The sequence below is a fragment of the Cupressus sempervirens genome, chromosome 10 (assembly GCF_028749045.1).
Source record: "Cupressus sempervirens isolate cs-2001-9-10 chromosome 10, ASM2874904v1, whole genome shotgun sequence".
In the NCBI taxonomy this organism is placed as follows: Eukaryota; Viridiplantae; Streptophyta; class Pinopsida; order Cupressales; family Cupressaceae; genus Cupressus; species Cupressus sempervirens.
The window spans coordinates 83760251-83904429 of record NC_143127.1 but is presented as its reverse complement, the minus strand read 5'-3'; positions in this window follow the sequence as shown (position 1 = coordinate 83904429).

The window sequence follows — 144179 nt, the reverse complement described above, 5'->3', positions numbered from 1 at the left end:
ACACGCATGCGCATAAGATGTGGGACAAAGGTTTTTCCTTCTCTACCAATTTTTCTTTCTAGGGATAAAAGCGTGTTTTTTATCAAGTCATCAACAAAGTCCAAACTAGTTACAACAAACAAAGGTCAAGACTCCCCTATCCTGTCGAGTTGCTTTGTCCTCAACAGGACTATTTTCAACTATTGCTTGCTTCCCACTGTCTTGTTTAAACACTTTGTCTGGATTGAAAACTTGAAACTTTGTCAAAACATATTGCAAGGTCAATCTCATTGTCTGCCCAATTGAATCTATCTCAAACATCTGTCTACTCTGTCCAAAAAGTCCAAAAATCTTGTCAAAATTAGTTGTTGTAAAACTGGTCTACCTTCTCGCTCGAAAACTTTTTTAGTTTCACGTGAAATCATTTTGTCCTTGCGCAAAATTAAACTATTTTCATGAGTCTTTGCATAATCCTCTGAAATTCCTCATGCAAAATTAAACAACTATCACTAACCTTCACGTGATCTAGGAAACTTCTTCACGCGGCTCAAAAAACTTCCTCACACGGCTTGTAAAGGTTTCTTGCGCAAGATCTTGTGTCAGTATTTCCACTTTTCGATTTGTTTTAGCTATTTGTGGCTTGCATGCTACCCTTTTCTACGTTCTTTTTTCACTTTCTATTTGAGAACAATCTTGAAACATTGACACTTTGCTTTGCTAAGGGCTTGTATCTTGCACTCTGACTAGTCTCATCTCATAAGTTACTTTTTGTCCTCGTCTTAATGCTTGTCATACTTTGTGTCACATTGGTCATAATCTTTGGCTATTCTATCCTTTAAATTAGACCATTTGTGCCTTAGTGAATAGCATTCTTGCTATTATCTTGTCCTTTTTGAGACTTAATCTTAGTGTAGTCTTTTTCCAGGTTCTAGCTTCTTGTCCTTGTCTATGACTGTCGCAACCAGAAGTGGCAACATGTTTTATCCCCATAACCTTAGATGTGGTCATGCTAGGGGTCATAATCGTGATAGAGGTCATTTACCTTTCATTACACAATCTATATGTACTTTGGTTAGTGAGGCATCTTCACAATCCCCCTCACCTACTAGGTCACCTCAAATTTAGCAAACATTTTCCATAAATTTGCAACAAATTAGGAATCCTTTGTACCAAGAGGATACTGAGATAGGTAGAGATATTGTATTACCAAACACAATGTCTGATCTTTTTTTCAGAGGATCTTTTGAAACACAACACACTGAAACTGAACATGTTCTTATAATGATTAATCGTGAACCTGAACATGGGAGTCATAGTCGACATCAAGAAATGCCTAAGAATGACAAAGAGAAAGAGAAAGACTATGACACCAATGAGGAATAAGAAGAGGTGGAAATACTCCCTGAACACATAGCAAAATGTTGAAGGAGCTAAACTGCCCTCTCATTTTAATGTGGAAACCATTATCATGCCTGAAGAAGAAATTGAGACTTCTAAACTCCAAAAACAACTGAAAATTATGCAAGATCAATTGGCTTAGATGATGCATGAGAAAGAGAAACCCACAAAGGCATATACATTGGACGCTCTTTGTCCATTTCGATTTGACAAAAGTATAAACATGTTGCCTTTCCCATGAGGCATAGAGCTACCCAAATATGACAAGTACTTTGGTACTACTGATCCCCAAGATCACTTACGAGAATTTGGTGCTTTGTCTATGGAGTTTATACATGATTAAACCTACCTCATGCATTTATTCCCTAGCAGCCTCGGTGGCTAGGCTTTGGAGTGGTTCTCACATTTACCTCTTGGTATCAAGACGTTTGACAAAATTGCCAATCTAGTTGTTTAGCAATATTCTCATAACATACAACACCCTGTCAATATTTGAGATCTATGCAACCTTAAACAGAAAATTGGAGAACCTTTTCTCACATTTCTCCAATTGTGGAGACAACTATACACTAAGTATTCTCGTAAAATTCCAAAAATAGAGAAGCTTGACATTTTCACTGATAACCTCTTACCTAATTTCAGATATAGAGTCCAACTACAAGGTCCACATACCATTGAAGATATGATTACATAGGCCATCTGTATTGAAGAATTTATGGTCAAGAAAGGTGAACTCACTCTTCAGAGAGACATAAAACAAGGTTCCACTTCCAACAAGGACAAAACCAAAAATGTCAACAAGAACTGAGAGATTGTACATGATGGAGTTGTTGATAATGTCACACCCAAACCTGTTAAAATGATAGTTAATCTCAGAGACAGCCTCAAAGCGGCCAAAAATGCTAAGAAACCTCCTCTTGACAACAAAACCTCTGGAAACAAACTGAGAAACTCATGGACAACATGCCCAAATGAGAGTATACACCTTTGGGAGAACCTTTGGATATAGTTTACAAAACATTGCTACAGCATAAGCTTATTTCACCAATGGATAACCCTCATCCCTACGATCCACAATCATGTCCACCATGGTGGAATGAGATCTCATTCTATCAGTATCACCAAAATAAGGGACACAAAACTAGCAACTGTATAAACTTGCACCATAAAGTCCAGGACATGATTGATGCTGGTGATCTTGTGGTGGATGGACATAATAAAAAATCGGATCACAAGGTGTTCAAAGAACCTTTCCCAGCTTATGAAAAAGGAGAGACTTCAAAACCACAACCCTACAACAAGGTCAACTATACATATTCCAATGATGACAATGTCATTCACATGGTTGAGCCTATAGATTCTGAATACTGCAACGTTATTACCATTAAGGGCAAGCAAGATAATGACAAACTCAAGACACCATTTGTCTTGAGGGGCCCTAATTCTGATGAAATGGATAATAAGCCTTCACAACACTGTGCTAATGCTATTACTCGCTCTCGTGCCAAGTTGGTGCTCAAAGGCCCTGCGCCTCCTACTTCAGATCTTGAACAACACAAAGACAAAGCCCTTTTTGGTTTATCTAGCAAAGGTGCAAAACGCACAACGAACTTGACCGCAACCAATTATAGTGTTCTCGATCAACTAAAATGAACTAATGCTCAGATTTCCATCTTTGAGCTACTTAAAATCTCGCCTGCTCATAGGCAGATTCTAGATAAAGCCCTCGCTAAGGAAAATGTTCCCCAAGATCTTGATCTTGAGTGATTTCAATCCATGGTAGGTCACCTAACCTCGCCATATCTTATGACTTTTTCTAAGGAAGATGACAACTCGCTGAGTCACCCACACAATCAACCTCTACACATCGAGTTTATGATCCATCAGAAACGTGTTCATTGAGTACTCATTGATAATGATGCTAGCCTAAATATTGTCTCTGTTGCTCTGCTTAGACAATTGAATTATTCTAAGGACTCTATTGATCCTTGATGAAGGATCACTATCAACGCGTACGACGATGTGGAATGAAAGTCTCTAGGTCTTGTGGTTTTACCAATTCGCATCGGTCCTATTGAAAGGGATGTCACCTGTTAGGTGCTTGACATTCCCTTGGCCTACAACATTTGGTTAGGATGTCCATGGATACATGAAATGCACATTGTGCCATCCACATACCACCAATGCATCAAGTTCCCATTTCATGGCTCCGAAGTTACTATTCTTGCCACTACTAGCTACACCTGCAATATGCTCAAAGTTGCTAAAAATTTTTGTCCTTGCTAATCATGAGTCCACTGATTATCACGACAATAAGCTAAAACAAATCGAGCAGTCATTCAAATTGAAAGAAAATGGTATGGGAGAGTACCACATTAAACTAGTGCTATCATTAATGTCTCTCCCAGATTCCCCATGACATTATGAGAGACCCTCAGAGGCAAAGAAGCTATTCGTGCTAACACCTCAAACCAAGTATAATGGAGCTTTTATCAAGGCTATAGTTCCATTAGAAGATGAAAGTGAAAATAGAGCCATTGCTGCATGGCTTTACAGAGAAGAGGCTCCGGTGGACCTAACAAAACAAGCTCAAGAAATCACTCCTAAGAAATATGGACCTAGTCTTAGGCTTATGAAGTGTTTTGGTTACAAGGGAACTAGCCCTATTAGGTGCAATAACAATGGCTTAATTGATCCTATCAAAACAAAAACTCAAAGCAATAGTGATACAACTGGCCTAGGGTTTAAGAAGGTCCCTTTCCATTTGGGATCCAATAAATTCATCCCCAAACCTAAGAGTTCATCTGAAAATGAGTCACAATCTAGGTCAAATACTTGGGAAGAAGAATCTGATGATGAGGATTCTTATCCTCATACTATTCCTTATGATCTCGCTAAATTCTTTACTGAGCCAGATGACTTTGTGCCATGTGTTAGCACTGTGGATGATACTAATGATTCTTCTAAGGACAATACTGAGCAATTCAAATATCATTCAAAAAAGGGAGAATCTAGTCAGTCATGCCATGTTGAGTATTTGTGTAAAAACCCAGAGGATGAAGGTGACTATGTCCCTATCACTGTTGGGGAGTTCTATAATCTGTCGCCATGTAGCACTGATTCTAAGGAATATGACTTTGACTCTCTTTCAGAAGTGACTATTGATAAAGATATTGACCAAATGCATGTATATGAAAACAAAATCGAAGTGGGTGAAATGTCTAGGGTTAGGTCACATGGATCGGATCCAACTAGTGTGCTAGAATCATCAATTACTAACATTCGTACTCTGATGCATTTGAACACACCTGTGGACAAGGTCCTCATAGGTCTCAAATTGCTGGTCCAAGCACTTAATGACTATACTATGAATGCAATTAAACCAACCACTACTCTCTCACTCACACATCCCAAGCTTATAGACTGGAACCCTAATGCATCTAATGAAGTCCCCATGTTCTAGAATGACTATGCTCTCGCCTATTACCTAAACGCTATTGAACCTATAATATCTTCCACCTATCAGTAAAGCGTCAACATGACTGAGGCTAACATCAAATATCTTAGTCACACAATTAAAAATTAAAAATGCAAAAGGTCCGATGGTGAAAACCACATTATGGCAGTGTCAAAACCCAAAAAAGTAAAAACAAAAGACGTATCCAAGGGCAAAAAACTCTTTGAGTTGCCCGTGGATGAGATATTTGATGTCCTTCCCAATCACTTTCAGGAGAGATCATCAGTGTTGATTGAGCCGACACAGCCAATTAACCTGGGCATAGAAGAACATCCTCATATGATACATCTGGCATAGTCACTGTCACCTAAAAAGAAGGGACAATTCATTGCTTTTTTCAAGGAAAAGAAAATAAATTTTGCTTGGACATATTCTAACATGCTAGGATTGGATCTTGATCTTATCATGCATCATTTTTCCATAGCACGTGGCATCAAACCATTTAAACAAAAGCTTCGTAAAATGCATCCTCATGTTGCATTGCTCGTCAAAGCAGAATTGGAGTAACTCCTAAAGGCTGGTTTCATCTGTGCAATTGATTATGTCGAATGGATATCCAATATTGTTCCAGTTTCCAAGCATGATAAATCTATCAGGGTTTGTATAGACTTCCGTGATCTTAACTTGGCATGTCCTGAAGATGACTATCCACTCCCTAATATTGAAATGATCATGGACATGACAGCTGGCTATGAGATGTACTCACTTATGGATGGTTTTTTAGGATAGAATCAAATAAAAATTGTGCCAGAAGATCAGGAGAAAATGACTTTCACATGTGCATGGGGAACCTTTGTTTGGAATGTGATGCCATTTGGTTTGAAGAATGCTGGTGCTACATATTAGTGGGCTGTTACTACAATTTTCTATGACATAGAACCATGGAGGACTATGTTGATGATACCTTGGTCAAAAGTGCTAAACACAATGCTCATTTGCAAGATTTGGGGCCCATCCTAGATCGTATGGAAAAATTCAGTCTTTGACTCAATCCTAAGGAATGCGCATTTGGTGTCACATCAGGAAATTTGCTAGGATACATTGTTTCTACAAAAGGAATTGAAGTAGATCCAGAGAAAGTACAAGCAATAATGGACATGCCACCACCTTGAAATATCAGTCAAATGAGAGGACTACAACAAAAGGCTTCAATCTATTCATAGGTTTATTTCACAATTGGCGGATAGATCACAACCCTTCACAAAGACCTTACATAAGGGTGTGAAATTCAATTGGAGCCAAGATTGTGAGAAAAGCTTAACACAGATTAAACAATATCTTGTTAATCTACCAATCTTGATGCCTCCTATTCATGGGAAGCCTTTTCTTTTATACATTTTAGCCACTAAAACATCTCTAGGCATCTTATTGGCTTAGGAAGATAATGACAACAAAGAAAGAGCTATTTACTACTTGAGTCGAATATTGGTCTCTTATGAGAAGAACTACAACATTATTGAGAAAGCTTGCTTGGCAGTTTTCTTTGCTTCCCATAAGTTGAGACACTACATGCTTGCCCACACTATACGGCTTGTGGCTAAAATAGATCCATTAAAGTACTTTCTCAGTAAGCCAGCTCTTATAGGAAAATTGGCTAAATGGGTTATGATAATCAGTGAGTTTAACATCCAATACGTTGAACGCAAGGCTATCAAGGGATAGACAATTGCAGATCAACTGGCGGATGCACCCATTTAGAGTCTTCTGCCAATGAACATTGATTCCCCAAATGAGTCAATTCTGACACTCATGCACCACACATGGGTTATGTTCTTCGATGAGTCCTTCACACAACAAGGATCAGGTGTTGGATTACTCTTCATTATACCACAAAGATACTCATTACCCAAAGCGTACAAGATTTTGTTTCCTTGTACAAACAACATTTCTGAATATGAGGCTTTGATCAATGACATGAAAATTGCAGCTGAATAGAGAGTGGATCCGTTAGATATCTTTGGTGACTCTCAGCTTGTTATCAACCAAGTTAATGATGTGTACCAAACAAAGGATGAGAAACTAATTCCTTACAAGCACATGGTTGATGACTTAAAGAAGTATTTTGCACACATCACTTTTCAGAAAGTTCCACGAGCAGATAATAAAGTAGCTGATGCCATGGCCACTCTAGCCTATCTACTACAAATGCCTGAAAATGATCTCCAACATGATTTTTTGGTGGAAGCATTACACTACCCAACCTATGACACCTCTGATTCTAAGATGATCTGTTCCATTATAGGACAAGAATCATCTCGCTACCATCACATCTATTCCTACCTTCATAATCAAACCATTCCAAAAGGTCTGACCCAGAATGAAAAATGTTACCTAATCCGTAATGCTTCACATTATGTCATTATTGCTGAAAATCTATATAGGAGAGGTCTCAACAAAACACTCCTTAGGTGTTTAAAAACTGAAGAGTCCAAACGCGCACTAATTGACATTCATGAGGGCATTTGTGGATCTCATTCTAATGGCCTGACACTAGCTCGCAAACTCCTTCGTGCTGGTTACTATTGGCCCAAGATGGAGAAAGAAGCTATCAAGTATGCTAGGTCCTGCAAGTAGTGTTAGTTACATGGGAATCTCATCCATGCTCCAACCAAAGATTTGATTCCCTCTACTACAACATGGCCATTTCAACAATGGGCCTTTGACTTGGTGGGACAGATCCACCCAACCTCCTCTAATGGACATAAGTTCATTATCACAGCTACACATTATTTCAAAAAGTGGGTAGATGGAAAAATTGTAGCACTTTTCATCACAAACTACATCATCTACATATATAGTGTACTATCCTATATCATTACTGACAATGGAGGGCAATTCAATAACAAAGACCTCAAGAAACTGTGCAAAAAATTCAAGATCACACAACATTGGTCTTCCATTTATTACCCCCAGGGTAATGGCCAAGTTGAGGCATCTAATAAGGCGATCCTCAAAATTATTCATCACACAGTCAAAAAATCAGGGAGAGACTAGCATCTCTAGATCAACCCAGCCCTGTGGGCATATAGGACAAGCATTAGGACTCCAATGGGCACGACTCCCTTTGCTTTGGTATATGGGGTAGATGTTGTGCTTCCAATAGAGGTTGAGATTCCTACCTTGAAAATCTCTTTGAAGGGCCTTATCACTGATGATGACTATAGGATAGCTCGACTTCAAGAGCTTGTCTTACTGGATGAATGATGACAAGTGGCATGTGATCATCTATGAGCATATCAACAAAGAATGGCTACAAGCTACAATCAAAGGGTCAAGCCATGTGACTTCTAGCTGGGCGATCTCATCCTGAGAGAGAACCCCAAGAATCAACAACAACGAGTACAAAAGGGAAAGTTTGAACCAAACTGGCTATTTGTACATCATTACTGCACTATATGGATCTGTCACCTATCAGCTTTCCACAATCGAAGAAGTGCTTAAAGAACCTGTCAACACTCTCCACCTGAAGCAATTTTACAGTTGATCTGATATCAATAAGCTCTTTGTACATATCTATATGTGCTGAAAAAATCTAAAAAATCAGAAAAAGTCCTTAAAAGAATTGTTACCCTGGTGAAAACCTAGCAATAGGCACCTTGGTAACACCAAAAAAAAGAGAAAAATCTCAAAAATACAAAAAAAAAAATTTTTTTTAAAAAAAAATCAAAAAACAAGAAAAGTGCCATTGGTGAAAACCTGGAAATAGGCATCATGGTAGCAAAAAAAGGAAATTTTTGCCAAGAAGGTGAAAACCTAGGAAAATAGGCACCTCTTGTTCCCAATGCTCCATCTTGCAGCGCATCTTCTGGCTATTTTGTAGAGTTTCTTTCATGCTTTTCCTACTTTCTGCTCATGTATCCATGGATCAAGTCTTGTTACAGCTCAAGGGCATTCCCCCTCAGTGTCACCCTTTTTGAGATTCTCCTCATAGAATCTCCTTTGTGATAGTCGCCAGTGGTCCTCACTACGTCTACTTACTATTGCTAGTGTCACTCCTTTTGAGATTCTCCTCATAGAATCTCCTTTGTGACAGTCACCAGTGGTCCTCACTACATCTTCCTACTATCACCAGTGTCCCTTGTTTTCAAAGATTCTCCTCATAGAATCTCTTTCGCAATAGTCACCAGTTGTTTCAACTGTGTCTACCTACTGTTGCTTGGGTTATGTCTCCAGATTCCTTTATGGAAGATCTCTCTTGAATTAGTCACCAGTCATCCTAGCTATGTCTATCTACTATTGCTCAGTCCCTCTAAGGTTCTTCATCATCAAGATCCCTCTTTGACCTCAATCACCAGTCGTTTTGACTGTGTCTGCCTACTATTGTCACCCTACTAAAGAGATTTCTTTCAAACATGTTTTTGACACTAACACTTGACATGAATCCCAAAAACATTGAACTTAAACATGACATACTTGTTTGGATATACTGAGCTTTTTCTTTGCTTTCTTTGTTTTGCTTCATCATATCTCCTCGAACAAGTCAATGATGCTGTCTTTGACTAGAGAAGTAATGATTGGGGGCATGATCTTTTCTTTACTTTCTGTCTGTGGTTTAGTTCTAATAAGTTGATCTATTTCTATAAAAGGGGTGTTCACTATAAGAGCCCCCATCTTGTATTGGATGGCGTGTGTACCTCAACTCCTTTTATACGGATGCATCAATAACATTGGTTCTTCTCCTTGTTTGTTGGAGTGAACTCTTCATGCTACAGTAAATACTGATACTCATCCTGCTAAGTGAATGTATGGGTCACTGCGAGTATATCTAGCACACTTTTGTCTCAGGTTACAAACACAAGGGTCATTGCAGATAGAATAAATATTGAATACTTAGCATAAGATGGATCTCCCGTGTGTTTGGTGTGTCTGTCATGCAGGCAACATTTTGGTCATCCTAGTATTTATGCTTTGATGCTTATGTTAACTTGCTACATTAAAAGGGACAAATGTTCTGGTCATTCTGGCTTCTTGTGCCTTGAATGCTTACATTCTATCCCAAAAAACCAATAACGTATGTTATATTCATATTTCCATGATTGCAATGTCAGTGGGAATTGTATGACCTATGAGCTTTGTTCTATATCTGGTGATGATTAAATATTGAGGCTTGGTAACCAGACTTAGGGTTGCATTTAGAGTAGTCTCACATTTCATGCTACATTTGAATGAGCACACAATTTGATGGTCATTCTATTCCTACCCTTTCTGATGAAGGATTGGGGGCATCTCCACATGTATCAGGTTTCTCTGTGGCTACACAAGCATTCGGTCCATCAATTTGTGTTCCTCGATGAAGTACCTGTCATTGTCAAGAAACAAACATACAAAACTACATGATATGTGAGTCCATTTCCATGTGCATCACATCCATATACTCATAATATCTACCCTACATGCTCATAATCAAATCACATCACATCACATCAGAATACATATGCATTCATATCAAAGTACAAAATGTATCTCACCATCATCATATTGACATCTCATATACATCAAAGTAAAGAAAATAGACAATTACATGAACACATGGATACTCAGCTCAAGATCTTGTATATATATATCAAAAGAATGGATTAGTACAAAAAAATGGGTGCTACTTGAGTGTAATCGATCAAAAATGATATATGTGGTGCTAGCACACTAGTCGATACATAGGCAGGGATCAAAATTAGAGTTAGGCATAGAGTGTCTAACTCTATCTCATACCCTCACCTCCAAGAGGAGCAGGTGCAGCTGGTGGTAGAGGCGGCAGTGGCATATCTGGTCTAACAGGAGGTCATGCACCTCCAAACTCTTGCGCATACTAAGAAAATTGTTGAACCTAAAATGTCTCATCTAGTACCGCACTTGTATATGCAACATAATAGTAAGCTACCTAAGCTAACTGAAATTGGACCTGATCTTGTGCCAACTCCAATCTCTACTCCACAGTCTCCACATGCTCTCTCCATTGATCTATCTCCCACTGTCTCTCCACCAGCTGCGCATCCTAGACTGCCATTGAAATCTATAGGTCCCCCAACTACCGGGAGGCTTGACAAATCCACTCTTAGTATCATCATACTATGTCCTATACCCCACTTGTAGGCTGATCTAGCATGTCCTCATCAAGCATCTCAAGTACCTGTCGCTGTGGTGGTACCTGCTACTATGGTGGTGCCTATGGCTATGGTGGCACCTGTTGCGGTGGAGCCTCTTGTTGTGGGGCCTCTTCCTCTATCCTCTATCACCATCATCAACTCTGTCTAGTCCCACTACCCCCGAGACCTGGGTCTAATCCCATCTACCGCAAAGGAATTTGAATCTGTTGTACCCAGCATCAAACCCATGGCTATGCCTGCTGCTACTGGGGCACTTGCTTCTATGCCTGTCCTACCATCCCCACTAGATCTATAAAGCATGGGAACAGATGGCTGATCAAAAATTCTTGATACAAAGGCATCATCCCTACATCTACTACCTCTGGTAGGTAGTCCCATTGAACTGCAGCTAGGCTACGAATATCTATCATGGACTGCCTTAGATCCATCCGTGCTGGCCATCCTCGCTCAACATCCTTTTGCAACTTGGCATAGCTGTAGTACTCAAGAAAAATGTCCTATGGTTAGCCATATTGTCGCCACACTAGTGAAATCACAAATCTCTCTATAACTGATGCGGTCCTCCCCACCAGCGGTCGAGAACTAAACATCCATGGTAGCTCTCTGGGGTCATCATCCCAGTCCTTTGTCTCTCACTAGAGTTGTCATACAACTAAGACCAGGTCATCAAGACGTATCTTCCAGTGCTCAGTCTTACCCAAGTGGACTTGGGTAATATGCCCTTAATATCTGCATATATAGGGCTCCATAGGCTCTCGGGCATCCTCATGAATTGGCCTGCATATAGGAAGGTGCTTCCATGCCCATATCTATAAGACATACACCCCAGCTACCATCGTCTTCTTCTCATGGAAGACTACCTCATGCATCTCATGAAAAAGGTGGGCCAACATGCACTGACCCCACCCAAAGATCTCGGTTGCCTCCAACATCCATTAGAGCATGACTCCCCACCTGCACTCCAAACCATGTTGTCCTCTATCAAGACATAAGAAATAGCTCAAAAATATAGCCAACATAGATGCTAGCCTATGCATCAGTTCGTAGGTGTGCATCAACTCATCCTAGCTAATGGCCCTACCCCTCGGTAGCTCTCTCTCAAACAAAATGGATAGTGCCTCTGTCCCTACTTGAGACACTATATCATAAATGACCTGGGTGCCGTGAAATGGGATCCTTAGTATCCTCCATATATCCTCTGGGGTGATCATCATCTCACCCATCAGCAAATGAAAAGTGTTTGTCTCCAAATGGAAACACTCCACCAAAGCTGTCAGTAAGCCATGATTCACCATCATGGCTGGAATCTAGCATAGTGAAGACAAACCCAATCGAGCAATGTTTGCCTGATAAGCATCATCAAGACTCCACAATAACTCCCCATTTGTTGGGTAGTGCAATTTGAATGCGACATCACCAAAGACCTCTAGCACACACAACAAAAATGATAAATGAAACGATCAGTATCAAGTCGAAATGATACACCAAACCAAATTAAAATGCAATTTTTGAGCATGAAAGTGAAACTTTTAAGCATGACTGTCATGAGATTTCATGCGAAGAATCACATCGTTGTGCGAGAAAAGATCTTTTTGTGTGAGAAACGAATTCCATTCATGCAAAGAATCTCATTCTTCGCCCGAGAGATGAGTGCCTCCCACGCGAAGATCCTCCCCGCCTCGCGCAAAGAAATGGTAGACCCTATTTCTTTGTGCAAAGAAAGAAGATCTTTGCGTGAAAGATGATAGGTCTCACACAAAGATCGATTGGATCTCCTAAAAACATGCTAATAAATGTAATAAATGACCTAGAAATGCATGAAAGCAAAAGTATGAAGGTAAGGAATCGACGACTCACTGGTGGTCTGTAGTCTGCTAGCCAATTGTGACGTCTAGAGCACTTGAATCGATGATATCTCACATTAACTACCATGTCTCTCTCAGAGCTCAAAATCACTAAAAGAAAAAAGCACAAATGAGTTTGAAAATGACACCTTGGACCCTTATATAGGGGTGGACCTAATTTTTGAAAGTACTCGAATTTCCACAAAAATCACCCCCTGGCTAATTAGACCGTTTTGGATCCATTTTCAAGACCGAATTCAAAATCTGACACACCTAAATGCCTCAAAAATGTGTTTTAAAGTAATGGGGACTGACGCAATCAAACGCTTGTACAATCTAAATTTATCTGATATCTTGGGATTCTTGAAATCCTTTCAAATTCTAAATTCTTCATATTTGCAAAATTCATTTTAAAAATCTTCAACTTAAATCAAATTTGCTTAATTCTAGTCAACTAATGGTCAAACTTGGTCTTGTAGATCTCTAAAGCACGCTAAACTAACTTTGAATCATCTTATGATCATTCTGATCTCTTCCATATTCTATTGAATCTTGGATTTCTCCAATATCTTTTTATGCTGCCTACATCATATTTTTGGTATGTCATCTTTCGATTTCACTCCCAAGGGGGCAAGATGATTACATCATTGAACTAAATGTAACTCAACCTCAATCTCATTGCTTGGGGCATCTGGTTCCCATCTTATGTCCTTATCACTTGGGGCACCTCATCACTCAGGGAATCTTTCTCCCTCTTATCTGGCATCTTTGCCATCTATCTTATCTTTTCATCAAATTGATCAACCTTGTAATAGCTCTTCTCAGAATTCAATGGACAAGTATTGGGAAAGTCTAAACCCTGACTCCTGAGGATCAAGCCTTGTTTTGGGGATAATTCTACAACTCATGATTGAACCTTGTTATCTTTTATCAATCTCAGGTATCTAGGTGTTCTATCTAGATCCTTAAAGGTTAAGCTCCATTTTGGAGATGATCTTTTAAATGCTTTCAATCTCAAGTATCTAGGTGTTGTATCTGAATCCTTGAAGGTTAAGCTTCATTCTGGAGATAATCTTCTAAATGCTTTCAATCTCAGGTATCTAGGTGTTCTATATGGATCCTTGAAGGTTAAGCTCCATTCTGGAGATAATCTTCTAGATGCTATCAATCTTAGGTATCTAGGTGTTCTATTTGGATCCTTGAAGGTTAAGCTCCATTCTGGAAATAATCTTCTAAATGCTTTCAATCTCAGGTATCTAGGTGTTCTATCTAGATCCTTGAAGGTTAAGCTCCATTTTGGAGATAATCTTCTAAATGCTATCAATCTCAGGTATCTAGGTGTTCTATCTACATCCTTAAAGGTCAAACTTCATTATGAAGAAACCTTTTAAATTCTCATCAATCTTAGGTATCTAGGTGTTCTATTTGGATCCTTAAAGGTCAAACTTCATTCTAAAGAAACTTTTTAAATGCTTATCAGTTTTAGGTATCTAGGCATTCTGCTTGGATTCCTTCGAATTAATATCTATTGTAGAGATAGTCCTTAAAAGCTTATCAATTGGTCTTCATATCATCAACTTCAGAACCAATCTCATCTTCACATCATGCTTTCTTATTTTCTTTGAATTGAATGTGTTGTTCACACATTCATTCAAAGAGGGGCAAAATGTAATACCCCAAAATATGCTTATTGCCATGATCACCAATTCTAGTCTATTTCTAAATCAATTCTGAAGTCCTATGTCACTAGGCAATTCTTATTCTACTACTTGCTCCTTGACTTAATTGTCAAATGCAGAAAACCTAAATCTATTTTCATCATACTCTTTATTTAATTCCTAAAGTATTGATTCATATAGTCACATTAAACGTACTGATTACAATTTAATTTAATTTAAAGTATTTACACTTTAATTAAATTAAATTATGTCCTAAGGCTAATGTACTAAGGAATTAAATTAATTTAATTTAATAAATACGCGTATTTTTAATTAAACAAAATTATTTAATTAAATGGAAATCTATTTCTAATTAATTAAGAAAAGTTATTTAATTAAATAGGGATTCATTCCTAATTAATTAAATGAAGTTATTTAATTAAATACAAAAGTATCTCTAATTAATTAAATGGAATTATTTAATTAAATAGAAAAGGTATTTATGAGAGCATATCTCTTTTTATTAAATTAAATATCTCTCCAAAATCTCTCTTCAGTTCAAAAAAGGGAAACTCCTAATTCACTACTGATCAAATTGGAAATGACTCAGATCACTTACTCTGACACTAAAGTCTATCTGAGTTGACTGACTCTTACACTCATATCTGAGCCAATTAACTCCCTTTGATTTGGGAATCTTCCTTTATGATTGAACTTCATCTTCAATCTTGACCGTTGATTGAAATCAATCTCAACCGTCGGAGATTTCTAGGAAAGTCTATTTAGGAGACCCTCCTTTCTTCATTTTTGATGCAGGAGCATCCAGAGGTATAAGGGCAATCCTGTGTCACCAAAAAAAAAAAAGTACTTAGACTTAGTTTCTGTTTCATGTGTTTTCATTTTTGGATACCCATTTGGGCCAAATAAAGGTTCCAACTCTCACAGTTCCACTATCAGTGAGCTAGAAAATCCCAAAAAAATAGGAGCATGTAATTGGGCCATCATTTTGGTGAACTAGAAGGTGTGAATTGGCCAGATGAATGTAATTGTGATTTAGAGCATTCCAGAAAAAGAATCAGGTCAAAAGACCCCACTATTTGAAATTTATTACAGTTTTTCGAGTTTTGGAGACCTCCTAAGAATGCTTCAAAGTCAGGTTAGGGGCATTAAATGACCTCAAAAATGGCTGAAAAATGGGGGATGAGCAAAGCTTTTCCATAGGGCTATAGAGCGCTTTCCAAAAATGTAAACGGTTCGTCAATCGGAGCTACAGTTCAAAAGTTATGCCTCCCGAAAGTTTGGTTACCGTTTCTAGATTCTTCTAGATTTTCACCGACTTCTAATGCAGCTTCTGGAACCTTCTATTTGGTCAGTGGATGCTTACTAGCACTTTCTAGAATGTACTCCTAGTCCTTAACCCTCTGGGGTCTATTTAAGGAGATTTTTGGCATTGTAAAAGGCAGTTCAGAGTGGAGTTTGAGAGGAGGTGCTGAAAGGAGAAATTATCTCCAGATTTATGCTATTGTAAGCCCTTAGGGCATGTTTTGAAGTTTATTTTCTCTGTACTGTTTGTACTAGCTTATTTTCTCAGTTAATAAAATTTCCCTTTTCTGTTGTGTCCATTCTGTTCGTGGGTTGTGTCCCCATCAATTTTAGAGGATGAATTGAATTGCTATCAAAGTGTTGTTGAAATTCATACTCACATTTGCTAACATTTTTTATTTGCATCCTTAGTTTAATTTTATTTAGTAATATATGCATATGATTAATCTAGTTTCCTTTACTTGTTCTTAGATTAAATGCATAACTCATCATAGATTATTTTGCATTCTCACATAGATTAGTTTCATATCAAATCCTTCATTCTTAGAGGGTCTAGTTGCTTGCACCTTGATTTTGAGGATATCAATGGGCAAAATCCCTTTAGATAGAAGGCAACAGGTCAGCTTGTTAGATTCTTTTCAGATGGACAATCCAATGTTCATTCTGGGATGAATCTGCATACAATGACTATGTTGAAGTGTGTGTGTGTGAAGTGTAAGGCCACATTCTGCATATACAATAACTTAATCCCCAAGCCACTTTAATTTAAAACAAATCCTTAACTATGAAATAGATAAAGCAATTGAGTAAACCAATTAGTTTTGGAGCTTGCAAGTGTTCTCCAAAAGTCTTACACCACTAATATAGACTAAAAAGATAATTTTGCAATGAAATTCTGGTAATTGAACTTTAGTCTTTAGGTCACATTAGTCAAAACTGAACCCAACCTTCCAAATATTAAAAGCAATTATATCAATAATCAATGGTTTATTTATATTGATAATCAATTTATATGGATTTCATAATCTATAAATTTATCTGTGTTTTGTTTGATGTAGATATTTCCTATAAATATGAAAGGCAACGCTGGCAACTTGGTGTCTTTTGTTGCTTAGTTTGGTGGTTGGCTTGTCATAGTTACTTTTAATTCTCTTTTGTCTTAGAGTCCAATAGGTTAGATCAATGAAATAATTTGCTCAACTTTTCCTATTTTGATACCATCTCTCATTAGTTGTAAGAGTGCTCGAATGGAGAAATGTTAGATGTGTTTTGATTTCTTTTTGGGAGGTTTCTAGATTTCATTCTTGCAATCTATCAGTATAGCTTTCTTGGTGATTTATTATTTTCATGCATCACACAACATGCTATCAAAATTTTGTGATCTATATATCAAACTTTTCTTATCTAGCTCAGTATCTTCAATATAAATAACAATTCAAATATTTAAGGTCTTTAATGTAGATCTATAGAGTATGACTTTTGAATTTATTTCGAATTTGAATGCTCTTGAAATTGTTTGCATATATTTTATTTGTGTCAATGTTTTCAATGATCCATTATCACCTTGTCTTTTCTAGATCATTATTTCAATAATGCATTATAGAGTATGAATCACGTTCTTACAATCCATCATCAGGACTATTATTATTATTATTTTAATTCATTATATTGATGGGTGTTTGAACTCTTTGAAAATCTATATTATAGAACAAGAAAGTAAGAACACCTAATTTGTTTTCAAATTTAGTTATTTTTATCATTTTTTCTTATCAATATTTTATATCATGTTTTATAATCTACCATTACAACTTTCATGTTCTCTAACTTCCTATCTTGATCATGATAGATAATGGAGTATGTGCCATTGCCATAATGTCTTGTTAATAACTCATAAATATTGATGCAAAAGAGATTTATGAAGTCATATCAAAATTTTTGAAATTCATTAAATTCTGAGAAAAATAGTGTACACTAAGTCAACTACTTATAAACAAAATTTTTATTTTCTCTAAATTTTCATTTTTTGAGTTGATTGTGTATTTTTGTAAATTCAGAATTAGAAATCATAGCTTTATCAATCATCATAACTTTTCTCTTTTCTAGCTCATTATCTTGTTCGATCCATTATAAACCTTACCACATTCATATGAAAAAGTCTTTATTTGTATCTTAAATTGGAAAGCTTGTAGACTTGATTGCAGGTATCTGCGAAATTATATTTATGATCTAGCATGACTTTTTGTTTCTTTTCAAGCTCACTGTACTAAATGATACATCATGGAAAATCTCTTTTTCACTAATTCACTGTCTAGATTATAGATTCTAAAATATGAATTGCAAAGTCGATGCAAAAATGTTATACATGATCAAAGTGAACTGTCCTCATTCTATTCGTTTTGTTTTGATGATTGTTTTATAGGAAGAGCATTTGGGGTCGTTCAATATGATGACATTCTAACTTGTGTCTTTTCAAAACTTGTTTAAACTAACTAGGTAAAAATGAAACTTAAAGGCCACCAAAAGAAAATTATAAACTTGGCATTTTCACACACTTTGAATGTATTGGTATCTTCTAGGGCCAATGCCTAGGTTTGTCTTCATTTTGTATATCCATTGCCATCTCATTTTGTACATTCACAAGTTTATAGATTCAAATTACTAAATGTTTGGCCAATGTTTTGGAAACTCTGTTTCTGGAGCATTGATAGATGGGAGAAGTGAAAGTCAAAATTTTTACAAATTGTGTAGATAGGAAGATCATCACCACTGGTTGGGGATACAAGATTGCAGTTCCATAATGATCAAGTTCACTTGTTGGTTGTTCATGAGAGCCAGCTTGCTATTTATGATGCTTCTAAGTTTGAGCATTTACATTATGTAAGTATTTGTCAAAAATTTAGAATTCAAATTTAGTAAGTGATAATGATATAAGCTACCTTCTCTATATGAGTGTAAATTGATATCACATTTGTTTGTACTGCAGTGGACACCTCATGATTCTCTATCTGCTCCCATTTCAAGTGCAGTATATTCATGTGACAACCTTCTCGTAGTTTTAGGCTACTGTGATGGTGTTGTTGGAGTATTTAATGCAGAGAGCTTGAGGCTACACTATCATATTGCACCTTCTGCATATTTAGCTTCAGGCATGAATAGGTAAGTTGGCCCAGGGAGGCAAAAGTTATGTTATGTATGGATAAATGGATCCCCAAGTATTTTATGGTTTAACTCAAAATGTATCCTTTGATTATTCATGTAGTGTCTATCCTTTAATAATTACATCACATCCATCTAACTCAAATCAATTCGCTCTTGGAATGACTGACAAAGGAATTTATGTCATTGAGCCTTCAGAATCAGCAGGAAAGTGGGGTGTGGAACCTCTTCCAGATAATGGTACCATTGGATCAAATCCAACATTAAGCAATCAAGGTTTAGAACTAGCTCCAAGGTAGTTCATCATATTAGAACATGACAAATTGTGCTTTGTACTACCTTTTTATGTTTATCACTTACCTATCTGCAACTCCACAATTGATGTTGATGATAGTGTCTTGCCCTCACCGTGCTCCTTTTGATATATCAGTCTTGTAACCTGTATATATATCTTCAAGACCATGGTGCTTCTTTGTGCATAAGTTTGAGCTTTTAGAGAAAATCATTAACACTTATGAACATTCCATCAAAGATGATGCATATTGAGGATATGGCTTTTCTAGCTATTAAATGGAAGTTTCCCTTTTTTTGAACATTTAAATAACTTTACTTTTATTGATGCAATTGAACTATGAGTGCCTTTTGTGTTCTTGAAAAATGGTAAGCTTTCAACTTTTGTGAAGCCATTATGGATGCAAATGAACTACAACTGGTGAGGTGTCAATTTTAAGACAATTTTTGTTTCTATAGTACAGTTCAATTGCTAGAAATAGGCTGAGTGATTGATTACATTTTAATATTATGTCTCGGATGCTCTTGCCAAGGAATTGATGAAAAAGAAGTCAAATAAGGGGTTATACTTATATATGTGCTCTTATGATGATGTGATTGGGACTGTAAGTTTTTTTGTAATGTTTATTTGTTTGAAAAATAGAGATTAGTTAGTGTTATTGGCTTTCATTCCTGATAAATAATTCTTTCCTAATTTTATTTTTCCCTACAGTCTTCACAAGAAATGGTGTCTCAAGAACCAAAATTTAGACAGGCTATGCCAATTATTGCAAAGTGCTTTGCTCTCATAGGAGCCTTTTAAATTGCAAAAAATTTGATTTTAAAGCATAATTGCTCGGTGGAGACTTAGGATATCGTGCACATTTCTTCCTCCTTCCCATTGTTTTGTATGAAATAAATCATGTGATATGAATGAAACAATGGTGTGGAGGAAAATTAAGGGGTCTTGGTCACAATTTTGACGATGGTTGAAAGGGATCTTAGTTGCAATTTCGACGATAGTTGGTCTTTTTTGCCATCGAGTGTTTGGCTTTACCATTGAAAAAGTCAAGGGGTGTACTTCAAAATTTTGACTAGCGATGGACACAAATGAGGAAATAAGAGTTTAGGATGGACTAAGGAAATCAATGAAACTCACGTTGGTAAGTGACCTTTTTGAAGTCAAAATTTTGATGCATAATTACTGTGACGAAAAACCAACTAAAAAAGATCGACGATAAGTTTAGTCGTCTATTCGACCAACTCTGGTCACAATTTTGACCTTTTATCATTAAAATTTAGGGCTATATTTACTATTGAATTCCCTTTGTCTATAAATGAATTAACAAAAGACAGAGAGCTTATCCCAAAAAGCCCTAGGTTGGTTGTAGATGAGGGTTTTTATGATAAAGCCAATCAGGTGAGAGATGCTCAAGTTTCTGTAGGAGGTTTAGAATTGTTTAAAAAATGGTTTGCCAAATGCAACCAAGACACCCCTTTGAGTAATGTTTGGGAGTTTGATATCAATAAATTGGTGGTTCCTAGGGTTCTCTTTGACAACGAGATATTGTTTGATATGACTAAGAAATATGATCACATCACTAAGATTGTAAAGAATCATGTTGGAGATAACCTTTTTAGGGTTTCACCTGCATTGGTCAGTGAGGTGTTTAAACTGAACCCTAACCATGTAGTCCATGAGACAATTGACATCGATGATCTTCAGGAAAGATACAATGCACAAAGGGTATATTTGAGAGCGGGGCCACTATAGCAACATATTGTTAAGAATGGGTTGTTACCCTTGGTTACACTAAGCACCCCAGAGCCATTGCTAAAAAAATATTGTAATTCTAGATTCCAAGGCTCTATTGTTCTCTTTATGGCTAAGACTTTGTAATTTAGAATGAGCACAATTCTTGATTTTGCTACTTTCCTATCTAAGGAAATACATAATGGTTTAGTTTGAATATCTCAAGGTAAGGTAAACATGACTTTTTCCTAGTATTCCTTGTTGATGCACATATGTCTTTACAAGGGAGTCACCTTTTTCTCTAAGGAAATGAAGCTAGAACTAGAAAGGGATGGAGAGAAGCTCCTAGTTTAATTATGGAGTCCTAACATGACTTGGGAAGTCAGGGATGCTAGCTATGTCAGATTTGATAGATACTTTGCATCAAGGTTCAGATTTCTCTTGAGAGGGCATAGTCCAAGGATCTCATAGCTTCTACTAGAATTAATCAGACCCAAGAACCATGCCAAGGGACTTTTGGTCAGTCATAATTATGGGGACATAATCCCATATAATGTTTCTACTATGATTAGGGTCTATGGTTTCTTGGAAAAATCTCATGTTTTACCTATCCATGTGCCCTTGAAGATAGGAATTGCAGAATTGCTATGGCATATTGGAACAATTGGGGAAAGGGATATGAAAGGCAAAGGTAAAGGCATATTTTTCCCTTATGTTACTATGGCACATGATTTTGTTTTTGTTAAGAAAGGATAGAGGAATCTAAGTTTATTTTTGGATAGATATCTCATGGCCCAATCCCATGCAAGATACATTGATCTAGAGGGATTCTATGATCTCTTAAGGGAGGGAACTAAAGCTTAGGCTATTACAGAAAAGGTGTACTTCCCAAAAGATGTTATTAGAAAAAAAAATTCATTATAGGAGTAGGAAGTTATGAAAGAAAAGTGGATAATTTTCAGTAAAATTTTAGAATTCATTAATGCTTTTGATCCCGATTATAACCCTTTGAAAGATAAGAAGTACTGGGAAGCCAAAATGAATGCATTGATGAATAATTTTGCCATGATAAGGCAAAATATGAATGAAAAGAAGAACATCTTAGTCAAAACATATCCTAATAAAGTAGCAGAGGTGGAGAGAAGGATACATAGTAGAATGATAGTTACTCTAGGCCAATATACATTGTAGAGAAGGGTAGGTTATATTGTGGCTTAGAATATACAACATGTTCCCCCCTACAAAAGGCCAAGACCAGAGAGTCCACCTAACACTAGTGCACCCAAAGACAAAGATTAGAATAGGGATCCTCTTCTCAAGTAGAAGAATATTCACCATCTCAAACCCTACTCAGGATAGAATAGGAAGCATCCCTAAGAGAACAACTGAGACAAATGGGTGGGCAAGCAGATATTGTTGTTACCACTTTATGTTAGAGGGTGGAGTGCTTGAGGAGCCTCCTATGCAATCTTTTGACCTCACTATTGCTAATTACAAAGGTAAGGAGATAGATCCTACCATTGCTTAAGCTTCTCAAAAGTTCATAGATGATGACAATTTTGTTAAATCTAGGGCCTTTCCGGAAGAGAAATATAGGAAATTTTGAGAAAAAATGTAAAACAATAAAGGAAAAGCAACCAAGTAAATCAGACTCTAAAATTGAAGAAGAGGTGATGGCCACTTTTTTGGAGGATTTTTCCCAGCTAACACTTGAGGCTGAAAGAAATTTAGTTAGGGAGTTAGGAGTCCTAGTTTTGCATGAGTGGGACATAGCTAATGCTATGATTTTTGACTCCATTAGAAAGGAAAAAGATGTGCAATACAAAACATAAGAAGAAATATTACAAGCACACAAGGGAATAAAATTAAGTAATGATCACCAAGCCCTAGTCATATGGTCTATTGAAAAAATAAATAAGACCAGGATGCAAGAAATTTCAACTACTGAACACATTGGTGCTCTTACAGTATACAAGGTTGATGAAGTAGATAGTCAGCAGGTTACAAGAATGGCTAGAGAAATGTTAAATTTTGGGGATGTGGTAGCTGGGAAGGAAAAGAGTAGATTCTTGGGACTCAATGTCAAGTTTGAAGAAATACTTAAGGCATATGAGGAAAGAGAAAAGAAGATACAATTATTAGAAAATCAAGTATCCCAAATGGACAAACAACTTAGAAAGAGGAAAATGGGAGAATCCAACAGGCCAAGAATTGCATATCCTCACCCCCCAGTTGAGCCATTTAAATCCATCCCATTATTGAGTTACCAGATACCCCATAGAGGATTGAGTTCTACACTATAGAGGAATTTAAAGAGGAAAATTAAATTGTGGTAAATGTGTGTTGAGCTAAACAATCAATATGAGGAGAAGATTAGGCAACCAATTTTGTACTTAGTAGATAAAATTGACTGACTAGCTATTTATAACCAGTTGGCAAGAATCCTAGATATATGGGATGAAATAAAGAAAGAAGAAGACAAATTGAAGCCCATTGTGCATAAATAAAATGAAAGAAGTGATGATATTATTATTATGTGCATTTCTATCATCTAATTATCATGTCATCAAATAGAGAAATTATCTGATATAATTAGTAATTTGAAAGACTTTGATGAGAAACGAGTTTCTGTTCAGAAGAGAATAGCAATGTGTATTTCCAAGTATATAGTAGATAAGTTTGATCTTTTTCCTAGTTCCCTTAAAAAGGTTGAAAAAATAAAAGAAAAAGAAGAATGGGCAAAAGAACTAGATGATTTATTGTCCCATAGGATGAACAATGTGATAAATGAAAAGGGACATGTACTATGGGAAATGACCAATGAAGAATTTGTCAAAATACAATTATTCTACAATGTTATCAAAAAAGATTTTGTTTACATAGAAAAAGATTGGAAATTTTGTAATAAAAGTGCAGCAAGAAATCCTGAATTTTGATTGGCCTGATGACACTATTTTCAATAAATGGAAAGAACTTATGTCTTTAGAATGGGTGGCAGAAGATGATGGGGTAGCTACGAATTCATAAATAACTGTTACCCAAATAGTTCAAGATGAAGACAATGGAAATCCTTGAGTTGAAGTTAACTTGCAATTATCAGAATAAGAGACATCCTTAGCAAGCTTGATGGCCACATATTCTAAAGAATCATAATAGCAAAATAACCAATCATGGAATTCATAGCCTTTGAAGGTATAATAGAAAATGAGGCCCACCAAAAGAGTACTTTGATGTAAAGTTTTTTTGTTACACACAATTTTATCTTTTTGTGACAACTATAAAATGTAAATATCTTTTGTCAAGAAGGACAACTATCAATTCTCTATTCCTTAAGTTTATTTCATCTTACATTATATAAGTGAAATTCCAGGGCTAGAAAAACGGTTTGAATTATTGTCTTTCTAAGTTTTTACTAAGTCTATTCGGTCCAACTTTTCTTGATGTATACTTTGTGATATGTTTTCTCTGAGAATACATCAACTTGACAGTATTTAGATGTTTTTTCTTGAGTCATTCCAAGTCTTAATCAATTATATACAATTTTTCAAAATGGAATTAATACAAAGATGGACTATCCACACATCTTTTCTGACTGAATCTTGTCTCCATTTTCATTATCTAGTTATCTTGAGATTGTATGAGCAAGGCTTATTCAATTGAATGCAATTAAATTGAGTTGTATGTCAATTCATTATTGCTCTTAATTCAAAGGATTAAATAAATTCTTTAGTGAAACTAACAAGATTGCCATAGTAGTGGGATGGATGTTTGTAAGAATGATTTTCAGTAAGAATTGTTGATAGTATTGATTGTAATGCAGTCAATCAGATCTAGGAATTGAATGGACTTTGAATCCCAATGGATGAAGCACTGACCTAGTTAATTCAATTTGTAGATGGAAAGATAATAAATGAGCATGAAGATTAAATTTAAAACCAATTTCATTTTTTATGTTTGAAGGATATCAATTTTGGTCAGCACTTGTTAGCATTTAATCTTTGAGTTTAGTAAGTTGCTAGTGTCAGAAATATTTGTAAACTTGAGAAGAATTGTGACCAAATATACTTCTAAGGGATGTGTATTGTTGTGGAAGGAGTAAATTATATGTATAAGTGTCAATTTGAAAAATCTTCCATCCCTAAGGTATACCCACCTTGGTTCTCTAGAGCCTAAAGAGTAGAAAATCCATCTTGATTTTGTTGAAGTTGGGTTCACATAAGAAACACATTCAATTGGTTATAATAAGTAGCTGATCCTTAGATTATTTGTGCTTTTATTATCTTGGTATTGAGTATTTTCTACTTGATAGTTGAAAAAATGCCAACACAAACAACAACAATGGATAGATGCAATGGAAGGGCAAGGAACATATGCCTTTGACCTTTCTAATTTCTACTTCATGCTAGTTGGCATTGAGATGGTGGGTGAGAAGATAAGAGATACCCCAAAAGTAAATCCTTAGGAGAGGACTAGAGTCAAATTCTACATATACCTCAAGGATCTATGGGTATACAACCACCACCATCTCAAAAATTGTCATTCTTAGACAAAGGTTCAACAACACCACTTCCTCTCGCTATAGAATCAGAAGAACAAGTAGCAAAGGAAGCAGAGCCCCAATAACTACAAGTCAATGAAGTATCAAAGGAGGGGAAAATACTTAAAGATCCTCAACAAACTCCTCACTATATAGAGGCTAGGACCTTAGCCCAAGTAGATACAAAGATTCCAATTGTTGATCTATCTCAAAAGGAGAAGACTCCAAAGAGGACCAATAAGGGGAAGGGGCCTATAGTAGAAACCATCTCTTCAGTCAAATAAATGTCTCTAATGGGCACCATACCAACATGGATAAAGTGGGATATTTCATTTTGGCAAAAGAAGTAGCTCAACCTAACTATGAATGAGGGAACGAGAGAGCTAATAAAAGATTTCAAGAAGCCTGAGCCACTTATGAGTGGTGCATGACAATTGGCCTTCATTATGAAGAATCAAGATTAGGACTTGATTGCACATATAGCTATCCCTCATCCACATGCTAACACTGAGGAACTAACTCGTAATGATTACCAAATCAAGGAGGTCATGTTAGAAAGGCTCATGGTAGATACCACAAAGGCAGTGATCACTATAGGCATGAAGGTGTTCATACACATGGACTGAGATAAGTCTAAGCTATTTATGTCAAGGAAATATAATGAGCTCCTAAGAGGCTATTTACATGGAGTTGTGGGCCCAATAGACCCAGATCATCTAGAGATCACTCTTGCTACAACACTAGAGAGAAGAGAAAAAGGAAGTGTCCAAGTGGATCCATTTTTTGTAGCATCTTAGGAATGGCGTGAAAATTTTGAGGAAAATGGTGTACAAATAATACAGAGCAATTTGAGCCTATTACATCATACTTAGTGAAGTGTGGACAAACTGGTGTCCATAGTGAACCAAGATTGTGGGTTGATGGATGAGGTACATACCTAGGAAAAAGACCTTTAGGCTTTGACATCAATAAAAGGTCAAAGGTATCATACACTCATGGAAGTATATACTGAAGAGGAGATGGAAAAGCTTGATGACTATATAGAGAAAATATCTATTGGGAATAAAGTTATGCAAGAACTACATGAGGATATACAAGGGGTTGAGGGATCAGACTCAAGAATAGATTTTGGAAGTAGAGAGATTTTACAATGCTATCGCCCTTGACATTTTTGAAGATGAGTAGAAAACCAAGCTCAATTTGGTGCAATCAGTAGTTCAACAATTTTGAAGAACTTTTGATAATGCTTTGTTAGATGAAGATATCAGGCAAGCATTTAAGACTAAAGAGGTATTATTGGAATTGGACACTAAACTTGAGGATTTTATAGAAACTTGTATAGAGGTTAGCAATTACTAGAAAATAGTGAAGAATAAGTATGGGCTTTGGATTTTTTTGAAGATTCCCAAGTAATAGAGATCATAGATAAATTCAAGAATAAGCATGTAGACATTGCTTTGGGATAAAGAAGGAAAAAACCCAGATGCTAGAAATTCAATTTTGACATTTGAGAAAATTTTGCATTTTTTGGAACCTGTCATCAAGGTGTGCTATTTTCAAAGGTCCACTGGCAATTTTGAAGAAGTAATAGTGTGCCAACAATTAACTAACAGTTACTATTTTAAGAGCATTCCATGCACCAAGAACACATTTTGATGACAGTTCAACTCCCAGAAATATTTAAAGAAGGTCAAGCTTCCATTTTTAGAGCTTCCAGTGACACTTCTTATCTACTTCTTCTTTCATTGTTTTAAGTCATGCAAAGGATCCTTCACCCACTAATTGATATAAACAAGGGTGGAGAGATACTTAGTACCATTTAGAAAGTTAGCTTGTATATAATTTGTTTTGATTTATTAGTTTTTAATATGAGTTGCATTTTAAGAACTCTCTCATAGCACAAAGGGAGGAGATGATTTCTTATAAATACATGGATGTAATATATATTCTAGGCTATTATTTTGATGCAAAAATATGTTCTATTGGTGCTCTCATTCTGAGTGTAGTAATACTTGCAAGAGTGTGTTATTTTTGTGAATGCATGTTGATGAATAATAATAGATCAAATGGTTTTGTTGTGTTGATTTGATTGTGTGACCTTTTAGTTCTAGTGCTTTCCTTGGTTAATGAATTTCACTGATGTACTGAGTTGGATAAAAGATCACCTATTGTTTCTGCATAGCTTCTTGTCTTGCAGGAGCACACTTTTTGTGGCCTTGTGATTTGATGAGAAGTGAAATATCTTTCGGTTATTGTTGAGTTCCCATAGATGATTACAGTAGTGGAATTTAGGAAGCGCTACTCTTATTTTCATTAGTTCCCTACCCAATATTTTCAACAATTTAACTCGCAAACATGTTGTTATTGTGGTTTATGTTTGTTAAAAAATTCTTTTTCATGTTATTTTCTTTAATCTCTCATTATCTTATCTTGTTATTTTCTTTGCTAACACTTGGTTAAAATAGTAATTCATATAGTTACATTGATAAATTTCATTTATCATAAAATAGAAAATACCAAAAATATATCTCTTTTGTGGTTACTTTTCAAATAGAAGATAAAACATCTTATCTGAAATCATTTGAACTAGAAAAGGCCTCCTTGTGAACATACATATTTATATTCAATTGAGAAGATTCTAGTAGGTCACAATATCGCCTAGAACCTTGGAGTTTATCCTAGATTATCTTTTCAAGAGATGAGTTCAAAAGGTTTCCTATCATTAAGGATCATGAAAAATGACAACTCAACATGTACTATGTGATTGCAATGGATGGATACCTATGCATTTCGGTGAGATGGATTATTTACCATATATAAATTCTTTCATTCTTTTTTTTGGAGGCTATGAAGATACCTTCCATCTTCGATTGATCAGCTCTTTAGATTTATTATTCTCTACATGGTCATGATCTATACAGTGGAGGTCCTCCAGATTAGTAGTTTGATAGTGTTTGCAACTTCATGCTTTAGTGGTGTTCTTCATGATCATTCTTTTGTTCCTATCTTTTAGAGCATTCTTTCTATCTCCTTTTGGAGTATGGTTTTTCCCATGTGGTTTTCTCTATTTCTGCTTTTTTTAGAGATTTGGTTATGCTTGGGTACCTCATCAGGCTGTGTTTCTAGGACCTAATTAGTTTCTAGGTTTTTAGTTACTCCCTAAGTTTATCTTAAGGGGGGGAGGGGTGTTAGAGTTATAAAGTATTTTCTTATTAATTAAATCATATTGATTTAATTATTAAGTTACTTATTATCTCTAGTTTAGTTAAGCTAAATTTTGGGCATATAATAAATAATTCTTTTATTAATTATTATAATGCAACCTAAGTTTTACCTATTAGGGTTTTGATCTCCTTTTATAAGGATTGATCTCTTTGTAATTAATTCATTCACCTTTGATAAGAGAAATTTCTCTTTTTGCTCATCAAGAATGTCTCATCTATGGATTTGATAATTTCATCCTCCATAGCTTTTTGCTTCTCTCTTTATGTGATAGGTGTTTGTATGGAGGTGATTCTTGGGAGCTATGGAGTTGATATTTCATCAACTTCAACAATTAGAAAGTTGATTCAAAGGGCTATGTGTTGGTCTATTTGACCATATTTTTCTCCTAGAGATTTCTATAGGCCATTGTTGTCAAACATTCTAGTATGCACTTCTAGGGCCATAACTTGGTCAAGTAATTTAATTTTTTTTTCAAACAACTAAATGTTGAGAAGATGGATGTATGTCCTAACAACATCTATTGCTATTCTTTCCATATTTTTGCTAAGGCTCATAAGCATTCATTTAAAATGATTTATTTTTTGACTCTTTCAATTTGTAAAGAAGGTTTTTTATTTATTTATTATTATGTTGGGAAATATCTAGAACATAAACTAAAACATATATCTTAGCAAAGGTGACACTTAGTTCTTTTTTCAAAGATTTAGGTGTTCCCTTTGGTAAGATTTACATTTAAGCCAATATTATAATGTTGGGGGAGGGGGGTCAAGTAAAATTGCATCTTACATATCCTCATAACATAAAAAACCTATGGTGGATTCATCTTCTATAGAATTCCTCACAACCTATAATTATCATATCTTGAAAACCCAGATGACCAAATTACTCATGTCTTGATATTTCTAGGCAACCTTAGATGACAGACCCAACCAACCTTGACTTTCCAATTTGAGATCTTTTAGCATATGAACAAGATGGATTGGGCTATGGGTTTTATTGTCATGAATGTTACAAACAATCTCTTATGTCATCTTGAGTTTTTCACTTCTTCTCAAATTGTGGGGAATACTTTTAAGGATACTTTTGGGGCTTAATGAGTTAGATCACTACAGGTTGAGTTGGATTTGATCTAGTAGTGTCTGATTCCTTTCCCTTCATTAAGAACTTTCTAGAGAAGCTTGTGTCACTTTGATCTTTTTTAAAATGATGTGGACAAGTTGTATAAGTGTTCATATTCATGATTTTGTCTTAAGCTTTGAGGGCCCTTTTTAGTCTTTGTTTCCATATTTTACTCCATTATGGATGTTTTGGGTGATGCCTTCACTTTTCATCTATTTTGAGGAATTTTGTGATCACTTGCAAAAGGGACATACATTGTTAACTGAACATGATTTACATTGTAGTCCTTAATTTGAAGCATTGATAATACTTTCATCTTAGTGGAAACAAAAGAAGCCAAAAAAGCCTAACACATTCTTCCTTGGGTAGTGTATCTTCCTCCAAAACCACTTAGATATTAGATAAAATATCCCAATCCACTCTATCACCTACTAATATTTCTAATATTGGTGAATTTCCTCAAAGATGAAGTACTTTGAGCCTCACAATTTTTGTGGAAAGGAGAGACATTTCATGAATGGATGTTGGAAGAGAGAAGAGGTTTTGGAGGAGGTCATGTATAATATCTCAAATTCTAAGTGTTGTTCCTCAAAAATAAGAAAAATTTATGGTATTTTTCCACAAGCCTCATCTAGAACAACTACTTGAAACTTGATTTTAGTGCTTCTAACCATATGGCATATTATCAAGACCTTGTTCCCTCTCTTTTATATTGTTGTACTTTGCATATCACTACTACATTTGGACCTGAACTATGACAACCACTACTGCACAAGTGATAGAAGCACTAATTGGCTCTTTTCAAACAAACATCAGACTTTTTCTATCACAAATTGTGATGGTAAGGGCATCCCTCACAATTGTGACAGATAAAACTATCGTAACTTGGAAGAAGGAATGGAAATGAGTTCATGTTGATGACATCACAATTGTGATAGTCTATCATCATAATTATGACATTTTAAGCATCTAGGTTGTCATTATAATTGCAATGACCATGTCGACAAATTTTTTGTGGAAGTGATGTTGAGCTATTGGGACTAGTCATTGTAATCATGACACCCTTGTGACAGCTGTGCTATGCAAGTGACGACTAGCCATTAGAACATGCCATCACAATTGTGATGACTAGTCAAATTATTAAAATAAATGTTGCTAGAGAATATTTTAATATATTCTAATATGTTATCATTGTAGTCATTATTCATACAATCTAGTATGGTTGCAAAAGACATCATTATATCTTTTTATTGTTATTCTATCCATCCCTATTTATGTAGGCCATTGCTCACTAGTTAGAAGAACTCCACATAGACTCTTAGTGATTGCATACTTTTAAAAGTGGCTTGGAATCGTATGTCTTTAGGAAGAGCAACCCATCTATTTAGAATCCAAAGGAAAGTAAGACAATATTGTCCTATGTATTACATCAGACTATATTGGTTGAGAACAAAATGTTCATGAAATTTATCTTTGCACCAGTACTCCTCATAATATCTTCACAATTCTTTTCATAGTGTGTACATAAATCTTTAACTTGAAAAGGAGGATTCCAATTTTCTCTCTTTCTTTCTCTCTATATAAAATTTTCTATTTTCTATCTTATAGCTACTAATTATCACTGATTTATAATTTATTGCTGATGTATATCTTGGTATTAACAAGATGATCTTGTATTCAATTTCTCTGGTCCTTTTACATCGATCAAAAACTTTCAAAAATTCCAATATAACATATTTGACATCAATGAAGAACTTGTTTTCTCCTTTGACATGAATGACAATATTTACATCACCCTCCCTCTAATCACCCTCTCATGCAACTATTGGGATTGATCCCCCTCATGTTTTTTGGAGCATTTGGAAAGAGAGGAATAACATGATTTTCAGAGATACGGTTATTTCTCCAAATAATGTCTTTCTCTCTTGCAACAAGTTGTTACCTGAGAACATCTTGATAACTAGTTGGAAAATTCCTAGTTTCCTTCCATAATATGGATAGATTAATTGTACAATGTTAGAATCTCTCTCAAGATTTAGATTGATATGATAATTGCAAAAAAGTTGCTAAGAAAAAAATTGCTTAGGAGGCTTGGCATATGTAGTTGCAATAATTAAATTTTGGTGTTGTCAATCTTGGTATGGAGGTTGGAGGTGGGGTTATAAGCCAAGTGGAGAGAATAGCACAAAATTGTGTTTTTCAATTGGCACCAATTACCTTGAGATTGAAGGGGTCTCCAAATTTATTATTGAAGCTACCCATGGTTGTGTTTCGATTGGATGGAGAGTTGAGGGCATTATTAAGGTCATCAAAATGCTTTTGTCAAGCTTGGATGGCTTTAGTTTAAAACATACCTACAAAGAGGGAAACAATATTGTGGCTATCTCTTTGGTTATTGTAGGATTGTAGTGAAATGGCTTGTGATGCTAGAAGGATGAGAGTTATCAGATTGAAGAGAGAGGCAAAAATAAAATGAGGCTTTTATGTTGAGCCAAAAACTAATCAATTTTTCATTATTCATATCCTTGGGTAAGTAGCTAGTCTATAGTATTTATATACCTTGCACTTTCTTGGTATTTATATAGTGATAGATTTGGTAGACTATTAGCTCTCTAGTCTATTTTTTGTAAAAAAGAGAAAATATTTTTTTTTCTTTCTAGATTTTATTATAATATATTTTTATCTTTCTATTTTAAATAAAGAGGAACAAAAAATTGTTAGTCTTCCCCAAATTCTAATATAAGTTTTTAAGTAGTTTTTTTCGTTTATTGAGTTTCTTATTTTTCTTATTCAGTATCAATGGTATGCATCCAAAGTCAAGAAAAATTTTGTGACTTTTTTGTTTGAGGAAGGTTTGTACTTTTTCAGCTCGACCTCTCTCTTTTACACTTTTTGTTTCTAAAATAGTGGTTAGTGATCTCTTTTGGATGTAAATACAATATTCCAATGATATTGACTTTCTATGGCATTTCATTTCAAATCTTCATGATGTGTTTCTAAAAGTGAACAAAGCAACAATGAACATGTTGCATATGTGACCTTTGGGTATGTTCTTGGTTAGTTATAAACATTATGTAGATCAATTTTTTCTTATTTCATAAATTCTTGTGTCTATTTTATTTATTTCTTAATTCTTTCTAGATATCCAAATTTAAAAAGCATAAGTGAGCTTATTTACAAGAGAGATTATGGAAAGGTTGATAAGCAACGGATTCCTTTGACTAAGAACTTTGTCATTGAAAAGGTACTTGTGTTCATGATGCCTTTTTTTTAAAGTTAGTATGCTTTCCCAATGCTTATTATTTCTATCTTTTAGGTAAATATGGAATAATCTCTATTGAAGATCTTATCCAAAAGATTGTTACTGTTGGCCCCAACTTCACAAAAATGTACAAATTTTTGTAGCCATTTAAACTCAGTGCTCCATCTGGTGGACTGAAGAAGAAACACAAACACTACATTGAAGGTGGCAATGCTAGTAGTCATAAAAAGTCATACATTAAGATTAGACTAGCCAAGCATCCCAACATTGCACAACCTTCTCTAAAAGATATTACATATCAATGTTTTGATTTTAAATTCCTACTTGCTATTAGGAAGTCAGAAATTAGAAGTCTGGTATTCTAATTCCATTTTCTCAATTTTGAAACAAATGTAGAAATTTTCAAATCTAGATTTTGAAAAAGTCAATTCCTGTCATCTTTCATGAACCAAACAAACCCTTATGGATCTCTTTGGGAAAACAAATTGTGAGAAAATTTGTAGTTGCTCAACTTAAATTATTGTAACTACATTTCTAATGTTGGCCTAGGATACGTGGAAGGTTTTACAATACTATTTTATAAACTTATCCTCCCTCAGTTTTAAAAGAAGCAATTCAAGAACTCTATCTAGCTTGGTTGCCCTGGTGGGCCTTGTGAAATTGAAAAACTTGGATCTAGAGTGATGCACACAAATTATGAGGGACTGATGCATCTAAAAGGATTCACCAAACTAGATTTGTTCAATATTGGATGGTTATTACATAAGAGAAGATGCTCATATGTTCTAGAGCTTTTCCCTTAAATCCTTGGTCAATAGCATAGCTCCTAGCTAAACAAGATACACGTTGTCTTAATGATGTATTTTATTTCACTTCTTGCTATAGACTTTTGTACTTGAAATATCATTGATGAGAAAATCCTTATGGAGTTTAAGAAGTCCATCATATTGGATCCTCTCCATTCCATACAAAAATGGGTCCCTAATGTTCAGTTTCGTAATTGGACTGGTGTTACTTGCAATACGGTACAATTGCTAGACCTAAAATATATTTAATTAAAGGATTCCATTTCCCCTTCAATTGGTAATCTTTGATTCCTCACACAACTTGACCTTTAGACAAAAAAAAATTTCTAGGTTCAATTGCATGGGAAACGGGAAGATTTCAAAGCTTCAAGGTTTTTTCAAATCTTTACACCAATCTCTTACAAGGATCCATTTGAATGAATTTGACTTCTTGCAAAAACAAGAATTGTTACTAGTTGAAAATTTATTGATTGGAATAATTTCTTCATAGGTGGGTCTTCTTACAAATATCCATTTCCTTTCTCTCAACTCTAATACCATTTTTGGTAACATCCCTCCATACATTGGAAGTCTCTCCTACATAGAAATATTGTGCGTTAGAGATACTTCCCTTGAAGGTCACATTCCACATGAATTGGGAATGTAATCTCTCTTGGCCTCCTTTCCTCTAATTAAATATTTCTTAACAAGCCCTATTCCCTCCTCAATCTTGAATAGTTTAGGCTTAGGAGAATTGGCTCTTTATAGCAATAGCTTGAATGGTACAATCCCACCAAAACTAGGCAAGATCTCAAGCCTCAAGTTTCTATATCTATAGGGTAATCAGTTGAAAGGTGCCATCCCAACCAAATTTTCCAATTGTCCCCAACTAAGTAGACTTGATTTGTCTTTCAATCATCTCAGTGGAGTAGTACCATTGGAGTTCAACATGATTTCAATTCTTCAAATGCTAATCCCTTCATCTAATCAACTCGTTAGTGGGAGCATTGTTATAATCCCCATGCTTACAACCATCTACAATCGTACCTATCTTAATCAATTATAGATTGATCACAATTATTTGACTAGATCTTGCTAGAGTAGCTCCCCACCTATATGAGGTACCCTAATGTATCTTCTAATCAAAATTGTAATCAACATTGTAATCAAAATTGTGTAAGACAAATGACAAGAATAATCACAAAAAAGAGGTTTGGTTTTCTTCAACAAATGAGTTCTCTTGACAAATTTTCTATGTCAGAGTGTATCTCAACAGAGACATGCTAAGTAACTAGCATGGTGTGTAACTTGTCTACTATAGAAATATGTGTGTCTAATGAGCACCCACCAAGAGTTTGAACTATATAACTCATATGCTGATCACACCAATGGAAAAAAAAATGCCAAACTCCTACATGAACCTTAGTAGACATTTAAAAGTCTCATATCTTATATCTTTTATCAACTAGAAAATATTCAAACCATAAAAGAGTCATAATGTTGAAATAGTAAAGACCAAAAAAATGAACATCAGATAACAGTCTCAACTTCTCACCATATCTAGTTCACTTTAAATCAGCAAGGTCTTCTCTAGACAATTGTTCATAATTATGTGCATGCATTATTCAAAAGCTAATTTTGTAGGGAAAACTTTTATTTCATTCCAAAGAAGCTCTTTATTAGAAAATAATATGGAAATACAAATAATACATGTATCCTTTTCAAGGCCCCTCAACATCCAAAGTACACAAAAATAAAAAGTATATTGTATACTATATAAAATTAACAATTTTTTATATCTCTCATAGACAAGAAAACACATTAAAATTATGGTTCACTTGCCAGTGATACTAATTGTAGACACCTAAATCTGATTAAACCATTAGGTAATCCTATTTAGTCATCTCCTAGGGAATTACTGATTAAATATTAATTAATTAATTAATTAATTATCATCCCCTAGTTAATTGATTAATTTAATTAACTATAGTCCAATTGATAAAATTGAAGGATAACAAAAAATCAATTTATCAATTAAAACCCTATTCCTATATTAAATTAAATAAATTCTCAAATGTATTTGATTTAATTCCACATCCTCCATTTATTGAATATGATGGGGACACAACCCAAGCACAACATGGACACCACAAGAAAGGGAAAATTTTATTAACTGTAAAAATATGCTAGTATAGTTAGTGCAAAGAAACAGACTCCAAAATAGGCCCTATGGGCTTACAATAGCATAAAACTGGAGATAATTTCTTCTCCCAATACCTTCTCTCAAACTCCACTCCAAACTACCTTTTACAATGCCAAAAATGTTCTTAAATAGACACCAGAGGGTTAAGGATTAGGAATACATTCTAGAAAGTGCTAGTTGGCATCCACCGACCAAGTAGAAGGCTCCAGAAGTTGCGTTAGAAGTTGGCACAAATTTAGAAGAATCCAAAAATGGTAATCGAACTTTCGGGAGGCATAACTTTTGAACCATAGCTTCAATTGATGAACCGTTTACATTTTTGGAAAGCTCTCGAAGTGCTCTATAGCCCTATGGACCAGATTCGCTCATATCCCATTTTTTGGCCCTATTTGAGGTCATTTAATGCCCCTAACCTGACTTTGAAGCATTCTTAGGAGGTCTCCAAAAACTAAAAAATTGCAATAACTTTTAAACCGTCGAGCCTTTCGACCTGATTCTTTTTTTGGAATGCTCTAAATTACAATTATAGTCTTTTGACCAATTTACACATTCTAGTTGACCAAAATGATGGCTCAATTACACACTCCTATTTTTTTGGCATTTACACGTATCCCAAGGTGTTCAAATACTCTATCCTAGAACACTGATAGTGGAATTGTGAGAGTTGGAACCTTTATTTGACCCAAATGGGTATCCAAAAATGAAAACACATGAAATAAAAACTAAGTCTAAGTACTTTTTTTTTTGGTCGACACAAGATTGCCCTTATACCTCTGGATGCTCCTGCATCAAAATAAATCATTTAATAAATCATCCTATGACCCCTAAAACATCCCTAAACCCTATCTTTACCCCTAAACCAACCCATCCACCCATACTAACCTCACTTAGCCTCCTAACTAACCCATCCCATCAAAGCTAACAGACTTGTTTCCTAACCCCCTTTCCTAAGGTAAGTCTAACCCCCCTCCTAAACTTGTGCACAACTTTAAGTAAGGGTTAAGACTTACTAACCTAAGCCAAAGTCAAAAAGTCTCCCTTATTCTCTTCCATCCCTATCCAAGAGAATTAATGGATCTTACATGCCATTAATGTCTCTTACATCCCTCTTACACACTCATCCTCCCTCATTGCTCCCTTTGACCAACCATTTTTCTCATCCCCTCAAACTCATCCTCCTTGTGAGAAGTGTCACCCCCTAATTGGCTACAAACAAGCACAATCCATGTGAACCCCTTTCAAAGCATCCTAGCCCACCCTCACCATTCTTCCATTCTTGCATCCTAACCCTCCATCTCCCTATCCCTTGGCCTATAAATAAAGCCCTTCTCTCTCACAATCTAGAATCAACTTTCATGTAAAATTACAATGCCCCACTGACCACTACATCATAGCCATTTTATACCATCATAATGCTAAAATCTATCCACACCTCCATTATTGAAACCCTCACCCATCTACATGCTTGGTAAAACACCTATCCATTGGAAACTTGAGCACACCATGAGCATACATTCCATATCCAAATAATTACACCTAAGGAGCTTACCATTCTTGGTTTACCTTCCTTCTTGGTGTGAACCTTGTCCTATCATAAGTGTTAATTATTTTAGTATTGTGAATGTTTTCATTAATAATTAGTATTCAATTTTCACTACTAAATTAAGTGATACACTAATAACTCAAATTTTGGATGAACAATTGTCAACCTCCTCTTCTTTTCAACATCAATTGCAGCTTCATTTCCAAATAACGTATAATATTCCCTATGCATGTTATTGAGTCAATCAAAATATAAGTTGAACTAAAGATGTAGTTTGTAAATTACATACAAAGATACTCTAAATAAATTCAATATGACAAAGAAAAAGAATAATTTAATATCTTATTGGATTATAATAATGCTCAATAGCACATAACATCAAGAAGGATTTCAATTATATTTGCTAAAAATTTCCTTACACAACAACCACTTGAGTTAATATATCTTCCATAAGTTACCTTTTTGTCAAAACAATTTGAAGGTCGTGCCAAAAATTGAATGTCATGGAAGCAATGTCACATTCTTGATGAGATGTAACTTCGACTAAAGCTTCAATTATCATCATTGACTTATTTGAACTTGAAGAACATTACCAAATCACAAATAACCAACATGATCCACCACTAACTATGAACAGTAAGATACTATAAAACAACAATCTCTTAGAATTTGAAATCTAGATCTAGCTTAGGTATAAATAGTTAGATTCACTAAGTAGAACATAAATTATATATAATTTGAACATATATATCCATAATTGAATAATACATGGTCCTAGACATTATGTCCTTTAATATTATAATGTTTTTACCACTGATTTAGATATCATCCTTTTTAATTGAGTACACTATATTACATCCCACCCTTATCAATTCGGGAAAAAAAAACCTTTCAATCTCTTTATAATAGTATCATTCATTGGTAAAAGTACAAACCTATGTCACCCTTTTGTAAAGAAAAATGCTAATAAAAGTATAATGGTTCACCTTCAATGATATAAAATTGGTATTATTATTTAGAATTTGAAAATGAAGCAAACTGATGAAATGTGTAGAAATTGATCAAGTTCAGGAATATATTTTTTAACAATTATTTGGAATAGTAACTGATATATTTTCATATTTTTTATACATAATTTTTAAGTTTTTGAAAAATGTTTAAAATTAGGGGTCTAGTTCCCACCACAAAACAATATGGAAATAAATGTATTTCCCTTTGATCTTAGACTATGTTATACATAACATATATATGTAGAACATTCAAAATTTAAAAATGGCTTTAGAGCTATATTTTCTCTTTTATAATGATTAAAATTTCAAAACACCTACAATCGATAGTTTTCATCTCCCACCACATTTTTTAAGACAAATCTACTCTAACCCGAATAAAAATAATATATTTTAGAAGATGACTGTCTCCTCTAGAATGTCATATAATTTTTATATTTTTTTGATATGATTAAATATGTTTTTCTTTCTCAAAATTGACATCTTTCTGAGTGTTAAAATACTTGCTTGTAGAATTTTTAATTAAAATATACTATATCTAATTAAAACACTATAAAATCTATATGAGAATATTCTTGACTTTTAGCTCTATAAAATGGTGTTTATAAGTTATTAGAAAAATATCATAAAAAATAGTAAGAGTTATTGAAATGGCATTTTGGTGAAATAATTATATTTCTTTAGTAATTGGATATAAACTAGTATAGAACATGCATTTAATAGACATTTACAATTGGAAAAGTGTGAGAACATATATAACTTAGATATAATGAATTTATCTAGATCATATGTTTGAACAAAATTGGATTTTAGCTAAAAATTCTCAAATTCGGTCATTTTGATAAGTCAGTCTAAAAGGTGACACAACTTTGTACTTTTACCCTCATTGTTTCTTGAGTACTTGACCTCTATCCTTATTTTGATATGTGAGAATTAATTCCACTACCTATGTTCTCAACATATGTAAAAAATATTAGTCCTTAAGTCCCGAATCTTGCTCCTAAGTGGTGTACCAATCTAATAACAACATAAAAGCACATAGAAAAAAGAGAATCTAAACTTGTAAAAGACAAATCGTGAATTGCAAAATGTGTAGCAAGAAACTCAAAATGTAGACAATCCAATGTATAATACTAAACAATTAAAGACCAAACGAACCGCAAGGAAATATTAGTTTTTTAATAGAACCTAAATTAGTCTCTCTTTCTATCAAAATGATAACAAAAGAACCATATCTAAATGACATTGTCATTATGGGAAGAATTTCTCAACAACCAGAATACAATTTCAACTGGTCCTAACCTCATCCAACTAGGATGGTATCTTACTTTGAAACACAATAGTCACTTAACTTTGTGACAATACTATTAATTAGTCTTTACCTAAGTTGCATTGAAAATGGTATTTTGGTCAATAAAAATGTCAAACTAGAATACATGCATATCAAATATTGGCCTACCATAAAAATAATGTGACTTGGTCGACAAAGAATAAAAAATATAAGAATTCCAACTAACCACTTACAAGGTTAAAATTAAAATCTTCAAGAGATTATCAATACTTACAACATTCAAATCAAGCTTCTATGAAGTCATTCATAGTTGGCATTTGCATACAAACTTATAATTATCTACATATATTATCAACTAGAAACAAAAGTTTTAATGAGAACATGATAATAAAATTCACATGCCCAATTCTATTAATTTAAAAAAAAGTTAACTCATCCACAATTTCAAAAAATTGATGACTATTATCTATATAGACTAGAAAAGTACCAAATACTACATACCTCACTTCATATCTTGATGCAATCCTAGTAAACTTGTTTGCATTATATCTGGCATGCACAATCCATTTGTCACCTTTAGAAAGCACTGGAGCAACAAAATCTAATGTTAGAAAATTGCCATATTTCAAAAAGTTGACATAATTTCAAATTAAAATTATTAACATAAGTTCTAGAAATTTATACACTTAACCATTTTTTTTTTAGGTCATCCTTAAATTGATCTCCATGTCTCCATATTGCAATAGAATGTCCAAGCTACATGATTCAACTCATAATACCATCTCCCCCACAAAGGAATCATCTGTCAAGTTGTAGGTAACCACCCTATTTGTTAGATTGTTAGATTGAGAAAATATTCTACATCACAAACCTAAGTTTAAGCATACATATAGTTTTAACCAAACTTGTTAATGCTAAATTGTAGATGTGAATGACATTATACCATTGATTTGATAAACTTGTGAATGCCACTTTGAATCGAGAATGCATGTGTAACTATGTTCTATATGCATGGACAATAGGTAGAGCTAAAAATTGCACCACTTTTACATCTATTTAATAGGTCTATTAAGTTTTTAAAATTATAGACCATCATGAATGTTACAACTCTAGCTGCTATGGACGAGAGAATGTTCTCAACAAGCTGACACATAGAAAGTCTTGATTTGCTTGCATACTGAGGACATTACCCTTGCCTATAAGAGTCAAAGTTATAATGTTCATGATTGTCATAACTTAAAATACCTAATTAAAGACCTCTAATAAAAATGCAAACCTATTGCAATTTTTCAGTTTCACCTGATGTCATATGCATATGAATTGAGATTTCATATTGAACTATGGCCTCTTTCTGCATTACCTGAAACCAAGAGATACACAGTTAGTTGTCATGCAATTGTATGTTAATGTTGAGCTTCACTTGGTTTCAAGAATAGCTTAATATTCTCTCCTAATCAAGACCAACTACGTGAAGGTGGAAGTTCATTTGGTCCAACCCCCCTAACATATAAAATCCTCATACATATATATACATACATATATATATACATATATATATGTATGTATGTATATATATATATACATGTATATATATGTATATATATATATATACATGTATATAATATGTATATACATGTATATAATATGTATATACATGTATATACATGTATATAAAAATACATGTACATATATATACATATACATACATATACATATATATATATATATATATATATATATATATATATATATATATATATATACATGTATATAGATGTATATATACATATACATATATATACATGTATATACATATATCTATATATACACATGATAAAATATAAAATTCAAGAATTATCACATGATAACATTCATTAACACACACATAAGTTTTATTAGAACATTCACACTAACATTAAAACATAAGATTCATTAGAACATTCAATAGAACATAAATAAACATCTAGACGTAAACATCAATCATTATCAAATAAGTTACACAAGTTCACATTAATCATTTATTTTTTCATTTTGTGTCCTTCCCTATATTGTTGTAGAGGCATATCGATGTCATCATCAATATTTCTTCTCACCCATGGATGTGATCTCACCATCCTTTGTAAACATGGGTCCTCTGCAATAACAAATAAAATGTTTAAATTCAAAAATTTTGAGACTATAAAGATTTTAAAGAAAATTGTAGCGCCCTTTACCTTGTCCAACCACATCATCTTGCCCATCAGCTTGAACCTCGACATGTTCATTAGGAACAACCTCTACATCCCCTGCAATTGTAATGCAATATGTTTTATTAATCAAAACATATATTATAGTTAAATTTTTATTACTACACTAAATTCAGTTTAAAAAGTTTACTTGTATTAATAATTTAGAAATAAAAAACTGAATAGAAAATATATACCTTCAGTACTATGATCCACATTCAGATTGACACCTCCATGGTGCTTAGTTGGTGTATCAAGATTGGTAGGCTACAATCTAATGTAAATACTTAGTATCAAATATTTTTGGAATGTAATATCAAATACAGTAATTGATAAAGTATTCAATTTGAAATAAAAATCAAATGACTTATTGCACACTCATTGCTCAGAGTCATTCAACCATGATTGCATAGCCTTATCTATAGGCTAATTGCTTGTCTTCTTTAGAAGTTTTTTTTATACACCATGACCTACATTTTTGCCTGGTATCATGAATTTTTTTCTAATCAATTTCATCATGACTTAATTGTTTACAATTTATAAATATTTGCATATAATTTTTCATTTACTTATACTTACAATTCGTGCAACAAGTTTTGAATCTCCACTTGAGCCGAGCTTGTGCTGGTTGTGCTTCCGTTTTCTTGCTTTGGTTGCCTTTGATGTGTCAAGTAACCTATGTGAAGTTTGAAATATGTTAAATCACATAACTATCAAGAGTAATTATTACATAATCTCATTCTTAATATTAGGACATACCTTCTTTCCTCAGGTGGTACCATTTCTCCACCTTCTCTTGTTTTTTTCTCAGTGACATCCTTTTTAAGATTCTCCCACTCAATAATAGGAATATAAGGGGCCCACTCATAACAAGGGTTGTTTTTCATTTGGGTCCTATAGTTGTACCTAATATATGTCAAAGCTTGACCCACTTTCTCAAGGATCCTAAGCCTTTGAAAGATGTTGGGTCCAAAAAGTGTTGTCATGGCATCAATGAGTTTATCCTTCAACTCTTTAGTTTGCAAATTCTATCTTTTAAGAAAAGAAAAAAAATGTTACATTAATAAATGAATTGAATCTACCTTTTAATTTATTTGAAGAAATTGATCAAAGGAAACATGATCTAGAAATGAAATAAAAATATGATACCCTATGTGTATGGTCAACCCAAATATATGTAAACATTCATCATTAAGTTTTTCATAAAATAGAGTATCTCCTGCAAAATAATAATGGGATTAGTAGTTATTGAAAGGACTACATGGGAGGTAAGTGCATTTGATTATGAGTATAACATTGTATAGTAAAAAAAAAGGATCAATCTTTAAAGTAGCTGGAAGTTGGGCTAGTCTTAGGGGAAGATCATCTTCATTTCTCATGAGCAATTAATCACAATTCTTTAGTGTTCCCATACATCTAGCAAAGGTACACCTAAGAATGTCCTCATCACCTCTTGCATAAAATGAATCCAATATTACAAAATGGTCCCTAACAAATAATAGTTCAAGTGAAATAAACAAATGAAAAATGAGAGAAAAAGAGGAATCTACTTACCAATAGACGCTTCCACTGCATCTGTGGCCATGCTACATGTTGTCAAATTTGCAATCGACACTACCTCTTTGGTTCTATACCTTGTACTAGGCGACGTAGTGAACATAGGCTCAATAGTAGGAGCTAAAAAATGAGATTGTTAGAGCACAATAAAACAAGATTGTTAGAGCTATTAAAAAAAATATTATTCGAGCAAAAAATAAGTGTAGGATAGAACATGTGATGTACTTAAACCACCTGAAGTATCATCCTTTGGGGCATCACCCTTGTACCTCCTTAGCATCCTCTATAAAAGTAACACATGCATTTTTATTAAATGACATGAATAAAAGAGTATACGATAAAAACTGTTATTGAAATTTTGTTATAATTAAAAACTACATTGATACTTACTATATATGTCCCAACTAGGTGTATCAACTCATCCTCCATCTATTGTATTTCAAGAGTTTGAGGTCGAGGTGATGCCAATTGATTTAACCTTCTTCCTAAATCATGATACACCTTTTGCACTGCAGCCATAAGATTAACCGGAGCTACAAAATCAATAATAAATTCATCCTGCTCATTGTGTGGCTCCTTGTGGACTTCTTTTTCCTTTCCCTTTTCCTGATCAACACTCATTTGTAAGAAAATTTTTATTAGCGCTATATTTAAAATTAATCAAAAATAGTACTGAAGAATAAAAAGTAATGAAAAATATGCATTAACATATTTCTTGTATCTAATGTTAGGATTAACCTCAGAAAAATATAACCAATACCAAAAAATAGTAGATTGCATAAAAGAGAACACAAGACACCAAGATTTAACATGGTTCACCCAATCCTTGGGCTACGTCGAACAACAACAAGTCCAATATTATTATTATCCAGTGATTACAACTTGATTACAATTCGTAATCCCTAGAGCTCAATACTGCCACAAGAACCAATTTTCGCATCACACATAATGAAAATCCATAACCCTAAGCCTTTTTATACAAGTTTTTTGTTTCTTAAAAATTTAGGGCTAGAATAATAGAAAAATAATAGCCTACACCCTTTATGATATAAGGTCATTTTTTCCTTCGAGGGTGGTGCCCCCAAAAATCCTCGCGGGGGCCCCTCGAACCCACCCTATACTATGATAGGGAGTGCACCTAGGGCGCTGCCCCAAGACCCCACAAGTGCGTTGTCCCTTGACCCTATCTTGGGGACATTGCCCCCAAACCCTCGTAGAAATAATTTGGAGGGAAATCACATTGAATAAAACTCTGAGTCTGATTAGGATCCACATCACAAAAATATTCCACTTGGAGGCTAATTTGACTCCACAAAAATAACCTCTAACTTGGAGATTGATCATAGCACTACTAAACTATAGCTCCCACTAAAATATCAAACCACCCTAGACTCTACTATTCTTGTATGTTGTTCAATCTAGAAGACCAACTGAAACCAAAGAGGAATTAAGCTTCTCCCTTGTTACAACCTTTGTAAACATATCTTTTGGATTATCATTTGTACATATCTTCTCTAGCTTTAACTGTCAATCATCCAAAATTGATCGAATGAAATGGTACCTCAACTGGATGTGTTTTGTCTTTAAATATAGTGTTGAATTATTTGCAAGACGAATGGAACTTTGACTATTTGTAAATAAATAATTATCCTTCTAAGGGTGTCCCAATTCTTACAATAAGAACTAAAGCCTTATCATCTCCTTAGCTACCTCTATAGTAGCAACATACTCTGCTTCTATAGTGGATAGAGCATTAACCTTCTGTAACCTAGAGACCTAGCTCATGACTGCCCCACAAATAGAAAATACATAATCTATAGTACTCCACCTGGTATCAATATCCCCTACCAAATCTAAACCAACATAACCCTATAAATTAGTAGTGGAGACCCCGAAGCATAAACAATTACTAGATATTTCTCTCAAATATTTGAGAATCCATTTAACTACATTCCAATGCTCAAGCCCTAGATGACTCATATACCTACTAACAACTCCCACTGCATGTCCAATATATGGCCTAGTACATACCATAGCATATATCAAGCTTCCTACATCTGAAGCATAAGGTACCTTAGACATCTTGTCCTCCTCTTCTTGTGTCTTGGGATACATCTCCTTAGTCAACTTCAAATGATTAGGTAAAGGTGTGTTGATAGCTTTAGCATTCTCCATAGAGAAACATTGCAACACCTTATCAATATAATCATCCTAAGATAATGTCAATTTCTTGTTCTTCCTATCTCTACAAATTTTCATACCAAGGATTTGTTTTTCTACCCCAAAATCCTTCATAGAAAATGCATGTGCTAACTGGCATTTTAGCCCCTTAATATGATCCATGTTAGACCTTGCTACAAGCATATCATCAACGTATAAACATAAAATATTGTAGCTATCATCATCCAACCTCTTAAAATAAACACAATGATCTTAATAACATCTGCTATACCCATGCTCATACATAAAACTATCAAATTTTAGATACCATTACTGAGGTACTTGCTTCAAGCCATATAAACTTTTTTTCAATCTGCACACTAAGTTCTCCTTACCTTTGACCTCAAATCCCTATAGCTGAGCCATATATATCTCTTCATCCAAGTCACCATGAAGGAAGGCTATTTTAACATCAAGCTTCTTCAAATAAAAATATTCAATAGCCACAATACTTAAAATAGTGTGAATAGAAGTCATTTCAACAACAGGAGAGAATATCTCATCCAAATCAATGCCCTTTTTTTGTGCAAATCCTTTTACAACTAACCTAGATTTAAATCTTTTCTTACCTCCATCCTCTTCTTACAGCTTGTAAGCCCACTTATTCCATAAAGCCTATTTACTTGCAGGAAACATTCATAAATCTCATGTCTTATTTTTCAGCAAAGAGTCCATCTCTTCTTTCATTGCAAACTCTCACTAAATCTTTGTATCCACCTGCACAACTTCATCATAAAATTTAGATTCACTAGCATTAGTAAGTAAAATAGAATACAAGGAAGGAAAAATCTTTCTGAAGGTCTACTCATCCTTGTTGACTGTCTAACATTCACTGGGGTGTGTGGTATTTATTGTTATGGTTGTTGCACATCATGAGGAATTGATGGAATATCAACTTTTGGAGTATCATCCAACACTACATAGTCATTTTCTTTCTTCTCATGTTGTTGCAATAAATATTTGTACAACATTTTCTCATTGAATATGACATCCTTGCTTCTTACAATTTTATGATTTTCAAAATCCCAAAGCCTATAACCAATTCCATTAATTCCATATCCAACAAATACACATTTCTTTGACTTAGCTTCTAGTTTGGTTCTATTTTCAAAATCTATATGAGAAAATGCTTCATAACCAAAGGTTCTGAGAAAAGAATAACTCAACTTCTTACCAGTCCATCCTTTCTTTGGAATACCACAACCTAATGGAGTAGAGGGACCTCTATTAATCAAATAAATAGAAGTATGGATAGCCTCTACCCACATGTTTAACAGAAACCTTACATGCAACCTCATGCTTCTTGTATGCTCCATTATGGTCCTTTTTCATGCATTCAATGAATCCATTTTCATGTGGAGTCCTTAGAATAATTTTCTATCTATGAATACCATTAGTGGAGAAACAATCTTCAAATTAATGACTGCAATACTCACCACCATTATGAGATCTGTGACATTTTAATTTCTTTCCAGTCTCATTTTCAACCAAGCATTTCCACTTCTTAAAAGTTTGAAATACATTAGATTTCTGTCTAAGAAAATAAACCCATGGTTTTCTAGTTGCATCATCAATAAATGTAAGATAATAATCAGAGCCACCAATTGAAGATACTTGAGCTGGTCCCCATACATTTTTATGCACAAGATCTAATTTCTCACTTTTATTTTCCTTCCCAGTCTTCACAAAACCCACTCTCTTTTGCTTTCCATACATGCAACTTTCACAAAAATCCATATTAACACATTTCAAACCTGGTAAAACTTTCTTTGAATGAAGTATTCTCATACATTTCTCACTCATGTGCCCAAGTCTGTTGTGTCACAATGCCATATCAGAATCTACAGCAACTATTTGTTCTCCCTACTCAACTGCAACAATTGTTCCTAAATATTCATTTTTCTCTAAGCAATCAAAGTAGAAGGAAAAATATGACTTGTACAAAGATATAAGGTGCCTACTTTTATACCTTTTTCTACTATAAGGGAACCCTTTGAAACCTTCCAATTTTTATCATTAAACGAAACTACACAACCATCATCACCAAGTTGCCTTACTAAAATTAAATTCCTACTCAGCCTTGGAACATGTCTTACCTCATGTAGTAGCAAATGATTCCCATTCTTCAACTTAATCCTAACTTTTCCCTTTCCAACAAATTGAGAGGGTTCATTATCTCCCAAATAAACAAGCCCAAAACCCCCTTGGACGTAATCAATGAAGTAACCTCTATGAGGTGTAGCATGAAATGAAGCACCAGGATCTAAAACCCATAAATTATCAACATTTTCTAAAGATAGAAGCAAAGCATCCTCTTCGGATTTGTTACTTACCACATTTGCCTCCTTGTTCCCTTCTAGTTTATCTTCTTCCTTGTTCTTTCAAGCCCAACAATCTTTCTTCTTATGCCCTAATTTCCCATAGTACCAACAATATCATGATTCTTTGGATTGAGACCTCTTCCCCTTTGACTTTCCTCTTGATTTCTCATTATTTCTAGAATTATTTCCTCTCTCAGTCATTCTGCTTCTTCTTTGTGCATTCAAAGAACTTCCTAATGTAGATCCACCTAAGGTTTTCCTATGAGTTTCCTCACTCAAAATAACACTAATCATATCATCATATTTTAGGGTACTTGATTTAGAAATAGAATTACTCACAACCATTACCAATCCATTCCAGCTTTCAGGAAAAGAACACAAATTAAGAGAGCCCTAATTTCTTTGTCAAAATTGATACCCACATAGGATAACTGACTAGTAATAGTATTAAACTCATTTAAATGATCCACAATAGATCCATTCTATTATTTTTACATTAATTAAATGCTTCATGAGACATATATTATTTGAAGTGGAGGGCTTTTCATATAATTTTGGTAGGGTTTGCATCAACTCTTCTATTTTCTTCACTTTTATAATATTAAATGCCACCAACGGTGCCAAGCATAATCAAATGCTTCCAAGTTCCTTTTTTTTCTAAAAGATTCAAGTCATCATTTGTCATAGATCCCCAATTCTTGGTTTTTCCTTCCAACGACTTCCATAAACCCTTCTAATAAAGATAGTGCTCCATTTACATTTTCCATAAATCAAAATTATGCCCATTAAAATTGTCAACCCTTAACTTTCCCTCATCTACCATTGCTCCCACTCAACCATGAGACCTTCCTATAGAGGATCACCAAAAAAATTGACGATGGTCTGGCTAAAAAAAATTAAAAATGATGATTGTCTAGCTTTGATACTACTTGTTAGGATTAACCTTAGATAGAAATAATAGTTACATGCAAATATAACCAATACTAGAAAATAGTAGATCACATAAAAGATAACACAAGGCACCAAGATTTCAGTAGCCTAGACTAGGAAGCCCAAAAGAGTCAGGAGCAGATTGCTAAGGAGACTCACAAAGTCTATGGAGTAGCTCATATGATGCAAGAGCTTGAGAAAAAGATAGAAGAATAATCATGTTTTATTTATTCATGTCTTTAGTTGTTAGTTTATTGTTGTTTTTTGTTAAGTTGGTTTTTTCTTATTTTTGGCTTTTTCAATGTAAGTTGAACTGGCCTTTTCGTTGGCCTTTGTGTTTGGCTAGGCTTTCATGCTTATTATCAGCCGTGTGACTTGTCTATGTTTGGCTGGGCTTTATATGCTTATTATCAACTTTGGTTTTTTTTTAACTATTGGGTTTTAGGATCCCTATAAAACCTATTTTTCGTATAAAAAAGACAAGACACCAAGATTAAATGTGGTTCACCTAATCCCTAGGAAACATCCACCAACAAAAAGTCAAATATTACTATTATCCAATGATTACAACCTAATTACAATTTGTAATCCCTTAGAGCTCAATACTGCCACGAGAACCAATTTTTGCATCACAAATTATGAAAATCCCTAGCCCTAAGCCTTTTTATACAAGCTTTTTTCCACTTAAAATTTAGGGCTAGAATAATAGAAAAATAATAGCCAATGCCTTTTATAATATAAGATCATTTTTGGTTTTGGGGGCATTGGTCCCAAAAAACCCCGGATGGGTGTTGCCCCTCGACCCCACCCTGTACTGCAATAGGGAGTGTACTTGGGGCACTAACCCTTGATCTCAAAAACCCCATAGAAATAATATGGAGGAAAATCACATTGAATAAACCTCTAAGTCTGATTAGGCTCCACATTACAACATCTAATTTATATAACAAAAATGAGTTTTACCTATTGGGAAGAAGAAGTCTCGTGAGAACCATCACCGTCATGTGTATCATGTGGTTGTTAATGCACATTGTAGCCTTACATTTCAAAAAATAAAAAAATCATTGAGACATGTTAAAACACATGTGTTATTATTCTAAGTTAGAAAAAACTATATTAAAGATTTAATCGTGTGTTGGATTCATTGATTGGAGATGATTTTAAATGTGCATAGTACATACCACCTAGACTAGGTTGGTCATTTGTTGACAGTATGGATTGAATGATCTCAGTATGTTTAAACATGTTGAGATCATTCAATCCATACTGTCATCCAATCTTTGATTTTTTGCAATAAAGAAGTGTATTGCATCCTACTCTTTAGCAGTTGTACAAAATTAAATAGATGAATTACAACAAATTTATTTTGAAAATTAATTATTAATTAACTACAATAACATCTCATACTTTATTACCTTTCACTTTCCTAAATCTAGTGTTTCCCACCAAATACTGCCCTTTTAATTTTTTAATGGAGTTGAGATCCCAAATGAAATCTATATGGGTCTTTGCTGAATATTGGGAAGATACTGAGTAATGTACACCATCATATAGTATATTATATATCCCTCAATCATAAAACCCTTGAGATATGGTCTTTTTCAAACCAAACCCTTCAAAAATTTCAAACATCTCTTAACTATCCACATTGACCTAGGCTATACAAGTCCACACAATTGAATCTCCTCAACTTGGTGTATGAGGTAGTGTTCTTATGCATTGAAAAATGTTAAAGGTAAACACTTTTTCATTTCACACATTAGAAGAAAAATTATTTTCTTCGAATATTTTATATCTTCTTTATGGACTTCTTTAGATGACAACCACCTACAAGGGATTCAAGACACAAAACATGTAAATATGAGACTTTACAATATATTACTTGTTTGATATATTGAAAAAATATCATTGCTCACCTCATGTATTTTCCAAGATTCATATTATTTTCAAAGTTTCTTGCGAGTGATAGGGGTAGCATGTACTGCACAAATTGTCAAATGATCATTTCATTCTTTTCTAAAGTAATACAATGAAAATTGAATACAGTTTCACAAATATATTGTAAATACAAAAGACTGAGACTTACATTGATGAAGGTATGCCAATCATGCATTTTCATCCCTAGCCCAAATTCACTTTTCTTTGATATCAGATTTCTTATATTTGTAGTAAATCCTGTTGGAAATCAAATTTTTTGTATGACTTCTTTTATGGCATTTACTTTGCTACTCTATTAATAACCAAGGAAGGACACTTGCATTAGTCTAGTCTCCATTACTATTTGATTCAATGATATTTTTCATTGCATGATTAGAATCATGAATGTCACTACGAATTTTGGCATGTTTTTCTTTGTCACACCTTCCATCCAATATTTTACATATTGTCTCTATTGCATTCTTTCCAGTATGCATAGTATCAAACAAATGCACTAATTGTATCTTCTCCTAGTTGGGCAACCTACTAAATTATCTTGGATAACATCATAGTCCCTTTGGAAGGTGGTCAGTGATGCCTCGATGACCTTCATGATCATCAATTACATAATTATCCAACAAAACACAATCAAAATATACAATTTCCAAATATAAACCATTAGGTGGAGTGATACTACCTCAAATTCTATTATATTCCAACTACCATAGGTGAGGTATCATTATTTGTGGCTTTGATGCAGTATCTTTTTTCTCATTGAAAAATATTTTTTGACACTTCAATATTTATGATTTTTGTGGAGGAAGTGTCTATTCCTATCAAACACCTTCTTTCTTAAACTTTTGGAATGACGAGATTTCATCTTTGGACCACACATTGGACATGCAAAATTTACCTTTGTTTGAAGACCTACAAGATAAAAATACAATTGAATTAAATATGTTCATTTTTGGAATTAGTATTATTGTGTACAACTAGATTTGAGCATAACATACCATTGAAATGTGTCAACCCTGGGGCATGAATTGTCCACACAAGCATTGCATGGAATTGAAATTTCTTTTGTCCAATTGGTCTAGAGATATCATACATAGTGAAACAATTTTATAACACCAAAAAATCATTGATAAGAGGTGCAATATATACATTCATATATTTCACTTGGTGCTTACCTAGTTGAATGAACAACATCAGATAATTATTATGGTCATTTCAACCCTAGACTTACAATTACATGTAGATAATAATAAAAACATAAAATACCTAGAACATTCATTTTTGACATAATGTGCTCCCTCTTTATTGGCATCCATAGAGGAAGGTTATTGTTGATAACAAAAACATGCCACACTGAGTAAACAAATCTCATCTCTCCAAATGGATTGACACCGTTAGTTGTTAGAGAAAGCTTGAGATTTAGAGGTTCTTCTTTAAAGTGTGGCCACTTTTTCTCCATGTCCATAAATGTTGAACCATCCATAGAAATTTGAATAATGTCATCTTGACTTCTATTGTGTGCATGGTAATTCATAAATTGTGCCAAGCTTCTGCTCTTGAATAATTGTTAAAGATGTGGAATAATGGGGATATAATGAAGAACCTTACAAGAAATCTCTTTGTCACTTGATCACCTTGATATCTTCTCATATAGATTTTGGGGCATTCTATTGAATTTTTTGTATTCTTTATGATAAATAACATGATCTTCAGGACAAGCATCTATTTCTTGATTCTCGATTCCAATATGCTTCATAGTGGCACATAATTTGTATTACTAGTGAAGGAGAACATTTGATGGTGGTAAAAAATAGTCACCTGTCAATCTACAACAAAAATATAAGTTATTAGTATAAACAATCTTGATGATACATATTTCACCTTTTATAGACTATAATGATGTATATAAAAAACCTTAGCATACATGGCATTGTTATATTGGATAAAACATTCATAACCTTCAAATTCACCAACAATAATACAACAAAGAGAAGAGTTGGTTGGGATCATTCATAAACAGTAGTGTTTTCCTTCTCAAGTAGAGGTATATCATTCAAATGGCCTTAATTTCATCCCCATTATAATCATCATCTATTGAAAATAATTGATTTATTGTGTATTGTCTTTGATGTTACACAAAATTTCATATCATTACCAGTTAGCATATGCCGAGTTCACTCAGACAATGAAGATAGTTTCTAGTGTTTGTCAAACATTCTAGAGTTTGCCAAGTTCAGAAGACAGTGTCTATCAAGTTCACTTTTTCATAAAAGGGAAGTCTATAGAAGTTGAGTGTTAATTGAGCTCACTAGGCTAATGAAGAAAATGTTGGCTGAAAGTAGTGTTAACCGAGCTCGCTCGGTTACCAAAGGAACTTTGTGAATATGCAGTGTTAACCAAGTTTACTTGGTTAACATAGGAAAATCATTTCTAAGTTAGTGTCTACCGAGAATGGTCAACTAACAAAGGATTTTCTTGTTTTGGAATATTTATTTCAATTAATTTAGTTGTTGGTTCTAGCCAACTAAGGAGATGAATATTAAAAATTCTAAGTTGTATTCAAGCTGACTTGAAAATGTGTAAGATATAAATATAAGGTCAACTTGAGGATTAAATGTATGGAACATAATAGAATATTTGATGATGCTAAGAGGAATTGAATTAGAAGGATAAGAAAATAATCCTTGTTAAGAAACAAAGATACCTTTGATCAAGAAGGATCAAGTATTCAAGCTAGAATTGAGATTTATAATCAGAAATCATGTCATCTCATTGTTACTTTCTAATCACTATAGCAATGATCTAAATCTCTTAACCAAGTTGACTTAACGACTATTTGTAAATCCTCTAACATGATGGAATTTCTAAATTGAAGTGTCTAAAGACCTCTAATAAGGCCACTCCTACCAAGGTGATTAAATCCTCTAATAGGGTCACACCTATCAGTTTGTTTTGTAACCTTTAACAGGGTTAGCTCCTAGCAGGGCTCACTTTAGAAGAGTGAAAATTAGTAAATAGGTTCAATTGGTGGTTTTTACCAAATTGGGTTTCCCCATTAAATCTTTTTGTCACTTGTGTTCATGCTATTTCTTTTATGTGTATGAAACTAAGTTAATCTTAGGGTTTATCAATTAAAGATTAGTATATTCAATTATTGTTGAGTTAATATATTTGGTAGAGTAAACTAAGTGTATGTATGTTTGTTGAGTTACAATAGAATAAATTTTAATTAGAATTTTGATTTGTATTGACATCTAAGGGATTTAGGATTTATTTTTGTAGTAACTGATTCACCCCTCCCCCCTCAATTACTCCTCTTATATTTCCAACATTGTCATCATCAACAACACCAATACCAAATGTGTCATGGATCAATGCATTTGTACCATCATCTTCAAATGTGTTTTTTGAAGCATGATCATCATCTTCGATCGGATCATCATCTTCTCCTTCAATACTCACACCTCCATGTTCCTCCATATTCACACCTCATTAGGTCTGACATAGACTCCATGACAATGATCTCATATTTTACTAGCTTTCCATATTAAAATATTGGGCATCCTGCACAACTTATGTACACTTTGTGTTGTCAATTGATTTATTAAAAAACCATGAAAAAGGAAAAATACATGTACAATTTCCCTCATTAGGTCCAATGTAGACACTATGACAATGATCTCATATTTTACTGGCATGCCATAGTAAAATATTAAGCATCCTACACAACTTTTGTACGCTTTGCATCTCTAATTTCTTTATTAAGACATTCATGAGAAAGGAAAAAGACATGTACCATTTCCCTCATTAGGTCCAATGTAGACACCATGAAAATGATCTCATATTTTATTGGCCTGCCATATTAAAATATTGGGCATCCTACATAACTTTTGTATGCTTTGCATCTTCAATTTCTTCATTAAATCATTCATGAAAAAAGCCAATTAAATCCACCTATGTGTGTTCCACAAGAATCTTGTCTCTCCTCTCATTGAAATCATAAGACCCAAGATCTACAATACAATATATAATATATGCAACTTTTCATGGGTATGGAAACAAAAAACCAATTAGGGTATCTATTTTGTACAAGCTTTGTATTGGTAGATCTAGATAAATTAATTCCTTCAATTTTGAATCCAAAATATGTATAATAGGTAGGACATACAATTCATACTTGGATTGTATCCTAAGGAGGTGGAGTTAACAAATGCATTCGTTTATATCGATTTGGGGTTGTTGCATTTTGTCGATATTTGACATGACTTTTCTAATGCCAACAAGAAGGATTGGCACTAAGTCAATGTTTATCCAAATCATTCAATTTTGTTGGCAATTAAACTTGAAAGTTAGAATGTGAGTATCGAATATTTCCCATATGTTCAGAACTATAAATGTGTCCATTACAATCCTAGACAACATGACACATGGTTGGTTAGAATAAGGAAATCATTTTGAAATGTGATATCAAGTATTAATTTACATGTGGATGGCTTATTTATCTTAAGCCCACTAGTCTCTACTTCACCTAGTATTAATTTCCATGTGGATGGCCTATTTTTCATTCCATAGTTCCATCCTGGCAACACTTGATTAAAAATCAGGATCTTTAATCAAACCTTTTAAAAGGCCATATATGTCATGACTTATTATAAATTGATTAATTTCCATATTATTTCTATCATGGTGATAAATCCATCAATGGAAGGACAAACATAAAGTGCTCACATATGCATCCATTAATGCGTACATTTTCCCAATAAAGAGAACAATGTAGAGAGTAAGAACCCACCTTCTTGGAGATGCAAAAGTAGTTGAGACAAGACTGGAGAACTAATAATCTTGAGGGAGAAATATCCATCAAAGAATATGTAGAATTACGAATGAAATATTTTCACACCAAGAACCATGACTACTAGAATAGTGACATTAAGTAGAAGATTGACAAGATGAGTCATTCTAATTTTGATGGATCCAAAATGACATTGGTGAGAGCATGCGTGCAAAAGGAAAATACCTATTTTCAACTCAATCAAATACTAGGGGATGGACTTCGCAAATGTTATAAATATGTATAAACAATATATAGGGTGAGGAGATGCTCCCATCAAAATTGCAAATGTCCGACTAGAGAGAATCTTCTACCTCTAAAATGGCACACATACTCAATTTTAATGAGAATCACAAATAGACAAGAAAATATAACTCCACAATGGCTCCCTACCATACCAATCCCCTCCTTATAAAGGGTTCCAAGATGTATCTAGAAGGTTTAACCAACATGATTTATTATTTATTATGTTATTACTTTTAACTTAATAATTAGATTAATTAATTAAAGTAGTCTATCCAAGGGGCTATTATGCACAAGATGAAACTTAGAGGCTAGGGGCTTATGAGGCAAAGCTAGGCACACATAGGTGTGGTGTAAGTGAGGCATGGTGTTGAGCTGAGTAACATAGGGCTATGTCGTGTGCTAGGAAGAGATAGTTGTGGCATAGGATCTTGTCATGGACATGATCTAAGGTGTATCAAATGGGGTTGTGTTGTAAGATGTTCCCTCCAACATAGTTGTGGTGTAGGTATAGTGTGGAACCAAGATGAGGTGCAATCTTGGGGCTATGATATGTGATGTTCCCACTAGCATAGTTGTGGTGCAGGTGAGGTGAGGAGCCAAGTTTAGGTGTAACCATGGAGGGTAAGTGCCAACATGCATCAAGGGTGGCTTAGGTAATCAACCCCACTCAAGAGGGACGAAGAAGATTAGTCCTTCCCTCTAGTCTCTCGATGAGATATAGGTGACACATAGTCATTAGAGTGAAGAAGAGTAGCTCCACCTTATCATGGCATGGTGAGATTTGGCAACAAGACAAGGGTCTCTAACTTAGTGAAGCGGAGTAGCTAAGCCAAAGTTGTGGATGACTCCTTAGTGATTGTCCAAGATTTGAAACATGGGGAAATGGAGTACCTAGTCCTGTGGTAGGAGGCAAATGGTTTATCCAAGTAGGAGTATTGGGGGCTTATGATAAGTTGTGTGGTGGATGTGTTGTGGATCCAGTTATCTATGAAAAGTAGTATAAAGGGGATGTAGCACTAGGTGCACATCCAAGGTGCTTGGCTAGTTGGGTTTGCATTGGGATGGGATCTCAAAGGTTATTTTTGTCTAGTATAATGAATGGGGTATAGTATTCTGGGATAGTGCGCCTAGTGAACCAAGTCATGAGGCAAATTCATATGAACTATCTGAGGAGGTAGTTGTTGGGCATGGCTCAAAGGGGTGGCTCATTATGGATGGCTAGAAGCAGTGGCTTGTGGTGCATGACTAAAAGGGGTGAAGTGATGGGTGAAGTGATTCAAAGGTGAAGCTATGGTGGCATAGCCAAGCTGGAAATGGAGTACAATGTCCAAGAGATTGGGTGGATCATGGACCTAGAATGTGGAACTCAAGTATGTCTTGTATTGCAAAGCAATGGATTGGGTAAGATTGCATGGATACATGAAGGGTTGATTTGAGTGTATCGGATGCATGAGAACAAAGGGTTCACCAATGAGGGTATATAGACATAGACATGGTGTTGAGGTAGTTGGGGCTTCATGTTTGGATTTAGGGTTTGAATATGGTAGTCAACAATTTTGAGAGGAATGAGGTTGGGCTTCAAGGTTCATGGGGGAGCTAAGGGAGACCAACAAGAGAAGGAATTTCATGGAGATAGAGTCATGTTAAGATACATGCAAGATTGGACTAGAGGACTCTAGAATGTTCCAAGGTTCTTTGATAGTGTTGAGTATGCTTTGGTAGTATGCATAACTTGAGCAAGGGAGAACTTAGTGGTCTAAGTCAGCCAATGTGGATGTAGTGTTTAGTAAGGGAGTTATGGTGATTCTCAATGTAGTGGTGCAATACTAGGCTTGGATAGTCAACAAAGTTAAACAAGGGGAGTTGTGGTAATTCTAGGCATTCAAAGAGTGGTGCTATGGAGATCAAGGGTGATCAAGAGACTTGGGGAGTTGAGATCGCATATGGCCTATATTGGAGTAAGGTGATCTTATGGGGGACACCGAGGCAAAGTTATCAAAGAGCTAACATGGGTTTAGCTTGGGGTTGAATAGGGGTAGAGCTTTGAGCTTGAGAATGCATGCATGGAGCAACAAAGGAAGAGAACTAGGGTAAGGAGTGGTTTGACATGTGCTTATATTCCACAGGAGTGCATGTTTAGGTAGTCAGGTGTATGGGCACATGATGAAGTTTGAAGGGAGGTGTAGTTTGGGTGAATGAAAATAGGTGGACCGTATGGGGAATTAGAAGTAGGGATCACCAGTGCCGCACGTGGTTGGAGTTTCTAAGGGATAAGGCTCAACTTGGGCATGAGCTAAAATCTAGTCCCATGATAGTTGGTATCAAACCCGATTGATCCAAGCATGGGAAGATATCTATGCATGATCTTGGAGAGACTGGGATTTGGTTTGCCCCATCTTTGGTGAGTAGGTGATAGAGTGTGATTTGGATGAAGTGTAATTTTGGGTTGTTCCAACTCGTGGAGAGTAGGAAGTGGAGTGAGATCTTTGGTAGATTGGCTTGTGTTTTCATCTACTCCTTGAGTTGGCACCAAGGATTAAATATGGTAAAACTAATATGTGTCTTTTGGAGAGTTGATATGACATTTTTGGAAGTGGTTTTAGTAGTGGAACTTGGCGTTGGAAGTCAAGATGTGGTGTGGTGTCACAAGACCATAATGCATGAAGATGGGTGTAGTGCAACACGGTGTTATGAGTTTGTTAGAATACAACTTATGTGATGATGATAGTGTCGGGTACATTTAAGACTAGAGTGTGCAGATGGGTTACAAGGAGCAGTGAGGCATACGAGTTGTTTGGCACAATTCTAAGGAGTAAAGAAGTTGGGTTGTAGGGCAGCTTTGTTGGTTAGTCTCGGTGTGGAGTAGGATGGTGTATAGGACATTATCTGAGGTGAAATTGAGAGGCTACATTGAGTAGACTAGAGATTGGGCTACATGAAGTAGTGTGGAGTACGATATCTATGGTATAGATCTGAGGTGTAACAATTGGGCTGGATGGAGCAATGTGGTATAGAATTTACCAAGTGTGGGTTTGAGGAGAATGAAGTAGCTATGGTGACTAGTGAAGTGTGGGCTTACAAAAGGTAATCCCATAGGTGTTAAAAAATTGGGGCCATTTGAAATGGTGTGGTGTAGGATTTTTAGTGTGGAAATTTGAGGAGTATGTGTTGATGGTGTGGTAGGCAGGCTTGGAGGCTAAGGTGGTAGTCTAGGAAGTAGTGTCATGAATCAATTAAGTTGGGTGATGTGGGATCATGTGGCATAGGTTGATGTGAAGTGTATGATCCAAGGTGTAAATTTTGGGTTTCTAAGTGAGTACAGAGAGGCGTAGGGTTGTGGCTTGAAGTGGTTTAGGTTAGATTTGAGGATAGGAAGAAAGTACTGAAGAATCACAAAGGTTTTGGAGGTGTATTGGTAGAAAACATTTGGATGTAAGCTAGGTTCATGTGTTGAGGATGAGTGGATGTAGGGCATGTCGAGGGTTGGTCAAAAATCAAGCAAAATGGCACAATGAAAGGCCTAGTTAATACCAAAGTTGAATGTGGTGACTTGGGAAACTGGATTGGGGAGTTGTTAAGTGTAGTTTGGTATAGGATGGTGTTAATGACATGATCTAAGGAAGGTTTGTGTAATTACTAGGTTTAGCACAATGTTCTAGAGATGAATTGGTAGATGAGTGTTGAAGGTCTCTTAATTTTGAGATTACAATTGATTGTATAAGTTTTTAACTTTTGCTAGAATATGTAAAAATCATTTCAATGTAATCACTGAAGAATTATTTCTACTAAATTTTTGCATGACATCATTGTTAAGGAACATCATTCTAAATGTACAAAAAAAAATTTAAAAATTTAATTAGTGCATTTGCTGAATTGTTATTGTTGACAAAAAAATAAGCCATTTGAGTTTTTTCTTTTAGGTTGAGAACCCTAACAACTACTCAAACCCAAATGATGTTATACGAGACATAGAAATGGGCTCCAAGGAGGAAGATAAGTTATCCTTGTCAATAGTAGTGGTCTCAAACAAAGCTTGCATATAGGAGGTCATAGAATTTGTTAAAAAAAGAGAGTGACTTCATAAATATGTACTTGTTATTTTGCACCTTTGATAATCCTCCTAAATTTTGCAGATCCATCTAAAGATGACAAGAAATCATTTTTTTCTCTTCTAATGCTAGATAATATTTGCAAAGAAAATTATGTTTAGGTACATATTTATTACTAGAATAGAATCAATAGAGGATTTTGTAGACATAATTATTGACAAATCACAATGTCAGGTTAATGGCATTCAAGTATTAAATTGAATTCATGCATTCAGTGTGTAGTAAACAATATATCCATGCGTGTATATTTAGAATTACTATAGTGAAGTTATCCCCTATCTTTTATCATGTTATTGCAAGTTCAAAGTGTTTCCATTCTTGAAGCCATGAAATTTTATATTTAAAATAACTTGCTCTAAAAATTCATCATAGTTCCATGTGCTTAGTAGCATGCTAAGTTATGTTTGGATGATTCATATTCCTACTATTTCCAACATAATTTTAATTTTTTTAAAGAGAACTCTTGTTGTCATGCATGACAAATCTATTGTTTATTCAATTAATTACTGCTTGATGACTTGTGCTCATCCTTCCAATATAAGAACTTTGGTACCTTATAGAACTTAGTTCAAGATGTAACTAAATAATAATATCATTTATATGACACATAAAAAGCTTACAAAGGAGGAGTTTGAATTAACATTTCATATCAATTTAGAACAAAAGGAACCTAGTCAATCATATATTGATGGTTCGTAACTATTCTAAATACACCAAAACACCACAAGAAACCAAACTATGATTTTATATTTTTGATATAAGTGGCATTTTCTAGCATGTTTGAAAAAAATATTGAAAAACTAGTAGATCCTCCCATACATAATTCAAATGCAAAAATATTCTTAGAGTAGTTAACTAGAAGATGGGATTTCCAATTAGTCAACATTTCAAATATAACCCTAATGGACATGTTGATACATTACATTGATTACTTAGAAGGGTATTTCTAGACAACGTCAATGAAGACGGTCAAGCACTTATGGTAGTTGTACATTAACTTGGTTTAATAATGACTAATTATAGATAAAGTTCCTATTGCTATGATATAATGTTTTATTTTCTTTTCAATTTTACTCTCTTTGCTTGTGTGCCCATAGATTCTAATATATTTCTTTGTGAAAACTATTGATTCTAGTGTTTACACTTCAACTTCAAGGATTACACTAGAAGAAAATACACCACTGGGCATTGCTTTGAATGGACCAAAGATTAATATTTACATACCTCTTCTCCCCTTGAAGGAAATTAAAGAGCTACAAGGGCATGACAATGAGATCACAAGGGCTGACAATGAAATATACCTATCACAAGGGGGAAAAAATGAGATCACAAGGGCATGCAATGAAATACACCAATCATAAGGGCATGACAACATTCAGAGCTCTCCATCCTCATTCGGAGCTCTCCACCTCTTTCATGTACATCACCAAAATTGATCAAAACAAATTGGGAATGATGTTATTTTTCTTTTTCTTTTGGTTAATAATCACATTAATGTCACAATTATGATGCCAACATCAGTATTGTAATGAAGTTGAGGACAATTGGAAAAAAAACATGGAAATCACCCTCAAATTACACCGTCATCACAAACTGCCATCACAATTTGACTGCAAATGTTCTAGTATATTATAGTAATAGATTATGCCAAGCTTTTAATCATGGGTTTATGACTTATTAAATTTGAAGATAGTTGTTTTAGGATGTTCCTTTTATTCTTAACATCTAGTTCACTAACTTATCAATGTATTAAATTTGTCATTCTGACACTAGTGAGGCAATTGAGTTCACACCATATTATGTGGTTATTATTGACGTTTGGTAGTTTTAGTCAAATAAATCTATGACAATACTATTGTGTGTGTAAAAAATTAAAAATTATTATTATATTAATTATCTAATAAAAAATAGACATGTCTCATGAAGGAACATGTCTTTTCTTGGTTTGTTGTCAATATAAATACAAGGGGTTACTTCCTTTGAAAAACATATATTGAACATGGAGTATAAATACATTTGGAATGATTGTAAAACTACCATGGTATCAAAGCCTAGTTCCAGTCCTAGATAGATAATTTTTACAGTCAAATTTACAATTCTCTGCAATTAAACATGAAAATTTTGAATTTACTTTGTCTATTACTAGAAGCTTGACACTAAAGGACATGTGCAATTTCTATGAAAAATAAATCGCAACATCAAAAAAAAATTCTTGGTAACAACTAATGTTGAGTGGCAGACTTGCTCGACACAAAAGGGTGCCAAGTGACAGGGGGATGGTGATGAGTGGACTTAGCACATGAAGTACCCAAGTGACTCAACACTATGGACAACTCAACACAATGTATGCCAAGTGTGCTCGGTTGTAAAGGATTCTCAGTGAGCTTGACAATAGAGGATGTCGAGTGGGCTCGATAGTAACAATAGAGATGGAACCTAGTCAAAGACTAGACCAAGTGGGCAGTATTAAAGACTGCCATTAAAACACAAAGAGCTGAAGGATGAAGATTTTGACTATGAAATTTTCAAATGAAAAATACTATGCAATGATGAATAGAAGAAATGAACAACACAGTTTAGTATGCTTGCTTTCTTTCTATTCAAATAAGATAAAAATATTACAAAATCTAGGAGCATTCAGATTCAACCAGAAAACCCTAAAATATTCAAACTGATAAAGCTTAAAACTTCAAACTTAACTTCAAATTTATAGCTCTAATGGCTACATAAAATAATGCCTAGAGCAATCATTTCTTCATAGGTTGAATCAAAAAAATTTATAGAATAACAAAAGATTCAACACGTGCATCTACAAACACAAAATTGAAACCCTTCTATCTTCTGAACTCTGACTTAATTTGTTGATCAATTTCCTTCTCTACTCTATGCTCTTGCACTTCTCTACTCTACAACTGATCCAAATCCTCTACTCTAATTAAATGGATCAAACTCATCCCTTTTTGTCTCTTTGCAAAAATGGATTCCCTCTCTTTTCAAATTTGAATTCACCTACTTGTATTCAATGTTTCTAACTATTCTGCAAGTTGTCAGGGTGGTAGGTGAGCATTTGGCTCTAGGGAGATCACCTACACATTAAATATTTCAACACTCCCCCTTTGTCCTAAGCCAAAAAAAATAAGGATCACTCCTAATCCAAATCAACTACACCAATACATTTTCTTAGGTGTACAAAATTTCCAATGCCTAAAGGCTTTGTGAAAATGTTTGTTAGCTACTCCTTAGACTTGCAAAATTCCATTTTGATATCTCCATTCTCCACCAACTCTCTGATGAAGTGATATCTTATCTCTATATTCTTTTTTCTCCCATGGAATATTGGATTCTTAGATAGTGCAATCAAGGAGATGTTGTCACAAAAAGATTAAGGTTCCATCCTCTTACCTTTCATTCAAATCTATCAAGATTATAATTAACCAAATAGCTTGACATGCTACTACATTTTTTGCTATGTATTCAGCCTCTACTATAGATTGAGCAACAATAGGTTGTTTCTTGGATGCCCATAAAATTGCACCTAATCTCATATGGAACATGTATTTGGAAGTGCTCTTCCTATTATCTAAACTTCTAGCTCAATCACTATTTGTGTAACCAACCAACTTGAAATTATTATCCATAGTATACAAAATCCCAAATCCCTTGGTACCATTCATATACCTTAGGATCCTCTTTCTTGATTTCCAATGGGAATCCTTTGGTGTTTCCATAAATCTAGAAATCAAACATATTGCATGCATTATGTTTGGCTGAGTTGCAATCAAATACATCAAACTTCCAACCATACTCTTGTGTAGTGTTGGATTCACACTTTTGCTGCAATCTTCCTTGCTCAACTTTAGACCTACTGCTATTGGTGTTGGGGCTACCTTATTTTTCTACATTTTGAATCTCTCCAAGATTTGCCTTGCAGATTTTTCTTGAGAAATGAAGATGTCATCATGAATTTGTTTTACTTCTATACCTAGAAAGTACTTCAAGAGACCTAGGTCTATCATTTCAAATTCATTCTTCATGGTCTCTTTGAACTCACTAATTATGAAATTGTCATTTCTAGTGAATATCAAGTCATCAACATACAAGACAACAATCAACACATTACCATTTTTTTTCTTGATGTATAGTGTGGGCTCACCATCACTTCTGTTAAAGCCATTGCTTATCAAATATGAGTTAGTCCTATTGTACCATGCTCATGGAGGTTGCTTGAGTCCATATAGAGCTCTCTTCAATCTATACACTTTGTTCTCTTCACATGAAACTTCATAACTAGATGGCTACTCCACATAAAATTCTTCCTTCAATACACCTTTCAAGAAGGTAGACTTCACATCCATTTGATATACCTTCCATTTGTGTTGGACTACAATTTCTATGACAACACACATATTTTCCATTCTTGCAACTAGGGCATATGTCTCATCATAATCTCTACCATACTACTATTTGTACCCCTTGACCACTAGTTGTGCCTTATGCCTATCTATTTTTCCTTCAACATTGCACTTGGTCTTGTGAACTCATTTCACTCCAATTACTTGTTTCTTGGGAAGCAAAGTAGTTAACTCCCATGTCTCATTTCTTTCAATAGAATCTATTTTCTCATCCATAGCATTACACCATTTCTCTTCATTCACAGCTTCCTCAAAATAAATTGGATCACTATGAGAAAATAATGAAAAATTTACTCTCATCATAATCTTCTATATACCTTTCATCTTGGTATATCTCCCTTAGACTCTTAGACTTTCTTGGCAATAGGGAAGTGAGAGTGGGATCTAAATTTTTAGTATTGCTACTACTACTATTTTGCATACTAGCTCAGGGCTATCTTGATGTGCTTGGAGCTATTGCTCAACATGTTAATTTTTGTTTCCCTTTTTGCCTTTGTTAGATACCATAGAAAATTGCTATGTTGACATCAATGACAAACTCAGTCATGAATGTAACATATCATAATGATAACATTTCAACAATACTCCCCCATAGGAATATTATTAGCATTCATGCTTCCAACCAATCTTCCAACGCAATGATCCCTAGCCAACTTTGAATCAACTACATAGATCTATTAGTATTAAATCATAGATAGAAATAACAATTATATGAAAATATAAACAATATCAAAAGATAATATAGATCACATAGAAAAGAACACATGACACCAAGACTTAACATGGTTCACCCAATCCTTGGGCCATGTCCACCAAACAACAAGTTTGATATTATTACAATCCAATGATTACAACCTAATTATGATCCATAATCCCTTATAATTTAATACTAACACAAGAAAAAAAAATTTCATCACAACAACAAAAAAATCCCTAACCTTAAGCTATTTTATACAAGTATTTTTACCTCTTTAGGGTTACAATTAATAATTACATGTTAGCCCAAAATCTCGATAAAATAGGGCCCAATTTTTATTTTTTTAGCATTTATGAAGTATGTACAGTAATTTCTTGATTAGTCACCACAAACTAACAAGATCTTCAATGTAGAATGTTTGATGCATCACTAATCTATACTCTAGCAAGCATCAGATAGGGGAATGACCCCTAGCTTGCCTGTTAGATACAAAAATGCATCCTTAGGTAATGGCTTGGTAAATATGTCAGCAATATTCTCTTTTGTGTTAACATATTCCAATCTTCCCTCTTTATCTTGAACTAATTCTCTCATAAAATGATATTTGATTGTAATGTGTTTTGTCTTTGTGTGCGTTACTAGATTCATGGATATATTGATTGTACTTGTATTATCATAGTATGACCACAGCATCCTTGATTTCTTCCTTATTCTTGAGAATAACCTTTACAGATTATCCTTGCCTTGACATCAATTTTTCTTCCCTATATCAATGTTCAATGAGAAGAAGACTCTAAGGAGAGAGGATATGCATAGGACTTGGTTTTAGGCACCTCATTCCAAAAAGAGTAAGATGCCAAAGACTCCTTTGGAACCAATTTAAAGAGAGAAATCATCAATATCTTGGCATTGTTGCTAAGATTAAAAAGAAGGGAGGAGATCTTAGATTTCATCAAGCATCACTTCTACTTAGTCCATGTCATTTGTGCCGAGGGACTATAGATTGAGTGGGCTCGGATTATATGTGAAGATCTTGCCTCTTGGCTAAATTCAGCCAAGGCATTGAGGCAATTCTTTATGTCCTCATATTTTATATACACTTTAGCCACACATTATCTCTATTCTAGTCTTCCCATTATTGAATACTATAATGATAAAACCAAGGTCTATGAATTCTACCATCACCTACAATTGTCAAGGACCTTTGAAGAATATGTAAAGGTGACCGATTATTTCACAATGACATTGTGTTGGGAATTGCAAGGGTTCCCTGAGAAAAGATTTTTATGAAAGCCCATAATAGTGGTCGGCCAATTTGGATGTTGTTTCATCCAATTCCCATATTTCTCATACCTAAGGGTTGGTGCATTTGATGGTTTCCCAAAGAGCCTCCCCAGGTATCCCAAAGACAAAGTTGTTCTTGTTGAGATGTATAGGCAAATACTGGAGGTGAACAACTTGTGTTCCAATGTAAAGAAGATAGATAGGATTCATTTTCCAATAGTGGTAGGACATTAGTCTTGTGGCTCTAGATCTTATGCTCAGAATCTAGTTAAAGCCTTAAAGAGAAAAATTAAACTGATTGATTATGAGGGAATAAGACCCTAGTATGACCTAGTGAACTTCATAAAAGATCATCTAAATCTAGGGTGTGCTCATAGGCATGTTCTAGACAAGTGGGTTGAGTGGACCAAACAAATAAAGAAAAGAACTTGAACTGTAAGTTCTACTAGTGGAGTCGTTGCTACATCCACAATTGTTGCTACATCAACATTAGTTGGACCAACACAATATGTTGGTGGAGGAGGAGTCCAACCTCCTAAAAATAATGTTCAAATCACTCCAACCTATGGAGAAGGATCTCTACTAGATACAAGAGATTTCAGGGATGAAGAGAAAGACAAGGAAAAAGAGAGGGAGAGTGAAAAATCAATAGCTAAGCCCTCCTCCACTATGTCAGTCATCAACCTTGATGCTAATGATAATCCTCTAGATGGTAAAGAACAAGAGGAATCTCAATAAGATGATACTCTAGCCCACTCTATTACTAAGGATTCTTTATTTTGTATGGCCATCAAAAACAAGATAACCCCTCCTATTGTAAGGAAGTTGTTTAATCCGACAACTCTATAGTCAACACTCAATGTCCTTTCAATTGAGTCTTTGTTAGAAGATACCATTGATTAGAAGAAGAGAAGATGTAAGGAAATTTCTCCATCTAAGGACCTCATTGTGTAAGAAACTTCAACTCAATCAACATTAAATAAGGAAAAGAAGAAAAAGACTATCACAATATTGGCCACATATTCCTCTACTGACCATATGCTAGTGGGAATTGCAAAACCTCAAAAGAAAGGAAAGTTTCATGAGATAACTACTAATGATCTTCATATCAGAATAGTTGAGATAGGTATTATAGAGCATGATTCTATGCTCAAAATGTTAGCATGAATGTTGATGCTATGGAGGAGCATTGTAGAACATTGTATGATGTATTTATAACTATGTTTGTCATTGATGACAACATAGTAATAAGTCTGTAAAAGACTGATAGAGCAGCAGACTATTATTTTTTTATCAAGAACATTATACTACTTATCTAATGATGTGTAGTTAGTTGAGTATACTACATTGTGTATTTGTTACATGGGAAAGTGCACTGAACTTGAATCGACAATGTACGGAAGATATGATTGATTTACAAAGAATTGCATAGAAACATAGTATCAGAAAAGTAGTTCCCATTGCATGATTGATATAATTTGTTGCAATTGTAGTGAAGGGTTGTGTAATGAATTGGAGATAGTTTACTAACCATTGGTGATGTCAAAAAGTCTGCATGTATGGAAGTTTCATGTGTGAAATTTTGTGTATAACTGTGAACCGACAACATTGATTAAATGGGTATTTCATTTAATTAATGTCTGATAATAAAGTATGAAGCTGATTCAAGGATTTATGATTGAGCATGGTATAAAGGAAAGATTTTTTTGTGTTTTAAAAACATGGTGAAAAAAGGGAAGACTTGTGAATTACTAAGCAACAGAGCAAAGTGATTTACTAATGTGTGTAAGTGACCTTAAGGGTTACTGTTACTGATCATAGAGTTCTAGATCTAATTGCATGATCTGAAGGTGAAGGAGTCTAATGTACTAGATAAAGGAATAAGTAAAAGCCTATTACACATCTATTATTCTGAAAGGAATAGTATCAAGGTCAATTGGATAGTCAATTTATTGATCTAATCCTGAAGTTGTTTGGATAGTGGGTTTAGCTACCTTTCACAACTCCTAACAAGGTTAGAATCTCCTAACAAGGATTCAAAGTCTCCTAATAGGGACTCTTGTACTAAGTATTTTAATAGACTCCTAACAAGGTCCACCCTCTAACAAGGAACATTCATATTGGTACATCATTTTGTGGGCATCATTACCACTAGGGTTTTGCCTCTTATCAAGGTTTTCCCTAGTGAACATATCTAGCGTAATTGTTTATGTCCAATTGTTTATGGTTTTTGTTTACTTTGAATGGTCAATATTGTTTAAGAGGTTAAATGTTTAAATTTTCATATAACTGATTCCCCCCCCCCCCAGTTATATTGGTGGACTACTGTTTCTAACACAACATTTTGAAATCAAAACATGAGAAGACTAAGGATAAATTGGAAGAATTGAGGTCAAAAAAAAAAAAAAAATAGCTACTCAAAGCTTCAAATAAGAAATTGATGAATTACACAAAGCTGCACTTAGAAGCACTTCTATAAGCACATTATACCCAAGTGTAAAGGAGAACTAGAATTTTCTACTTAAGCTATAGTAGGAGAGATAGTTTGGTCAAATTGGCCATGTCTATATTGATGACATGAAAGCCCAATCTCCCCCTCTAATTGAGAACCTTGGAATTTTTTTGTTAGTCATAAAAAGATTGAGAGAAGGGGTGTCAAGACACCAGAATTTGATGCACAAATCATCAGAGAGCCTAACAAATCAATTGGCCTTATTGCAAGAGGTGATTGATATAAAAAATAATGTTTCTATGACCCATGGGATAGTCAAAATAGGCCAAGAAATATTGCTTCATTGGAAACAATCATTATAATTCATAATACAGAGCTCAGTCAAGTCTAAGCATGAGTTGAAGGATATATATGATTTAGTGAAAAAATTAATGGACAAGGTGTTTGAAGATTTAAAGGTTATGCACAGTAAATCATATGTCACCAATAATGGTCAGCTGGTAGACATCAAAACAAATGAAGAATACAATTTGGCATTCATTGATGAGGCTACTAGTCCATCAAATTTTTAGGTGGCAAAGATTCCAGATCTTTCAGTAGTGGATTTTGTTCTAAAGCATGCAGTGGAGAAGCTCCAATCAAAGATCTCTAAAGTTGAAGAATTCACATAAATGCATAATTATTGGATGATTAGAGATGACAAAATTCTCATTCCAAGTGTACATGAGTTAAAGAGTGTAACTGATGCAACGAAGGAATGTAGAGAAAAGTTCATAACTCCAAAGAAAAACTAATGCTTTAGTAGAGGATTATACTCTCCCTATAAAATTGTGATAAGTGTAACCTCTCTCTCTCTCTCTCTCTCTCTCTCTCTCTCTCTCTCTCTCTCTCTCTCTCTCTCTCTCTCTCTCTCTCCCCCCCCCCCCTCTCTCTCTCTTTATGATATTGTAGGCATATTTCATGTTCTCCTCATAGGATAAAGTTTTTTAATAGTTGACTAATGAGTCAATCCTATTATTAAATTATGCTCTATTGATTAATTATGCAACATAACTGGTCAGTTCTAAAAGGGCCTATAAGTGTAACTTTTTGAGAGGTAAATAAGATCTACAAAAATTGGATTTGGGCAAACCCCTATAGTTGAGACTACTATGTGAAACTTTATGTCCATATTTTAATTTTGTCATTTATATTAGTCCAATTTTAGATCTTGTATGGTGGTTGGAATGAAATGCATTGTTAATAAAAATTGTGGGTTTGCAAATGAACTTGGCTTTCTTTTTTTCTTATTACTGGTTATAATCATTAATCTTCCCTTTAATTTTAGCATTATCTCATTTCCTCTATTCTATAAAAGTTAGTTCGTGTGCATTTTCATCATTGTGTTGGCAAGTAGTTCAAGATTATTTAATGTAAGCTATTGAGTAGGAAGAAAACTATTGTTACGAAACCTTAGTGACTTAGGGAATGTGGGAAATGATAAGATTATTACCATTTTTCTTCTTATCAAGTATGCATTATTAGTTAGTTTTTCACATTCACTATATTAAATAAGTTTCATTTAGGTATTAAAGAAACTTAAGGTGACTCATGTGCATTCATAGCTGTGAAGTTTTGTGAGTCATCATCTAAGACTAGCCTAGATTGTTTTAAAGCTTTAGGTAATCTGGTTATACCTCTTCTTCTCTTTGGTTAAGAGCACACCCCTAAATCTTGTTGATCTACTAAAAAAAATTCATTGCAAATATTTTCATACAAGGGAGTTGCACCTATCCAATTTAGGGGTCCTTGATAAAACACCTATGCTTATTCATTTTGTTGCTAACAATTTTTTCTTTCACCATAATGGGTATATTAAGAGTTAGGGCATAAACCAAATAAAGAAAGACAAGATATTAACCTATATTTTTTGGTGACTATACTAGGAACTAACCCAGAAATTCTAAACTTTATCTTTCTTGATTTTGAATGTTACATGAAAGATAAACTCTTGTGCCTATTTCTCATTGCATAAAGTATTCTCAATTTGTCTATCTGTGGCTTCATTGGAAGAACTTTAAACTAGGCACTCACACAATTGTTGAGTTACATCTTTGACTCATTAGGAAAAATGGTACTACCTCATGAAGGCCAAATCCAGGTAATTTAGCCCAACCTTAGCTTTCAAGATGAACAAGAAGATATAATTAACCAGTTGAAAATACTCACTTGGAGGAGCAAAAAATCCATAAATGAGTATAGAAGAGTTAGCTTTGTATTAGAATGAGAAGAAGCCAGTTTTGAGTATTGGGAAGGTGTGTTTTAGTAAAGAAGGTTGAGGCAAGCCTAAAGGTACCTACCCATAGACAAGTTAGTTCACCCTAGATCCAAAGTATACCAGGAGTGTTTGTAATTGAGGTCAAATTGATCTAGTATTTGTAGAGCTCAAGAAATATAATTTTCCCATATTAGAAGATCCCTTGAGAAGAGGAAGAACTTTCTCAAGGGACCCAGTGTTTAAAGGTATCCTTAGGGCTCTATTTCCACAACCCTATCCTACTTCCTAGAGACTTCATCAATCCTCTTACCCTCCTATTTTTTGAACATGATATCTATCATTGTGTAATGCTCTCATCATTTATTCTTCTTGCGTCATAGTTGTACCCTGGGGTAATTCTATTGGTCCCTTATGCCTAGCTACTAACAATGATTTACCAAGAGCCTCTCGAAAGAATTTTCCCAAGTTCAATGCTAATGGGAAGGTTTCTACAAATGAGCATATTGTTTCTTTCTTTGTAGCTTGTAGTGTTGTCTTCCCTCAATGTGAAGATATAGCCATAAGGATGTTTATTGAAATACTAGCTAAAAATATGGTTGATTTGTTCCAACATCTTCTTGTAAGATGAATCACAACCTGAAATGACATGCTAAATCAATTTGAGGCCTATTATAAAAGCAAAGAAAATGAGCACACTTTTTTGTCTTAGATCACTCAAATCAAGAAGGAACTAAATGTTCCCATGATGGATTTCATTGCAAGATTCAACAAGTCACTTAGCTGGATTCCTACTACAAGTTATAGGACAACTGCAAATAATCAAAAGATCTTCCTCATTAGTTCCATGCCTCTAGATATTAGTTTCCAAATTAGAAGAGTGTATGTGGAAAATCTCCAAGCTGCCCAAACTCTGGCCATAGAAGTAGAAGATGATTTGATAGCAACTAGGAAATGGAAGAGAGAGATTAAGAGTGGAGCTTCCACAAGCTCTACTACTGGCACTACCAACAAAGTAGAAGTAATGCTTCAAAAGTTGTCAAACGAGATGATTGCCATGAAAAGGAAAATAGGTAAGCCAACTTCTTCACTTCAACATCCCTATCAAGAAATATTTAGAAAGAAACATGAAGGAAAAAAATGATAGTTACCACCTACTCAACAAATGCTTTCTATCAAGGAAGCTCCTAAGAAATAGAGCATGTACATATTCCACTTAAGAGTAGATCATGATGGTGATTCTTTCCTTGAAATGAATAGATACAAGAAGATGAATTCAAGTAATTATTTAAAAGTGGAATACATCTAGAAAGTGAAGATAATTATACTTTTGGTGACTCTAGAACATTTTATTTGGAGTATGAATTAGATTCAGACATAGGAGGTGATTTTTTAACCACTTTGGATGGAGTACAAATGACCGTAACCAAAAGAATCCAGAAGAAAAAAACTCTAGTGAGCTCAATTCTTGTTCGAAACATTACCCCTTCTATTTCACCAATCATGGCTAGTACTTCTTTCCCCACTACTTCAAAGAAAGAGCTATCAATATTAGAGACAAGTGGTAAGTCTGATCCTACATTTGATATTATTTAGTATTGTAAAGATGCTCGTATTCAAGTTTATCCTCTAGAATACTTAAAGTATAATCCTTTTGAATTGCAAAAGCTAGTTGATTATTGCAGAAGTGAGACTAGTAATAATGGTCACCGGAATATCAATGCCACTAGTAATAATAACCTAAGAACTAGTAAGTGTCCCCTTGTTGATGAAGAAGCAATTAGGGTGTTTTTTACTAGCGAATATTCATAATTTTGTGAATTTTAGAAAAAAATTGCTAGTAATTTGGCCGATAATTTAAGATTTAATGCAACCTAAATTGCCACCTTTTTATTAAATTAAGTTCTAAAATATTTAAAATCGCCAAAAAAATATTTTATTAAAAAATTAAACTCAAATATTCACCACAATATTCGATGATTAGATTTGATTCACCAAAATATTATATATTATCGAAGAAAATAAAATTAATTAACCAATAACTATCATAATTATTAGTTACTTTAGGAATATCTTACCAATATCTAGTTTTCACTATTGATTAAAAATATAATGTAATTATCCTCATAATTTCCATGAGATAAAACATGCCAATTTTGATTTGTAATATTCCATGACGATTAGTGAACTTCCTATTATTATTGAGATTCAACATTATTTTCTACTCAAATATTATGATTCCAAAATAATCGTCAATGCAAATGATATTTAAAATTTAAAAATTGAGAGATTTACCGATAAAAAATAATTTGGTTTTTCAAAATAATGAAAGATTCACCAATAATTTATATCTTTTTCTAGAGGGGGGTTTCTTAAAGTTTACTGTGGAAGCAATCCTGCCCATGCTATTTAATGAAGAAAAATCTTCAATCCTAGCTCCTTTCCATGGCTAGAAACTAGATCCTTTCTATGTGTCAATATATGCCAATGGTCATAAGCTAAGTAATTGCATAATTGACTTGGGTGCATCTGATAATGTCATGCCTTCTACTATCACTCATTTCTTAGGCTTACCCTTAACCAAGACCTTTGGGTATTGCTATTCAATGGATGCAAAATAGGTTCCCATAATAGGTCAAGTAAAAGATGCCCAAGTAGCCTTAGCTGCACATCCAGCAAAAAAAATGAAACTAACTATCCTTGTGGTTGAAATCCCTACTAGTTATTGCATGCTATAGAGTAGGAGATTTTTCAAGGATATGTGAGGTGAAAAAAAAATAGATTGGTCTCGTGCTATCATTCTTGTTGGAAATAAAAAGATCAAGCTTGATCTTAACGAAAAATCCAAATTCAATATGATAAAATATTATGATCTCAAGGCTCAAATTTTGTATCAAGAAATGGATTATGGGAATTATATGATGTTCACCAATTTTAGTTTTCTTCAAGAGTAATTGAATCCCCCTGATGATCAAGGAGTTTGGATCTTATCATTTGATGGTAGTTTGCAACTTCCAGATCAGGAGTAGGTGTGGTACTTATTTCCCCTAAGGGAGAATTCGCACAAATAGCATATAAGATGCAATTAAAAAAAAAAAAACACTATAAAATGTGAATCGTTGCTCTTAGGCATTACTATTGCAAAGCAGAGAGTAGTAAAAATTCTAAAAGCCTAAGGCAATGTAGAATTGATAGTGAAGCAAGTCTGAGGTCAATACAATGTGAAAAACCCAATACTGAAGAATTATAGGAATAGAGTGGAGGAAAAGATGGAAGATCTAGCTAAGCTAATTAAGGAACATTTTGTCAAATAGTTCGCAAGGCTTGATTGTGGTTTTGCTAGTTAGTAAAAACAATGTCAAAATAGATCACGTGCTTTGCCTATGATAATCTCCTCTTCAAGCGGGTTGGAGATGGAGGATTTGGTCAAACAATGCTTGCACTATGATTATGGTCTTTGCATCTACCATTGATCTATTTTTCTCCATCTCCATGGGTTGAAGGATTGATGCACAGTGTTGCCAAGCGGTTCACACACCTTGTCTTTTCTTTTAGATGAATGATATGCTTTGGTTGTAGTTGATACATTTTGTCAAACATCTCATTCAATGTATATGCTTATTGATTCAACATGATCTATCTTGGGATCCTTTTTTTAGAATGCTCAATCACTTCCTCTGAGCATGAGTTGGAAAGATGATGGAGGGTTTTGGAAAAATCGATCATGTGATGGAGATATGCTTATAACAGTTCATTGTACCTTGGTAATTCTTTGACAGTTCATCTACTTTGTTTCAATTCTCACACCTTGTATATGTTTCCATGGTGTGGTTCCATGTTGCTTGAAGTGGTCAATGATTTTGAAAAATTCCAATTGTTGAGATAATGTTCATAGCCACTGATTTGAAGGGTTGGGCATTTGATTAAACATCTTATGCTTGAAGCTATAAACCACAGTTAGGACTAAATGCAAACTAGTGATTCATTATAAAGCCAAAAAAATGAGGAGGATGTCGCTACGGTGTGATGCTTCTAATGTCCATCGAGGCATACCATTGTCACAAGGACATCTTCTTTGAAATAATGATATCGTTCTATCCTGCATCACACTTTCATATTTTTCACTTCCATCAATTTGAAAGAGATTAATAAGGGCTCATTTGGCTGCGAGAATAGGAATAGGGGAATAGCAATAGCTATTCTGGAATAGAAAATGGGGCTATGTATTCCTGTTCTCTATTTGGTTCAGCCAATATTTGATGGGGAATTTGCAGACCCCAAAATTTATGCTTTCTAAAATAAATAAAAGTGGAATAGGAATATGTATTCCAATAACACCTATTTGGGTGCAATTGCAAAACCTCATTTTTGGGCCAAAATTGGAATATGTATTCCTATTTTACTTCATTTTTCAATTCTAATTTGGTGCATCCAAATAAAGAATTCAAAATTTTAAGAATTTACATATGCCTATTCTACTTGTATTCCCATTGCCAAATGGGCCCTAAATGAATTCAAAAACTTGTGTTTTAGCATTCAGTATTAACCTTTGACTCTAGAGGTTAAGGTGAATGTTAAGAAACGTATATTTTAGAAGTTTATCTTAACCCATTTAAGGTAAAGAGGTTGAGATTCCAAATTGAAACATGTATTTTGAACTCTAAACTTTAACCTTTAAAATATTAATGGTTAATTATGTGAACACAAAACACATGTTTTAGCTCCTTATGTTAACCTTTGATATCTTGAGACTTGAGCACCATGGAAATTCAAAGGGTGGAATGAAGCTGGGAATAAACTAGATGCCTCAAAATAGCTTCAAAATTTCACAAATTGGCGGCTATAGGAACTATGAAAATATTCTACACTTGAATCAAACCTCGAAGACACCTTTTTTTCTCCAACAACGAGCTATAATTTAAATTACTTCCCTTTTCTTGAGTTCATTATATCAATAAACTCTTTCCACATTAAGCTTCAATTTTGTTTACATGAGGTTCTTTTGAAGCCTTTATTGAGCTAAATGGAAATTTTGAGTTTTAGTTAGAACATTTGAAATATGGCACTTCAGTAATCAGTTTTTGTTGTCCTCAATCTCTTTGCATGCCACATTTAAAGAGGCCTTGTTATAAGCCAATAACTTCCTATCACTATCATTAGCTTTTATTAATAGTTACATAGAGTTTTAAAATTTATCTATTGGTGTGTACCCATAAAAGACTCCTCTACTCCAAATGAAACTTGTGTTCTCAATGGAGACACTTGCAAAATAGAACACCTCTAGTTTGTTATATATTTCATTGACTATATCCTAGTAAGGTATGATTTCTTTGCATGCCTTGGATAGGGACATTATCCATAGGAGATATCACTCCAATGAAATAGCTATTCATTTATTTTTATGGGCTAAGTAGTGCAAAATTTGAATAATTTGAGTCTTCCTATCTTTTAGGGACACAATATATTGTTTCCATGAGCTAATCTTCCCCTACAAAAATTAAAGGGCTTATGAGAATGTGTAAAAAGGGTGGAAAATCTGAAATAAGAGTCAATGGTTGATGATGAAGAACCTCTAGTCATAACCATCTCTCATATCTACTTAGTCTTTGATGATCAAATCTACACCCAAGAAGCTTTGGATTATTGTCTTCTAATATAAAAAGATTTGGAAAAGATGATAGTTGTCTCACTTTGGAGCATTTTAATGGTGAAGAATTGTAGAACAACGTTCAATCATAAGTTGAATTTTTGGTCTATGCTAGAAGAGTAAATAAAGAGGTTTCTCTAGGCATAAAGATTCATGACCAACCCGTGGAGGAATCTTTTCATTTTGGGAATGAATCTTGGAAAGAGAAAATACCTCTTGACAAATTTTCTTTACATGCTGAAAATTTGTTTGAGGTCAAAAATTTTGAACTAAACTTTTAGCCTGTATCAATCAAGTGTAGATGTTGAACAATAATTTTCCTTCAAAAGAGGAATAAATTATGTCCATATTTCTATCATCTCTCGAACTAGAAGAATTATTGCAAATTGGTTCAATTGTAGAAAAATCCATGATTTGGAATCTCAATCAACAGCAAAAGGGAAGTCAACAACTAGCTCAACAAGAAGAGTTGCATGTGCAAGAATAACCTCATGTTATGGAGAGATGGTTGGTAACTGATGATAAAGAGGTGAATACTTGTGGTTTTCAGATTGTATTTTCACTAGATGAATTTTTTTATTATATTTCAAACAAGGAAGTTTCTCCTAGAAAGCTTGGTCATGTAGGTATTGAAAGTAGTTTTAAAAAACCATTGCTCTTAAATATATATCATGAGGATAGTTCATGCATGAAGAAACTATGAATTCTGAATTTTCTTTTGCATGTCAAAGAAAGAATGTGGCTAATATGATATCATTAGAGAATCAATTCAAGAATCTCGATGATCATATTATTTGGAACAACATGAATGCATTGTACTTTCCTACTGAACATATTGAGGATTTTGAAATTAGGGATAATCCTCTTTTCATTCCTTATGGTTTATGTGATAATAATGAAGAAGAAGAAGATCATATTGAAAATTATAGCAGTATGAACATGCATAAGAAAAGCAAAAAAACTATAGCTAGTCCAAAACATGATGACCAATTAGAAGCTCCCTCAATGACTAATCCATGGCTTTTTGAGAAATTTAAAAATGACATAGTGGGTGATGTCCAAAAGATCATCGAGATGCATGGTGAAAACAACCTATGTATGGTTGAGGTAAATGATATCTTAAGCTTGATGCCTTCAATTTCCAAATACAAAGATCTTGATGTTTTCTTTGTTGAGTCTAATGCTATTCATAATGTGATAATTGATGAACTGGAATTTAAAGTTTGTGCATGTGATGAGAAGGTTGAGTACAAGGCTTTCTTGTTTGATCTCACCCCAACTCAAGAGAAGTAGTCTCATCCCAAAATGTTGGAGGAATTCTATTTTAAAAGTGAAGTTGCTGATGAAATTATGGGAGACAGACTTTTAGCAGGCCTAGTTACAAGATTTGGTTTGAAAGTTTCTACAATGTTCTTCTCTTGTGTCAACCTAATCCATGGTTTAGCCTATTTTTCCCAAGAGGAGGAAGCTTTTCGTGATACAAATTACTTCACTCAAAATGATGGCAAGAAATTGCAGCATGAAACTTATGATGAGTCATGGTTGTTTGAATATGACTATCATTTCACCAAGTTCCTACGAATGATTAATCAAAATTATTGCCACTTGGAACCTACCAAACAAAGACGGTATGGAGATTTTGCATTCATATGCAACCGACTAACTCAAAAAGGCTCTTATTTTTCTTAGTCAGTTGATGGCTTCACTTAAGTATTCCATATTTCAAAGTGTCATGGTGGGATCTTCATGCCTATGTATATGTTTGTAAAAATGCTCTTGCTTTGCAATTTTTTGTGGTGCATATTTTAGCTTTCCTTGTTTTTGTTTGCTTCTACTTTGTATTTAGTTTAGGCATTTGGGGTAGTTTTTTTTGCTTTCCATTTGTTTTGGTTGTTGCCCTAGTCTCCCTGCAAGTAGCCCCTCTTTCTTGTCATGTGCTTTGACTCTACTACCCAATGGACGAGGCACTGGTCTTTTAACCAGAAATGTTGGATTCTTTATGCACCTTTCATCCACATACTCCCTAGTCAAAGCCAATGTTAGTTGGTGTTTTGAACCCCACTTTTGAGGTTGGAATTTCAGTTTTCCTAACGATTCTCCTTTGATCAATATTGAAAAGTATTGTGCAAAGTCATGTTTTATGAAGACAATGTTCAAATTAATTGTCATAATAGTGAATTGAAGGACTCATGTGCCAAAGTGGAAGATTGAGTGAATAGTTTCAAATGGTACAAAGTGTTTTTGAAATACTTTGTACCCACTGAACTAATTACAAGTGGTTCAAAATTTTAGAGGGTTAACTTCAAACCAATTGCAAAATATTTCAGAACTATGCGGGACCCATTCTGGAGGCTCAGTTTTAATAATCTAGAAGTTAGAGATGGTAGTCAGGTCATATAGTTTAGGGATTTAATACTATATCTATACATCCAAATATTTTGGAAATCAAAATGGTTCTCTTGAATAGAAATCTCATTTCTAGTTTGGTGACACTCTCCCCAAACCCTAGGTTACAATCAAGGAACATCAAACCACAATTTGGGACCTTAGCAAAAAGGGTTGTGTAAAGATATTAGTGCCTTGGAAAATTATTCAACAACAGCTCTATTCAAGCATAAGTCCCTTCCTATTATGAAAAAAATAAGAAAAAAAAATAGAATATGAAAATAATAAGAAAAAAAATTAGAATATTCTCTAAGAAAAGAAAGGAGTGGAGATTATTGTAATGGAAATTGAAGATACAGGTGATATTAAATACTATGAGCACATGCTAAATTTTAATGTATTTTTATATTTTAATTGTAACTGTTTTGAGCTTTACATTTTACCCGTGTCTGACATATTAAATTTAACATTAAATATAAGGCAATGTATCAGCCAATGCATTTTTATGAATTCAAATTCTAAAGCCTCCATCCTATCTGATTATCCAAATTTTTTACCACCAATGTGATTTAAAATCTATTGTGAGAAGTAAAATTGAGTGGATGTGCCAAAATTTTACATGTAGAGACCACTTCTAGCATTGCAAAAAGATTTTTTCTTAGACTACATTTCTATGAGTGATAAGTAACATCATGAATTACATGCATAGCAAAAGATTTTTTTGACTGAAATAGCAATATGACTAATTGTCTTCCTTGCAATCTATATCCTTTTTAGACTAATGTGACATATTCAATTTTTTCTAAGGTTTGTTTCAAATGTACAAGTTGAACCTCATAACTACTTCAACAAGTAAATCTAAATTACTCAATTATAATCATTTAAACTTTTTTGTGAATGACTATCAAGTCTCTCCTTGAATTTGAATTTGTTGAATGGTCATAGCTTCAAGCACTTTGTCACAATTCTCTACACTATGTGTGTATTCCCTTGTTCTTCTATACAATTATTATGTTTGCTAACTTGAAATTTTCTTCATTAAAGTTAAAGTAGTTGCAAACATTGTCCCTTCAAAATCATGAAATAGAAACTCATAGAATATAAAGAAGAATGATTGATTTTGTTACATGACTAGGAAGGATTTTGACCAAGCAGTTTATATCTAGTGACCCAGTTCAAGATCCACAATAATCAATTGAGTTTCAAAGTTTTGTGGAATGAAAAAAGAATGATCTTCTTGGGAAGCACACAAAAACTAAAGATTACAGGCCAAAAAACTTTAATTCTATCCAAGGCATTTCCACATCTAAAATAGGCATCCACACTACCTTGCAATTGAAAAAACAATTTTCTTTAAAATAAGATACCAAACATTTTTAGCCCTAAAATAATCAACAAAAAAAAGCTAAAGCCAAGGACAAGAAGATTAGAAGGAAAATAACCTATGAGCCTATGGGAGAACTCTATAAGTGCCTTCTTGGGAGATGATGGAGCTTAAGCTAGTCATAATTGTTTCAAGAGTAGTGAATTAACTGGGACTGATGCCTATTATAGTGGTTGTGTTGGATTTGACATGTGGGTGATAGTAAAAGATGTGGGACTCGATATCTTTATGTTTAAGGGCAAGGGAAAGAGCCAAATTTGTCAATCCCCCACTTGCAATCACACTATCTAAGTTTGTTTTTTGTCAAATAAAAATAGTTCATCAAATTCCAAATTGAAGAACATGTATTAGCCTCTTCTTTTAATGCCCGCAAAGTGAAATGAAATGTTGGAAATCACTCTTTTATAGGGTTATAGATGAATGGAGAGTGAGTGGTTGGTTTCCAATAATGTACACGAGAATAAGAATTGAACTATCACACGAGGATAAGAATTATACTATCATCACTACCTAATAGCTTTGGGAATTTTGGAAATTTAAAAAGCCTACAACATCCAAGTTGGAATGTTAACCAAAAATATTGGATGTTGCTAGACTCTTGAAAATAACACATGCTCCTCCAACATCTTGATCTATACTACTGTGATAAAACACTTGGAGCCCTAGGTTAAAGTTCCTATGGGACTACCTCTTACTCCCATAGAGTTCTTATTTTTAAATGATAAAAGTTATAAATATTTCCTTATAAACTCAATTCAAATTGAATATTGTAAATATTAAAATGTCAATTAAAAATAATAAATTGCATTACATTTGATGTCACCATGTATTCTATTCCCATTTTTAACCCTGCCAATAAAAGTAATAAATATTCCCTTGTAAACTAAATTCAAATTGAATATGGAAAATATTAAAATATTAATTAAAAATAATAAATTACATTAACTACATTAAAATTTACATTTGATGTCATCATATTCTATTCCCATTTTTAACCTTGCTAATAATCCACTCAAAGTTCACAGATGACCGTGTTAAGACCCCATGTGAGCACGTTGAGACCCAAGTCCCACATCTATTAGGGCCATAGGAAGCATGTTTTGGTACCATTATCAAATCTCCCTAATGTGGTGTTCTACAATGTAAAAAACAATTTACTTTACTAGCCTAATGTAGTGTTCTATAATATAAAAAATAATTATACTTTACTAGCTAAGCCCCACAGACCCTTCTTGTCAAGCCTTGTGTGACCTTTTTGCTTTTAGTACTAGGGTGATGTGGGTGACACTAATAATTATACACAATGCCTAGGCCCAAAGAAGGCTCATTATCACAATTATTACTCATTCTAGTCTCCTACTTTACATGACAACAATAATGCCAAACAATGCAAGCAATATATTTTTGTTTAAAAATGATTAATGATAATGCCACTTTACTCTCTTTAACTTGGATAGTTGGGATCCATTTAAGAGTCGAGACCACTCTTTTCTTATTGTAACAATGTTATTGTTTGGTTGTTCTATTATATCCTATCAAACAATAGAGGTAGTAGAAGCTCTAGTTAGATAGCAACGTATAGATAAAAAAGTATACACCACCAAACAAAAAAATATGTACAATAAGTATATATGTTATCTTGAGCCTTGGTGAAGAATAAGAATTAAAATTCTACTTCTAGATAATTTGGGCTACATTGACAATTCTTAACTCAATTCACCCAAAATCCTACCTTTTGTAGCTCAAGGTATGTATTTTTTTCTTGATTGAGTCCACATATTGCTGCTACAATATATCTTTAGCACTACTGTTGATTTTTGATGAAGATGGTGTGACAGAGGTAAGAAATTGTGGCAAATTATGGAGAAATAAAGGTGGAAGGGAAGGGACTTACAAAATAAGGGTACTGATGAGTAATCCATCAAAGGGACCATTAAGAGCTTCTTCTAGCATGGGGGTTCTGTTTATGATACTTGGTTTAGTTATGCATCAAATTGGTTGCACAGATCCATACCTTCAATTTGGAAAAATGTTATGTCTTGTGTTCACTTTTAGTTTGTATTATGTCATCTTTCATAGAATTAGGTAAGACAGGAGCAGGTATCAATTAAAATGTCCATGTATAATTCCTTCAATTTGGTAATACTATCAAAATAATTTGTTGTGGTATCTAAAGTAAAGGGATGTGGTTGGTTGTTGGAGTTCCAATGAGATATTGGAAATAGAATGAATTTATTCCAAAGCTAGATAATGACACTCTAAATAGTGGAGAAATATGCATGAGAAATAATAAGTGAAGGGAAAAATAGATTGATTCTCCATTACCCCAGCATTAGACAACAAAAATGGTTTAAGTGCTAATTTTGACACTTGAAATCTTAAACAGGGGATTTATCCCAAACTTTAACGCACATGGTTGCATAGATTCTAAATTTTGCACATTACAAAAGTAATTTCTACATAGTATCCCAAAAAAATTGGTAGGAATTAGGTATTGTCAGGTGTTATACTTAATTTTCAAACAACGAGCATAGGTATGCCTCAAAGGCTAGATAAATTTACATTTTGGTTCACCCAAGACAAGGTTTAGATAGTGATTTATATAGTAAAAACTAAGTGCTAGTGCTTTGTATTCTTGGCTTAATTCTGAAATAAATTAATTTACACCTTCCATTTGGATAGGTTATATTCTCATTTTGCACTCAACATCAAATACATAGCTCTGGACTTGACATATGCAATGTTTAGATAACATAGATTAGTTTATAGATTGGTAGATGTAGACGCTAACATATTGGGTTTCAATCAAATTTCTTTGAAATGCACCCTTCCTAGAAAAGTTGTTCTCAAGTCAATATCTAGTTGCATCTTTAGTGTTTCTGGAAAACTATGGGTTGAGATAAACATTTGAAATTATCTTCCTTCTATTCATATTGCAAACTTGCTATTAAGGCTATTTTAGACTAATAGAGGCTATAGAGGAAATAATAAATATAAGTAAACTAATAGACGATAGGTTTAGCTAACTAGGAACTGAGGTTTCTATTGATCCTACTTCAATCTCACAATCTGCACTCATAAAACAAACTAAGAAGGTTTGAATTAAGGGTTGGTTGTGAATTACTGTCCAATCTTCATCATCTTGACTGGCAACAAAGGCTACTCATGTGCAAGTTCTGTAGAGAACTCATCCCTTATCAAATGTTTTGTATTTATTAAAATACTAGTAAAAGTTTCAATACATAGAGTCATCCTAACCATTTGAATGACATTAAACCTTTAAATCCATTAAAAACAAAAAAAAAATGTTGAAAATCTCTAATGGAGCCCTAAATTGGATTTTGAAAAATTAATTTGCATAGGACAAGGGGCCAACTTCATCAATTATGTGGTTTAGACAATTTCACGAAAACACTCAGTCAAATATTTGGCACTAATAATAGTAAAAACACTCAATATTTTAACTAAAATAACAAGAAAAACATAATTGTAGTGTTTGTGAGACAAAAGTAATGCCATTTATCAATCTCTATAGGATAATTTTTTGCTTTTGCATAATTTAAGAGTAAGGTCAAAATAAAATTACCAACAGGAATATTGTCTTGCGATGTGAGGCACACGCTCAACTGCAATGCTAATTTCTTAGCATTGTTCCCATGGGCTTCTAGAAATCTTTCTACACAAGCTCGTCATAGTAATGTTCTGGCATTACAGAGCAAATTCTTTGAGAACATTCACCAAATTTTCTTGGAAGAAAACTGTAATAAAAGCTAACTTGCAGCATGCCTCTTCTCTCCCTCAACCTTCTCCAACTCCTATTAATATACCTATGCACATAAATTGCATATTTGAGGGACCACACAGTGTTGGAGAAGCTTTGTCATGTACTACTTCTCTTTACGTCTCTTAAGGTAGTCTCTATTCTACCACATCCCTACAGAGATCCTCCATCAATCCTACTTTTTCCTTTTGCCCACTTGAGGGTTTTGGAGCTCGGGGAATGCAATCTCTCCACCTCTTCCACCAAAGACCTCTTGGACCTGTGATACACTCTGAAGAAACTCTTTTCCATAATTCTATGGATGCTCTCAGGCATACTTTTGCAGGAAGGATTGTGGATATAGAGGATTTCTCTATATAGACTCATTTTCCTTTTGTGATGGGTACACCATAGTTTTTATCAATAAATCTTTGCAATTGCTTCTTGTGGTTGAAATTATGGACTTAAACTACTTTTGCGAAAATTGCTTTACTTGTTCTTGCATGTATGCTAAGTAACAAAGCTTAGACAATGCACGTGAAGGTTTATTTTAATGCCAGTTGTAAACCACAAACATTTTATCAAATTTGTTGATTATAGAAAGAAAATATTACTAGTAAAAATACTTTCAACCAATCATTAAAATAAACAAATACAATTTTAAAAAAGCTATTATTAATGAAAGGAGGAAGACTATAGATTAGTTTTTTTTCATTGATTTCAAAGTAGACTAATAGAAAAAAAGACAGTTGAAAATTATAGTCTCATGTCTTATGATAGGACTAATAAAATGAAAAATTTGAACTTCAAAGTGCAAGAGTGTTGCACAATATTGATATATGACAGATGCATCTGTACAACAATGGATCGATCAATAAAAGCATCATGAAAGTCCTCATGTAATGGAAATGAGTACTTGAGCCATCATAGCACATAGGGGAATTGGCCTATTATCACCTCTAAAGACTACTATTCTTGCAATATTATTCTAAGCAACTAAAGGAGACCCCTAAATATGAAACACAAGCAGCAATCATTGGAGTCTATTAGGAGTAAGCTTAATGTCCATTCCTAGCTGACCCATGAAGAAGTTTCGTAGACTGGACTGTTGCACATACTATCAATGTTTGGGCCTAAAATTTTTTGCTCATGTAATCACCTTGCACATCCACCAGGGTGTCTTCAAAGATGGCATGGAACATCCATATGCCAATGTGATGGAGTCAATAAACACATGCACTGCTCCACTTCATAATGAGCTTGCAAACTAATGCTTTTAGTTGCATTGGCACCTAGCCGAGATGCGAACAATCGAGATGTATTGAGATGTATATCTGCATATTCCATGATAACATCAACCTTAGAAGAAGTTTCGGTCTAAGTTCAAATTAGAAGAATTTGACATTTCATCGATGCTATTGATCTCTCAACCTCAAGACAAATAAAGATTCTTATGACATGGTGTATGGAGGAATGGGGTTTCTTTGAAGCCATAAAAGAGGCTGATTAGTAATAAGAAATTGTAATAGTTTGTTGGAAGGAGTCATGCACAAGTTTCCATTGCCAAATCATATGCCACCTGTCAGCATGTTTTAGGGGTCTGTGTTTGCAATATTATAAACAATGTTTATAATGTTCTAAAGGTATGAACAATCAGAGGAGGAAAAGAAATTCATTCCCAAGAATCATTTATCCAAACTGAATGGAAATCAACAAGAAGACAAGAAAAATATGAGAGAGAAAGGGGGGTAAAGGGATCCTATTTTCGGGCTTCTTTTTCTGAGACTTTGTGTTGTAGAAGAGGGGGGATTTTCTTCTTTCTCTGGTAGACTTTGTGCTATGGGAGGGAAAAAGTTTTGATTCTAATTGTAATGTAGGAAAAGGGGTATTTTATTTTTATACAGTGATTTGTGTATAGGAACAATAGAATTTCTATTATTTTGTTGTGTTTAGAGGGGAAATATCAACATAACTAAATTTTGTGTTTGGATGTTTATTTTCTGATTAATATTCATCTTGGGATGATATTGATTTTCCTTAAACATGTACTTGTTACATATGATCATCATCATGATTATCATTCAGACTATGAGTTGTAGTTACTCATGTAGTTGGGAAGAACGATATGCTTTTATTTATGTCTTTACTTTCATGCAACATTTGGGTAAATGAACTTTGTGTCATTTTCTTTTTGTTTCCTTTTAATTAGTTAGTCCCTTCGCATCTATGTCATGTTTACAGATAGATGCTTGTAAAAATTTCTTGCTTTCAGGTTAAAAGAATTATCAATTTTAGTTTCTTTGATTCATTATAAATCTTATCAGGGAGTTGTACCCTATAAAATTCAGAGGGTGCTTGCACAACCCAATGGCAAAGTGACCCAACTATTGGTATCTTTTTGTGTCTTCATTGTTAGGCAAATAAAGATTATTTTGGAAGTTTTGTGTGAAGATGAGTTTGTTTTCCAACACAATTCATTTATTTCTATGGGCTAAGTAGTGCAAACTTTGAAGAATTTGGAGTCTCCCTATCTTTCAGGGACTTGATATATTATTTCCTTGAGCTAATCTTCCTCTACGCATAAAGAAATTAAAAATATATGGAAGTAGGGAATGTGTTAGAATTTTCAAGTGACACTTAAAGTAAATGGTATAAAGTTCTTCCATTCACAAGAGTAGAGGCCTATGGTGTTCGTTGCACTAATATAAAGTCTATATTTTTCATTGTAGTAATCCTTTTAGTGACTACTACCATTCTTTGTGTAACAACCAGCCCTAAAGAATATGGTCAAAGGCTCAAGAAAAAGAAAAAGTAAGGTAAAAGGTAACAGGCAAAAAGGTTCATGATCCAATTGAAGGGTTGAGAAACTTTTAAACCAACAACATGGCACAACTTTAAATTTTGAAAATTGGAATGGACAAAGACTCTTCTACAAGCTAAATAATCTTGCAAACCATGCATTAAAAAAAACTCACGATTTGTTTTTGCGCATGGAAAATTTTAGATATACCAAATTAATAGATAATGAGTGTAAAGCCCTAATATTTTCAACAAACAAGAGGCCTCTCGTCCTAATCTTGCAAACCATGCATAAAAAACTCATGATTTTGGTTTATGCGTGGAAAATTTTAGATACCAAATTAATAGATTATGAGTGTAAATCCGTAATATCTTCAATAAACAAGATGCCTCTCATCCTCTCTACTAAATAACTAACATAACTGCCAACCTCTATTCTAAACAATTGGACTGTCATGATACTCCATAGTTAGCTAAGTCATCAAATTGTATCTCTCTATTTCGTTTTTATTCTTGGGCTTCCCCGAAATAAGAGTAATAACTTTAAGAGCAATATCGCTCATCAGCTCCAAACTATGAATAAAGCAAGATCTTAATGATCATCTAAAGCTTCTATCATTTGAGTATATAGGGTAGGTCATTCAAAGTCATATCTCATTCAATGCTAAATGTTCAAGCTCATGCAAACTTCAATGAAAAAAATTATTGAATAGATTTGTGCAATGTTATAAGCTTCTCTGTTAATTGTATTTTGATGTCACTGTCACAAGCTTACAGAGCTTTGTATATCAACCATATAGTCAAAAGCTTCGAGAATAAGGCTTTTATTTTTCACACAAAGTAAGATCATTGTTCTAATCTTAAAAATTTCAGATTTTTATCAAATAAAAAATATTTATCTCATTGTTCCAACAAATAAAAAATAAGAAAAATCTTATTTTGAATTAATTAAAAATATGTAATAATATTCCAACAAATCAAAAACCAAAACAATCTTATTTAATAGTAAAAAAATAGGTTTTTTATCAAACACAAAATATTTTTCTCATTGCTCCAATAAATCAAAAAATCCAAAAAAATAATATTTTTAAATAATTAAAAATATTTACTATTCAAACTCTATGCAATGGAATTCAATACTAAATATTTGGAATATAATCAAAACAAAAAAAAATCATTCCAACTAATCAAAAAAATTATTTTTAAATAATTAAAAATATGTAATAATATTTACTGTTCTAACTTTGTCCAATATAATTTATTACTACAATTTAATTGGTAGATTGATTAGTTAAATTGAAAAATAGCATCAGAGAACTAATAAATATATATATATATATATATATATATATATATATATATATATATATATATATATATATATATATATATATATATATATATATATATATATATATATATAATGTTTAATTGGTAGATTGATTAGTCAAATTTAAAAATAGCATTAAAGAACTAATAAAAGTTGAAAATTGAAAATGTATTCGGTATTTTCACCAAATTAGAATTGAAAATCTTATTTTCACATTCACATATCAATGTTGGTAAAAAGAAAGCAAATTTTTATTATTTATATAAGGAAGATTCACTTACAAATTTTGCAAATTGACTAGGAATCTGGTTTCTTTGGATAAAATGCCTCCTAAGCCTTTATTAGGAGCTTCCTTATGACAAAACAACAAATGCGACAATAAAATCTACAAATTTTTTTTTTAAAGAACTGAAAAAATATCAAACTTAAAGAGATCATAATCTAACAAGGCAAGTGCTGAAAAATATATCAAACTTAAAGAAATCATAATCTAACAAGGAAAGAACTAAAAAATATAATAAACTTAAAGAGACCAGAATCTAACAAGGCAAGAACTGAAAAATACATCAAACTTAAAGAGATTAGAATCTAACAAGGTTGTGATAGAATTATATGGTGAACATGTAATCATGGTCCAAGTGCATGGGTCTACAGATGTCGGATCCCAATTATCCAATTGATTATAAGGGTCAATGAGAAAACCCTTAATCTTAATAAGACTTTAAACTACAAAAAATAGGCAACAAACATTACAACATTTTGTCAATATCCAAATTAATTGCAAGCCAACAAAAGCCCATGGACACATAGCTCATAAATACCTTCTTTATTGATCCCCTTATCAGACAATTGTCCAAATGAAGTTCTCATATATAGTAATAGTATAATCATTCAACTAAAGGAGTGCATTAGACCATCCATAAAAGATACAATGAAGCTAAAATCGGCTAATAACTTATTTGAACAAGAAAGACTTGCAGATTATTCCCATTTTTAGAAACTTAAAAAATGGCTAAAAGGGAAACAAAAACCATAGTAAATTTTGATTCGGGCTAATGAGTCGCACTAAATTTATGGCCACAATGAATAGGATAGTCATGCACTACCTACTTCCATGGAGATTCAACACTACTTAAAAACTATTACCAAAAAGTTTTTGAAAATATGTTGTTGATAAATGTAAAACTAAATGCAGAGTTCAAATTTCTTAGGTCTCAATAAAAGTAGATGATTCTTTTGGTATAATGGTAGATCTTTGAGAAGATATTTTTTGATCACTGGAATGACAAAGTAACCAGAAAACTAAAATCTAATTATGTTGAAGAGTTCTCTGACATGTTGGACTCGTTTTGAATGAATCCAATTTTTTCTCCACCATTTGTATGCATTACTTCTTCATTGGAACACACAGATTTCACATAATTTATTATCCATTTTATAGCCTTATAACCTGAACTTTTGTTCCCAACATTTATTTATGCTCTCATTAGGGTTATTAAAATAGCATGAGAGATTAACAAACAAAAAAGGGTAGGCAATGAAGCAAATAATTTTGTAACCAAGGGTGATGAAATCCCAAGAAGTTTCCAATTTGTGGAAAGTACAAAGAAATTGTTCTTCTCTGAGCTGTCTCGGTGCTGATTCGTCCTACCTCGATCGAGGGATACTCTTTTCTAATATACTTTTCCATCTTTTGTTAGTCTATAAAAATCAAATCCAAAGCAACTAAAATAGTTTGATAGATTTTATAATTAATATCTTGATACTATGTTTACGACAGCAGATAAAATGAGCGAAGAAACTTTATTCTCAGGTATTAATGTGATTAGACAAGCTCTAAAAATATGTTATTATATTATATTTAAATAGTAGTCTGTGTGATATTTTTTATTTAAACAATTACTTTTGTAATATATTATTCAATTACTAAATTTTCTAATAATCCTAGTTTGGTTTTTTATATTATTAAAAAAAGTGAAAATAATTATTTTAAATAAAAATAATTAAGTATAAAGAGACAGGTTAAGTGTGCAATATATATTTATAATATGATTTAACAATCTTATTTTTTGTGATGGCTAATATATTTTTAGTTTTATATTATTATAACATTCATTTCAAATTTTAAAAATATATTATACATTTATCTCTTAAATTAGCTATTCTAAATTTGTTATGACTTATATCTGTTCATCATGGAGAAATATCTAAATTTATTAATACCAATTATTTTTTCTAAATATGTTTTTTAAAATTATTTGTTAAAATAATAATAAAATGTAATTTTTTTAATTCGAGCTTTTTGATGTTCAAACTTGGGCACTTGTTGTATCATGGGTTTTATATATCTGTTGTTATGGATGGATGCATGCAATGTTGTGATTTTATTTATATGATAGTCGTAGATGTGGATGATTAATGTGGATGAGTAATGTACGGATGCATATGATTAATGTAGCATAGAGGTGTATAATATAATAACATGATATGTGGATAACGAATGTAGAAATGAAGTATATAAATGAAATGTATGAATGAGATGTAAAAGGAAATGTGATGTAAATGTGATGTTAGGAAATGTATAAATGAAATGTGATGAAATGAAAATGTGGTGTAATGAAATATACAAATGAAATGTGATATAATGAGAATGTGATGTAATGAAATTCATAAATGAAATGTGACGTAATGAGATGATATGAAAAATAGAATAGATGGAATAGATGGTAATGAAAGTGGTTTAATAAAAGATGAGATGAAAAATACGATAAATTGAAAATGAAGAGCAAAATGAATAAATGAGGAAGAATGAAATGAGAATGAATATTAAGGTGTGAAAATGTAATGAAAAGATGGATGAATGACAAAAAAATGATAGGATGATAAGAATGAAATGAAAACTAAAAATAAATAAAAGATTGAAAATGGACCTAGTGAAATGGAAGTGAAAAATGGAAGGAAATAATAAAAAGAAAGAACAAAGATTTAATGTTTGATATGTGATGAAAAATGAAATGTGATGAAAGAAGAAGGTGAAAATGAAAAATGAAAAATTGAATTAATGAAGTGAATATGAAATAATATAAAAATTAAAAATAAAGATGAAAATGAAATTAATAAGAATAAATAAGAAGCTCATATGAGGAATTGTAATGGATGAAATGAGGATGCAATGAGAAATACCATAAAAATGATACTAGGGGTGAAATGATATGAAGAGATGGAACTCAACATTTGAGATTCAAAAGCCACAAAGGAACTTCAAGGCTCTAGTGAGAAGGGTGAAATAGTGAATGCATAGAATGTGATGAATAATGGGAGAAAAAGAAGTTTTGTAGGAGGGAATAGTGACCAAAATTGTTTGAGATCTGAATGTCACGTAATGCAATGGATGATAGGAGGGATGTTGCATAATGTGATAAGAGGAAATAGTGACTAGAATTGTTTGAGATTCAAAGGTCACACAATAATAAGTGGAATGGATATTATGGGATAATGAAGTATGATGCATGGTGGTGGTGTTGTGATGAGACAAAGTCCATGATAGTTGAGTGCTAAAAGCTCGTGATGATGTTGATGTTGTTACTTGCCTTTTGATAACTTGTGTTGCCAATTCGTAAAGTGGTGTTGTATAGGATTGCTTGCGTAATCCTAATTTATGTGCTAACCATTTATTTTTAAGATACCCAAGATGAAATGCAAACTAGATGAATGCAACTAACTGTCACTTTTGGTAAAGACATGCAAATTAAATGTCATCATTGAGTGTCTAAATGAAAAATGAAATAGTACAACCAAGTTACTAGCTCACCTATGGTGATATGAATATCGTATCATGTCAAGAATCACAACCAAACACAAAAATCTACATGAAGGATATGAAAACTAAAAATATATAGCCACAATAAATGAAAACAAGCACTCAAACATGCACATGTCAAATAAAGAAGCTCACCTAAGATATCATGCAAAACTAGTTGAGGTACACATGGCCTTCCAGACGAGAGGTGGCACTTACAAGTGGACACCAATAATGCATGAAATCAAAAGATCACTGGAGCAGAATAGTGAAAATCAAAGGCAAATAAAAGATCATGGCTTCATCCTAGTATCTCTAATCAAATACATCATTAAGGTACTAGAAGCTCATAGCAGTGGAAAACCCATTATTTGAGGACCAGTAGTGTTGATAGTTGTGTTCTATAGTGTCAAGTTTTTTCAATTCTCTATGGATGACACTATTGTAGGATTCTAGTGACAAGCCATGAGATGTATTAGTGGTAGTTCTATAGCAGAATGCATCATGATTGTGTTGGAAGATATTTGTCAGTGGGGATCAAGGCATTGGAATGTTAAAGTTGAGTGGCAAGTGTACTTGGTACTAGTGCAATGGGTTGCATGGAGTGAATGCATGGTAAGGCTAATGAAGTGTAGTTTGTGGGAACTGACGGCCATAAATAGATGAGTAATGTGCATATGAAAGGAAGCAATGGTGAAGGAGATAGTGCAACTATTTAGTTTGTTTGAAAAGCCAAGTGTGTGGTTGAAATCATATCAAGCTCACCAAATCAGTCACAACAAGAGGGTGATGTTAGTCAGAGACGATGGGTGAGGCAAGGATGAAGGGTAAAGCATAGTCAACATACATTCGGTGAACTAGTGTATCAACCTAAACTCCAAGAACTAGTACATAAATGTGGAAAAACAAGCCAGACAGAGCCAAAGCATATGCAGCCTGGGGTTTCAAAAGTCAAGGTGGAGGAAACTTCTTTGTCAGCATTAATGTTGTCAGGGAACGTAGCACAGTAGGCTTTATAGGTGGTACTAGGTGATGATACGATGATGCAGGTAGAGATTAGTTCACCTAGGGTGACAAAAAACATGTCACAAGAAGTGATGGAGGTGGGGGAATGGACTCTCTAAAGATGATCACGAGAAGAGCTTAGAGAGTGGCAAAGAATGCTAGTGTGTTTTAAGTGATGAACACAAGTAGTTAGTTGATTAGCCTCAAAATTCTAGGACAAAGGTCAACAAAAGAGGAGAAGGGTGTGTTGAGCATGATGGAGCCATAGTTAGAGGTGGAGGGCAGAGTGCAAGCAACAACCAAAGTGGAGGATTTACAAAAAATGTTTGCCATAGAGAGAGTCTAGATGAAAAATGCAGAGTAGAAAGTTGCACTTTTTTGGGGGTTGATGGAGAAAGCTTGTGAGGATGGAGTGCAAATAAAAGGAAGATGTCTCCAAGTGGTAGTGAATACAAAATGAGCTCGAGTGTAGTCAATAGAAGTAGAACTCTAGATGGAATAGTCATAGGCAGAGAGAAATAATGCGAGAATCGGAGTTGAGCAAGCATGAGCATAGAGGTTGCAGGAGTCACTGAGGATGACGCAAGTAGGTTTGGAAAGTATGCAAAATGAACAAGTGTTACTATAGGCACAAACTAAGTCTTTTAGGGAGGCAATTACAAAAATAAACACCATGTCATTGCAACTGTAGGAGTGGTTAATGACTAGTGAGTCAAAGGAGAGGTAGTTGTGGCAATTGTTGAATGAGGCAAAAGGGGATCTAGAGCATTAGAGAACGTTGACTAATTAGATGCAATAAGAGTGAGACGTGGCTTAGTGAATGATCATAGAGTCAGGTATAAATAAGCTATTGGAGAGTGTGTTCGTGGATATGCAACATACTGCGAAAGTACACTGAGAAGCCTCCTATTATATGGGGCTTTATTATCAGTCAATCCCCAATGAGAAGTGACAAGAGATGCAGTTTGTGGATAGGGAATTTACACAACTTTTGAATGCTCAATGTAGTGGTAGGAGATTTTTGATACCCATGGATGATGTGTGAGTGTGAGAAGGATCTACACTAGGGCCTCATCGTTTGGGACTAAGGTAGGGGAAATGCCCCTAATCGGACATCTTATCCTACCACCTCCCTAAGGGAGGTTAGAATAAATGATCCATCATATGTTGTTCTAAATGTAATATTTCTGTTGTCATCATAATAGAATTAAAAAAAAGTGTGTCATTTTCGTGGCAAGCAAAAGGGTGATTGTTGCTTATGTTGGTGAACAATAAGCATCGAATAAACATTGTCATTTCTATTTTTGATATTTTATTGATATGTTTGGATTTTATTTTTATTTTTTGGGAGTATTTGTATGTTTTGGAATTTTTGGGAATATTTGGATGTTTTTAGAATTTTTGAAAATATTTGGATATTTTTGGAATTTTTGGGAATATGTGGAAGGTTGTCAATATCCATAAAAGTGGGAATAATGAGATATTTAGAGGAAGATTGACCTTCACTTATGTGTGGTAATTGAATGCCGATGTGGGATCTCAATAAAAGATGAGTACAAACTTGTGCAATATTTTGAGAGCAGCAGTGTGCTAGGTGGAAAAAGTGGGAAGTGTTAAATCACAAATTGTAAAGTACAATTCTATATATATGGATAGCCTTTACAAACAAGCTTAGGGCCAAAGTTAGGATTTTTCTCTAGGTATGTGCTAAGACAGATACTCATGGTGCCTATAAAAATCCATTTGGGCCTGTAGGAGGCTTTGATGGTCAAAAAAGGCACTAGAGGGGCTTTGAAAAAGGTGTTTGAGCCTGAAAAGGTGAAATGGGGCCTTGAAAAGGCGTTTGAGCCTAAAAAGGAGCTAGAGGGGCCCTAGAAAAGGCGTGGGAGGTCATTGTGGTCTCTCAAACATATGCTTACTTATTCTGTGCCACTGTTGGGTGATGATGAAAGAGTCTGATAGATATCAGTGGCAATCTAAGTGATGCACACAAAACTAACATGGTCTTAAAATGTGGAGATGAAATGTGAGGCTCCATGGTTCTTTCAGGATAACATTGATATATTTTTTGAGGGAATCAAGATCAATTATGGTCTTCTCAACATAAATAAGATTGGAAATCCATCAAGAGTTATTGTTCTTGATAGGAAGAAAGAAAAGGGACACTGACAAAACCTTTCCATCTATCCACGTTGTGCCAGATTTTCCAATGCCTAGAGAGATGTTTCAAGACATAACTATGTTGCTTCTTAATTAATTTATGCTCTTGTTTATTATTTTGTCAAAGTTAATAGGGCAATATAATATGTTAAATATTTTTCAAAGTAGTGAGGCCTCACCATTGATTTCATATAAAATAGGTTGAGGTACACAAATATGTCTCGAAGGAGCAATAATTATAGACGGACACTAGCTCGACATGAAATCAATGGATCATCGAATTGGAAAATACAAAAATAATTCATGCAAAATTAAATAGCCTATTTAGGATGAGGTTATTATTGTTTGGCCTGAGTTTTGAGTTTTTTTTTTAATATTTGTGCACTAGTACATTTCCCCTTGTTTTTCTACCAAAATTTTCAACCAAAGGCCATATTGGCCTATGATTTCATGTTTTTCTAAATTTTTATCCTCATGTTGGTAGAAATTTTGACCAAACTAGGATTTTATGCCCGAGTTGGTCAAAATTTTGACCAACTCAGGTTCATAACCCCAAAAAAAAGGCAAAATTTGGCAGAGGAGCTTTTTGAGGTAAATGCGGCTAAGGGTTAGAAATGTGAATTGATCCCATCGTTTGGCAGTCAACTAGGTGAAGCTTTGTATAAACCAAGACCTTTGGTAGATGGAAAAATGACTGATGCTGGCATGATCAAGTATTACCCCTTTGGGATATTAGTCGTTTGAATTGTCTTCTACACTGTTAATCATCTTTGCAATGCTCTTTATTGTGCAATATGATTACAAAGTTTCCATTAACTTTTTCCATGTCTTTAATCTCATTTTTATAGTGAGTTGCTGCTAGATTTTCATAGAACATGCAAACCATCAAGTTCTGGACAGAAGCCTCTACAAATGGTGATTTTCATCCCCACTTGCAGCAATTAAATTTGAGCCAATGGTAAGTGAATTCAGCCAGCTGTTGATGTCAAAGAAACAAAAAAAATGGTGCAGGATGCTAATGGTGTAAAATCTTTCGATAAGGTACATGCTTGTTTCTTGCTTGTTGATCTATCAGCATATACATGATTTTCTCGTCGCACATTTGTCTTGAATTTTTAGACATGGTTACATAACGCTTTACTGTTTTTGTAAAATTATGATAATGTGAAGATTTAATCTAATTGATGAATTTATTTCCCTCTCGCTTCCCTACTGTGATCTATATTCATAAATAATCAGAGCGCATCTTGAAAAGGGTACTTTCTAATTTTCACTATCTGGTGCTCTGGTCCTCACTTTCATTCTTCCTTTCTGTCAAATCTGATATCACTATTGTGATTGGCTTCTAATAATTAAAATAAGAGGTTTTTTCTTTTCTTGTTGATGGATTAATGTGCTAAAATATTATTCATTTCTTTTGAATTTTATTTCCTCATAACAGACAACACAGGGTTTTTTATTAGCAGCTCTCTTCTACCATGAAATCTAGAGTCTTTTTTTAAGCTGGATGAGTGGTCAACCAAAAAAGAAAGAAAAATAATCAATGAAATAAATAATTAATGCAATCAACATCTATGTTGTTAACGGGTCAACCAACATAGGGCTTAAGAAGCTTTCTTGTACAACATAATATAATGTTGTCTATTGTATTAATGTTTTATACTTGAACTTCCCTTCTCTTGTTTTTCTCAACTTCTACATTTCCATGCTACATTAGATTAAACCCATATTTTGGCAATATTCAATAGTCATTAGGGATGCTCACTTACCAAATTAGGAGTGATAGATTCTATTGGACTTGCATAAGTTTGGGCTAGAGGTCGTCAAGCCTTATATTTAAAAAGTGGGTATTGAGTGTAATTGTTTACAGTCAACCGGGCATGCTTTTTTTGGTTTTTGTTCTATATTTTAGTTAATGAGAAAACTAGACTTTGGTTCATATTTGTAGATTTTAAAATAATGAGAAAATTATTCTTGGGTTCATATTTGCAGAGGCTTTGTTATCTGTTAAGTTGTGTGATTCTCAATGATCAATAGATCAAATAACCTGTTGCATTGCTAGAAAAATATCTGTCTTAAATATTATGAGTATGCAGGGATGGTAGAAAAATGAATCTAATTGGTGGTCTTGTTGTACTTAATTTGGTAATTTTTCTTTCCCAACTTTCTAATTGTCATTGTATCATAAGTCTTCCTTTTAAGGCTATATATTTAAAATGACTTTTATGTTTCAACATGCTATGCTTGTTTTGCTTTTATTTGTGGACTGGGTCTTTCTTTTAATGCTATTAATTCTAAATCATTTTTGATGTCTTAACGTGCTATATTCTTTTTTGGCTTTTATTTGTAGATCTTAAACTTCATCATATAAAATCATTATTCTAGAGGCAACATCATAAAATCATTCAGTTCAAGAAACTTATGATAGGTCCCCCAATCCTGTCCTTACTCAATTGATAACCTTCAAGGTTTATTGCCCTTAATCAATCACCATATTCACAAGATCGTCATTCACTATGCTGCAATGTTTCTCAAGAGAATTAGTTCAAAGGGTCATCAATTTAATCATCAATAAATCTTACCTTATCAATAAAATTTCATTCTTTCTGTTCAAGGTTTCAAACATATTTATCAATCCAAGATCCTTGTCCAATGTCCTTATAACCTAAACACACAAAACCATTACTCTATTGAAAAGTTTAATTATTAACATACCTTGTCCAAATACCCATCCTAACAAACAAGATTCTTACATTGTTGTCAAAAACCAATCAGTGAACTCATTATCATAATGACATTATAATTTTCATTATATAATACCTCTAATGTTGAATCAGATATCTTTGGGCATCAAGCACTATCAAACTCTTACAATATCCTTGAGAAATCAACAGTGAAGTACAATGACATAATATTGTCTATTACTTATAACAAGGAATATATATTCACTGTTAACATTCAAAGTATGTTAATGAGATTTCATTTAATCTCAACTTTTGGAATCTTCAACATAAGGAAACCCTAGTCTTGCAATTCATAATCCTTAATGAATTGGTGAATCAAACTTCACAAAAGACTAATGCTCCAAAATTATTGTCAATATTTAGACAACTAAGCTAAAGTTTTCATGCAAATTATATTGTTTATCTTCATTGGAACATCCACCCAAGAGTGTAGAGCACCCATTAAATTTCCATCTTCCTTATTAACCTATCGTCATTGTTCACAAACCGTTATATTCTTTTGATTAATAAGACTTTTCACAAATAAAATACATGGATCTTATTGTTTTAAGCCACTAGGGCATCATGACATTCTCACATGGAACCACTTTTCAATGCAAATTCAAAACCAAATGAAAGATTATTGAGTTTACTATCAAATTCCATAGTATTAGAATTTTTGACTATTTACCTACCAAGGGTTTCAAAAATCTTACACAAAACATAGATATCTTCCTCATTATTAATGAAATCTAATCCCACAAAAACCACAATGGTGAGGATTCAATGCTCTTTCACGCTATGCAAATGAATCTTCAGAAATAAGTCAAATATACTATAAAGAGATTATGTAAACAATGCTTCAAATACGATGAAATAAGTCATATCTATATTTTTTGATAGTTAATTTTGTTGTATCTATTATATGCACTGCTGATTCTAAGATCCATTATCTCGAATATGTTAAGATAGTAAAACAAAAGCATCTTGGTTTGGTAGCATTGGTTTCAATTAGTTTAATAGATAAATAAGTGATCATTGTTCATTGACAAACCCTCAAGTTGGAGAATCAATGTGATTTTCATCTTAAATATAGTGAACTATGAGTACAAAAACCATCTTTTAGTTGTGAAGCATCCTTATCCAAGGTGATCAATGTCCTTTCTCTTTAATTGAATCAGGTGCAGAGGTTGTGTTAGATCAATTGGGTATACTACATAATTGAGTGGTATATTGAAACAAAGAAACACAACTTTTTCACACTTGATTCCAATTAAGAGAGAAAGCACATGGATCCCTGATGTTTGATGAAGATGCTTCCAGATTGAAAGATGGTATGTTACCATCATACCTAAAAAGAAATTTCATGATCTAATATGTCCTTCCAATGCATAATGCTTATCTGTATACATGACTGCCAACATGAGTCATCCTTAGACTCATGTACTCTCATAGTGCATCCACCACATTAGCCATCCCATAGGTCCATCATAACTTATATTCAACATCTCATGAAGAGTTACAATGTTCTTTCATAGATCAAAGGGAAGATCTTATATGATATCTTGGAAATTCTTTCAAGGCAATGAAGATGGGATACCATCTTTCAATTGTGAAGCATCCTTATCCAAAGGAGATCAATATCCTTTCTCTTTAATCAAATTAGGTGAAGAGGTTCCTTTACATCTATTAGATACACCACATAATTGAGTGGTATATTGAAATGAATAAAAGAAACTTGTGTACACCTGATTCCAATAAAGAGAGAATGCCATGTAATCTCATAATGCATCCAACACAAGCTATCTCATACATCCATCATAACATATATCTGATATCTAATGAAGAGTTACAACATGCCTTCATAGCTCTAAGTTATTTTCAATCAAGACTCAACAACTCATGTTGTGTCTATCTAGATTGACTTAAGATCCATTCTAACTTGTCATAGAACCCATCATATTTTGAGGAGATAAAAAGGAGATACAGAAAAAGAAGAATAAGAATGAGAGCAGAGAGTAAGAGAAGGGATAGAGAAAAGACATAATAAGCCATGGGGAGCAAGCACAAATAGCATGTGGTCAAAGAGTATATTGGGTTTGAATCATAATAGGGTCCTGAATGTGCCTTCTTACTTTGGCTTGAGTATTAGATTAATTTATTTCCCATAAAAAAATTGTGCAAGATGTAAAATGCTTTTTATTTTCTTGTCTAGAACCTTTGGTTTGAAAAACAACATATGAGTGTGTGATGCAGGAACATCCAGAGGTATAAGGGCAATCCTGTGTCAACCAAAAAAAAATGTACTTAGACTTAGTTTCTGTTTCATGTGTTTTCATTTCTAGATACCCATTTGGGTCAAATAAAGGTTCCAACTTTCATAGTTCCACTATCAGTGTTCTAAGATAGAGTATTTGAGCACCATGGGATACATGTAAATGCCAAAAAAAATAGGAGTATGTAATTGAGCCATCATTTTGGTGAACGAGAAGGTGTAAATTGGTCAGATGATTGTAATTATAATTTAGAGCATTCTAGAAAAAGAATCAGGTCAAAAGGCCCCATGGTTTGAAAGTCATTGCAGTTTTTCAATTTTTGGAGACCTCCTAAGAGTGCTTCAAAGTCAGGTTAGGGGCATTAAATGACCTCAAATAGGGGGGGGGAATGGGGAATGAATGAATTTGGTCCATAGGGCTATAGAGCGCTTTGAGAGCTTTTTGGAAATGTAAACGGTTCGTCAATCGGAGCTACGGTTCAAAAGTTATGCCTCCTGGAAGTTCGGTTACCATTTCTGGATTCTTCTAATTTTGTGCCGACTTCTAATGCAACTTCTAGAGCCTTCTATTTGGTCGGTGGATGCCAACTAGCACTTTCTAGAATGTATTCCTAATCCTTAACCCTCCAGGGTCTATTTAAGAGCATTTTTGGCATTGTAAAAGGTAGTTAGGAGTGGAGTTTGAGAGAAGGTATTGGGAGAAGAATTTATCTCCAGATTTATGCTATTGTAAGCCCATATGGCATTTTTTGAAGTCTATTTTATCTGTACTGAATGTATTAGCTTATTTACAAAGTTAATAAAATTGTCCCTTTCCTGTTGTGTCCATTTTGTGCTTGGGTTGTGTCCCCATCAAGTGGTATCATAGCATACCTTTGTCAGTGGTAGTAGAGAGTACCTCCATCAATGTGATATTGCATGATGTCCCAATTTTTAAAGGGTTCCCTTAAGTTCATTATTCTAGGTTTTGAAAAATTATAAAGGTTGTCGTACCCTTTCAGAATTATTATCTATCTTGTTTCATTGGTTTTTTCTTTGCTCAAGAACTGTAGAACAATTTATATCTCATTATCCAATATTGAAAGAGTGCTTTATATTACTAGCTAAAATGGATGATTCTGTGGGTGAAAAACAACATGCTACATGAAATGTCCTCTAAGGATTCTTCATATCACTGCTCAGAAACATACTCCACAGGAAGAAATTGAGAATGGCTTAAAAAAGCCATCTGATTCTAATTTTCCTTCAACAAAAATGGATGGTTCTATGAGGGCACCCCTTTGCCTAATTTTTGAATAGCAACAGAAACTTGCAGGTCTTTGTACAGAGAATTTCTCTAGTTCTTGAAAATTTGATGGAACTCCCACTAAAACCAAAGGGAAGGGTTGTGCAAAGGATGATGATTCAGAGTTACCTCCTTTAACATCACCACAAAAGAATGGATTTGTACCATCCTCAACTACAAATGTGAATAACAGAAACAAGTTTGGCTGGGCATAGAGACATGAAACCAATATCACTAATGGAAGGTGGTCTCCACTTCCATGGGACAATCGTAGTGAAATATTTGGAGACAAACTATCATTGCTTCTTATTAAAACATGTGTGTGTGTGTGTGTGTGTGTGTGTGTGTGTGTGTGTGTGTGTGTGTGTGTGTGCGCATATGGGTGTGTGTGTGTATGTGTGTTTGAAATAATATATATGTTTGCAATGCATTTCCTATCAGTAGTATGATCAACTGCATATTAAAGCAATAAAGCAATTGTTGTTTGTATTGGCATATTAATGTTATCAGGCTCATTACATGTATTGTTATTGGACTCATTACTTGTATTGAGATTGGGCTCATTACTTATAATTAGTTTATCTTAACTAATGGATAGTTGGTCATGCCATTGAAGAGGCATGACTCTATGGGGGTCATGACTCTCCATGATTTTAGTTAACTCATGTAGTTGTATCAATATGCTTCTGCTACATACAATGGATTTTCTATATCCTTGTGCTTACATTTCATGTTAAAAGAGTGTTGTTAACATTTCTTTTTTGATGACCTTTCACTGTCCCAATTATATTTAGGGTTCCTTCAATATTTTTAGTTGATCCTCCAAAAGAAGTGCTAAACCAACTTTAAGTTTGCAGCTAAATGAGCCATACTATTCAAAAATATATTTTGTTCGAATTTAGTTTTCTTAGGTATTATGTGGGTTATTCATTAGAGAATAAATAGCTTTAAATTACTAATATTGGTAACCTATTATATTCCTTTTAAGAAACATATGTGTTTCGTATTCATAGTCAGAATCTAGCATTAACTCCTTGGAACTAGCTACTTGGTAGCTATGCAACTTTGTACAAGTCTAACTGATGTATTTGGTTTTGTATTTCTAATAGGAAAATGTTCACACATTGGCCATAATGATGTGGTTCCAAAGACTTTGATGTGATTTGGAACATTTTTTTAATAATTTATCTATTAGGGATGGATTTTAGAGCAAACTTTGCTATTACTCAATACAATGCAGTTAGTTTGAGATAAATGAGATCCAAAGACATCAAACTTAAGATTGTAGGTTTCTATATCTATTTCTCTATATTTTTTTTAAGATAATTGTTTTGCAAAGACTTCAATGGAATAGCAAGAATCAAAGATCTAGATGGTACATGAACTACTAGAGCTCAATTTATTAACATGTCTAGGTAGACAGATTGACTGCAAATGAAATGAAACTCAATAGGATTGTTGGATCTTGCTAAGCTTGGATAGGATGTAAAATATCATAAATGCAATAATTTCTCATTCACAAGCATTACATTTACTCATTTAAACTTTTCAATTCTAGAGCTACAGTTGCAAGGTCAATGCAGCTTTAACCTTAGGGATTTTGTATGATGAGAATGTTGATGGACATTTTTATTAAAGTATTCATACCTCCCAAGTTTGGTTTGCTAAAATATGAGTTTGTACAAGCTAAAAAACCATCGACAAAGGCAATTGATGTAGGATCATAGATTGGTTTGGAAGAAGAATAGGTTGGATGAAGATATTTATTACTAACGGTGTTTTTAATAGTTTGTCAGAGCAAGTGCAACTCATATACACAAATGAAAAACTAGTCAAGATATATTTTACTAAAGGATAACAAAAATTGTGCAACAATTCATACACTGATGCAATTTGAAAGATGGATGTGATCAGGAACATATTTTTAGTATTTAATATATCAAGGGAAACTTTTATTTGAACATCGTATTAGTGGATACCATTTGGTCAATTTACAATGAATAATACTGAAAGACATCAAATTTAACTATGCCAATTTTATTATTCTTTATTGTGTGTGTATTTTAAGATAATTGTTTTGCAGGGAAGACTTGAATGAAATAGCAGGGAATGAAGATCTTGATGATATATGGGCAACTGTAGCTCAATTTATTGAACATTTCCAAGTCAATGCATCTAGATCTTTTGAAAAGAGCTAGCAATAAAAGGATTGTTGGATCTTGTTGATGATTCAATTCCAAATACCTTGATGCAATTTGAAACTTCTTTTTAAGTAATTCATCTATCAGGGAAGAGTTCTATAGCAGATATTACTAGACACTATTTGTTTAGTTTGAGATAAGTGATTACCAGGGACATCAAATTTAACTTTACAGCTTTCAATTATTTTTTTTAATGTATATTTTGTTTTAGGATTATGTTTCATAGAGACTAATGGAATAGAAAGGATGGAAGATCTAGATGGTATATGAGAAACTATAGCTCACTTTATTAAGCATTTGCAAGTAAACACACCTATAGCAAACAAAAAGAGGTGGCAATAGAAAGGTTTTACTAAGTCTAGATATGATGTAAAAATGCAATAGGTTCTCATTCACAAGCAATACCTTTTCTCATTTAAACTTCTATATTTCAAACCTTGAACTACAAGTGTTAGGGTCTTTAGAAGCTTAGAAATCATGAGCAAAGGAACTCTATTCAGGATTAGATGTATGGTTTGTATCAAAGTAGATTCAGATGAAAATATTTATGACTAGTGGTGTTATTCCTAGTTTATGGGAGCATGTGCAATTCAGGTACTAGCATGGAAAAGTAGCCAATGTCAATTTTACTAGATGATAATGAAGTTTGTGAAATAGTTCACATAGTATCCATAATGGTGTAATTAAAAAGACCTTGATGTGATATGGAACTTATTTTTTATTAATGATCTATCCCAGGAGAATCCTATAGAAAATATTGCTATTACTGGATGCCATTTTGTCAGTTTGAGATAAATGATATCTAGAAACATCAAATTTAACTTAACAAGTTTGAATTTTTTTTTTTTTGTATATTTGTTCTAAGATAATATTTTTCAGACTTAAATAGAATAGCATAAATGTAAGATCTAAATGATATATGAGCAACTATAGCTCAATTTATTGAGAATTTGTAGGTAAGCTAAACTCATCCCCACCAAATGAAAAAGAGTTGGCTACAGTAGGAACTTGTGTCTTGCTAAGTCTTGGTATTTATGACTAGAGTTGTTTTCCATAGGTTGTGAGAGTAGGTACAACTCAAATACACACATGAAAAAGTAGTCAACCATTTTACTGAAGGCTAACAAAAATTGTGCAACAATTCACACACTGATGCAATTAGAAAGATGGATGTGATCTGAAACATATTTTTAGTATTTAATCTATCAAGGGAGACTTTTATTGGAATACTCTTGTTAGTGAATACCAAAGACCATTTGGTCAATTTACATTGGATGATACACAAAGCCATCAAATTTAACTATGCTAGTTTCAGTATTCTTTTTTGTGTATGTATTTTAATACAATTTTTTTACAAGGAACTTGAATGAAATAGCAGGGAATGAAAATCTTGATGGTATATGGGAAACCGTAGCTCAATTTATTGAGCATTACCAAGTTAATGAATCTACATCTTTTGAAAATTGTTGGCATTAAAAGGATTTTTGGATCTTGCTAATGATGCAGTTCCAAATACCTTGATGGTATATGGGAAACTGTAGTTTAATTTATTGAACAAATCCAAGTCAATGCATCTACATCTTCAGATGTTTAGCTGAAGAGTATCAACATTTATTAATGGCATAAATGAATGATAAGCATGACTGAATTAAACTCTAATGATAAACAAGAGTTCCAAAATATGAACTATATTAACTCTCTCTCTCTCTCTCTCTCTCTCTCTCTCTCTCTCTCTCTCTCTCTCTCTCTCTCTCTCTCTCACACACACACACACACACACACACTTGTCACTCACTCACCACACATAGTTAATTGCATTATATGTTTTAATAACAACCATGATATAATCCCAAGTTCATTTATGCATTTTTTCCCTACATGTGTAGCCTTGTGATTATGATTCTAGTATATGTGGCTAATGGGAACCAATGCCATGTTCCATACAGAGATTTTAGGCTAGCATTTCTGCTTCAGGTGATAAAATTCATGTTGATGGATTTGAGCTACTCCCTTGCTTTCCTATTTCCTTATTTTCTTATTTCATTTTTTGGGACAAATTGAAGTGAAGCAAGCTTTTCCTTTTCTCATTTTTCAGTCTAATTGTAATGCAAGCTACTCCTTTTTTTTTACAAGATTCACTTGGTGGCAACTCTAAAACAAAAATTATAGCAAATATTAGTCCATCATTATGGTTTGTGTCTAGTTTTTCCCTCATCATAGATGTAACTTTTATAAGCGCTTGACATATGTATACTTATACAGAAAATAAGTGAAAAAGGATCATTTTCGTTGAAGTCTAATATAATTTTTTTTGGACTCATATTCTATTGTTGAAGTCATTGGAAGCTACCTTGATGGGTGCCTTGAGAAGAGAAAATGTAGCTGAAACTGCATCAAGGCATCTTGAAGCTGAGATTGAACACTTAAATTGACTGGTATGACCAAAGATGATACATTTAATTCCTTCTATGAGTTAATCTGCTTTCAATAGTTAATTTGTGAGTTTAGAAGAAATAGTTAGAACCCACGAGTTTAATGTTTCAAAGTTAAATAATAATAAAATTATTTTTATCACATCTAGGGCCCTTGAGAAATCACCTTTTTAATAAATTTGAATGAAAGCTAATTGGGATGTCACTTTTCTACTAGCAAATAAATTGAATACTATCTGAATATAGATTTTTTAATAACTTGGTTTGTGATGACTACCGTGCAAGTGGTTGGAAATGTTTTTTGTATTTGTTACATTTTTTTGCATTCCCATAGAGTAGTGTATTCTCAAAAAAATTACACTTAATGATAGAATGTGTCTGATAGGATCATGTAAGAGAATAAAATGATTTTCTATCTAAATCTTAAATTTTAATCAAAGAAGATTTTTATCTAGTTATTGAGTTTTAATTATCATGCCTCCATAAAGCCCTACATAATTGTGAAATATGCATAATAGGTATGGCAAAGAGAGGAGGATACCCAATGCAGTTTGTGATTCGATTCTGGACTTGTAGCATTTTAAAATCCTAATCACAAGCAGCCTATGACTAGTCGAGTGGTTACACTTTTGTATCATCCTCCAAAACTTTTGTTAGGTGCTACAAATTATGGTGTAGGTGTTGATCTCTAGAGTGCAAGTTGCATCCTTGCTGAGATACTTGCAGGAAAACCAATAATGCCTAGACGTACAGAGCTAATTGTAGAAGTCATGAACTCATGGTTATGTTTCTCTAGTTGATATTCTTGATTACAACATGCATAGATAGTAACCTATGATTAAATAATTTTGTGGACTAACTGATCTAGGTTTATATGTTTATTTCTACATGCCATCTTTTGTGGAAATAAGTAGGATTATATTTTGATTGACTTTTTTCCTCCTGTACAATGAGTCATGATTAGTGAAGGTTGCCCAACATTATTTGGGTTCAATTTGTTGAACAAAATGGAAAATAATAGCAAGAGTTATGATCTTATGACATCCTGGGAGGTTGCTTTTTTATATTTTCATTTTTTTATAGCTATATTTGTATTTGTGTATAACATGTTGATTCTCAGTGGTACTTATGATTTTCTCATTTCACTGAGTTTGAAGCATGTATATATGCTTTACCAACAACATGTCTTGTATGGAAGCCAAAACTCCTTAAGTTTCTAGTTATGATGCCCCTGATTGTCGTAGCACAAAAACCAATTTAGGAGAGAATTTAGAAATTTCCCTGATAGTCATACTATTTTTGGATTGTGTGAAAAACAGCAGATTTTTACAAAAAAATAGCAATTGTTCTTCATGATCTTCATCTCCATTTCTGTAAAACCACAAAAAATCTAGTAAAAAAAGCAGATTTTTCACAGTTGAATTTGTTTACCATAGTAATAAGAATTTCAACATCATCAAATCTTAATACACTTTCTTTATTGCCAACTTGTTGTAGCCATAACTATGCATCCTTTTAATTATTTTATGATTTAGGCAGATAGGGAGGTAGGTAAAACAATTGAATAACTTCAGGACTTGCCCTATATCCTCACTTGTCATAATATGACCAATTTTTTTTATAGGTAATGGGTTGAAGTCTAGTTTATTCATTATTTTATTATTTGTTAAAATTAATTATTATTATGTGTTAAGTTCGAGGAGACTTGAACCCAAGCCTCCCATATGAGAGGTTAACTATTTACAATTGGTGGATGTTATCTAGATCAAACAAATATCAGTTATATAAACCTTATATCTGGACTACTTCAGATAATGGAGATAAATTTATATAAACAATTATATCTATTACATTAATTTTAGTAATATCAATAATGCTTTTAGAATAATAGAATCAAATTTAGGATGGGAAGAAGTTTGATATGTTTCTGATTTGTCTCTTTATGCATAAATGTCAATTTGTTCCATGATATATCAAGCGATTGTTTCTTATCTAAGCCATTTAATTTGCAACCTTTTAAATCTCTGCAAAGATAAAGTTGGAGTGGGAGAATTTTTCTTCTCAAAGGTGTCCTATGATTGTAAAGCGTCCATTCCATTATCTGATGGCTTAGATAAGAAACAATTGCTTGATACAACATAATAAAAAAATTGATCAAACATTGGTGGAAATTTCTGTTAGTGTAGTTTTTTATTTTTCCTATTTTTCTAGGTTTTTCCTACACTTTTAATAATCTCACTTAGGTTAATAAAGCATTTCTTATTAGGTGAATGGTTGTGAGGTGTCACCTTCCTACATGTGAGCATCCATTAGCTATCTTGGAAAGATACTTTGCTATCTTTAGTCTGATAGATGGTTGCTCCTCATTGGTTGGTGTTGCCACCTCCTCCCTCTTCCTAGCCTATATAAGCATGCTACCTGGCTTGTATTTGTATCTCTTGTTTTTGCATCTTCTTAATGCTATTTTGCTTCCAGCATTTGCATTACTCTCTTGGAGACTAACTCTATGATGCTATTTTGATTTTGTATCATCTGGATTCATAGTTTAGATATTTACTCTTTGCACTAGTTTTCTGGGTTATTAATCTTATCAGATTCTAACATGGTATCAGAGTTTTTCTATGTGCAAGAGTAGATTTTAGTTTCCTTATTTGAGAGATTCAGGGAGGGCTAATAAACTTTATTGTAGTTTTTTGAAAAACGAAGTATGCTCTTCTCTTGCATCTTTGGATGATCTTGAGAATCAGAAAAGTTTTGACAAAAATAGTTTTTCTCTGGGGTTTCAATCTCAAATCTGACAACCAACTTGCATATTTGGAGTCTTCAATCAGTATTGTAGGTTCCAGCATGCCATTGATGGACTTAGGAAGCTGATCCAGCATTTGCATGTCATATTTTGGTTGCTGGGGTCATTTTTTAATTTTTGGAGCCATTTTTTACTGTTAAAGGCGTCTAATTTACACTACATCAACATCTTCTGTACATCGACAAGAAAAATGCGGGTTTTGTTCACAGCCTCAAAAAACCATCTGGGTATCTTTTAGATTTTGCATGCAAGCTATATATTTTTCAGAATCGAGCATGCAAAGCTACAGCCATACCCCTCTCCGTTAGCAATCACAGATTTGAACGCAATTTTCAAATGTCTCATTCTTGCTCATATGGACTCCGATTTTGATGATTCTTGTTATGAACTTTGCCATTTTGTGCTCATCCACCTTTGTCAAGTGAATTTTTCTTCCATGACATTAGCCCATGCAGTGTTTCGGTGACATCGCCCTTTATCCTGTGCTTGTACTTCTATTGCACTATTGGTGTTCCTGATTCTTCTTCTTGCAGATGTTTTTGGCATTGCATTTTAGTGTTCCTATCACCCCTCTCCCTGTTCAACATTATGGGGGGGTTCACCTGTTGGCTCTATTTCTTGTTTGGTTCAGTTGAGTGATCTACGTATTCAGTTTTTGTTCCTATGTACTAGGCGGATGCAATGGCTAGGCACCTATGCATTTCGGTGAGATGGTTCATCTACTATATAGACACTCATTCATTCCTACCTTTGGAGGTCACCTCTTCGATTGATCAGCTCTTCAGACTTTGTCTTCTCTACCTGGCCATGCACTATTTCAATGGGGGTTCCAGCAGTTTCTTCTGACAGTGTTTGCAACTTCATGCTTCGGAGATGCTTCATGCTCTCTTTTTTGTTCCTCTCTTTGGGACATTTCCTAGATTGGAGGCTTAGTTTCCTTCATCTAGTTCTTTTTCTTGTATTGGGTACCTGATCAGGCCTTGTTGCCAGGACCCATTTTCCTACTTTCATAGCTTTGCTAGGTTAGCATCCACCTAAGCTTCGCTTATGGGGGGTGTTAGTGTAGTTTTTTTATTTTTCCTATTTTGCTAGGTTTTTCCTACACTTTTAATAATCTTGCTTAGGTTAATAAAGCATGTCTTATTAGGTGAATCGTTGTGAGGTGTCACCTTCCTACATGTGAGCATCCATTAGCTATCTTGGGAAGATACTTTGCTATCTTTAGTCCGATAGATGGTTGCTCCTCATTGGTTGGTGTTGCCACCTCCTCCCTCTTCCTAGCCTATATAAGCATGCTACCTGGCTTGTATTTGTATCTCTTGTTTTTGCATCCTCTTAATGCTATTTTGCTTCCATCATTTGCATTACTCTCTTGGAGACTAACTCTATGATGCTATTTTGATTTTGTATCATCTACATTCATAGTTTAGATATTTCCTCTTTGCACTAGTTTTCTAGGTTATTAATCTTATCAGATTCTAACAATTTCGACCCATTCTTGATAGTTTTCTACCGAGACTTGGTCGAAATTTCTACTAATTATTTACAAAAATCGACCAAACATTAGTGGAAATTTCGACCAATTCTTGATAGTTTTCTACCAAGAATTGGTCAAAATTTCCACCAATTCTTTAAAAATTCATTCAAACATTGGTGGAAATTTCAACCAACAATGACAAATCAGAGCTAGCAAAAATTAAAAATTTTCGACGAATGTATTGGTCAAAATTTCAACCAACTACAAGTTGGTCAAAATTTTGATGAGAAAAATTACCATGAACTACTTGGTCAAAATTTTGACCAACTTGGGTTGAAATTTCAACCAAAATTCGTCAAAATTTGAGTTCAAATTTACTAGTGGTGAGATGTTTTGACTAGTTTTGAGGATTTTTTTTTATCGTTTTAAATGTTTTTTTATAATTTTGTACAAGTTTTGAAATTTTTTGACCATTTTTTATAATTTTTGAATTTTTTGACAATTTTTTATTATTTTTTAATGTTTTTGCCACTTTTTATAATTTTTGAATTTTTTTGATAATTTTTGGAAAAAAAATTATTATTTTTTTTTCATGATTTTTGATCTAATGGTAATAAAAGGAGGATGTGAGTGAGATTTGTTGGAATATGGAGATCACTAGGGACTTTTGGAACACATAAAGAGTTGAGGAGACCAAAAGTGGGTTGCGAAGGCTAAAAGTGGACTCGGAGAGCTATGTGTGAGACAATGGAGGCAAATAAGAATTTTGAAACTTCAAATGGATTTTATGAAGGCTAAAATGGATGTTGGGATGTATTGATTGTGGTAGATATTTGAGATGTGCATTGAGTTTCCTAGAATTCATGCCTAAAATATCTAAGAACATAATTAGACTCCATGTTTCCTTCGACTTGTCTATCTTCCCTTTGTTGTTGTTTTGTTGGCTATTGTTACTGCGAATTATTTCTAATGCCAAGAAATCTCTAAACTGTAACCCACAAGTGTTTCTCAATTGAGTATGTGTAAAATTAACTCAACTTTTCTAGTGGCAAAATGAAGTGAAAAGGCCACAAACAAGAAAAATATGGCTTAGAGAATGTTTTTTGAGCCATGTCCTCTTGTGTTTTCACATTGAAGGACTTGTATTATTTAGGGAAGTCCAAAGGTGTTATCTCTCATTCCTTTTATACTAAAGATAGTATTGCTCATTCCTTTTGTACCATTTTTTTTTTTTGAATGTTTTTGGTTTTTTTATTTTTTGGTTATTTGATTTTTTTAATTTTTTTAGTAGTGAGGTGCTTCCTCAAATCTTTAGACATGGAACTGCTTGAGATGGATGTTGTTGGTGGGTTCTGCTAGTGCTTCGTTGTCATAATTTGAAAATTTGTAAGTATCAGTCCCAAAGGATTTTGTGATAATATAAGGACCAATCCAATTGGCCTCCCATTTTCCTTTATTCTCCCTAGCTACCTGATTCTTAGGGTTTTCCTAGAGGACTAAATCTCCAATTTGAAAGACATGGGGTTTGACCTTTTTGTTGTAGTGTCTGAACAACCTATTCTGATACACTTTAAGATGTTTGTCCATTGTAAGCTGATGTTCTTCTAAGAGTTCTAGCTATTCTAAATGGGCCACTCTATAGTCTTCATCTGATAGAATATTGTTAGTAAACAGATTTGTCCTTCCAAATTAAATACAATGAATGACTCAAAATTCCCAAATAGAAGGAAAACTACCACTAATAGTTAGAAATACTAATAGTTGGAAATACTATCATGAGATTGATAGCTTTCCTTTGAATTGAGAGGTATAGCTCCCTCTTAGAAAGATATTCAAAGAATTTTAATAGCTGGTTATGTCTTTTACCAAAAGACATAAAGGCTTTCTAGCATTTTTCCATCACTATGGGAGAAATGTGATTATAAGATTTATAAACTAGGCAATGAGGAAAGGAAAATGAGCAAATAGCCACAAGACCATCTATCCAATCTTTCACATCACAAGGGAAGTGTAAAGAAAAATTATGTTATTCTATTGACTATTTATGATAATGCAGAACTGCACCTAAAACATGAAAGAAATGACTATATAACCATTTTCTATCCAAGAAAATTGTATTTAGACTTTAGAATCTGATATATGAAACTCTCTATTATTTCAGATGCATAACAAAACAACAACAATATCATTTTATCTCTATCAATACAGTCAAGTTGAAGAAAAATAAAAATAAAATTTCTATTACTCCTCCATGTTACAATCACTGCCCATAAAAATGTATTCTCTCACTCAATGTAGCTACAAAAATTTTGGTGAAGAGAAGAACCCCAATTGTGTAGAAATGTTCACAATAAATAACATTTTTCACTTGCATTTCGGTTCTGGTAACTGTTTCTTGAAAATCATTTTAATCATTCTCATGAATAATCTTCTTTTTATCACTTTAGAATATTTAATAGTTGATCCATTTTAAAGTTTCATAGATTAGAACAAATATATTTAACAAATTTAAAATGAATCCCATGTGCATTCTTGGACAGGAGGCATATGCTAGTAACAAATTGCTATCATGATCGTGTGATTGTCATTGGTAATTTGTATACTACTACACTTAAATAGTCATAAATTTTGATCCATGAAGAACTTTTAGAAATTTCTTGGAGAGAAATTAGATAATTAGGTTTCCCCAAATATATCCTAAATTTAGCTCAATCTAATAATCGGATTAAAAGTTGTGGCCCTCGCAACATGACTATTTTTCTGACTGCAGCACATTTGTATTTGCTAGTATGCTAATAGACCCACATATAGTCCATTATAACTTTTTCCATTGACCAAATTTTGAAGATCTCTCTAGTGAAGATTTAGAAAGCTTGATTTTGAACAATATATCCAAAATTCAAAAAGATCCAATAGTGCAGCTAAAATTTATGCCCCCTACATTGTGACTGTTATTTTTTATGTTGATAGAAATCTATGGTTACAGGCTGTATTAAAACTATAATAATATATACACCAATCCCTACACATGAATCACATGTTGGATTTTCCTTGTTGTACATCTCATTATCCACCACCATCTTCTGGCCTTAGATCTTGGACTTTCAAGCAACTTATAACATCACATTTGCTTTGTATTTTATGCATAACAAAGTAACCTTTCACACTTTGAACTCGAACTTGAAATTTGTGATTCAAGGTTCACGTTCCACTCTGGCATATGTGAATAGATAGATCAAATGAATAGAGGCTGACCATCTACTTTTAACATTTATTGCTTGTGACAGAGCTTGAACCTCAAAGATCTAAATTTCATCTTGCATGCCAAAATGTAGAACTTTGACTTTGAACTTGTTGGCCCAATTTTGAACTTGAAGTTGAGCTTGGACTGACCTGAAGGTTTAACTTCAACTTCAACTTTCCTATATGTGAATAGGAAGGCTAATGAATAGGAGAATATTTTTCTTGCTTTTAACATTTTGCGCTAGTGACAGAACTTGAACTTGAACTTGAATTAACTCAAAGGTTCAACTTCAACTTCAACCTAGGCACTCCCAAGAATTAAACAATTGACTTTAAGGATGAAGAAAAATACAAGTTTAATAGATATCACAGAGGGTGACTCTCAAATATGGGATTTCAACCTTTAAAGGGAGTATTTCTTCACTAACATAGACTAGAGAGAAGGGTGTTGCACCCATAGGCATTTGAAAACTTGTCCTGTAGGCCCATAGGGTAGGGTTTAGCTGTAAATGTTAATCTCTACCAGTATCATTGATAGTTCTCTTAAGGATGTTTATGATGTTTTTATTGGTGGCCTCTTCTTGGCCATTGCCTTGGGGATAATAAATTGACAAGGAATAATGGTGGATAATGTGAAAAATTTAACATAATTCGTCAACTATTTGGTTTTTGAAATACAAGGCATTATCCGTTAATATGGCATGAGATATGGCAAACTGACAAATGATATGGTTTAGCATGAATGAAGAGATTTTTTTTTTGGTGGAGTCCACAAGTCATGTTGCTTTGACCCACTCAGTGAAATATTTAGTTGTTATGATGATCCATTTCTGTCCACCAGAAGAAGGTGGGTGGATTTCCCCAATCAAATCAAAACCCCACTAATAAAAAGGCCATGGTGTGGCCAAAGGGTTGAGTTCTTGTGCTGGTACATGAATAAGATTTCCATAGATTTGACACCTTTTACAAGTTTTTACATAGTTGATAGAATCATTTTCCATGGTTGGCCAAAAATAGCCCATTCTAAGAATTTTCTTTGCTAATGTGTATCCACTAGAATGTGACCCAAAAATACCTACATGAACTTCTTGCAAGGTAACCATAGACTCATCCTTTTCAATACATCTAAATAAAGTACTGCCAAGACCTTTCCTATATAACATATTAGCCACCAAATTGTAACGTGAGGTCTATTGGATGAAGTTACATTTTTGGTTTCCTGAGAGGTTAGAAGGGATAATATTATCATGGAGATAGGTGGTATATGAAGGGGAGTATTGGGTGTTTAAATGACAAATAATATGGGATTCAGGTTGAGTAAATGCAGGTTTAACCACCTCTTCTACTAAGAACTCATATCACTCATGTTGATCCAGTAACTAAAGCAAGGAAGCTAGGGTAGCCATGGCATCTGCTGCCCTATTCTTTTCTTTGGGAATTTTTTCAAAAGTAATGTGAATAAAGCATGCTTTAAGTGTATCAACCATGTACTTGTAAGGTAACAATTTCTCATATGTCATTAGTTTGATACGTGTCTATAACTTGATTAATGATCGGTTGAGAATCCTTGTAGATTTCAAGTATTGTGAACTTCCATTCTAAAGCTAACTTGAGATCCAAAACTAATGCTTCATATTCCACCATATTGTTTATGCATGGGAAGAGAAGTTTGTAAGACTTGGGGATGGTGACGCCTAGAACCATGATGAACAATATGCTAGCACATGAACCATGATGTGTATAAGAACCATCAAAGTAGAACTTCCATGTGACCATCTTGGTTTGAAGGATGTACTTGTCTAGAAAGTTGGCTAGGTTAGGGTTTGAACTGTCTATAGTTGCATCTACCAATTGATCTACAATAGCTTGTCTTTTTATAGCTTTTCTATTAATGTACTCAATATTAAATTCACTCATGATCATCACCCATTTAGCTGGTTTTCCTATTAATGTTGTCTTTCTAAGAATATATTTGAGAGGGTGAATTTTGGATATGAGCTTGAATTTGTGTGTTAGAAGATAGTTACATATTTTTTGGGAAGCAAAAACTACTGCTAGACAAGTCTTTTCAATGAAAGTGTAATTTAGCTCATAATTGACCTAGGTGTGACTGATGTAGTAGATAGCTCTTCTGTTGCCTTGATAGTTTTCTTGTGCCAAGAGGGCTCCTATTTATTTTTCTATTAGAGAATATACAACAACAAGGGTTTATGCGGCATCAGAGGCACCAACATAGGTAGATTCATCAGGTAGTTTTTGAGAAGATCAAAGGTCATCTAACACTAACTATCCCATTTAAAAACTATTTTCTTGTAAAGGAGATGAGTAAAAGGCACACACTTTTCTACTAGCTAAGATAAGAAGTTGTGAATCGACTAAAATCTTCCCTAGAGAGAGTGTAGTTGGCTCAAGTTCTTAAGAGGTTGCATGTTGATAATGGCTTTTACTTTTTCAGGATCAACCTCAATTCCTTTGGCAGAGACAATGTACCCTAAGAGCTTTCTTGATTGTATGCCAAAGGTGCATTCCTTGGAATTGAGCCTAACTTTGAAGGCTTCCACACATGCGAATATCTTATCCATAATTGAAAAATGGTATTGACATGTGTGGGATTTGGCAAGAAGGTCATCTTCAAAGCCTTCCATAAAGGTAAGCATCATGTCATGGAAAATGGTAGTCCTAGCCCTTTGATATGTGGCCCCTACATTCTTGAGTCCAAAGGGTGTGACATTCCAATAGAACATGCCCCGTGCCCATGTAAAGGCTATTTTTTCTTATTCCTCGGGTGTTATTCTTATCTGGTTATAACCCAAAAAACCATCCATAAGTGAGAACATAGAATGCCCCGTTGTCAAGTCCACAACTATGTTGAATATATTTGGAAGGGAAAAATCATCTTTGAGACATGCTTTATTGACATCACGGAAGTCAATTCATATATGTATTCTACCATCTTTCTTTGAAATAGGTACAATGTTTGATATCCATGATGCATAGGCCAATGGCTAGATGAAGTTGTTACTAAGATATTTCTCTAGTTCTATTTTGACGAATAATGTTATATGAGGTTGCATTTTCCTAAGTTTATGTTTAACTAGCTTGGAATCTAGAGAAATGTTGAGATATTTGGATCTAATGCTGGCATGTCAGTGTAGGACCATGTAAAATTTAATTTCATATATGTGAAGTAGTGAATAAATTCACTTCTTTCCTCAAGGGTCAATGAATGTGCCATATGAATTATTCTTGGCTCTTTCTCTATTCCAATGTTAACTTTCTTTGTGGGCTTAATCAAAAAAGATGATCTTACCTCTAAATGTTTTTGTAAGTTATCAATCATCTCATCTGTGGGTGCCACAATTGGGTTTTCACCATTGGATGCATCCCTTCTATTTGTTTCAACTTTTTTCTCAACACTAGCCATGATGTGGTTTAGGTCATTGGTTCTTTGATGTGTTCGACCCTTTCTAGTGTGACTGAGATGATTGATATCAAACCCATCCATATTTTTTTCTCTTGTTCTTTGTAAAAAAGGTAGTTTAGTCACATTAAGGTATATAAAAATATCTTAGTCAATGTCAAAATTTGGCATGTTTTGAAATTCAGTTGTGTCCTTCTTCTAAAGTGTTTAGGAAAGTAGAGCTTGCAAGTTGCTCATAATACTCATCTTCTACCTCTACTAGAAAGAAGTCTAGAAATAAGGTCTAAAATTGGAACCCATAATTATGATTGTCATCCTCATGTGATGTGATGTCAAGTGTCTATTATGTGTCATTTTCTAAGTCATTCTGATGTGTATTGAATTTTTTTGGTGATGTAAGGTTTGAATGAGAAGTGGATCCTTGTGATGTGGAACTGTTGAGTGCCAGAATGTAAAAAAAATCATATTCTTTGTCATGGATAGATTCTTCAAATAATGAGTGAAATTCCCACTTGGTGGAATCCTCCATTCATGAGACCTTAGAGAAGAGTGCAATAGAAATAAAAATGAGCTAATCTAGATCCAAGAAATCACTATTAAACAAAGACTCCAAGAACATCTCATGTTTCCCTAACTACAATTGCTAAGATTTCTCTTAGACTAGCATATTAGTGACAGTTCTAGAATAGGAATAAGTTATGAATGTTGATCTATCAAAGTTTATGCTAGATCTATATGAGAATGTAGATTATATGAAGATAATAACACTAAAATGCTAGAACATATGCATGTATAAGCCTGAATGATATTAAATGATGCTAAAAGAATGCTAAAATAATATCAAAATGACAAGAATTTTCTATAATGACATGAATTATCTACAATACCCATCATTATGTTCATCATCCTTATGTGATGTGATTTTAGGTGTATGTTCTATGTCATTTTCTAGGTCATTTTGATGTGTATTGACTCTTTGTGGTGAAGTAAGCCTAAATGAGAAGTGGATCCTTATGTTGTGGAACTATTGGGTGTCAAAATGTGAAGGAAATCACATTCTTTGTCATGGATAGGTTCTTGAAATAATGAGTCAAATTCCCACTTGGTGGCATCACCATCATCTTCATTATTAGTGGTATTTGTGGATAGTTCTCTTGTATGATGTAAATTAGGGAAGGATAGTTTAACATTCTTTGTATCAACTGCTTTCTGATTGTTGACATCCTTTTCTTTTGGTACCAACACCAAGGTGGAGGAAGAGGAATCACATGTTTGGAAAGGGATCTAGAATAAGGCATGGACTTTTTATTTTCTTGTTCTAAATACCATACCCCTATTTTTAATTTTTTGAATCTGAATTGCACTGGTAGGGACAATAGCTTTTCCTTTCCCTATAGGACTATCACTTTTGTAACTATAAGAATTTTCCTTAGGGAAAAATTCACCCAAGACCAAGGAACTCAAGCACAAGCACAATAGTAGACCAAAGAGAGTATGATCAGAATGATGATATAATATTCATTTAATATGGATGTAAGTACACTAGGAGTGCCTATATATAAAGGCCTCTAGAATGATTCTAGAATGCATATGAATCAACAACATGATAAGTCATACAACTAGGAAGATATCCAATAGATATGGTTTATCCTCCATTAAGCATAGGAGTAAGTACAATGATGAGAGGATAAGCCTACAAAGGTGTAGCATGAAAAATAATGTTGTACACAACATGTGCTAAAATGGGAGTGTGAATAACGATGTTTTCTACATGAAAACTCAGATAATTATGCAAACTCCAATGTTATAGACACCATGTGCTAAATTAGAGTTTCTTATTCCAGTGTTGTCAACATGACAACTCATGAGAGTATGTAAACTCCTAAGTGTCTCAACTAAATAAATAATAACATAATGCAATATAATAAAATAATCCATTAACCTAAGTAAACTTAAGTAAAGTGTAAATAGTAAATACTTATTTACCCCAACACCCCCACTTAAGTGCAACTTAGGGGAATTCCCTTAAGCTTACAAAAAACTATGATGAAATTCACAATGGGTCCTAGCTACTAGGCCATGTTAAGTACCCATGTACATAATGAAATGCATTCTCTCATAAAGTGGAGAAAGAGGGAAAACCTCATGGGAAAAACCCTCCCCCAAAAAGAGAGATGAAAAGACAAGATGCGTTAATGGATGGAGTAATCAAGGACCCTCCATTACAACATACATCAATTATATACAAAAGAGAAATGTGAGAAGAATAGTATCCCAAAAAAGGAAAAGGTCCCCCCCACAAGAGAGAAGAAGAAGAGAGATAAGGTAGTATCCCCCCCAAATGAAGAGTGTCGATCAGTGATAGCTACTTCAATGTAGAAGCTGATCCAAGACTATTGAATAGTGTCCCTCCCCTTTGGAAGAAACAATACCATAGGTACAAATGAGATGCTTTCGTTGTGTGTGGAAAGAATCTTGATGATTGATGATTTCTCTGAAACCTATTAAACTATCCTTGTCAAGGAAGAATGTAGAACCTATCCCAAAGAATATACTATCTCCTCAAATGATAAAGAGACCTCTTGCAATTGTTGTACATAAGGATCCACAATCACATCAACCTGTGAAGATTGATCATATAGAGAATGGACATGAGGGTCAAAGTGAGCCCTCACAACAATTGAAGAAGGATCTTCTCAATTAAAGAGAAGATGTATATCATCAATGATGTCCCCCAAATCCACTATGTATGACTCCAAAAAAAAACCTAAAATATCTTTTATTAGTCATCCTCTATTGCTAGAGTTGGAAGACAAGGTGTACCCTATTGTACTGGACCTATCACTGTGGCTATATGTGCATGTGGAATATGTTGATGTCATGACCTCTTTCTACAACTATCAATAGAACTCCATGTATCTAAATTTGTTGAAGCACTATTGCTGGTGTCACTATCAATTTCTACAATGAACGATGTGTGGAGAGGATTAGAGGATAAGCTGGGTGAACTTTCCTCAAAGTATACATCCTTCTCCACAAAGATCTCATGAGTCTTAGGATCCATAAGTCTATATTCCTTCACACCATCTTCATATTTGATAAAAGTACAAGGCCTAGGTGGTGGTGCCTTGCATCCCTTGGAAGATATGTTTTCCCATGTTGGACAACCAAAGACTTTGAAGTGTGTCACAACTAGTTTTCTACCACACCATGCCTCAAAAGGAGTCTTTCCATCTAAGGCAGGATGAGGAGACTTGTTAAGTATGTGATTGGCACTACTGATTGCTTCAACTTCAAGTGATGGATCTAGAGACTTGGCTTGTATCATGCAACTTGCCATAGACTTAAGAGTTTGTATCCTCAATGCTGCAACATCTGTCTTGTGTGAACTAAATGCTGGTGGATTCTGAAGATCAATACCCTCAAGTTTGAAAAATTCTTTAAGTCTTTTGTTCACATATCTGCTTACATTGTCCATTCAAAGAACCTTGATGGCTTTCCTCAATTTCTATTCAACATGAGCCTTGAAGGTTAGAAATTTATCCAAAACTTCATTCTTGTGATGAAGAAAGTAGACCCAAGTATACCGTGAAAAGTCATCAATGAAACTAACTATATAGCGACCCTAACTAACTAATGTCACTATAAAAGAACCTATTGTTGAGATAATGGGTGTTGCACACATTGCATAATATTGTTATTTTATTATTTTATTTTATTATGTAATGTTGTACCTAGATGGACGTGCAACATGTAAAGATTCCCATGGAATATTCTTGATAAGTTGTATTGTAACATTGTGATAATATTTCATGTAATTATTTAATATTGGGGAAAAGAATTAAATGCCCAATATTAAATGTGGGGTCAGTGGGTTAGGTAGCACATGGTTTTAGCACATGGTTTATGTAATACCACTAAGTGGTTTTGTGGGACTTGCTACTATATAAGCAGCCACAAGGGTAGTTGTTGTAGAGAAAGAGAGTGACAAGGAGAAGACAAAAGGCAAGAGTCGAGCGGGACAAGGCTTGACAGGTTAGCCAAGGGAGTATTTGTGAAGGTTGAAAGCATGGCATGGGATGTGTGGATTCATGCTTATTCACATAGTTTTCTCGGTTGTGGCTATGGCCATGAAGGCTTCCATGGTTGTATGGCAATGGTATTTTTGCTAAATAATACATGGTGATGGATGCTTTTGGAGGCTGGGTTTTTTTCCCTCAATGAGGGTTTCCCAGGGTATATCTTGTGTCACAATTTTGTGGATATGTTTTCTATTCTCTTGCATGTGGATTTTAATTTCGTGTTTTTTCAGATCTATTATGGGTTATGTGGAAACGGTTATATTCTTTGTTGCCAAGTTTCCTTACACCTGCTAGTACCATGTGAACTAACTGAAGAACAACTAGTGCTCTTGAAGACTTCCCTTTATGTAACTTCCCCTCTAGATGCATATCCACTAAATATGTTGAACATTCACCATGGGAAAATTTGATTGTAGGTATACCTTTGACCATTTTGTTTGAGAAAAGTTGTTGAAGATAGCGAAAGGAAATATGACCAAACTACTCATGCCATAATTTGGTTTGTGAATTGGATTGAGTTAACAAGGCTTGTGAAGGAGACTTGGGTGCAAAGTGGGAGAAAGAATACAAATGTTTGTCATGATTAAATTTCCCCATAGCAACCAAGGAATCATCTTTTAGACTATGCACCTGTACTGAGTCAGGAAGGAACTCAACTTTATGACCATCTCCAAGGTGAGTGATTTGGTAAATTGAGAGGAGATTAGAACTTAGGTGAGGAACATTGAGAACATCTTTGAACTCTCCATTTTCCATTTCCACATTTCCTTTTCCTTCAACTTCCATTTTTGTATCATCTCCTACAAAGATGTGTGGTACCTTAGACTACTTCAATGATGAAAAATTTCCTTTTGAAGAACCCATATGATATGAGGCACCTGAGTCAAGAATTCATTCTATTGAAGAGCTTGAATTTTCCATGAGTTCTTGCCCTTTGTCCTTTGAATCTGAAGAAGATCCTTTCTCCTTGTAAGCATTAGGTAGTGGAACATTGTGTTTCTTCATGATAGTTTTCAAGTCATCAATCTTTTTATGATAACACTCATGTTCTTCATGACCCAATTTCTTGCAATAAGCACACTTTTTCTTGTCCTTATTATTGTCTCCCTTCTTATTTGAATTTGAGGAAGACTTGCCTTGTTGATTTTATTGTAGTGTTTTCTTTTCTACATCCTCTAATTTGTTATTCTTCCATTTCTTATTCTTTCCCTTTCCTTTATTTGAAGATTAACTAGCTAAATTTTGAGAACCCTCATTATTGGCCACCAATGCCTTAGACTTAGGTGAATTGAGAATCCCCATTGATTTTTACATAGTGATCAAAAGAGACTTTCTAATAAGTAGACCCTAATGTAGTCTTTGAGGTGTTATAATTAGAAACAAATGTGGAGTACTCAGATGGAAGCTTATTATGTATGAGATATATTAACCTATCATCTTTAATAGGACTACAAAAATCATCTAGTTTCATTCTTAATTCATTCACCTTTATGATAAAACCCTATATGGAATCAAATTCCTTAGGATCTAAGGAGACAAGCTCATCTTCAATTTTGAAAACATCCTCCTTTGACACTTTACCATATAGGGTTTGGAGGGTATCCCAAGCTTCCTTGGATGTATGAAACTTTTGAATCTAATATATTATCTTGTCTTCAACACCCAAACAAATATCACCTAGGGCTTTCCTATCCATTGTTTGCCAATTAGTGATTTCACTAGCAAATACTTGATCACCTGTTAGTTTAGGAAGGGTATCATCAACATATTGAGAATCTCTTTTATGCATTAAATGAAACCACATTTTAATGGACCATGTAGCATAGTTATGTGGAGTTAATTTTAGAAACTTAAAATGTCCCATGATGTAGAAAATGAAAGAAAATAGCAAGAAAAGAGGAACACAACACCAAGAACACCCCCCCCCCCACACCTTTTCACTCAATCAAGAAACCCCCCCAAAAAAAAGATGCTTTTGGAAATTTATATGTAGTGCATTAAGAATGGCCACTTGCCAATTTGGCCTTAGTGGACTTCTAATTTTACCTTTTTACAACCTCCTTAGGGAGTTCAAAATTGCAACATTACAATGTATCTCAAATATACAACAATTCTGAAGATATATCAAAAAATTACAATGCAAAAAAGGACCTAATTCTAAAAGTGACACTTTTATCCACACAACCCTATAATCTTATTGTAGATCTAGAAAGTAGATAAAAAATAATGCACATTCAAAAAAATAGAACCTATTCTCATGTCCAGATGAGCCAATACGGAGTAATTGAAGTTGCAAAATGTAGGATTAGACAAGTATAGTCACCAAAAGATGTAATTTATAACAAATTCATGCACCAAAACTAGAAAAGAATTACACCATTTAGAAGTTTAAAAAATTCTACCCAAAATCAAAAAAAGTGCACCTGATTTGGAGTCTGGATGACTGAGATATGGCCTCCCAAAGTCAGATTGTCAAATTGAAAACTAATCTGGAGAAGGGTTGGATTAGAAAAAGACAGGGTTAAATTTGACAGTCATACGGCTGTCATAGTAGTTCAAAATTTCCCCCTAGATGATGGTCTAACAACCATCAATTTTAGGATAGTGGATTACTGAAGTCAGCATACTTGGGCCCCCTAGATGATGTCAGTGATGATGTGTCTTGTATGGATGATTATGTCACCTTGAATATAATCATACAAATCTATACAAATAGAAATGATGTGTTTGATTGATTCAGCATATGAATTGGCTAACCTGGAGTTGACATGGATGTTGATTTGGAGGGTCTGCTAACTTGTATTTTTGATGTCCAACATGGAAGCTTTGACCTATGGATAGGGATGACTATTAGAGCATCGCATGGCCAAAAGTTGACTACCAAGAAAGCATTCTCAGCAACAGAGTGGAAGCAACAATGTCATGTTTTATAAACGACAATCAATTTTTAGATTTTGTGAGCTAGAAACTTATAAATGTTGGTAGTTATGTTTGCAAGTATATATGTTGTCAAAGCCAGTGTAAAACTATCAATGTTGATAGATTTAATTGCCACTAGTGAGTTTTAGTCATGCTTGGCTTTATGGGTAATATCCCACATTGGTCACACTGCTCGCTCTGAAGGGGAATAAAAGAATGAGCCCACAATGTTAAGACAAGTCTGAAGATCATGGATGAAGACCGTTGAAAACCCATGATGTGTTGGCCAATAAGATGTAGCCAGATTTGGTATAGCTTGGCTAGATATGTTCACCTGATAATAAATGGAATATTCTAAATTCATAAGGAATATTATCTGTGGGAGCCAAGCTATCACTGCTCGATTCTTGCAAAAAAAAATTCTCTACAGGGGCTTGTAGGGCCAATTTTTTTTTCAAAAAAAATAATGCAAAGAATAAATAAAATTCAAATATGAACAATAAATTAATAGATCGAATAAATGACCATACCCAGGTTGCAAATCACGCCTTCAGGTGCTAGTTTGCAAAAAAAATTGCCTCAAAATTGACTTTGGCCCAACATAGGTGAATTTATAGCTGATTTTTACCAAATCAATGTTTTGGACCTTGTACGGATTCTTCAAATCTGGATCTAAGTGTTGAAGTAACAATGGTCTCGAATGGCTATGTGAAGAGAATCTCCCTCAACTCTGATACTATGCAAAAATTTGCCTTAGGGAAAAATTCATCCAAAATCATGGAACTCAACCACAAGTACAACAATAGACCAAGAAGAGTATGATCAAGATGATGATATAATATTCATTCAATATGGATGTAAGTACACTAGGTGTCCCTATATATAAAGGCCTCTATAATGCAAAGGAATCAACAACATGATAAGTCATACAACCAAGTACATGTCCACTAGATATGGGTTATCCACCATTAAGCACAACAGTAAGTGTGATGATGAGAGAATAAGCCTAAAAAGGTGTAGCATGCAACAAAATGTTGTAGACAACATGTGCTAAAATGGGAGTGCAAATAACTGTGTTGTCTACATGACAACTCAGTTAATTAAGCAAACTCTAGTGTTGTAGACACCATGTGCTAAATTAGAGTTGCTTACTCCAGTGTTGTCAACATGACAACTCATGAGAGTACACAAACTCCTAAGTGTCTCACCTAAATAAATAATAAAATAATGTAATATAATAAAATAGTGCATTAACCTAAGTAAACTTAAGTAAAGTGTAAATAGTAAATACTTATTTAGACCAACAGTAACCCGTCTTCTTCAATAAATCAAAACCTTTGCCAAAGAGGTGAGGGGAAATGTCAATATTTTGTATCCACTCATTGGCTTCCTCTATGGAACTTGAAGATACAACACTTTCTTTGAAAAAATGTTCATGATAAGGTCTAGAAGCTAAAGATAATTTTCCATGAGATCTTGGAGATAGTGGGGGATCAAATAATGAAAATAAATACTTTCCTATACCCCTACATTGTAACTTACACTTCGGATCAAACTCTTTCATCAAGCAATCCATTTTCTCATAATGTGGTTGTTTAGAGTCTTTTGAGGATAATGGTGAAGGATTAGAAGAACTGGAACAACCTACTTTCTCTTTTCCCTTAGTCAGTGAGGATAAGTGGTTGTTGTCTTAGCCTTTGGATGTTGAGGTCTCTACTGATGTAGATTGACTAACAACACTTGTTGAAATGTTGATCTCTTCCCTATTGTGAGGGACAACAAAGTTACAGTATTGCACATAGTTGTGGTGACCCAAGTATAGAAATTTTAGACATTGGTAGTAGGTGGAAGGGACAGCTTACATATCATAGATCCACAACCTACCTAAAAAGATGTTGTATGTCAACTTCAAATCTAGGGCTTGATAGATAGTTTATTTTACTATAGGGCCAACCCTTATTGGAAGAATGACCATGCCTTTAGAGGATCTCTCCTCATCATCATAAGCTTTAATCATGATCTTATTTTTTAGATAAACAACATCCTCTGTGTACCATAGGGATTTTACCAAAATCAAAGTGCAAATGTTTAGGCCAGCCCTGCCATCAACCAAAGCTCTTCTGACTTTATTTCTGTCAATGAAGACCTCAATGTATAATGGAGAGTTTTATGGATGTATGACAGACATGTCATCTTAGGCTAAGAAGGATACATAGTGGGGGGTGACAAGGTTACTTACCATATTTTGAAATCTTTTAACATCAAGTTTATTTGGTACTAAAGCTTTGGTGAGGATATTTTTATGTTTTGGTGATATTTGCAGCAATTCGAAGATGGAAATGTGGGTAGGATTTTTCAAATTTTGGTTGACTAAACTATATTTGGGTATGGTGGAACTTGTAGTTGCATGGTATGAACTAGTGGTTGGCCTTGGAAAAACTACCTTGGAGGCTTGACCTCAAGTAATAGTGTGTAACACTTTCTTCTTGTGTTTAGCTTTGACCACGATGACATTTACAATATTGTCGAACCTCAAGATCATATTGATCATGTTATTTTAATTATGGGTATAATTAACTTTATCATTGGAAGATGTGTTCTAGTTGGTTCTAGAGGATTCACCCTTCTGATGTCTCATGAAGTTGTTTTTGAAGGTTGTGTGGTCTTTATTATTGCAAAGATTATTTACTTCAAGATAGTTCCATTATCAATCAGTTTTTAGATGGCCCCTTTAAGGGCATAGCAGTTGTTGGTCAGATGCCCCCTATTTTGGTGGTTGGTACAAAAGTGCTTTTCATTCCACCACTTAGGTTTGACCTATGGTTCATAGAGCTTGGCTTCTGGCAATACAATAAGCTCATCTACAAAGAGCATATGCAATGCTCTTTCATAGGATTCCCCAATGGGTGTGTATACTTTGGGTACATTGGAAGAATGGTATCCTCTTAGGGGAGGAGCTTGATTGTAGGCTACTTGTTGATTAGAATTTACAGGATTAGTTATGTTTCATTAGTAGAATGGACAAATATTTTCTTGTTTCAATAGGTTTTGTCAAGTTTTTACACTGGTATTATTGATAGTTGGATACTACTAGTTTGGGTAGGGGTAAGGTTGTGGCTTAACATGATTTTCTTCAGCCACCCCATCATTGACTATGTTTTTATTGTTACTTCTCCACCATAAATTTTTTTTATGAGCTAATTGATCAAATGATTTATGTTTCTGTTAGGAGTTACTCAATAAACCTTTGTCATCTTTTGATAGCTTAATGATATCATTGCTTATTAGGGTTTCCTCTACTTTAGCCACATTTTCTAAAGTAGTTTTGAAGTCTTTGGGCCCTTGAAGGTGCAGCCATTATTTTATACGTTTTGAGAGTTTGTTGATGAATATATCTATTTTTCCTTGTCTAGGATGTCTCAGTGGTATTTAGAGAAAGTGTGTCTCTACCTTTGCAAGAAAACTTTAAAGGACTCTCTAAGGAGTTTCTATTAGAAACAATAGTCCACCAAGATAATTGAGAGGGGCGGTGAATCAGTTATCCTACAATTAAAACATTTATCAACCTTAAATAATCTTATCCATTCAACCAAAGTAAATAGCAACCATAACAAGATGCACATAGACAATTACACTAGATATGTTAACTAGGGAAACCCTTGATCAGAGGGAAAACCCCAGTGGGAATGATGCCCACAAGATGATGTACTAATATAAATATTCCTTGTTAGAGGATGGACCTTGTTAGGAGTCTATTACAACATTCAATACATATGAGTCCCTATTAGGAGACTTTGAATCCTTGTTAGAAGATTCCAACCCTACTATGAGTTGTACCAACCCTGTTAGGAGTTGTAGAAGATAGAAGGACCCACTGTCCAAATAGCTTCTAGGGCAAGATCACCAAACTCACTATCCAATTGATCTCTCAACTATTTCTTGTAGAATAATCATGTATATTGTACTGTAACTTCTTTCCTCTATCCTATCAACTAGAACAATCATTTTTAGACCTTGTAGACTAGGTCACGAGCCTTGGATCCAAGTATCCAACTTCGGATCACACAATAAAACATAAGCAATGAAGTTTCCTTCACTTCCACTCTACACTACTGAACATTACATTTTTCTCTTCGTGCTTCTTACAATCATCTCATCCATCTCATATATGGTAAAGTAAAATGTCCTTCCTTTATACCAAATCCATAAAACAATTCCCCAAGCTGATTGTTACAGCTTCTCAATTAATTATTATAAGACCACATTAAGAACACATTACACTTAGCGATAACATTAATCTTTTGCCTTGCAAATTGAATATCTTTCTATACACATATCATTATTATGAGTGAGCTTAGCCATATCAACACCAACATGCCTTCTTCACATCTTTATCTTCGACTTCTTAGAATAACAAATTTGCTAAGAGATATAACAAGTATACTAGAACATGCCTCTGTAAACTCTATCTCAAAACAGTCTTCACCAAAACTTTTATAACTTCTTCTAGACTTAATATATTATGCTTTCAAGATTAGCTTCATACTAGACACTTAGTAGTATCTCCCTTTAACCTCACTTAGTGAAAATGTTCAACTATTTATCCTTACCAACTTGATCCTTTTGTTGTTCTACTGTCAGATACCATAGAAAATTGCTATGTAGACATCAATGACAAACACAGCCATGAATGTAACATATCATCATCATAATGATCTAATCATGTTTCTATAATACTCCTCCATAAGAATATCATCAACATTCATGCTTCCAACAATCTCCTCCTTTGGCATTGATGGAAGCATAGATGAAAAACATCTAGTTCCAAGAATACCAACTGCAAAAGACTGTTAACATTTATTTTCAAATCCTCTTCATCAGTCATTCTTCCATGTTGTAATTTTCCTATTGTACTTGTTTTCCATTTTTTTTGAACTATTTTTCTATGCACTATTTTCCATGCTAACTTCTCCCCCATTGACATCAATGTCAAAGTTTTCAGCAACCATCAAAGTTTGCAACAATTATTTCTGACTAGCTTAAGTATCTAAAGACACTATTTAAAAACAACATCCAACAAGAGTCCTAGATGACTCTATCCATCACAGACACTCCCCCATATAAGAAGCATCATCATTCAATCCAAACAAACAATAGTTCTTTGTTAAACTGCACTAATGCACTCTTGCATTATCTACTCTGATGTAGGAAGGGGCATAACCCCTAGCATACCTCACAAATATCAAAAATCTCTTTGGAAAGAGGCTTAGTGAAGATATCTACAATCTTCTCTTTAGTGCTCATATACTCCAATCTAATTTCCTTTTCTCAAACTTTCTCTCTCAACATGTCATACTTGATAGAAATGTGCTTAGTCTTAGAGTGCAACACTAGATTCTTAGACATATTTATTGTGCTTGTGTTGTAACAATATATGACAACAGGTTCACTGAATTCTATCTTTATATCCTTCAACATTTGTTTCATCGATACAAATTGATTACAATTATTTTTTGTTGTAACATACTCTACTTCCATTATACTTTGTGAGGTACAATCCTACTTCTTTCTTAGCCAAGAAATCAATCTTCCTCCAAGAAAGAAGGCCTCACCACTGGTACCCTTTTTTTCATCCATACTACCTACCCAATTAGCATCAGTATAAGCATATAAAGTGAAATTATTAGATCTATCATACCATAATCTAAAATCTGGTATTCCTTTCAGGTATTTAAATATCCTTTTGACTATTGTATAATGTGCTTCTCTAGGATCAACTTGGAATCTTGCAACAATTCCAACTACATTTTCTATATTCGACCTTGTGTGAGTCAGATATTGCAATCCTTCAATCATAGATTTGTATTTCTTCTACTCAATAGTATGTGTCTCATCTTTTGTAGATAACTTGTGTCAAATTACCATAGGTGTTCCAACTAGTTTACATGTTACCAAACCAAATCTTTTTAGTAAATCTTTCAAATACTTAGTCTTAGAAATAAAAGTTCCTTCTTTATCCTATACAATCTATAATCCTAAAAAATATTTCATTTCTCCTATCATCCTCATTTCAAATTCCTTCTTCGTTTCTTCTACAAACTTGTTACTTTCATCATCATTTTCTCCAAATATGATATCATCAACAAATATTACCAAGATCATTAATCCATCATCAATTTATTTCCAATAGAGATTACTATCTGCCATACCTTTGCTATATCCAAGCTTTTTCAAATGCTTGTCCAACCTTACATACCAGGTTCTTAGTGCTTGCTTCAAGTCATACAATGCTTTCTTCAATCTGCATACTTTGTCCTTGTCATCTCTCAAAGGACAACCTTTAGGTTGTTTTATGTATACCTCTTCTTTAGGTTCTCCATTCAGAAATGTTGACTTGACATCCATCTAACATACTTTGAATTTCTTTTATGTTGCATATGCTAAGAATAACCCTACTACTACTATTCTTTCCACAAGAGCATAGGTCCAATAATAGTCTATTCCTTCTTGCTGTGAGTAACCTTTACATACCAATCTTTCTTTTTTCCTTACAACTTCACCTTGTTCATTCATCGTCTTTCTAAATACCCATTTTGTTCCTATCACATTCTTATTTGCTAGTCTGGGGACCAATTCCAATTTCTCATTCTTTACTATTTGATGGAATTCCTCTTTTATAGCTTATTTTTAATAGTCATCTTTACATTCTTCATCTACATTCTTTGGTTCAACTTGAGATATCAAACATAGTTCTTCATTGATTTTTTTTCTTGTCATCACTCCTTTGTCTCTGCTTTTGACGATCTACTCATGTGGATGATTCTTTGTCATATTCTTACTTGAAGTAGGAGTTATTTGTTATTTTATGGCGACTGATCAAAGAAGTATTGTACATACTTCATAAATTCTTTTTGGCTTAGGGCATTGCCTTGAGAAAAAAGAATTGGGCCCTATTTTATTGGGATTTTGGTTATACATGTAATTATTAATTATAACCCTAAAGCAGTAAAAATGATTGTATAAAGGGGCTTAGGGTTAGAGATTGTTTCATAAGGTGATGCAAAAATTGGCTTGTAGTGGTATTGAGTTGTAAGGGATTATAGATTTTAATCAACTTGTAATCACTAGATCATAAAAATATTAGACTTTTTGTTCGGTGAGCGTAGCCCAGGGTTTGGCTGAACCACATTAAATCTTGGTGTCTTGTGTTCTTTTCTATGTGATCTATTATTTTTTGATATTGTTTATATTTGCATGTAATTTTTATTTCTGTATATGGTTTAATCCTAACAAGTGGTATCAGAGCGAGGTTTTTTTTTTAGCTATCCTCTGTAGGAAACTCTCACAGTTGAGTGGGAGTCTCATGTTTGAGTGGGAGTGATGGTGGACAAGGGTAGCTAAGGGTTGACAAGTTCAATGGCTAGAACTTTCAATTATGGAAGATGCAAATGGAGGACTATCTTTATTAGAAGGATTTATGGAAGTTGTTGGAAGGGAAAAATAAGAATCAAGGATCTATGTCATATGACGACTAGGATCTATTAGACAGAAAGGCACTTGGAAGCATTCGATTATGCTTGGCACCATCGATAGAATTTAATATTACAAAAGAAAAGATGATGGAAGAGTTAATGGAAACCCTAAATAAATTGTATGAATAGCCCTCTGCTTCAAACAAGGTATTTTTCATGAAGCACTTATTTAATAAGGAAATGACAGAAGGTGAATCTATTGCGGATCATTTAAATGAGTTTAATATTATTACTATTCAGTTATCTTCTATGGGTATTAATTTTGATGAAGAAATTAGGGCTCTCTTGATTTTGTGTTCTTTTCCTGAAAGTTGGAATGGCTTGGTAATGGATGTGAGTAATTTTGTTTTTGGACCTAGTACCCTAAAAAATGACGATGTGATCGGTGTTATTTCGAGTGAGGAAACTCATAGGAAAACCTTAGGTGGATCTACATCAGGAAGTGCTTTGAATGCACAAAGTCGAGGTAGAATGACTGAGAGAGGAAGTAATTTCAAAAATTGTGGAAAATCAAGAGGAAAGTCAAAGGGGAGGAGGTCTCAATCGAGAGGACCAAACAACTGCTAGTTTTATGGTAAAATAGGGCATAAAAGGAAAGACTTTTGGACTCGAATGAAAAATAAAGGAGATAAATCAAATGGAGACAAGGAGACAAATGTGGTAAGTAAAAAATCGGAAGAGGATGCTTTGCTTCTATCTTTAGAAATTGTTGATGATTCCTAGGTTTTAGATTTTGGTGCTTCATTTCATGCTACACCTCATAGAGGTTATTTTATTGATTATTTCCAAGGGGATTTTGGACTTGATTATTCAGGGGATAATGAACCTTGTCAGATTGTTGGAAAGGGAAAAGTTAAGATTAAGTTGCAAAATGGGAATCATTGGCTACTACATGAGGTAAGACATGTTCCAAGGCTAAGCAAGAATTTATTTTTAGTAGGGCAACACAGTGATGATAGTTGTGTAGTCACTTTTAATGATAAATATTGGAAGGTTTCAAAAGGTTCCCTTGTAGTAGAAAAAGGTGTGAAAGTAGGCACCTTATATCTTTATACAAATCATATTGTTCCTTCTACTTTAATTGTTTCAAAGAAAAATGAATGTTCAAGAACAATTGTTGCAGTTGAGTAAGAACAAATAGCTACTGTAAATTCTGATACAACGTTGTGGCATAATAGACTTGGGCACATGAGTAAGAAAGGTATGAAAGTACTTCATTCAAAGAAAGTTTTACCAGGTCTAAAATGTGTTAATATGGATTCCTGTGAAGGTTGTGTGTATGAAAATAAAAAAAGAGTGAGTTTGTATGAAAATAAAAAAAGAGTGAGTTTTGTAAAGACTAGGAAGGAAAATAAAAAGGAGAAATTAGAGCATGTGCATACTGATGTATGGGGACTGGCTCAAGTATCTTCCCTTGGTGGCTCTCATTATTATGTTATATTTATTGATTACACAAATAGAAAAGTATGGGTTTATTTCTTAAGATAGAAATTTGATGTATTTCAAACTTTTAAGAAATGGAAATGCTTGGTTGAAAATGAGACTGGTAAGAAATTAAAATGTCTCAAATATAATAATGATAGTGAGCATTGTAGTCATGAATTTGAAGATTATTGCTCCACTAATGGTATTCACAGACAAAAAACTATTCCAAGGACTCCACAGGAAAATGGAGTGGTTGAATGCATGAACAAGACTATAATGGAGCGTGTAAGGAGCATAAGGTTGCATGATGGGTGGCTTTACACATGTGGGTGAAGGTTGACAGTACTATTGTATATTTTATTAATACAGGTCCATCTACTCCTTTGGGTTGTGGTATTCCAGAGGAAGCATGGAGTGGTAAGAAGGTGAATTATTATTTTCTCAAAACTTTTAGTTGTGAAGCATTTTCTCATATAGATTTTAAAAATAGAACCAAGTTGGAAGCTAAGCCAAAGAAATGTGTATTTTTTGGATATGGCATTAATGAATTTGGTTATAGACTTTTGGATTTTGAAAATCATAAAATTGTAAGAAGTGGGGATGTCATATTCAATGGGAAAGTGTTGTACAAATTTCTTTTGCAACAACATGAAAAGAAAGAAGATGATTATGATGAAGTTGTGTAGGTGGATACTAAGATTCAATGGGAGTCTACAATGAAAAAATTAATGGACTCTTTATTAAACAATAAGACATGGTATTTATGCAAGTTACCTGTAGGTAAAAGGGCTTTACAAAATAAGTGGATTTAGAGGTTTAAAGAAGAGGAAGGAGGTAAGAAAAGATTTAAAGCCAGGTTAGTTGTAAAAGGATTTGCATAGAAAAAAGGTATCAATTTTGATGAGATATTTTCTCCTATTGTTAAAATGACTTCTATCCGTACTATTTTAAGTATTGTGGCTACTGAAGATTTGTATTTGGAGCAACTTAATGTTAAAATAACCTTCCTTCATGGTGACTTGGATGAAGAGATATATATGGCTCAGCCATAGGGATTTGAGGTCAAAGGTAAGGAGAACTTAGTGTGCAGATTGAAGAAGAGTTTATATGGCTTGAAGCAAGAACCTCAGCAATGGTATCTAAAATTTGACAGGTTTATGCATGAGCATGGATACAATAGGTTTCATTCAAATCATTGTGTTTATTTCAAGAGGTTGGATGATGACAATTACATTATTTTATGTTTATATGTTGATGATATGCTTGTAGCTAGGTCTAACATGAATCACATTAAGGGGCTGAAATGCCAATTAGCACATGCATTTTCTATGAAGGATTTTGGGAGCATAAAAAAAAATCCTTGGTATGAATATTTGTCAAGTTAAGAAGAACAAGAAATTGACACTATCTTAGGCTAATTGTGTTGTGAAGGTGTTGCAACATTTCTCTATGGAGAATGCTAAAACTTTCAGCACACCTTTACCTAGTCATTTGAAGTTGACTAAGGAGATGTGTCCCAAGAGCCAACAAGAGGAGGAAAAGATGTCCAAGGTACCCTATGCTTTAGATTTAAGAAACTTGATGTATGCTATGGTATGTACTAGGCCAAATATTGCACATGCAGTGGGACTCTTTAGTAGGTATATGAGTCATCCAGGAATTGAGCATTGGAATACAGTCAAATGGATTCTATGATATTTGAGAGGAACATCTAGCAAGTGTTTACACTTTGAGGGCTCTACTACTGATTTATAGGGCTATGTTGACTCAAGTTTGGTAGGGGATATTAATACCAGGCATAGTACTATAAGTTATGTATTTACTGTTGGTGGGGCAATGGTGAGCTAGGTTTCTAGCTTATAGAAGGTTAATGCATTATCGACTATAGAAGCAAAGTATGTTGCTACTACAGAAGTAGCCAAGGAGATGATATGGCTTCAATTATTCTTGGAAGAATTGGAACACCCTCGGAAAGATAATTATTTGTTTACAAATAGCCAGAGTGTCATTCATCTTGCAAAGGATTCTGCTCTACATTCAAAGACAAAACACATACAGTTGCAATACCATTTCATTCAATATGTTCTACATGATGGAAAGTTAAAGTCAGACAAGATACATACAGATGATAATCTAGTGGATATGTTTACAAAGTTAGTGACAAGGGAGAAGTTGAATTCCTCTTCAGCTTCAGTTGGTCTTCTAGATGAAATAGGTATACAAGAAAAACATAGTCCAGGGTGGTTTGATCTAGTGGGAGCCCCATGTGGTAGTGGTATTGCTACAAGATCAGTCTCCAAGTGGGAGATTGTCATCTAGTGTAGAGTTTGATCAATCCCCAAGTGGGAGATTGTTAGTTTGTGGTGAATAATCAAGGCAAGTGTTGTACATACTTCAAAAATTCTTTGGGGCTCAGGGTATCACCTTGAAAAAAATTTGGGCCCTATTTTATTGAGATTTTGGGTTGACATGTAATTATTAATTATAACCCTAAAGTGGTAAAAATACTTGTATAAAAGGGCTTAGGGTTAGGGATTATTTTATAAGGTGATGCAAAAATTTGCTTGCAGTGTTATTGAGTTGTAAGGGCTTGGGGGCGATATTGAGCTGTAAGGGATTATGGATTTTAATCAAGTTGTAATCATTAGATCATTAAAATATTGGACTGGCTATTTGGTGAATTTAGCCCAAGGTTTGGGTGAACCATGTTAAATCTTGGTGTCTTGTGTTCTTTTCTTTGTGATCTATTAATTTTTTATATTGTTTATATTTGCATGTAATTATTATTTATGTTCATGATTTAATCCTAGCATTATTATCTCAACTCTTGGCTCTGCTGAAGGTTCTGAGCTTTGTTGTTGTATTAGCTCTCCTTCATTCTAAAAATAATTATTAGTCTCAAGAAATAATTCATCATTCCTTGGCTTAGTAACAATATTCTCATCATCTGAATTGTAATCAATTATTCATTCTTGTATCTCAAATTTCTCATCAACTCTTACATTTGCACTTTCCATAGTAGTCTTAGTTCTCGTATTATAACATCTACAAGCCTTGTTTTTCAATGAATAACCAAGAAACATAGCTTCATCACTTCTAGCATCAAACTTACCAATATCATCATCTCTTTTGATATAACACTTACTACCAAAAATTCTGAAATACTTAACTGTAGGTGAGTGACCAAACCACAGTTCATAAGGGGTCTTGTTTGTGTCTTTACTAACTTTCACTCTACTCATAGTGTAGAATGTTGTATTTATAGCTTCTCTCCAAAATATCTTAGATGCATCATTCTCAACTAACATAGCTCTTGTTGCTTCTATCACTAACTTGTTTCTTCTCTCTGCTATACCATTTTGTTCAGGGGTTCTCAGAGCTAATAACTATCTTTTCATTCCATTAGCTTCACAAAAGATGTTAAACTCATTTGAAGTAAATTCTCCTCCTCTATCTAATCTTAAACATTTAATCTTCAAACCTGATTCATTATCAACTCTATTCTTGAATATCTTGAACTTATCAAATGTCTCATATTTTTCTGTAAGAAATGCAACCCACGTCATTCTATAAAATTCATCAACTAAAATCATGAAATACCTTTCACCATAGAATCATTTAGTCTTCATAGGAGTTTTGAGATCTGTGTGTACAATCTCCAATTTTGTTGTAGTAGTAAACTTCTTGCTAGGAAAAGAAGTTATGTTATGCTTTACCAAAACACACTCCTTGCAAATTATGTTAGTAGGTTTACAATTTTAGGAAAATTTCTAACTGAAAACATACTATTAGTCTTCAAAATACTATCAAAGTTTATATGACAAAATCTCTTATGTCATAAGCAACTATCATCTAACTTTGCAACCAAAAATGTCATTTCGGTAGGATTCAACTAAAATACATTATCCCTAGATCTAGTTCCTATTTGAATTACCTTTCCATCTTCTTTTTTTATCATGCATGTCTTCTCTATGAATTGCAACTGATAACCTTTATCCACTAGGTGTTCAACACTCAAAATATTGTGCTTCAAGCCATAAAAAAATATGCATCCTCAGTTTTTGTTTTACCATCAAGAGTTATAGATCCAATACCTTTAACTTGGCATGTTGTATTATTTCCAAATATGAAAATACCTCCATCTTGACTTTTGAAGTTAACAATTTTTTTCATATCACCACTCATATGATGTGAACAACCACTATCAATTATCCAATCAAATTTATTTTCATCCTGTGACACCAAAGCTACTTTCTATGGACTTTCTTCTTTAATAGCTACAAATCCAATTTCATCATCACTAGCACTTATTGCTTGTTCATTAGAATCATCTTTTTCATTTGCATACAAACATTCTCTATATCTTCTAGGTTTGAAAATTTCTCTATACTTTTTCTCTCTTTTAGGACACTTAGATGTATAATGACCAAATTCATTACAAGTCCAAAATTTAAAGATTTTCTTACCATCCTTTTCTCTTCTTACTAGAAGGGTTATTCCTTCTTCAACCTTCTTCAATATTTCTATCCTCATAAAATCTATTGCTACTAGAAAAGTCTCCTCTAGCACTTGTGCTCCATGATAAACTAGGTTGAATATTCAAGGCACTGAAAGCTATTTCTATTTTGGTCAATTCTTTAGACTGTCTAAGCTCATTTTCAAATGCTTCAAGTCTTCTAAGAAATATTTTCTTTATGAAATTTTGGTACAAGAGATAAACAATTGTATCATTTAAAATACTAACTTAAATGGTGGTGTCAAGCTCTTCAATATCTTATATATAACCTCATCATCTTTTGTGGTTCCTCCTTTTGATCTAATACCTTCAATAATTTCTAATATCCTGCCTACACAATGCACAAATCCAACTTTGTAGCCTCAATTTCTTAGAATTTTCATCACCTTCAAAACTATTTTCCAAAGCTTTCCAAATCAAATTAGAAGTAATAAGTGACTTTGCCTACTTGTATTCAATTTTAGGAAGTGTAGACAATAGTGCTACTCTAGTGCACATGAAAAGATCTATTTCTTCCTTAGTATAAGTTTCCAAATCTATTTCAGCAATTATTTTCTTTGAAGATTTTGTCAAGATCCAATATCATGGACCCATACACAATAGATGTGTCTTCATATTTTCCTTCTAGCTATCATAATTTGTTCCATCAAACGTCAGACTATCTTTCCTAAACATACTTTCCATGGATCTCCCAAAGTTGTTAAACTTTATCTTCAAGGACTTGATGCTCTAATACTAATTGTTAGAAACAATAGTCCACCAAGATAACTAGGGGGGGTGGTCAGTTATCCAACAATCAAAACATTTATAAACCTTAAACAATCTTATCCATTCACCCAAATTAAAAAACAATCATAACAAGATGCACATAGACACTTACACTAGATATGTTAAATAGGGAAACCCTTGATTGAAGGGAAAACCTCAGTGGGAATGATGCCTACAAGATGATGTACTAATATAAATATTCCTTGTTAGAGGATCAACCCTATTAGGATTTTATTACAACATTTAGTACATCTGAGTCCCTAATAGGAGACTTTCAATCCTTTTTAGAAGATTCCAACCTTGTTAGGAGTTGTAGAAGATAGAAGGACCCAGTGTCCAAACAACTTCTAAATCAAGATCACCAAACTCATTGTCCATTTGATCTCTCAACTATTCCTTACAGAATAATCATGTGTACTATATTGTAACTTCTTTCCTCTATCCTGTCAGTCAGATCAATCACTGCCAGACCTTGTAGACAAGGTCATGAACTTTGAATCCAAGTATCCAACTTCAGATCACACAATAAAACTTTGGAAATGAAGTTTCCTTCACTTTTTCTTTGCACTGCTCAAATTCACATTCCGCTCTTCATGCTGCTTACAATCATCTCATCCATCTCACATATGATAAAGGAAAATATCCTTCCTTTATACCAAATCCATAAAATAATTCCCTAAGTTAGTTGTTACACCTTCTCAATTAATTATTATAGGGCCACATTAAGACCATGTTACACATAGCGATAACATTAATCTTTTATCTTGTAACTTGAATATCTTTCTATATATGTATCATTATGATGAGCAAGCTTAGCCATGTCATCACCAACATGTCTTCTTCACATCTTTAACTTTGGCTTCTCAGAATAAAAAATTTGCTAAGAGATATAACAAGTTTACTAGAACATGCCTCTGTTAACTCTATCTTAGAACAGTCTTCACCAAAACTTTCATAACTTCTTCTAGAATTAATATCGTATGCTTCCAAGGTTAGTTTCATATACTAGAGACTTAGTAGTATCTCCCTTTAACCTCACTTAGTGAAAATGGTCAACTTCTTATCTGTACCAACTTGATCTTTCTGCTATTCTTCTGTCAGATACCACAAAGAACTACTATATTGACATCAATGAAAACTACAGTCATGAATGTAGCATATCATGATGATAATAATCTAATCATTTTTCTATAATACTCCCCCATATAAATATCATCTGCATTCATGCTTCCAATAGTTTCTTTGTGTTGCACATATTGATCATAGTGACTTCTCTTTCATTATTGTATGAATATTGTGCAATAAAAACTAAAGCTAGTTGATCAAATGACTTGATGTTGGAGGGAAGCTTGTAGAACCACTCCATGGATTTCCCTTTTAAGCTTATAGAAAATAACTATATTAGTTAGGTCATGTCACTGACAAATTCCATATTAAAGTATATAATTTCCTAAGATAATCGTGAGGATTGGATGTGCTAAAATACTTATCATATTTTGGTATTTGTATATTCTATGGAAAGGGGGTTAAGTCGACATTTCTATCAAATAGGATGAGACATACTTTTTCAAAGCTGAATTCAATCGGTTGGATCTTCCCTCATTTCAATCTTTCCATTTCTAGTTGTAAATCTTGGAGTTTCTATGTGACAACTTCTAAGGGTGATTCTTCTTCATCCTGCTTAAGTTTTTTTATGTTGAACTTGGATGGAAATTTCGCACCTTATTCTACCAATAATAACAGGTCCCATTCTTTATGGCATTTGATTATTTTGTCCATTATGTCAACAAGCTCAAGATTTTTTAGAAATCCTCAATTTTAGTTTCAAGACTCTTTTCATCCCATATGTTAGATGAACCCATTTTGTTGAAGGGCTTTGAGGTCTATATTAACAAGGGTGATTCGTTGGTAGTGATATTTGATAAGCAATCAGTAGTTGTAATCGGATCAATGATCCTTGGAGATTGTGAGTATTTGATAGATCATTTTGCTATCCTAGCACTTATCTGTATAGGTGATCTTTTAGGCTCTTTTTATTTTATAGCTGTAGTGGTTTTATGTAGTGGCATGAGATGTGGATGAGACCCCCTTAATTATATTTCATTTTGATGGTGTGAGGATTGTTTTTAGACCAAAGTTTGTTGGAATATCAAGCTATGTTTCAAAAAAAGGTCTTTGGTGATGTTGATGATGATAAAACTCAATTCCATGAAGTCAGGTAGGCGATGGATGTGTGTTTCCATTAATTTTTTACTTGATATGCGAAGTCAAGGTAACAATAACTATTAGATAAAATTCTTTGTATATGGTTGGAACATTGTTTGATTTTAGGATGGCAGTCAATTTTAAAATTCCTCAGTTTTGCAGAATGTTGACAAAGAAAAAGGGTATCTAAATCTATTGTTTGTTTATGAATATTTTGTATCTAGATAGCCTTTTTTTAAAGATTTCTCTTAGATGCACTGCAAGAAACTTGAAATGCGCTATTTTAGTGCTTATATGTGCTATTTTACATTGTTCCAGGCATTGTTTTGCAGGGTGTATGCATTGTTTAATTCTTCAAATGTGCCTCTTGTTCAGTCAAATGCACCATTACAGGAGGTAAATGCATTATAGAGATGGTCAAATACACTATTTCAAGTACTAAATGTGCTATTCCAAGGCATATAGGAGCATTTGTATTGGGTTTTGTACCAATTTACAATTGCATTTTGTTAGAAGGATTGAATCTGAAGTTTATTAATATATATTAAAGCAGACACATCCAAAAATAATAGTAGTAGAAATGACAATGAAATTAAACCCATACACACCTAGGAAATGAAAGAAATGGCTTCCTAATAAGGCTTGCTAAGGCTAGTGACTACAAGGTTTTAGTGTTTGAGCAATAGTGTTTGAATTTACCTCTCTAGTCATAGAGAGCTTCCCACCAATGCCAAGGTGGTTTGGTTCAATCTCATGTGAGACTACAGGAGGAAGGCTATGTTTTGAACACGATTGAATTGCATTTGATTAAGAATGCAAGATGGAAGGTATTCCCTCTCAGTGGCCCTACTAAGGAAAATCTTGGGAGGTAGCCTTTCTACAGCTGAATAATCTACCTAGTAAAAAGAAGGAAAAGTGGAAATTAGAAGTTGGTTTTGGAGTTTGATCACTCTAATAGAGTGAGAGAATATCCCTACTACTTTGATCTCCCAAATGTGACAAACAAGATTGTTCAGTTATGAGCCTTTACCTATGGAAGATAGGAGGCTCCTATTTCATCTTTGTGTTTTTTTTCTCCCAAATTGATTTCTACTAACTCTTACAGAAAGCTTGCATTCTGATCAACTCAGTGAGTTGCGAGCATAGGCCTACTTTTGAACAGATCAATGAAATCAAACTTTCTACTTAAACTAGGTTTTGAATTTAGAAATGCCACAATCTAATTGAAAAGTGTTTAAACTCACCTGATTTGATGCTAGCAAAGGCTAGGCATATTTTTAAGTGTCTTCATTCCTTTCTTACAATTTTAATAGCTCAAGAGTTCTCATATAGTCCAAAAGAACTTTGTTAATAGCTATCAATTAGATCTACAAGTTAGATATGGTGATTTACAACTTTGACAAATGTGCTACAAAAAATGGCATACGTGCTATAGAAATATGTAAATGTACTATAATATTAATCAGATGCATTATTTAAACATGCAAATATGCTACACAATCTAGCTAATCTGTTATAAAATAAAGTAGGTGTGTTACAAAATACTTCAAATGTGTTATAGAACATTTCAAATATGCTAAAAGACAATGTGGAAGTGTTAAAATAGTGTTTAGAAGTGTCAAAATGTCAGAGAAGTCTTAGATCCAATATTTTTGATCTTGGGAATGTCTTCAAAAGATTGTTGCTTCTATTATGGATCTTTCTTAATGTTGTAAAACCTATAACAAGTTAGATTTGCACAAGAAACTAGAGAAAAATGCAGATTGACAAGAAAAATAAAAGATTAGAAAGAAAAGCTAAAGAATCAAAAGGCTATAAGACCAAGCCCCATGGTATGCACCAACTTGTACATAGTGGAATTATGTATTCATGAAACCTTAGAGCAAACTACAATTGAAATAACAATAAGTTAATCTAGAGCCAAGAAATCACTGTTAAACAAAGACTCCATGAACATCTCATGTTTCCCTAACTACAACAGCTAAAATTGCTCTCAGACCAACATCTTAGTGATAGTTCTAGAACAAGAGTATGCTATGAATGTAGATCTATCAAAGTATATGCTAGATCTATATGAAAATGTGAATTATATGAAGATAATAACACTAAAATGCTAGAACATTTGCATGAATAAGCCTAAATGATATTAAATGATGCTAAAAGAATGTTAAAATGATATCAAAATGACATGAATTCTCTATAATAAGAATGCTAAAAGAGATGATAACTCTAAATGTGCCTATAGTGCAGATGCCTAAAACTTGGGTCATTTTGCTCTTGAATTTCCCTCCTATTTATAGGATTTCAAAGAGGGGTTGGGGTAAGGATTAGGATTTTACTTTTGATTGGAGGTTAATAGTGAAACTATAGATATCCCATAAGGCACTAAGAGGAAAAATCCAACAGACTTAGTGTGTGAGGATAAATGAGGATTTTTCGATTCTTTTAAATGTAAAAGAAGGATTTTTACTTTTGTGAGGATAAATGGGTTTTAATGATTTATTAAATGTTCCATTTATTTTCAAATTTTGTCTTTTCCTTTTCCCTTTTTTATTTCATTCTATGATTTTGTGAATTTATTTTCCTCTTTTTAAAGTGGTTTAGGTCCTTTTTTATATGATAGGTCATTGATTCATTAATGACTTGATGTTACCATTGATTTGAAAGATTGTTGTTTTCCTCCATTATCTAAACTTTTCCTTAATTTGTGTTGTTTCATCAAAATTTGTGTTGTTTTAGGTCTTTGCCAATTTTTTGGTGTCTACAGCCATGACTATTGGAGAGGCAATGTTGCAATTAATCACTAGAATCCTTGACCAAGCAATGATAGTGTTGATCTCAAAAAGTAGACTCGGAATGTACAGATAAAGTTAAGAGGGCTAACATCAACATGAGATGACACTCTGATCAATAAAATGGGTGATGGTAAAAGTGAGATATCTTTGATGCAGAGCCAAAGAGAGGTTACATATGATAAATTATATGGCATTGACTCTAGCATTGGATTTGGAATTAATCATTTATAAGGACCAAGGTACAATTCAAATCACTTCTATGGTAAGAGAAAACATACAAAAATATAATGCAGTGAACGGATGTTAGATATTGAACTAAGAAATAAAAGCCAACACATAACATATCTAGTCATAATCACAA